At 51.6% G+C, this 142158-nt stretch overlaps 3 protein-coding genes and 1 long non-coding RNA gene across 8 annotated transcripts; 1 reads left to right on the top strand and 3 right to left on the bottom strand.

Annotated features, from left to right (window-relative positions):
* Window positions 1-11353: 11353 nt before the first annotated feature.
* On the top strand, window positions 11354-15589 carry LOC112586882. The gene is made up of 4 exons (XR_006553355.2): window positions 11354-11615; window positions 11838-11969; window positions 13731-13832; window positions 14283-15589. It is a non-coding gene; the product is annotated as an uncharacterized LOC112586882 (long non-coding RNA).
* An 11172-nt stretch (window positions 15590-26761) lies between these two features.
* GATD3 (glutamine amidotransferase class 1 domain containing 3) lies at window positions 26762-35618 on the bottom strand. The gene is made up of 7 exons (XM_006060778.3): window positions 35418-35618; window positions 35137-35189; window positions 33491-33604; window positions 32553-32672; window positions 30468-30560; window positions 27823-27979; window positions 26762-27298 (listed from the first exon to the last, which is right to left on the bottom strand). Exons 1-7 carry the CDS (start codon window positions 35574-35576, stop codon window positions 27170-27172), a joined length of 825 nt encoding a protein of 274 aa, XP_006060840.1. The 5' UTR covers window positions 35577-35618; the 3' UTR covers window positions 26762-27169.
* A 3898-nt stretch (window positions 35619-39516) lies between these two features.
* PWP2 (PWP2 small subunit processome component) lies at window positions 39517-52628 on the bottom strand. The gene is made up of 21 exons (XM_006060777.4): window positions 52489-52628; window positions 51129-51241; window positions 50097-50191; window positions 49737-49836; window positions 49013-49156; window positions 47992-48127; window positions 47606-47835; window positions 47260-47403; window positions 46509-46579; window positions 46064-46200; window positions 45606-45754; window positions 45311-45458; window positions 44886-45036; window positions 44126-44306; window positions 43047-43194; window positions 42440-42548; window positions 41901-41966; window positions 41204-41422; window positions 40907-41057; window positions 40690-40764; window positions 39517-40545 (listed from the first exon to the last, which is right to left on the bottom strand). The coding sequence occupies exons 1-21, from the start codon at window positions 52504-52506 to the stop codon at window positions 40365-40367; spliced, it is 2766 nt and encodes a 921-aa protein (XP_006060839.4). The 5' UTR covers window positions 52507-52628; the 3' UTR covers window positions 39517-40364.
* A 1210-nt stretch (window positions 52629-53838) lies between these two features.
* Window positions 53839-129706, bottom strand: TRAPPC10 (trafficking protein particle complex subunit 10). Of its 5 annotated transcripts, none has more exons than XM_044947546.2 (23): window positions 129457-129706; window positions 110487-110568; window positions 106588-106747; window positions 98041-98237; window positions 95259-95454; window positions 93354-93465; window positions 90657-90904; window positions 84084-84230; window positions 83410-83524; window positions 82503-82579; window positions 81647-81738; window positions 79362-79502; window positions 78954-79066; window positions 75941-76455; window positions 74980-75121; window positions 73327-73485; window positions 72292-72521; window positions 64514-64614; window positions 62942-63068; window positions 61772-61942; window positions 59419-59596; window positions 57370-57564; window positions 53839-57058 (listed from the first exon to the last, which is right to left on the bottom strand). In XM_044947546.2, exons 1-23 carry the CDS (start codon window positions 129521-129523, stop codon window positions 56820-56822), a joined length of 3804 nt encoding a protein of 1267 aa, XP_044803481.2. In that variant the 5' UTR covers window positions 129524-129706; the 3' UTR covers window positions 53839-56819. The 5 variants fall into 5 exon arrangements, with proteins under 5 accessions (XP_044803481.2, XP_025148270.3, XP_044803490.1 ...); XM_025292485.3 differs by having other exon boundaries at window positions 106588-106723; XM_044947555.2 differs by lacking the exons at window positions 74980-75121; window positions 75941-76455.
* Window positions 129707-142158: the final 12452 nt, after the last annotated feature.

Below are 142158 nucleotides of genomic sequence, written 5' to 3'. Positions count from 1 at the left end.
CAGGCTCAGGGGCCTCCTGGGGCCTGAGCTTGGCCGTCAGAATTCTCATGCCGAGCCTGATCCAGAAACAGGCTGTCTGGGTGGTACATGTGCAGCGGGTGGCCCCGGCCCGGGCTCTTCCCTCCTGCTCTCCGACCCCAGAATCCCATGAGGCCTCCCCCCATGCTGTGCAGAAAGAGCCTCCACTGCCTGCACGGAAGAGCCCTGAGGGGTGCCCACTGCTTCTCAATAAAATGGGGGTGGGGGGAGAAGCCTGAGGGGTACAGTAGATGTGGTTCAAAAGGGGGAAAAGCAGAAAGATGCTCATGCAACCAGACTCTGCTGCCAAGATGGAGCAGCACAGAGGCACCAAATCAGGAGCAGCAACAGAGAAGAGGAGAAGCTGGGGGCCTCCCACTTCCCCAAGAGCCCTCATGGAGCCCCAGCTCCCCCAGGACCACACTACCCACAGGCCTCGGTCTGCAGGTCCGTACCTGTGTGCATCCCAGGCTCCTGGGCACCACTTGGGCCTTGCCCTCCTCGAAGGGCAGGTGGGTGGATGTTGGGAGTTGCAGGGCCCACATGGGCCAATTACCAGCTAACTCCTGCTCTGCCTTGCCCAGCGGCTTTGTTACAGCTGGACACACCGCCAGCACTATTCTGCCGCCCAGGGGTCTGTGAGAGACTGCACGGGCTGCAGTGCACGCACCCACAAGCACACACACACTTGCACATACAATACAGACACTCACAGATAGAAGCACGCGCGCACACACACACACACACACAGCACAGCAATTGTGGGCAGAGCCACAGTCTGACCAGGTCAGCATGGAGCTCAGCTGGGGAGGACAGGGGGACCTGTCAGCCCCGAGTCCGTGGTGGGGTCGGATAGTGCCCATGGGGAGGGGGTGACACGGGGCTTGGTTCTAGACGTGCTGCTCATGGGCATGGACAGCGGCCCAGCACCATGGAAGTGTGACCCCAGACCTCCGAGCTCACCTGCTTTTCACAGGCCTCCGTGACTCGGGTGCAGTCACTCCCAAGAAGTTCTGGAAGGATGGGACTCAGGCTGAAAGGATAGCAAGACAACCCCAGTGCTCTGTCTGCACTGGGGGTCTCAACCCCACACCGCCCCTGTGACCATGGACACTTGGCAAAGAGATTGGAGCCTGTGATTTCATCATGAATCCCTGATCAAGGGGTCCTGGGGACACACCCTCTGAGAGCAGAGAGCTGTCCCCACCGGAGTCGACGAGCCGGAGCTGCCTGGGAGAGCGAGGGCCACCAGGAGAGGACCTAGGACATCGTCCAGGCCAGAGAGCAGTCCCCACCCAACAGCCAGCAAGAAAACAGGGCTCTCGGCCTTGCTACTGCAGGGCCCTGCGTTCTGCCCACAGCGCAGTGAGCATGGAAGAAGCCCTGTGCTCCAACTCAGCCCTGCCAGTACGGGCCTTGATGGTGACCTTGAGCAGGACCCAGGCCCACTGGCTGCACTTCCAACCTACAGATTGAGCTGACAAGTGCTGATGGGATCTCCCGTGTACTTATTTCTTTTTATTGTGGTAAAGTACACACCACAAGAAATTTAGTTTTATCTCTACATCCAGCGGCACTAAGTACTTCACAGAACTGCACGACCATTGCTTCTGTCCCAGAACTGCATCTTCCCAGGCATATTGGGTGGACAGACCCCAAGTTCAAGTCTTTGAAGACATGCTTGGAGAAAGTGTGGGCCCCGGTCAGAAGCCAGAAGAGCCACGGGAAGCCCCAGCCTGGCCCCTGGGGCGGCTCATTTCCTCCCAGGCAAGCCCCACTGTTTACTTTCTCTAAGCTGCCTTCCCACTGGGGAAACTCCATGCGCAGCATATGGAGACCAGCTTCCAAGAGAACATTCCACCCCCTGCAAGCTGGGGTGCGGCGAGGAAGTGGGCGAGCACTCTTCCTGGTGCTACCTGGTGGGAAAGAGGAAGGCATCTGTCCACTCTTGACCCTGGGCGCTGGGAGAGTGGGCCCCCTTCCTCCGGATTTCCTAGCATCCCGCTGGCACCTGCAGCCTGGGATTTCTCCCGGAGAGTGGGGGGAGGGGTTGGTTTGTACGTGGCCCCCTAGGCAGCCCCTCTGAACAACCACTGCAGGTTTGTTCAAGGCAAGAAATCTGCGAGAGGCTGCCTCCCCGTCCTCTCCCAGCCCCATTGTCTCAGTTATGTCTGGTCTCCTGGTCCCACAACAGGTTTCAAATGTAGCACCTCTCTGAGTGGATGTGAATACACACACGTGCAAGTGCACAGGCTCCTACGTGTAAATGCACACGGGCCTCAGTCCAGGGGTCAGGAGGCCCCAGGCACCTTCTGGAGGCCACCTTCCTCCCCAGGAGCAGACAGGCATGGGGTGGACAGGGCGTCTCGGTTTCTCTTTTGACCTGAGCATGGCACGTCAAAAGAGGAGCTGAGACTCCTGTCCTCACGTCTTCTTTCCGCCCAGCAAAGTAATTGGAAATTACTTTGGAATAACTCCCCCTCCAGTCCCCCAGCTTCAGCTTTTTTATTTAGAAGTATTCGTTTTTGCAGGAAGCCTGCATGCAGGCAGGACGGGCCTGGCTGAGTGTGGGCGCCTCTTCTGGTGGTTTCCACAGAGGATACTGTGAGCGGACAGATGCCCAGCCACTCCGCCAGGGCTTAGGAAACTGTGTGCCACTCACACACCCGCAGAGAGCCCGTGTTCCCAGCATGGAAGACACGCTGGACATGAGCACATGATGCACGAACCAGGTCCCATGTACAGAGACGCGTCTGTTCCCATGAGATCATGTCACAAACATGGGCGTGTGCAGCTTCAGGACACACCTTCCCACAGCTGTTGGGATGCATGGCATGCTTTCTGATGCACTTTGTGGGGAATTTGGAAAGTACAGAAGAACTCGGAGAAGAACCCGAAAACCACCCAATTTGTGGCCAGCCACCACCAGCCATCAGCGTTCCCGCCCAGGCTCAGAGAGATGTTTAAGTCCGTGGGGGCAGGGGGGTGGGGTGAGGTCATATTAAATGACATGGCCAAGTCTCCCACAGTGCCAGTGAGGACGGAAGCCTGTTTAATACAACAGGACATCCGTGCTCACATCCGGCCCCTGATCTGCCCCAGCACCAGAGCAAGCACACAGCCGGCACGGGTGGGGGTCCCTAACTGAGGAGTGGGGCAGGCAAAGTCCCTGGAGGGTGGGGACAGGTGTACGATTGTGGCTGGTGGCCCTCTCTGTGGCTGATGGTGGGGATGGGCTGGGGGTGGTAGCTGGCAGTTCAGTTGCTTGCTCTAAGGGAAGGTCCCTCCTGAAGTCCTGGACCCCCGTCCTCATCCCAAAGTCCTGCTGCTCCAGGAACAGCTTCCCAGACCCCAGGGTGCATCTTCAGGACTCTTGGGTGGGGTTCCGCCAGGACAGCTGGCCAATCCCCTAGAGGCTTGGCCCCTCCCTGACTGCCCTGGAGCAGGAATGAGAAAGCATTCCCCGAAACCACCCTCTAGCTCAGACTTGGGCGCCAGCCAGCATGGAGTCCCGGTGGAAAGGGCTCCCCGCCAGTCGGAGCCCTCTGCCTCCCCGGCCTGGTCACCTAGCAGCTCTCTCCATCAGACTGTGACCCCAGGACTGCACATGCTCCCGGCCCACCAGCAGCCCCCAGGAGTCCCGCATCCAGGTCATGTGTCCCAGGCTTTCTGGCTCACAACTCCCTTCACTATTTTGCCACTTTTAATAAAGACATGAGTTTAGGGTTTCCTGGTGGCTCAGACGGTAAAGCGTCTGCCTGCAATGCAGGAGACCCGGGTTCGATTCCTGGGTCGGGAAGATCCCCTGAAGAAGGAAATGGCAATCCACTCCAGCAATCTTGCCTGGAAAATCCCATGCACGGAGGAGCCTAAGAGGCTACAGTCCATGGGGTCGCAAAGAGTTGGACACAACTGAGTGAGTTCACTTTTAGGGTTTAAAAAAGGTTAATTTTCTATCTGTAGCTTATTATAGATTTATTTAATAGATTGAAAGTGAAAGCCATAGTCGCTCGTCATGTCCAACTCTTTGTGAGGCATGGACTGTAGCCCACCAGGCTCCTCTGTCCATGGGAGTCTCCAGGCAAGGATACTGGATTGGGTTGTCATTCGTTTCTCCAGGGGATCTTCCTGACCTAGGGACTGAACATGGATCTCCTGCATTGCAGGCAGATTCTTGACTATCTGAGCCACCAGGGAAGCCCCAATAAAGTTTAAACTAAATATAAAAAAGACCAATGTCAACCTCCACTCATCCAGTCATTTATATCACCTTTGTAAGAAGGACACACATTTTTCTGAGTGATAACATGTTTAATGCACTACAAGTGCTTGATCTGGGAGTAACCCTGCACTAGAACATAGATGACATCTAGCTTCCTGTCCTGGCCACCGGCCGGACACACATCCTCGGAGGGGACTGTCACAGGGAAGTCAGCTGCCAGCTTTCATCACATCCAAGCCGTCTCCAGGTGAAGAGCTCGATGCTGCAGGCAGCTTGGGTATGCTTCTTGTCAGAAAGGAGGGCAAGACTTCCGGCCCAGAAAGCAGCCCGTGGACCACACCAGGCATGGACCCCGGCACTGGCTCTGGTTCGCGGGCAGCCAGGTGCCCGGCGGGAACCGCAACCTGCCGAACCACGCAGTTCCCGGGTCCCGTTGACTACAGGTGAAAGCGAGACCCATCCTGAGCCCACGGCCTCTGCGAGGAAGGAGGTAGAAATACGCAATGCTTCTCAGTGAGGTTGGATGTGTGTGATACACACATCCTATAAAGCTGAGTTGGACACAGATCCCAGGACTGAACCACCTGCAGAGATGGGCCCGAGGCCCTGTGGGGTCGGGGTTGGGCAGGGGGACGCAGGCGAGAACTCGACCTCCAGCCACCTTTGGGGCATATGGGGGTCCCCAGATGGCCTGTCTTCTGTCCCAGTTCCTCGGCAGGTTGATCCTTTTACAGAAATCAGGCAGATGCTGCCCTAGGAACGACAGGCCCCTGTCCTGGCCCTGCAGGAATGCGGCCCCCAAGGAGGCTGGCTGTCCCAGTAAGTCATGCCCACTGCCCCCGGGACCCGCCCCTTCCTAGCCCAAGCCTCCAGGATGGTACAGCAGTGCTGCCTGGCTGCCTTCATCCAGGGACAGGATGTCCACTACCCCGGGGCCAGGGCATCCGGCCTGCCTGCCAGTCTACCCCCACCTTTCCAGCTGCAAGATGTGGTGTGGACACTGGGCACCCTGCTGCTGGGCGAGTGGGGAGCAGCGGGCACTCCCCACAGCAGGAAAGTGCCAGGGGCCCTGGGCACAGGAGCCGTGGGGGCCTGTATGGATGGAGCCCCAGGGGACTGAAGATTGCAGTTTCTACTGGAGGAAACGGAGGCCTGGCCAGATGGAGGGGCCATCCTGTTCCCCGATGTCAGGAGAGGGGAGCCCAGGCTGCTAGCTTGGCCTCTGAACATGTCCCCCTTTTAACAACTGCCTTCTAGCTTCACTGACTCCAAGCTCCAGTTCAGGGACTCCCCAGTCCTGCAGCGACATCACATTCAGCACATGGGCTCCCGGCCAGCTGGGAGCTGAGGTGGGCAGGGTGCCAGGGCACATAGCTGGCAGGAATGCCTGCCCCGCCCGCCCAGTGCCATGCCCGCCTGAGGCTCTGGGAGAGGGCTCACTTCCTCCCACTGGCTGTCTCAGGGTCCAGCTCCCACGTGAAGGAACGAAACGTCAGGGCAAGTCCCCCGGCTACTTCCCAGGAAAGTCCCAACCAAGTCCCGCTCCCTCAACACTTTCAGGGCTTATTTTAGCCCAGGAGGAAAGGGGATTTCTCTCTCCTGTGTCTGATAGGCATTCTGGGCCCCTCATATGTCCCAACCCGGCCCTGACAGTCACCAGGTCCTGCTGCAGCCACGGGGCCCGAAGCTTCCAGGAGGCTGATGAGGCTGCACCCACACAGGTCATGAGGAGCCCCCAGGCCAGTGCCCATTGCACCCAAAGGATTAGGGAACAGATTATCCCCCAGGCCAGTGCCCACCACACCCCCAGGACTAAGGACAGACATACCCTCAGGCCAGTGCCTACCACAATCCCCAGGACCAGAGAACAGACCTCTCCCCCAAGCCAGCACCCACAGCACCCCCAGGACTGGGGACAGACTACTCCCCAGTCCAGCACCCACCACAGCCCCAGGACTGGGGTCAGACCATACCCCCAGTCCAGCACCCATCACACCCCTCAGGACTAGGGGACAGCCACACCCCCATGCCAGCACCTGACATACCCCCGGACTGAGGACAGACTATCCCCCAGGCCAGTGCCCACCACATTCCCCCAGGACTGGGGACAGACCACCCCCCTCGGCCAGCACCCATCACACCCCCCAGGACTGGGGACAGACCACCCTGCCAGGCCAGCACCCATCACACCCCCCAGGACTGGGGACAGACCACCCCCAGACCATCACTCACTGCGTCCAGGCCTGGGGGCACTAAAAGCACCATCGCAAGGCGCTTCCCCTCAGCAGCTCACATCATGCCTTTCCAGGCCTTCCTTGGGGCACAGATTCTGCAACCACCTGATTAGGGATCCCCCCCTCAAGCAGGGTCATGGCTCCTTCCCACTGACGGGGCTCTGGCTGCAGTTACGAGCTGGGTGAGAGGAGGGGAACCTCCTCACAGCAGGGTGTCCCGTGGTACAGAAGTGTGGGGCCCTGGGGACCCTGGTGGGGGACAGTGGCCCAGAGGAGGTGGACACAGCTACAGGAGACGTGCTCAGGCCCTCCTCCCTCTCACCCACCAGTGATCTTGACCTCACAGGGCCTCCTGGGCCTCAGTGTGCCCCCTTGAGCTGCCTGGTCCCAGCCCTTATTCCAGCCTTCCAAGAACTGGGACCACCCACACTCGCCGCCGTCCTGACACCCTGCCCCTCTGGTCTTTGTTCTCTCCCCACAAACCCGAGGGGTCTGAACTGTTGATCACTGACTTTTACCCAAGCCCAGACATGTGTCCACTCTCTGCCAGCTCCTCCCTGGGCCTGGGGTGAGTGCAACTTGGAAAGGAGCCCTCCAAGCGAGAGGAATAGCCTGTGCAAAGGCCCCAGGGCAGAGGTGCCTGGAGAGAGCAGAGCAGCTGAGCTCGGAGAGGTCAGGGATCAGGGCAGGCCTGGGTGCAGCCTGGTGAGCCAGCACTCAGGGTGTGAGCTGGGGGAGTGGGGCCCGACTCCCACCCCTCTGACCCGGGCGGGGCTCCCCCAGGATACTGGCCAGCCGGCCGTCTCTCATGCCGCCAGCTGACCTGGTGACTCCACTTTCACCTGGGGTTTCCCCGCGTGTGTCTCTGCGGCAGGGAGCCTGGCCAGGAAAGTCCCAGACCACAGGCGACAAGGGAAAGTAGGCTCCAGGCCAGACTGGGCAAGGCCAGGCCAGTGGTGCCTGGAGGACTCCTGAGGGCCAGAATTCAGGCTCCAGTTCCTCCGAGGGGCCGTGGAGACCCCAAAGGGCCTGCAAGGAGACCCGTCAGGCCTTGGCCTGTGCCCGCGCCGGCCTCTCGGTCTCTTCTCTGCCCTCAGCCCTGAGGCCACAGCCAGATGTGGGCGTGGTCCACGGACCTCAAGGCCTGTGAGCTGGTTGCCCTCTGGGAAGTGACCCCCATGCTGGGGAGTGCAGGTGGCCAAGAGCAGGGGTGCGGTGGGTGTGGGGTCTGGAGGATGAAGACCCCAACCTCAGGTAGAGGGGGCAGGTTCAAATGCACGGGGCTGGGCGGCCACAGCAGGGGGGCTCTGGGCTCAGCGCGGGACGTGGTGGAGGAGATCTGAGAATCCAGAGTGGAAGGAGCCCCGAGAGGATACGACAGGGTGGAGGGGTGGCCGGGGACGTGTGGAAGTGCTCTCATGCCGGGAGGTCCTGCCCCTTCCAGTGCAGCCCCAGAGGTCAGAGGTCAAGCACGTGGACAGCGGCCAGGCTGTGAGAGGGGGTTCCATGGCTGCAATAACGGGGTACAGTAGGGGTCATGCCCCATTAGAGAGGGACAGTGGGGGTGTCCTGGGCCTGAGCTGCCCACCTCTTCCCAGGGTGCAAGAGCATGCGCAGACAGTGAGGGGGGGGGGCCCAGAGGTACTGTGTTCCCACTGGGGTTCCTGGGAAGCAGGTGGCCAGTGGAGGTCACAGTCCTGAAGGTAGGGAGGAGAGGCCCCCACCTGCTGAGGGAGATAGCCCGGGCCTCACCATCACCCCTAAATGCCCTGGTCAGCATGTACTCTGAGTCCCTCTCCTCCTCACTCGTCCTTCTCTGTCCCTGCTCTGGGGACCAGGGTCCCCTGAGAGTGTACAGCCCACAGGGAGCACACGTGGGTTCTCCCAAAGGGACCCCACTAACCAGAGTCCACTCAATGATGGACCTCACTCCACCATGCCAGTCTCAGCACCCTCTCCTCCCGGTCCTGGGACAGCTGGCGTCCTGTCTGATACCCCGCCACGTGCCTCCAGGGTTTGCGCCCCCGCCTACTCAGGCCGGCCCTCCCGCATGGTGGCCAGCTCTCTCCTAATCCTTCTCCAAGAAAAACTCCAAGCCTGGGCTCCCATCTGTGGACGGACGGGCTGTGCGTCTCCCTGGGCCCTGACAACGGCTCCCGTCTGTGGACGAGCGGGCTGTGCATCTCCCTGGGCCCTGATGTTGCCTTGGCTGTGCCTTGTCAAGAACCCAGCCCCTGTCACCCTAGAACCAGTGCCCAAGTCCCGACTTCCACTGATTGGACTTCTTGGCCCCACTGACCATCACTGGCCCACCCGCTGCTCCTTATCTTGACCGTCCAGGCCCTCCTAAGGCAGCCAGGTGACCCTCTAGAAGCCATTTCCGGCATCCCTCTCCTCTGACTCCTGGGGGCGTGCCAAAGGCACCGGCAGCCCGTTCAAGTCTGTTGACAGTCCTGTGCTGCTGCCTGAACACGCGCCCCCGCCCAGGACAGCTCTCACCCCCGTTGTCCCTCCAGCCTGTGTCCTTGGTTCCATCTGCACACTGCTGGGTGCACCCTTGCCACAGGGCTGGCATCCTGTTGTGGGCAGTGATGTGAGATACCGGCCACGTTTGGATGTGAGCAAACCCTGACCCACCCCACGGAGTCCACTCCCCGCTGGCCTGGCACGTCCTCACGTGCCAGGGTCCACAGCTGGATGCATCCATGCCTCTCGCCTGCAGAGCCCACCTGGACCCCCACAACCCCCAAGCACCTCAGGAAGCAGCTCCTTATTCCCCCCATTTCACAGGTGAGGAAGTTGAGGCCCAGAGAGTTGGGCAGCTCACCCCAGGCCACAAAGCACAGAGGACAGAGCTCGTTCAGAGAGAAGGGGCCCTGCTCACGCCCACGGCAGCCACACCTCAGGCCTGCGGCGCCTGGCGGCCTGACCGGCGGGGAAGCCCCTGGAGGGAGCGTGCAGCTGCAAGGACAGGGCTCTAGCACCGGCCTGCCCTTGCTGACATCCTAAAACACTTCAGACTTCAAAACAGTTTCAAGAGTGGAAGAAGTCTGTGTGCAGAGCACTGCTTTGGATATTTGAGGAAATGGGGTTGAATGTCACACTTTCTCCAGATTGGCAGCATCTCCGTCCGGGGAAGTCAGTGCAGGCGGCTCAGAGCCCTGGCCTCAGGAAGCTGCCTGTCAGGGCCTGCGCTGAGCCCCAAGGACCACGAGGAAACCCGCACCTTCCTCAGGGCCGGAGATGGAGGCCGAGATGTGAAACCCGGGTCTCGTGAGATAATGCAACTGACTCATATCATGAAATTCTTAGAAACCGAGAGTTTTAGGGCAAGGAGGAGGTGGCACAGACAAACCACTGCACGGCCGAGCCTCCTGATGTCGCGTAAGCGGCAACGCTGCCGTGCGTGTCCAGCTGTGTGTGTGTGTTTACTCTGCGCTCCATATCCTCGCTAGCTTGATGGAATGACCTAGAGACAGGGACACCTGAGGCCACTGATTGCGCCTGGGCCTCAGTCTCAAATCCCCCTCCCTTCGGAAAGGAACCAGGAAGGAGGTGGGTGTGAACCCACGAAGCGGGGTAGGGGGCGCAGGTGTGGCTAGGAGGCACTCGCCATTGGGACCGTGGGTTGGGGGCAGGCCAGCGGCCACAGTGCGGACACTTTGAGTGTCAAACAGAGTAACGGCTGTGATCCACTGTAACACTGTGAATGAGTGAAAATCCATAAATCCAGAGAGATACTTTTTAAAAACTCTAAGGCTAAATCTAAACGAAAAAAGCGAGAGACTGGAGACAGAGGGAAAGGAGACTCGACAGTGGGGAGGTGACAGCACCCCCACCCCCACCCCCTGGGACAGAGGCAGAGGCGGAGGCCACCAGGTGAAGGGTCCCCGGGGACCAGCTATCTCCTGGGGTGAAGTGGGGTCCCCGGTGACTTAGGAGTTGCCCGGGGTGTGGGCCTGCCCGCGAAGAGGTCACAGGCGCCCCTTGTCAGCTGCCCTAGCAGAGGAGCGAGCTCTTGGCAGCGCTCGCTGCAAGGACCTGGCCAGAGGTGTCTGAGCTGGAGCTCGGCAGCTTCCAGGCCGGGGGTCCTCACCCTGAGGCTGCTGAGCTCCGGGGGGACAGCTCTGTGTGGTGGGGGCTGCCCTGTGTTGAACCGTGCTGCCATCCCTGGGAATGACAGCCCCGAAGGTCTCTGGGTGTTGGCGACTATCTCCTGGGGGCAAAGTTAAGGATGACCACTCTGGACCCTGGTTTCCTCCAGGTTACCAGGCAAGGGATTTGTGGGCAAGCCAGAGACTGCAGGGGACAGTGAGACGGACCCAGAGTGTGGGCTGACTGCAGCCAAGTAGTGTCAACGAGAGAGTGTGGCCCGAGGTGGGCTGTGACCTGGAGCACAGGCTGGTGGGCATCTGGGCGACAGGGGCAGGGAGGGTAATGGGGTGGGCGGTGAGGAGCTACGGATGTCCTGAGGGCAGAGAGGTCATTGTGGTGACCTCTCCTTATCCCACAAGTTGGCTCAGGGATCCAGTGTCAAAACGTCTACAACTCACTTTACGTGGAACATCCAAGAACAACATACATGCTGATGTCAGAAGAGGTGGAGTGAGCTTGCTAAGTGCTTTCCTGGGATAGAGGATGTGGGTGGGGTCCTCAAACTTCCTAGACACTAAGCAGTTTTCATAACACACCCCCATTGAGATGACTGTGATGTAGAAACAAAAAAACAGGAACACAAGTGTTGGTGACGATGAGCGTGTAAAGTGGTGCAACTGCCATGGTTGCAACCACAGGATGGTGGTTCCTCAAAAAGTGAAAAATAGAATTTCCATATGACTCACTTCTAGGTATAGACACCAAGGAATTGAAAGCAGGGCCTCAAACAGGTATTTTGAGATGTATTAGTACATCTGTGTTCATAGCAGCATTACTCACAACTGCTAAGGGGTGGACACCACTCCAGGGCCCGTGGGTGGATGGATGGACGGACAAAATGTGGTCCATCTACACAAGGTCCATCTTCCAGCCTTGAAAAGGAAGGAGGTTCTACACATGGGTGAACTTTGAGGACACGATGCTCAGTGACCCCAGCCAGACACAAGATGAATACCGTGATCCACTTACCTGAGGCTCCTGGAGGGGTCAGATCCATAGGGACAGGAAGTAGATGGTGGGGGCCAGGGGCTGGGGTGCGGGAGGGGGAGTGAGTGTTTCCTGGGGACAGAGGTTCAGTTTGGAAGATGGGAAGTCCTGGAGATGATGGCGGGAACGCTTGCACGACACCACGAGTGTACTTAATGCCACTGAGCTGTGCACTTAATGGTTATGGCGGCAAGTTCTACATTCTATATATTTTCCTACAGTTTTAAAGAAGGAAATACTGGTTTCAAAACACGTTTTCACAACAGAGCACTGGAGAAAACTTCCCTCGGACCCCAGGGTCCTTTCTGGAGAGAAGGCCCGCTCACGTCAGCCCTGCTCGGTGGCTGCAGCCGGTGAGTGGGAGGCGGGGGCTGGGAGAGAGGGGAACGGGGCCCTGGTGGCTCCAGTCGCTGGGCCACCGCGGGGGAGGAGGTGGACTTCCGCTCTATCTTCCTGAGTCTGACAACTGCCCAGTCAGTTGTCCTGAAATTCAGGCCTCCCCACTGCCCACCAACCTCTAGCACTTCCCCAATATTTCCTGAGACAGCAGCCTGACACCCTGCTCTGAGGGAAGCCGGCACTGTGGCTGGAACACACGCAGCTGGCTGCCCCCACCTGGGGGTTCTGGGATTTCTCCCCACTTGCTCCAGGGGCAGCTTCCTCATCTACCCGTGTCCTGTAGCCCACACTGTTCATCCTTCACTTGTCCCAAACCTGGAGGGACCTGTGGGGCTGAGCAGGTGGCAATCGTGGGACCAGGAACTGGCTCCCATCTGCAGCCACCCCTGGGCACCTGGGGAGAATGTGGGGGGTCACTGGGCAAACACTCTAATCGGCATCACAGCCCCCCAGCCTCCCGTTGAGCCCCCCACATGGCTGCTCTCTTGGTCCAGGCTGGCCTCCTCCTGGAAGTGGGGGTACCCTCCTGAGGCTGGGGAAAAGTTTTCATAGAGCAGCTCAGCCGGGGTCACCCGCCCCACCCACTTGCCCCCCAGACCTCATCCCTGTTCCAGAGGGACGTTCCCTCCCTTGTGGAGGCTACCCCTGCAGATGATCAAATGGCACTCCCTGGGGCTGGAGGTGGACAGGGAGGAGTCAGGCTGTGGCTGGGCTGGTGTTGGCTGGAGGCTAGGGGTCAGGGATCAGAGGGCACCCAGTGCCAAGGAGGGTGCCCAGATACACAGGGACCTGGGACAGTTGGGCGTGGGGGAGGAGATTATCAGAACAGGCCAACACAGCGCTGGACCTGGGAACTGGGGTCCTGGCCCCCCTCCCCTGGCTGGTGGAGACCATGCTCCAAGCCCCACGGCCTCAGCCCGGGCCCCCACTACAGGGAGGCCAGGGGTCCTGGGAGGGGGCAGCCCTGAGGCTGGTGCTGCAGGGCAGTCTGGCCACCAGCTTCTCCTTGGTCAGGCTGTCGCACCATAGAGACGGCATTGGTGTGACCCCTGGGGTCCTTTCAAAACCCTTCAGACCGGGGGCGTTTCCCTGCCTCTGGGTCTTCCTCAGGTCACTGTGGGCAGGTGGACAGATGGAGCAGCGGCCACCCCTGTGCTGAGTGGGTGCCTGAGGCCACCGGCTCTGAGCCCAGGGGTGGGGGTGGGGTGGGCGACACGGGCACCCTCCATCGTCAGTGGGGTGGGGTGGGGGACACGCCAGGGTGTGGTGCCACCTCCCTGCACCACTAGGGTCTCCTCAGCGGTGGTGACTCCAGGCTGGAATGCGGACGCTCAGGACCCATACCTGAAGCTCCATGTGATGGCCGCTCCAAGGGTCAGGGTCAGGCCACTGCTCTCACCAGCTGGGCTCCCCCAGCGTCTGGCCCTGGACAGCACTCGGTCAGGCGTCTGTTTCGCAACAGAGGACAGCCTGAGGTCCAAGTTCAACAGCCTGGGCAGGCGGGAGGTGTGGACTGAGGTCAGTGAGAGGAACCGACTGGGAGGGGAGGGGATGGCTCCCTGGGCAGTGGGGTCTGAGGCTGAGGCCCGCCCGGGGCAGACAGGGTCTGTCCCTACTCGGACAGTGATCGCCCTGCAAACCCCAGCTGACACCCTGTCTGGCAGACAGGCCCCCACACGGCACCCCTGCTCTTCCTCGGGCCTCTCCTGACCTAGGACCCCATGGACCCCAGGAGAGGAAGCTGACTTGGGAGCCGCCCACCTTGCTGGCTGCCGCGGGCACCCACCTCCTTCTCCGACCTGAGTCTCGGTTTCCAGGTCAGGTCCTGGCCTTCCTGTGCCCCGGGGCTGTGCTCCACCCAGTGTCATGTCCCTTTCGCTGGTGCTAGAACACATAGGGAGGGCCCCTGCCTGCCCCTGGGAATGCTCATGGCTCCTCCGGGGACACTGCCCTCCGGGTGCTGACGGGCACCCTCCATCGTCAGTGTCAGGACTGGGGGCTGCTGGGCACGGGGTTCCCAGCCGGGCTGTGAAGGGGGGGATCCCAGGGAGCTGTTAACATCTGCTGCCCAGCACACACCCCATCAATCCAACCAGGGCAGTGAGCGCAGATCCCCTGGGGCATGGGGAAGCTCTCAGCGGCGTCAGAGGTGCTGCTGGGGGCAGGGAGGCGGGTGGGGGGTCTCTGGTTTTGTTTCTGAGAAACTCACCCAGAACCAGTGGGAAGCCCAGTCTGGCTGCCCAGATGCTGACTCTGCTTTTCAGCAGGAGGCCGAGGATTCCGTGCCCAGCCGCGGGTTCGGTGGGCTGCTTGCTGAGAACCTGGGGATCACCTTGAGGGAGCGGCCACGTCCACTCTAAGAAAGGCGGCCCCCACCCTCATTCGCCATCGTATCAGCTCCCTGGAGCTGCCGTAAGCACAGACATGGGGCCTTCAGGCAACAGAGATCCAGCCCCTCACGTTCCAAGGCCAGGGTTGGAAACCCAGGTGTCTGCAGGGTTGTTCCCTCCTGGAGACTCAGGGAGGCCCTGCTCCAGCCTGGCCTCCAGCTCCAGGGGCCCCGCGCGTCCTCCGTTTCAGCCACGTCATGCCATCACTACACAGCCTCCTCCTCTCGCCGTGTTTCCTGTAGGGACACCTGTCCCTGGACTTAGGACTGACCCTGGTAACCAGGACCATCTCATCTCAGGATCCTCAATGTAATCACCTTTGCAAAGACCTCGCTTCCAGGAAAGGGGTCCAGGTGGAAGCATCTTTGGGGCGGGCATGATTCAACCCTCTATAGGATCTGGACCAGTATACTCCTTCCCAGAAAAGCAGCCGTGTCCAGACCACATCCACATGTGCTCTGCAGACCAGCACCTTGGGGATGCAGGGTCCTGGACAGCACCCCCAGCAGGATTACAGACAAGGGGTGGGGGTATTGTTTATGATGCCAATGCCTTTAGTCCAGGTCCCAGGAAGGAGTTCCTCAGGGCAGGGCTCCACAGCATGATGGAGCAAGATACAAGCAAAGAAAGTTGGTGGGGTCGGTGGGGTCATCCCCCATCCTCCGTCACCCCTGGGGCTCCAGGAGGCCCTCGGGAGTGAGCTGGAAACCAGGGCCAGCTGCTGGGCTCAGGACAGAAGCCTAGGAAAAGACTCAGGGTTGGAGCACCCGGGAACCCAGGCTGGGCAGCGGTTACTTAAACCCAGAGCCGCAGCCCAGTCTGGAGGGAGCTTCAGAGGGAAGAAGCCATGTGACAACTCTTAACATGAGAAGGAGACTCTCAGGGCCTCAGCTCAGCCTGAGTACCGGGGTGACAGAGGGGGCTGGCTGCTTGGAGATCCCGGGGCTGACAGGACTCCTGCTGGGGGTGAGTAGGTGATCAGATGGCTCAGGGGACAAGAGGGTGAGGTGTCACATATAGAGGGCAGGGCTGGGGGGTCCCAGTGGGGAGGGAGGTACACAGAGGAGCCTTACTGGTGCATCTGCCCCAGGCTCTAGGTCAGCATGAAGAGGAAGGAACAGGTCTGGCCCGGGGCAAAGGCTGTGGCTGGATGGTGGCAGGGGGGGTGGGAACGGGGGTGGGGATACCAGGAGAGGAGAGAGGGTGAGCGGGGAGCGTGGTGGCAGGCCAGGGGGCCGAACCTTCCTTTCCATGTCCTTCCCACGATTTGCCGAAGGTTCCAGTAGAAAGTCTCAGGGGAGGAGGTGACCTTGAGGGCCAGGCTGGGGGCAGCCAGCAGACCCCCAGAGCCCCAAGCTCCACACATGCTCTGACCTGCCTGGAACCTGTGGTGACAGGGGGCCGGGAGCGGGGCCCTGGCCCACGGTCCTGGGCAGCCCCACCTGCCCTTGGATCCTGCCTGGAAGCTCCGCCTTCACCTCCTGACCCACTGCCCGCCCACCTGCACGTGCAGACAACGTCGAATGTGCTCCGAACACGGCTCCTCTCAGACCAACTACACAGACAGCGGGGCCTCCACCTGTCAGCCAGTGACCCCTGAGCCCCGGACCAGGCTGTGGGGTTGCCATTCCCTCCTCCAGGGGATCTTCCCAACAGGAATCGAATCAAGGTCTCCCGCCTTCCCTGAGCCACTGGGGAAGCCTCTGGGGACGCCCAGCACAAGCCAGGGCCACATGCATAGCGGAGGGACCTAACATGGGATTCCTGGGAGAAGGGCGTCTCTGCAGCAGCCCCAGGGGAGGCCTGGGGACCCTCCTGCCCAGCCCGAGGACACCCAGCCCCTCCACCAGGACCCCGGCGGCCCTGGTCCTGGCCCGTCACGTTGGGAACGTCCCTTGAAGAGCAGCTCCCGCCGTGGGAACCTGCCCCACTGCAGCTCAGCTGTGCATGTTCACAACCTCGGTCCTGTAACCCGCTTCTGAGAAAATACTCTGAGGAAAAAGCCTTAGAGGCCAAACTGTTCTTGCCAATGTTATTTTCATCAGGAAAAATCGCAAACAACCCCAACGTGGGTCACAGTAATGGGGAGAGGAGGGAGTTTTATGTAAAGGCCCCAAGGAGAAAACACCACGGCCACTTGGAGGCCCCAGGTCCCGGCGGGGATGTCGGAAAGGCCGTGAGACCCAGGGCTTGTCAAACCGGCTGCAGGGTGCATGTGAGTGTGCGTGCCCAAAACACACCAAACACGACACGCAGCTGCTTTGGGACCCCTCTCCTGCATGACACCACTGCGGAGGCAAGTCAGCAGCCAGAGGAGCCCCCAGACAGCCCTCCCTCAGCTTCCCACACTGGCGGCACGGGCGGGCCCTGCTTTGTCGGTCCAGGGGTAATTAAAGGCTTTTCCACGGGAAGGGCCGCCTCCATGTCCATCAGGGCAAAGGGCGGCATGGCCACCTCTGGACAGGCACCAGCCTCGGCTGTGCTGCCCACTGTCCCTCTCCACCCCGCTCAGCCTCCGGGAGCCTCAGGGGGACAGCAGACCCACATCGTGTGTCAGGCGAGCCCCTTGTCAACACTGCAACCGTGAGCCAGTGGGGGGCTAGCCCCAGGTCAGGGCTGGGGGCTCACAGGGTGCTGGTGTGTGCTCTGGTTTCCTGTTGGCTTTACTGGGATTGCTGGGGAGGAAGGCAGGGTCCACCGAGTCAGACCCTCCCAGAAGCACCCCAAGATGCAGGTAACACATGAACTGGGCATCGGCCTGCTGGGACCAAGGGCCGGGTGGGGAGGCCCTGCTGCCCGCCCTCGCTCAGGAGCCCGCAGGACTGAGCCCCAGCGGGCGCAGCACGGACCTGAGGGGCTGGGCTTTAAGCTCTAAGGTGACTTACTTGGTAAGGACTGACCTTTCAGAGCCATCCAGCGCCTCCATGAAAGCTGGTGCCTGAACAGAACTCCCCCCCACCCCACCCACAAAACCCCCACGGGCTCCAGAAACCAACTTCCTCCTCCAGACGGAGCTGAAGGCTGTGCCACTGGCTGCCACCTGCCCAGCTCCAGACCTGTGCCAGCCCCGCCCTGCAGAAGCAGTCAGGCAGGTGAAGGGACAAGTAGGTCCCGCCCAGGACATCACAGGTCCAGAGCTGATGGGGGACAACGCCCACTCTCACAGATCCTCTCCCAGCTCCTCCGTCCTTCTGTGCCCTCATCCCAGCCTGCCCACAGTAGGCACTCGGGGCAGTGGGCTCCAGGAGCCAGTCCTGAAGCCCCTACCCAGGCAGAGGCACCTGGGAACCTGTGTCCTGGGCCTGATTGACGGGGCAGGGGTAACGGGAGCCCGCCCACCTTGCTGGTTGGAATCTCGAAGCTAGCTCACCCTCTAGGGCCCAGGATCCACCTTGAACCTGCCATGCTTGCCCCACAACCTGTCTGCCCATGTTCACACCCCTCCTCCACAACCCCCTTGACCCCTGCCCCAGGCAGCTTCTAGAGCACTGGTCTGAGGCAGCCCGTGGGAGCCCTGGCTCAGCAGAGGGAGTCCCTGTGGGCACCGTGGGGTCATGTCCCAGTCCTGAGGCGCCAGAAGAGGGTGGGCTCTGGGGAGAAAGTGGCCGTCAGGACTTCCTCGGACCCCCTCAGTGCTGCGGCCCCGCTGCTGTGCTCACGGACCGGCGGAGAGAGGCAGACAGGCTCGGGGCGTGGCCGAGGCTTCAGCAGTGCCGGAAACAGCTGGGGTCTGACACCCAAGTGGCCTCTTAATTTTTCCTCTGAGCGTGTCCAGATCCAAAACCCATGTCCACCTTGAACCGACAAGTCCCCCAGGCAGGTGGGCAGGCCGCTGCCAGGTGGCATCCGGGGCGACGAGAGAGGGTACCTGGAACTGACTCTGCTGGTGGCCTTGTGGCATCAGGATTGTCCTTGTCAACCACAGAACCATCTGCTTTAATACAGCTAAAATGGTAACATAAAAACAACCTGTGGTCACCCCGGAAAGTCCACGGGCCAGGAGTGGGGTGGGTGAGTGGGGGCCAGTGCCCTCATCCTGGGCTGTGTCAGGGCCAGCTGTGGGCAGGGGCCCTGCAAGCCTGTTCACCCTGTACAAGAGGGTCCACCCAGAATGAGCTCTGCTGTCAGATGGGCACTGCCTGACCCCAGGTGGTCAACAGCCTCACCTTCAGCCTCTGTACTGACTTTAAAAAAAGATGGCTTTATGAGTTGACTGGTGTCCTCCAAAATCTGTATGTTGGAGCCCCGGTCCCCAGCACTGGAAATGTGATGATGTGTGGAGGTGAGGCCTCCAGAGACGTGACTGTGTTATAGGGAGGTCACCGGAGTGGGTGCAATTCAACCTGGCCGGTGTCCTTACGACCAGAGAAGATCAGATATAGACAAGGGACAAGCATGGGAGACACGGGGCAGGGACGGCTGTCACATGCTCAGGAGGAGGCATCAGAGGGATCCTGCTGACGCCTTGGTCTCAGACCTCCAGTCTCGACTGAGAAAGAACAAACTTCTGCCGTGAAAGCCGCCCCATCCATGGTGTCGGATACGACAGCCTGAGAGGACTGGGTTCCAAGCTTCCCCGAATGACCTCAGTCCCTGTAAGCTCTGGTGTCATCCCCAAGTCACAGACGGGCCTTTCGGGCCGAGGGCCCCGCATCCCTGCAGGACCCCAGCCAGGGCCACCAAACCCGCAGTGGACGTGGAGACTTCCGGTGGCAAGTCTCAGGGAACTTGCTGTTTGGGGCCAGATCAGAGAACCATGATACATTTGATGAGAAATATTTTAGTACTTCTGCTATTTGACCTCAGCCCAAACCAGGAAGTGCAGGGATGCATGCCACGGAGACAGAAAGTAAAGATAACATTTTCAAAAGGAGCCACAGGTTATGATGTCTGAATTCCATAAATTCTTCCCGAGCCCCCCCAGTGTGTTCCTGGGCCTCAGCCCCTTCTGGAATGCCCTTCTGGAGCCAAGAGGTCAGGCTGCACATGTCGGGGGGCTGGGGGTGGGGCCTGAGGGGCTGCAGCGTTGACCAGAAAGGCCAGGGCGGCCACTGTCTCCACGTGGGAATCGTGGGCAGGGATCAGCAGTGGAGCTCCAAACCGAGCACTGCGAGGCCCCAAGGCCCACAGTCCCCAGGCCAAGGCAGGAGGCTGGGCCCTGTGGGCTGGGTCAGGCCCCACCACCACAGGAGTAAATCACTGACCTCTGCCTTTAAAAGCAGCGCCCCTCCCCCGCCCAACCCTGTGTTGTCAGGACACTCCTGGCTTCCTGTTTCAGCACACCAGCCCGGAGTCACCCCTCCCCTCCAGGCAGAGGTGGGGACCCACACAGCCAGGCCCTCAGGAGCTGTGAAAGCCTTTCTCGGGGGTGGGGCCCTGGGCTGCTGTTGTCATAGCAACAGGGGCAGCTGGGCCCTGAGGTCCGAAGTGACATCCCACCCATTCCCCACACAAGGTTCTGCTGCCCCTGGCAGTGAAGTCCAGGGCTCAAGTGACTGAGTGGTGGTTGTTTTCTTATGGCTGCAGTGGTTTTCTAAGAAGGTAACTCATGCTATATAATAATAACAAAAATAATAATTATTGTTTATGCAAACTGGCATCTCCCTGACTAGACGCTGGCATACATGCACACATTAATGCACACAACACACACACCAACACACATACATGTACCAGCACCACACACAGAACCACATGCCTATTCGTCTGTACACACTCACATGACACACCAACATGCATGTACACGCCTATCTGCACACACTTGTGTGCATATACCCTATACACACATGCACACACTTGTACACATGTATGTACACACTCAACCACACACAGCCCAAGTCCTCAAAAGCCGCCATGAGCAGGCGCTGTCACCTCCATTTCTCTGTGGCCTCAGCAGTCATGAGATTTGCCTGTGGTCACGCAGGAGAAGGGATAAAGGTGCAGACCAAACACTATTCTTTGCCCAGCAGTGCCCTGGGTTGGGGGTGGTGGTGCTGCTGGTGGTCACAGGACTCACGTGCCCACAGCACACAGAGGCCAGCACGGACCTCCCTCTGGCACTGGGCATAGGGCTCACATGCCCACAGGACAGAGAGGCCAGCAAGGACCTCCCTCTGGCAGCTCCAGTGGACTTGGAGCACCTGGACTCCTCCAGCACCCAAGCTCATGCCAAACGTCTACCCTCCTGGAAATCCAAAACACCCAGCCTCTGTTTCCTGAGGACTGGCGTGGGGCCACTGGACCTGACCGCAGAGCATCCAGAGAGCCGGGCCTGCCTCGCTGGGGAGGCCTGTTCTGGAAACACCTGTTGCCCACCGGGGAGCTCCAGTCCACACATAGATGAGCCCCCAGCACACACAACACCTTGGGCATTTATTCCCTGTGAGACTGTTCTGTTTCTCTCTTGGATGAACAATGGCTTTGGATTTTTACATCTGTGACTCCTGAAGCCCCTCACCACTCCTTTCACTGTGGACTCACCAAGCAACCTGGCTGCAGGGCCCTCTGCCCAGTGAGCCCCCTTCTCCAGATCCTCGGAGCTCAGGCCTGCAGGCATGCATATGGCATAACTGGTTGGGGGGACTCTGGTGAGCTGGGCCAGTGCTGGGTCAGTGTGACCCTCAGGACTTGAGCTGCTAACTCGAGACCCTCCCCAGTAGGGCGGTCGAGGGCACAGGAGTCCCTGGTATAAGGAGACACCAGCCACACAGGGCTGATGAGGAAAAGGGACTTGACCACTGGCAACTTCACCTGAGGCCAGCTCACTCCCAGAATCCTCCAGGGCAAGCTCAGGAACCCCTCCCCTGTGTAAGCCCGTGTGTGTGGGTCTCGGTTTTGGAATGACGCATTCTGAATCCTTATGCCCCCACTTTTGAAATTCATCTTCAATTCACATCAAGGCAGAATTTACTTAGCTATTAAAAGGCTGGGGGAGGGGGGTGCTTCCCTGGTGGTCCAGTGGTTTGTTCAGTTCAGTTCAGTTGCTCTGTCACGTCTGACTCTTTACAACCCCATGAACTGCAGCACACCACACTTCCTTGTCCATCACCAACTCCTGGAGTTTGTTCAGACTCATGTCCGTCAAGTTGGTAACGCCATCCAACCATTTAATCCTCTGTCATCCCCTTCTCTTCCTGCTTTTAATTTTTCCCAGCATCAGGGTCTTTTCCAATAAGTCAGTTCTTCACATCAGGTGGCCAAAGTATTGGAGCTTCAGCTTCAGCATCAGTCCTTCCAATGAATATTCAGGACTGATTTCCTTTAGGATTGACTGGTTTGATCTCCTTGCAAACCAAGGGACTCAAGAGTCTTCTCCAACACCACAGTTCAAAAGCATCAATTCTTCAGCACTCAGCTTTCTTTATGGTCCAACTCTCACATCCATACATGACAATTGGAAAAACCATAGCTTTGACTAGATGGACCTTTGTCAGCAAAGTAATGGCTCTGCTTTTGAATATGCTGTCTAGGTTGGTCATAGCTTTTCTTCCAAGAACCAAGCATCTTTTAATTTCATGGCTGCAGTCACCATCTGCAGTGATTTTGGAGCCCAAGAAAATAAAGTCTGTCACTGTTTCCATTGTTTCCCCATCTATTTGCCATGAAGTGATGGGACCAGATGCCATGATCTTCATTTTTTGAATGCTGACTTTTAAGCCAGCTTTTTCATTCTCCTCTTTCACTTTCATCAAGAAGCTCTTTAGTTCCTCTTCACTTTATACCATAAGGATGGTCATCTGCATATCTGAGGTTATCAATGTTTCTCTTGGCAATCTTGATTCCAGCCTGTGCTTCATGCAGCCCAGCATTTCTCATGATGTACTCTGCATATAAATTAAACAAGCAGAGTGACAATATACAGCCTTGATGTACTCTTTTCCCAATATGGAACCAGTCCGTTGTTCCATGTCCAGTTCTAACTGTTGCTTCCTGACCTGCATAAAGGTTTCTCAAGAGGCAGGTCAGGTGGTCTGGTATTCCCATCTCTTGAAAAATTTTCCAGTTTGTTGTGATCCACAGTCAAAGGCTTTAGCATAGTCAATAAAGCAGAAGTAGATGTTTTTCTGGAACTCTCTTGCTTTTTGTATTATCCAACAAATACTGGCAATTTGATCTCTGGTTTCTCTGCCTTTTCTCAATGCAGCTTGAACATCTGGAAGTTATCAGTTCACGTACTGTTGAAGCCTAGCTTGGAGAATTTTGAGCATTACTTTGCTAGTGTGTGAGATGAGTGCAACTGTGCAATAGTTTGAACATTCTTTGGCATTGCCTTTCTTTGGGATTGGATTGAAAACTGACCTTTTCCAGTCAACCTTTTCCAGTAACAACCACTGAGTTTTCCAAATTTGCTGGCATTATGAGTGCAGCACTTGAACAGCATCGTCTTTTAGGATTTGAAATAGCTCAGCTGTACACACAATGTACAGCACAAACATTTCTGCTCTACAAAGACCTGATCAGGAGAATGAGAAAAGCCACTGCTGCTGCTGCTGCTAAGTCGCTTCAGTCGTGTCCGACTCTATGCGACGCCATGGACTGCAGCCCACCAGGCTTCTCCGTCCCTGGGATTCTCCAGGCAAGAACACTGGAGTGGGTTGCCATTTCCTTCTCCAATGCATGAAAGTGGAAAGTGAAAGTGAAGTCGCTCAGTCGTGTCTGACTCTTAGCGACCCCATGGACTGCACCAGGAATCCATGGGATTTTCCGGGCAACAGTCCTGGAGTAGGGTGCCATTGCCTTCTCCCGAGAAAAGCCACAGACTGAGATAATTACAGAAGACATATCTGAAAAAGGGCTGTTATCCAAAACATACCAAGAATTCTTAAAACATAACAAAAAGTAAATGAACAACAGATTTTAAAGTGGACAAGAGATCTGAAAACATACCTCACTGAAGATACACAGGTGGCAAACGAGCCTATGAAAAGATTTGCCACGTCACACATTATCAGGAGGAAAATGGAAACAGCACTGAGCGACCCCTAAGCACCTCTTGTGGGGCCAAAACCCCACACCTGACACACCCAAGGCCAGGGAGGACGCGGTGCCCCCCTCACTGCTGGAGGGTGTGCAGAACGCCACAGCCATTGTGAGGGACACACCGAGGTCTCTTTCAAACTGAAATACTCCCACCATACAATCCAGCAGTTGTGCTCCTGGGGGTTTACCCAAAGGAGCTAAAAACTGTGTCCACACAAAAACCTGCGCACACACACATCTACAGCAGCTTTTTTTTCACAACTGCCAAAACTGGGGAGCAAACAAGATGCCCTTCAGATGGTAAAGGGATGAACAACGGGTCCATTCTGACCATGGAGTATCGTTTCCGCACCAAGAAGAAATGAGCCATCAAGTCAAGGCCTAGAGGAACCTTAACGAATACAGTAAGTGAAAGAAGCTGGTCTGAAAAGGCTACAGACTGCTTCCAACTGCATAGCATTCTGGAAAAGGCCCAACTATGGAGACACTAAGATCAGAGGCTGCCAGGAGAAGGGCTGGGAGGGCTGCCCAGGTGGAGCTGTTTTAGAGCAAACCCATCTGTATGACACCACCATGGTATCACTGTCATTATACACGTCATGGTATCACACGTCATCACACGTGCATCTCGACACAAAGGCTGTCCAACACCAGGAGTGACCCCCGGGTACACTGTGGACTCGGGCAGGCAAGGCATCAGTGCAGGCCTCTCAGCTGTAGCAGCTGCACATCTGGTGGGGTTGCTGACAGCGTGGGAGGTTGTGTGCATGGGAGGTGGGAACCCTGTACCTTCCCATCAACCTTCCTGCAAACTTAAGACTGCGCTGAAAAATAAACCTGTGTAAGACAGAGAACCATGTTATCACAGGAAGTCCTGGAGGAAGAGGAAGCTGCGGAAAAGCAGGTCTGTCAAGCGGAGGGGCCACGGGGCAGGCCTGGGGCAGGCTGAGGGCAGCACCAGGGCCTCCGTGTGAGCCCCACCCCGACCAGCAAGCCGCGCAGCTTCCGGTGCCCACTAGTAAGCTCACAGCCTGGTCCTGGGGAGACCGAGGAGCAGTCCAGTGTCTTCTCTTTCGGAGCTCTGAGTCCTTGTGGACAGGACCAGTGACAAGCCAGTGATGAGAACGTGCACATGCGTGTGCACAGGCATGTACACATGGGCGTGCATGCACACACACACACGGGTCACAAACCAAGAGTGCAAGGCAGCAAACCAGGGGGCACCGCCTCAGCCAGACAGCACGGCAAGTCCTCAGCAGGGTGACACTGGGCAGGGAGCTGAGGGCTGAGGGGCTGGTAGTCCAGAAGCAGGCTTTCCAGGCGGAAGAGACTGGAGGGGTGGTGAGGAGGGGCCCAGACAGGGGGACAGGGAGGGACGGCGGGGGCCAGGAGGGCCTTGGGGAGAAATGACAAGCCCTGCCCTCGGGGTGCGGGAGGAAGCGGCTTGGGGAAGCTGCCCACCGGGCGGGGTCAACCCTGGAGCCGGCACCAGGCCTGAGGATGGCTCTGCAGCGCCCCTGGTGGCTGCCTCCTGTCAAGAAGCCTCCAGGGACCCAGAGCTCTGCCGCACCAGCGCCTCCCACCATCGGTGCCACGCTGTCCTTGACCCCGGGCCTCCTGCTGGGCCCCTGCATGCCACTCCTGCCAGGACCGCTCTTCACACACAGCCACCTGCTCTCTCTGCCGTCAACCCTGCTCAGATGGTGACCGTCCCCTTCCTGGCGGCCCTCTTGCCGCACATGTCCCTGCCCCTTGCACCCCAGCCAGGGGACGCTGCCTGGCATGAGGCAGGCACTCAGTCCTTGTTAACTGGACTCGTGCCTGGACTCCCTCTGGCTCTGGTTTGCTGGTCCCTCCGGGGCTTCTAAATGTCTCAGATGTGTTTCCAGAGCCACGTTCTTCGCTGATCTTGCTGCCTGACCTAGGCCCCTAGTTGAGGACCCCTCCTAGGGCTGGAACCACGGCTAAGCAGGCAGATGCACAGTCCACACAACAGCGTGATGGCTGGCACCTGGACCCGACACCCAGGTGCTTTGTGTGGAAGAGTCCAGCGCGGATGAGGAACCACATGACGACACCCAGTGACCACACCAACGTCCTTGGGGGGCTTTCTCCTGAGCTCTCCCTGCCCTCCCTGGTCACCTGCACTCTGGCCAGTTCACGGCAGGTGGCAGCAGAGGAGAAATCCAGGGGCCCCACCCCTCGGACACCGAAGCTCCACAGCCCACAGCCTCGCCCCCAGTCGTGGGATGAACCCGAGCAAGCGGGGCCCCTGGTGGCCTCGTGGTGATGGTTCTCAGGCCGCCACATCACACTGCTCCGTGGGCATGGCCCCGGGATTTCTGGAAGAGAAGGATGGAATGCAGAGCAGAGAGTTCCAGACCAACCACTGACCTAACACGGAGGCAGAGTAACAGCGGACCCACGGGAGAATGTGACTTCCTTCCTGGGGAGGAAGCTCTTCCACAGGACAGAAAGGCAGGCAGCAAGGGGAGTGCACGCCTGACTCTGCACTCTGCGACGCGCACACACAGGCACTCACGGGCACACACATTTGTAGTGAACTTGTGCGTAAACAAGCCCCCCAGGAGTTGTTGTCACCCTCAGCCCCCTGACCTCCGCAGGCCCTGCGAGCCCTCTGCAGCCGCCTGGGGCAGGACAGTCCTGGCCAGCCAGGCTGGTGGCCCCAAGGGGGCCCAGGGGCTTGTGTCCCAGGGGACCCAGCCTTGTGGGAGGACAACAGGCAACCAGAGAACGAGTTCTCGGGGAGGAAAGAACAGCGGACACGAGACACAGGGGCGCTGAGGGGACTGGGCAGGCATGGACTCAGGCTCCACCGAGCCTTCTGCAGGCCCCTGCCCCACCCACGCTACCCGAGAACCCAGACAGCCACTAGGGGGCGCGTTGTACCTGATGTGGGGTGGGGGCATTGTGGGGGACCTGTCCAGGCCCCTGCCCAGGCCACTCAGACACAGCTCAGTGTGGACTGGGTCCAGCAGCCTTCTCGGGACCAGGCGGGGACGTGGCGGCACTGAGCGGTGGGTCCCTAAGGACAGGCGGGCAGGGCTGTGCTGTCATGAGCGGAGCCCTGGGCTCTGTCCCGGGACAGACACCACCCTTGCTCAGAGGAGGGTGCCAGCCAGCACTGCTCACACTTCACGGCTCCACCCTCACGTCCCGCTCCCCTTGCCCCCCTGCTCAGGGCCCCACCCCCAGTGCCCACCCTTCCTTCCTGACAGGAGCAGACCTGAGCCCAAGGTGAGGCGCTCAGGCCTGGATGGGGCATCCTTGTCTGTTTTGGATATGAGTTTACCCTCCCAGGCGATGGCCTGCTGCTCTAGAAAAGCTGCAGGTCGTTCTAATCAGGACACGTCTACTCCAGGTGAGAGAATCTTTAATTACCGATGAGATGGTATTTCCGTTTCCTAAATATGAGATTTGTGAGCTTCAAAAATGTTTCCCTCCAAACGCTACATAAGGTGCCCTGAAGCGATCCTGATCTCGGCCTGGCGTCGCCTCAACTGCTGCTTGTGCTGAAGAGCAGACAAGCTGAAGCCTGAGCCTGCAGAGCAAGTAGCCAGCGCTCCTCAGAGGGTGGGCCCTGCCGCCCCCTCCCTCCTTGCTGGGGGAATATCTCACGTCAGCCTCCCGGCCGCGAGTGTGTGAGAAGCGGCCTCCTTACAAAGATGATTCCTACATGTTTAAGCAAAGAGTCAGCCCCTGCAGGGTCCCAGGCCAACGGGAGGGTGGCTGTGTGGGGAGCTGGGAGGGCCCATGCCGAGGCCTCAGCGGCCAGCGAGCTCCAGCACCTTCCGCACCATGGCGCCGATGCCGTCGTGGATGTGGTGGAGGGCGGTGTCGCACATGAAGGCCGGGGTTGTGACCACCTTGTTCTTCTGGTCCACGTGAGCCTCGTGCACACAGGTTATGGAAAAACACTCGCAGGCAGGACCAGGACGATCTGGTGTCCAGCGCCACCCCGTGCCCCCAGAAGTGCATCCCCCTCTCGCCCTGCAACAGCACCTGGAAGGGGCTTCTGGCACTGACTGCGCTGCTTCAGCAAAGACCCGAGACCAGCCAGCGAGCTGCTGAGACCCCACGAACAGAGCGCCGCTTCCTGACCCGCATCCCAGTGGCAAGCCTCTGAGGGGCCAGCTGCAGGGCATCTCCACACCACACAGCCACCCCCACCCCCACCCCCGCCATGAGCCCAAGACCGTCTCCTCACCCCACTCACGAAGCCCGAGTGTGAGGTGCGCTGAGGTCAGCGGGCACCACTGTGGGGACATGGGAACAAAGCCACTGCGCAGGAGAGCCATCAGCCTCGCTGCCATACCCATCACTCAGGTGCCCTGGGCACCCGCGCCCTGCAGTGCCCCGGGGCAGCCCCGAGGGGCCGGAGGGGGTCCCCACGCCACCCAGGCTGTTGGAAGGATATGGTCACGCCCATGACACAGTGCTTGGCGCCCAGAGCTTTGATGACCTCCGCGGTCCCGGCGTGTGGCCACTTGCCGCCTTCCTCCTGCTCGTGGCCCACAGTGACCTCGACGCCTCTGAGCACTTTGGCCGCGAGCACAGGAGCAATGCAGCACAAGCTGAAAGGGGACGAGAAGGGGTCAGTTCAGGACCACACGTGGCCGCCCGGCCCGGGGCACAGTGAGGCACCTGGGGAACACGGTGAGCCTCAGAAAGGAGCGTGACCCCGTGCTGTGGGCTCCGCCGGCTCCGAGGGCTGCAGTCTGACCCCAACCCCGGGCTGCCCGCGTGACTGACACCTGCGGAGCGTGGGGCAGTGGAGGGCCCGGCGCCAGGCTGGGGAGCCTTGGGGGGCAGTCAGCTGAGGCCCTGGCTGCCACATGTGCACCAGGCGCCCAGCAGCGTCTCGTGTCCCGGGGAGCAGACTGTACACGGGAGCACTGTCTCTGGCTGAGGCTTTCAGCCGGTTTGTAACACGGCACAGAAAAGCCGAACAGTACTGACCGGCTCCAACCCAACCTTCTCTGGAGAGAGCAAGGCCTGGGGAACGTGGTCCAACCAGCAGCCTTGCCTGGCCTGTTGAGTGGAGGCGAGGACCCTGTCCTAGCAGCAGACTGAGCCCACCCCTGCCCCCCACAGCAGGCTGTCCCCAGAGGCGCCCAGCAGGTTCATGGGGACACCTGCCACGTGGGTGCCTGCTCTGAGGTCCTGCTCTTCATCGGGGGGCTTCCAACCGGCAGCTCCTGAGCCCCTGGATCAGCAAACACTGAGGCCCACGGGAGCCAGGGCTACACCAATGCCCTGCTCCCCAAGACAGCACGCGTGACACCTGCCACAGCAGCTCCGGGCCTGGCCAGCCCCACTCCCCTGGGGCCCAAACGCCCCCAAGGGGCTGTGCCCCACCTCCCCACCTGTTCATCTGGTCCTGAGCTGACTTTAAGACCAAGCGTGCACTCCCTGTCACAAAACGTTGTAAGAATGTCATCTTCACACTCATTAATTGGTAGCCCAGCATCTGGGAACAAGATAAATCCCTGCCGCCTGGACCAGGTGAGCGTCATCGGAACCAGCGCCCTGGGGGCCTGTCGTGTCACCAGGTCACAGGCACCTAACTCAGCAGGCGATGCCCAGAGGTGCAGGCTGCCAGGGGCTCCTGCAGTGCGGGGATGAATGCAGAGGCCTGGCACAAAGCTGGCTGCACCCCTACACCGTCCGTAATCCTGACGAGCAGGCCGAGGAGTGATGGGCAGGTGGCTTGGAAGCAGGATGTGAGAAGCCCTGACCTAGAAAGGGCATTCTGCTCGTGGTCAAATAACACTGCCACTCATAGAAAGAAACAGGCAAGCTGCTGTAGGAGGCACTGAACAGAGCTGCCCAGAGTGACCTGGCAGCCAGCACAGGGCCATGTCCCCACCCTGCGCCCTCCCCCCTGGCTCCCATGCAGCTCGGCTGAGGCGTCCGCTCACTGGAGCAGGAGTGCCCGCTGGGAGGTGGAGGAGCGCCTGCCGGGAGGTGGTCAATCTGCTAGGGACCCGTCCTGTTCGTTGTGCCGTCGAATTCTTAAGAGGAAGAGCGCGAGGCCCTGCCTCAGCGAGGCGCCAGGGCTGATCAGCTGGGCTCTGCAATTGCTCGGCACCGCCTCCCACGGGCAGTCAGAGCATCCAGCGTCTGGGGTAGAGATGTTATACGGGCACATGCCCTCCGGAGCTATGGCCGCTGGCACAGCGGGATGTATGTCCTGGACGTTGAACCCTTGGTAGGCTGTCCTCTCCAGCCTCCGTGCCTCCTCCAGACTGAGCGCTCTGCACCTCCTTCTCCAGCCGGCCGAGATGCAGCGGCAGCAGCTGTGCGATGGAGGACTGGAGTCTTGCTCTCAACGCGCCTGTGCGCCACTGTGCTCCTGGGAGGACCTCCCCACTCAGGGATGATCCCATCCACGCAACCCGTGCGCTCCAGCACCGCTGTCTCAATAAAGCAGAACCGAGGAGCCCCCTGGGGATGCTCATGGACAGGACAGCCTGACGAGCAAGTCTGATGATGACATGGCCATTTCTTGTCCCTGAGAGCCTCCTTATGTGAGTTATAGCCAGTCTGTTGGGACCAGGACCGAAGACCAAGGACCAGGCAGTGAAGAGTGGCTGGCCCTGAGTGTCGGCCCAGTGTGCGGCCGCCACAGGATCTAGTCCCCAAAGCAGCTCAGCTGTGTCACAGGGGCCGGCATGGTGCTCAGGGCGGCTGTGGCTCCAGGAAAGACGGGCCAGCTAGCCTAGGGGCTGCCTGAGCCGGGAGCGAGGAGAGGCCTGGCAAAGGCTAGGGCCAGAGCAGGACCAGGGAACCTTCTAGACATGGACAGACTCACCCTCTCCCCTCTCTGTTATGTCACCCAGAAACATTAATGTAACCACACAACTTCAGAATTCTCAGAGCTGGAAGGCTTTGTGAACTCACACAAAACCCCCTGAGTTACGGTGAGGAAAGGGCCGAGAGTTTCCAAAACCACACAGCTCCAAGCCCAGCTCCTGGCTGGGGGACCCAGCATGGCCACACCGCGGGCTCCACCACGGCCCTCCCCCACCCCGCTATGGCCACCCTCCCAGCCGCACCTACCCAATGGGCTTTCCGGCCTGGTGGAACTCCTTCAGCACGCGCTCTACGTCTCTGTTGACCTTGCAGGTGCCCCCATCCACGGCAAATGTGCTCCTGCCACGAGAAGAGGGCTCCTCAGACCTCGGGGCTCCACCTCCGCCGGCCTGGGGAGCACCCCCTCCTGGATCCCGAGTGCTCCGTCAGCTTCTCAGCAGCTGAAGAAGTGACATGTGTGCAAACACATGTGGGTGCTCAGCTGTCTGCTCGGTCAGCCCCGGAGCGGCAGGAAGTGCCGCTGGCCTGAAACCCACGACGGAGCCTGTGTATCACTAACAGGGATGAGAGTCAAGTCAAACAAGACCCGTCTTCTTCACAGGACAAGAGCACCGAGGGTCTGGATGGTCCCCCTCCAGCAGGTGGGCTCAGACCTGGCGACGACACAGCACTCTCTGCCACAAGCCCCCTCTGCCAGGCTCACGTGGTCAAGGCCTCTGCCCTGGTAGGCTCTCAGGCTGTGTGAGAGCCTCAAAATGGGTCGGACTTTACACTTTAACCAAACGCACATCAGCTAAACCCCCACAAGGGATGAAGAGTCCCGGAGTCTCATCAGCCCCACATCACTACATGATGGGATCTGCATGTGCGGCACCTGTTAACGGACAAGTCGCAGCTTTAACTGAAAAATACAAAGTGCAGAACAAGAGGCTACCATCTTACTGGATTTTTAAGACGTGTGTAAATCTCGTGGAAAACAGAGTTGGCAACGGTGCTGGAGAGGGGTCCTGGGGTCCCTTGCTGGAAGAACTGGGGTTCCACAGGGAATGGGTCACACTGAGCTCGCCTGCTGCCCCATGTGTATTGCACAGACCACTGGCAAGGAGCTGGCCTTTCTTCTGGAAAGGTCAGAGAGAGCCCCCCGGGGTCTGTGAGCTCACAGACAAGGATGCTGACCCGAGGCCCCGCTTCCTCATGACCGCTCAGTCACCCGAGGCAGGTCGTGAGCCACGCCAGGGACACAACCCCAACCCCCTCCCCACCTCACACACCAGGACACACTAGTGCTGCTGCCCTCAGACTGGGCAGGGTCTAGGGGCTGGGGCAGGCTCTGTGAATCCAGTCATTCTTCAGAGACGGAAGCCTGGTCCCGCCAAGGGGACAAGCCCAGCTGACGCAGACGAGACCTACTACCTCCTGCCAAGAGGCTCGGGAGCACAGAGACAGTGAAGAGCACCCCAAGGCTCGCCGTGAGAGAGGCAGTGGACACGAGGTGTGGCAGGAGTGTGAAGGAAGGACTGTGGAAACTGCTGGGAATGCGGAGAGAGGAGGCTCTCCAGGGACATCTGCGAGCAGAGGGGAGCCTGGAGGTGAAGGGCCGAGGGCAGGGATAGACTCGGAATAGAAGCACCTCTGCCCTTGCTTCTGGGGGCACAGCACCCAGGCACAGTGCCAGCTGGGAGGCCATCGTGCTGCAGCAGAACCACCACGAGTGAACGGCTCAACGGAGGAGAATGGTGGTGTTGGGCACAAAGCACCGCGCCGGAGCCCGAGCCGCGGGCACAGCTGTCTGGTGCCTCCTGGCACAGCCCCAGCTGCAGCGAGCCCTCCATCATGGGAGCAGCAGCCCTGTGCAAGGCGGAAGGGATGTGCTGGGCCCACGAGGCCAGCGTAAGAGGACTTCCATGAAACGTGGAGAAGAGAGTTAAAGGAACGGAGAACAGAAAGAGGACCTGAAAGCCAAAACACGTCACGGCTGCGGTCATGACGGCCTCCCGGCTCGAGGCCCAGTTACCCTCTGGTTCCCCACGGGGCATAAAGAACAGGGTGCCCGGCCTCATCAGGACTGTGCTCCAATGGCCCCACTGGGAAGGAAGGGCTGTTGTCCCACTGCAAGGTCCACAGGAGGGCGGGTGTCTGCGGGGAACAGCTCTGGGGAGCAGCCTCCTAACTCCACGCCTGATGGCCTGGTCTGGGAGCCTCCTCCCTCCGGGGTCCCTTGTCCTGGGGCAGCTACATCATCACTGTCCCCCAACAGCTGCTCCTGTCACCATCGTGTCCCCACCCAACGCCCCGGGGGAAAAGGAGGAGAGCCCAAGCAGCAACACATACAGGTTTTTGGCGGCCCCGAAGCCCCCGGGGAAGATGGCCGCATCGTGGTTGACGGCAGTGAGCTTGGCCAGGTCAGTGATCTTGCCTCGTGCGATCCTTGCCGACTCAGTCAGAACGTTCCTGGGGGTGAGCAGAGGCCCCAAGTGTCAGTGCGGACAGTCCATCCCTCAGCATGGATGGGGGCGGGGTGGAGCTGCCATGACACAAGAGGACCCGTCCTCCCGGCTCACAGGCCACACGGTGACAGGGACCACAGTGGGTCTACACTCAGTCTCCGGACCCTATCAAATGGTGCTCAGAACCACCACACCTGGTCACTCAGACGCCAGCGTCAGGCAGGGCCACCAGGTGGCACTCAGTGAAGAGAGCAGACGGGACAGAACTGTGGGCGGAGCGTTAAGAGGTGACTTTGAGGGAACTTCTTCCTGCCCTGGGGGCAGCCCAGGGCCAGGGTCCTCACGGGGGACCTCAATCCCAGGAGAGGGCACCACGCTTCCTTCCCACCACCCCGTCCCTCACTGTCCGCGCCCTGGCCTGAGGGCACCTGGGAAACACAGCCTCCAGGGGCCATCACCCCATAGCCTAGGCAGGACAGAATCCGAGAGCAGGGCTGCCACACCCTCAGAACAGAAACTCTGGTGGGAGTTGCTCACAGATATCTGGGGCCCAGGCAGGTGGATGAGGTTCAAGGCCAAAGGAACACACACGCCTTCGGTCAGAGGCAGGTGTGAGAGCTCACTGCAGAGACCCGCCTTCACTGTTCCTGTAGCGCAGGAAGCGAGAACACCCCGAGGCCCGGGACAAGCCCAGGACCACTGCTGTGAAGTCCACCTGAACACGGACTCGGCTCACAGCTAAGACGAAGCAACTGTGGGTGGGCTCTCGGGGAGTTTCAACCCGCCCCGTCCTCACTGAGGGATGAGGCAGAGGGCTCGTACCTGGTCTCGCCCTCGGAAGGCTGTCCCTTGATGTGGTCAATCACGTGCATCTGAGGGACATCAGGGGCGAAGATCTGGACCTCGGCCCCTCCGCGGCTCAGGTGGACCAGGATCCTGCATGGGGGGGAATCAGACCAGACTGACCTGTGCCCAGCCCAACCTTTCCTGCCCACAGGTGTTTGTAAACACAGGGTTTCAGCTGACTGACAGGCGCACACTCCTCACACAGGTTAAGTCTCCTTGGTCTGAAAATAGTTATAGCTGGCTCGCTAACAACCCAAATGCCCTCCATGTGAGTTGCCATCACTGACCTGGAGGAGACCAGCCAGCGCCCAAGCTCCTTCTACAAACCAGGGTGTGGGGACGGGCGACCAGCTGCGGTCACAGCCTGGATGTCTGGGTTCCCAGGCGGCCTCTGGGCACTTGTCCTCCCACAGGCCAGCTCGAGGGTTTGAGGAGGGCCTCTGGTGGTCCTGGTCCCCTCAACCTTCCCCTCATGGGGGTGGGAGGCAGGAAGACACGCAGGCATCCTGGGAGCTGCCGATGATAGCAGCGTTGCCCAGGGCTGCTTGGTGCCAGCCCGAGCCCAAACACTGGCGTGTGATCCATCCCTGGCAGGGCTGTCACCACCCCCTTCCAGGGAAGGAGGTGGCACGAGAGCATGACCCCAAGAGAGATCACAGCCATCTCCTGGCAGGGCTGGGAATCCCTGGATCTGGTCTCCACTCCTTAGACCTCGTGTACATTGGACCCATGAAATTCACTCCCTGTCCAGCCAACACCAGCACACGCTGGCCACCCCCAATGGGAGGGCTCAGTGCACACACCAGCGTCGGGGTCCTCTGGGGCCAGTGAGGTCCCAGGCTTGGGACGGGGGGGTGCTCCCTAACCACTACCTAACTCTCCCGTCCAACTAACTTTGAATCTCACAGCCTCTTCAGTCCTGCTCATGTAACTTCTCAAATGAAAAGCCAAAATATAAACTACTTGGTAACAACTGACAGGCTACACCAGTAACACCTGTCTACAGTGAGGTCACTGCTGCTGCTAAGTCACTTCAGTCGTGTCCGACTCTGTGCGACCCCAGAGATGGCAGCCCACCAGGCTCCCATCCCTGGGATTCTCCAGGCAAGAATACTGGAGCGGGTTGCCATTTCCTTCTCCAATGCATGAAAGTGAAAAGTGAAAGTGACGTTGCTCAGTCGTGTCCCACTCTTCCCAACCCCATGGATTGCAGCCCACCAGGCTCCGCCGTCCATGGGATTTGCAAGGCACGAGTACTGGAGTGGGTGCCACTGCCTTCCTCAACAGTCATTGGAGAAGGTGGTCATTGCACCACCCTGAACAATCACGCTGTAAACACGGGATGGAGCTTGATCTCCAAAACACAGGATCTTGTGATTCCAACGTGTGCGACACAGGGGTGTGGAAAAAAAGGAGGGGAGAGGGTGTTTACTGCCGGGTGACATCAGAGGTGACGCTAAAAAGCTTATTTTGTGCCTCCCTGTATTTCACATGCATGATTTCAAACGTTTTCCTTCGCGTCCACCGTGGTCTCTGCCTTTCTAACCAGCAGGAAGGTTTCTCCAGACGGTTCAGGAAAAGGGGGACCGGCCCTCCCGAGGGTGAGCCGCCCGGGGGCTTACGATGAGGCCTCGTGGAGCTCGGTTCCATCGTAGACCCCGCATCCCGACAGCACCTGCGGGGATGAAGGGCCGGTCACCAGGGTCAAGGGGTCCGCCGGGCGGCCGACCGCCTCCAACGGGGGAAAAGGACGACTTCGGGGGGCGGGGAAGGGCTGGAGAGCCGAGGGAGGGCGTGGGTGCTGAGGAGCCGACCGCGGGCAGAGACGGTGGGAAGGCGGGCCTTGGCGCTCGGCCCCCACGGCCCCAGGTTCCAATCTCCCCAGGTGCCCGCGTCCGCTCACCACTGCAACCCTGGGCCCGGGGCGCGGCGCGGAGGCGTGGAGGGCCGCGCGCGAGGAGGGCGCCGGTCCGCCGAAGGGCAGCGGCCACAGGCCGGGACGCGGCGCGAACCCGGGAGTCACCGCCAGCCTTGCCGCCGCCAGAGCCCTGAACGCCGCCATGCTGCGCAAGGAGAACAGGGTCACAGGTCACGGTGGGCGGGGCCGCGCCTGCGCAGTAGCCCGGGAGTCGGGCTCCGCCCCTCGAGCGCAGGTGGTCCCAAGTGGTCTGCGCGGTCTCGAGCGCTGTCGCCGCTCCGCGCCGGTTTTCCCGGGGCGGGACGACGCAGGGTCGCAGCCCCCGAGAAGCACCGTGCTGAGATACCGGTTCCGGAAAGTTAACATCAGTGTCGCCATAAGGCCTCAACCTGACTGGCGTCACCGAGTGGCCGGCGCGCGCTTGTCCAACTCTCATCCACGGCCCCCTTTCCGGTTCGCTGAGTTGGGACGGAGTGAGGGTCCCGACTTCAGCGGCCTGGCGACCTTACCCCACCCCGTCCCGCCCCCGCCCCGCCCCCGCCGCCGTTCCCCAACCCCCACCCCCGCCGCTCTTCGAGTTTCCATTGACCCGGTTGTGCAAGGGGCAGGTCAGGTAAAGGCCAGGTCTTTGCGGAGAAAGGGCTTTATCTCACGGGGCCAGGCAAGGACCAGGGGGTGAAGCTCAGATGTGTATACCTGAGGGCTTCGGAAGGGCAAGGGAAGGGTAGGATTGATGGAAAGTAGCCTTATGGAGAGCTCTGCGCTGGGGCAGTGCCGGCACTTCATGCCTCTTCCCAGGTCCATGTGCAGACTGGGAGTAAGACACGGTGGGTCTTCGGCCCTCGATGACTCAAGTTCACTATTCTTCATTCTTGGCTTTCATGTACCTGCATGATTCTTGGTCAGAGGGGCTGTCAGCAAGCTGTTTCCCTGTTCAGTTGGTTGGTTGTGTTTGACTCTTTGCTACCCCATGGACTGCAGCACACCCGGCTTCACTGTGCTTCACCATCCCCGGAGCTTGCTCAAACTCATGTCTATCGAGTCAGTGATGGCATCCAACCATCTCATCCTCTGTCATCCCCTTCTTCTTCTGCCCTCAATCTTTCCCAACATCAGGGTCTTTACCAATAAGTCAGCTCTTTGCATCAGGTGGCCAAAGTACTGGAGCTTCAGCTTCAGCATCAGTCCTTCCAGTGAATATTCAGGACTAACTTCCTTTAGGATTGACTGGTCTGATCTTCTTGCAGTCCAAGGGACACTCCAGAGCCTTCTCCAACACCACAGTTCAAAAGCATCAATTCTTTGACCCTCAGCCTTCTTTATGGGCCAACTCTCACTTCCATACATGACTACTGGAAAAACCATACCTTTGACTAGATGCCCCTTTGTTGGGCATCTAGTAATGCTCTAAAAAGTAATGGCTCTACTTTTTAATATACTGTCTAGGTTGGTCATAGTGTTTCTTCCAAGGAGCAAACATCTTTTAATTTCATGGCTGCAGTCACCATCTGCAGTGGTTTTGGAGTCCAAGAAAATTAAGTTTTTCATTGTTTCCATTGTTTCCCCATCTATTTGCCATGAAGTAATGGGACCAGATGCCATCATCTTCATTTTTTGAATGTTGAATTTTAAGCCAGCTTTTTCACTCTCCCACTTTCATCAAGAGGCTCTTTAGCTCCTCTTCGCTTTCTGCCATAAGGGTGGAGTCATCTGCGTATCTGAGGTTATTGATATTTCTCCCGGCAAGCTTGATTCCAGCTTGTGCGTCATCCAGGCTGGCATTTCTCATGATATACTCTGCATATAAGTTAAATAAACAGGGTGACACTATACAGCCTTGATGTACTACTTTCTCAATATGGAACCAGTCTGTTGTTTCATGTTGCTTCTTGACCTACACACAGGTTTCTCAGGAGGCAGGTAAGGTGGTCTGGTATTCCTATCTCTTTAAGAATTTTCCACAGTTTGTTGTGATCCACACAGTCACCCCTGCAAACAGGCTTGGTTTTCTCTGTATCATTTTCTACCTCATGGGCCTTGTAACTTACAGGGGGTGGTTTTAGTCCATGCCTGTCTTTGGGTCATTCTTCAGTCTTGAGGGATGGAGACAACCACCACTTTTAGCTGCCTCCTATTGCTAAGGGGCGTAGGCCTAGCAAGGGCTTGGGGAATAAAACAGTTTGACCATGGAGCTGTACACACTCTTGGGTATTCAAACTGGATGGTTGGAGGGATTGGTATCTACCAGCTCAGGGTTGACACAGGGGTTGACAAAGAGGCATAATCTGGTTGCCTGTGGCCTTAGGGAGACAAACTTGACATGAAAGTTAAGAATTACAGGCCCAAACAGAGGAAACAATAGTGCTGTGACTAAAGAAGTACCAGCGGATAAAGCCAGTTTCATTCAAACTTACAGGAAGGTCCTTTATAGAACTCCATGCCTCCAGGACAGAATCACCAGGGCTGTGTCCCCAGCTGCCCAGTTGGTGTAGTTCCTTTCTGTCGTGGCCACTCGCTGGGTGGTGTCCATGCGCAGCAGCAGGTGTGGCAGCCAAACAGACACCTTGTTCTGCCAGGAGAGAACTGAGGGCTGCTGTTTTCCATCACCACGCTGTCTACACAACTCCCCATGGTCTGTAGTCTAACCGGAGGCTGGTGTTTCCGCCAGTTCCTCCACTGAGGCAGGAAGATCTCTGATAGCCCCCACTTCCCATGGTGAGCTCGTCCTGTGCTAAGCCGGCGCCCGTGATCATCAACCCTGAGGCCTGCTCCCTTTTTATCTGCTCTCCTGGGTGAAAAATACTTGTCTCAGGGTGACACGTTATGACCCTTGTGAATCGGGCACCACCTTCTGCTCGCTGTCACTCATGCCAGTAGATGGGGACCAAGTTCAGTTCAGAAGCAAAGGGAAACTTTATTCTGTAATGATCAAGAGCGAGCGGTGTGAGCTCGCACCGGAGAGCACAGGCTCGGCCCTGAAAGGCGGTAGATGACGCTGCTTTACAGGCTGCTCCCAGAGGGAGGGTTGGAGTCGTGGGTGGGGCTGGTTGAGCTGTCACCGTGACTTTACACTGGGAACTCTTTAAGTAATTCCTGTCTGGGGACCTGTTACACTTATTTTACTTGAAGCCACGCTTGACACTCGATGGGGTCTTGGTAGCCAGCATGTTCGAAGGTTGCCCAGACAAGTTGGGAGCACCCTGGAAGGCTTGACCATCTTTGGCTTGGGTCAGTTCCTTTGCTGACTCATTTTGGATCCCCCTCTGTGGAACAGATAACAAGCTGTAAGGTTAGTTTTCGCTGGCACCCAATTGCTAGGGTGTCCTGGGTTACGGATAACGGCAGGTCCGAGCTCTGTAGGGAGGCATTTCAGTACATCGTTAAGGGAACTGTCTAGTGGCGTGTGGGCTTTCCTAGTGGCTCAGTGGTACAGAATCTGCCTGACAATGAGGGAGACATGGGTTCAATCACTGGTCTGGGAGGATCCCACTTGTCAGGGAGAAAGTAAGCCCGCGTGGCTGAACTACCGAGCCTGCCTGCCTAGAGTTGGTGCTCTGCAGTAAGACCAGCCACCACAGTGAGAAGCCTGCGCGCAAGGAGGAGTGGCCCCGTTTGCCACTAGAGAAAGCCCGCGTGCAGTGAAGACCCAGCGCCGCCAAAAATAAATACGCAAAAATCTTTTAAAACGACGAGAACTGTATAGCCGCATGTAAGGGGAAGTCAAATTAACAAAGGAATTTTGTTTCAGGAGTGATGTTGGGGTAGCCTCTAGAGGAAGGTCAAGGTTACATTACTCAGTCCTCTTTGATTATTAGTGGGGGAGCCTGACCCCTAGATGGGCGTGGGAAGACAGACCACACACCGCTCTTCACGGCCTGCTGCTGTAGTGGCTTCTGACTGTAGATTCAGAGTGTTTGTGTCCCAATCTTGGTGGGTGACAACCGCCAGCAGGGAGAGGGGAGGAAAAGGTCTGTCTGAATTCTTTTCAGGACCACGGGGATAGCTTACAGATGTGTCTGTGTCTAAACATACATAACCATCCATGTGTTTATTTTATAGCTTAAGACCCAATGATGGAAGAGGATCTGATAGATATATTTTATTTACAAAAGAAATGACTCCTCTGGAGGTAGCACACACGTTTCACAAGCAGATGGAAGAGCACCGCAAGGTGACGCACGGTCCCAACCGACAAGCAAGAACCTGCCTGCTGCTCTTCCCAGTAACAGTCCAGTGACTCCTGGCCACACCTCTGGAGACCTGCAGGCTGGGACCTGTGTCCCGACCCTGGAGGCTGTCACTGCTGAGAGGCCAGGCGCCTGGCTGTGGTCTGGACCACCCTCATGGTGACCCTTCCTGAGGGGCCTCGCAGGATGGAGTCCTCCTTGGAGCTGGCAAGCAGGTCTGACAGGTCTCCCTGGGAAGCCCATCCAGGCCCAGCCCTGGGGCTCCCAGGCCGTCTCCAAAATCAGAGTCCAGCAGATGCTGCCTCCAACCCTGTGCAGGGAGAAGGGGCTGGTGGCCAGGCCACCTGCCGGCTCACCTGTTCGCTGGCATGGAGGTGCCAGCACGGCAGTCACACCCAGGATATGTTACAAACACTTTAAATTCAGAGATCAGCCTTAATACCTGTGTTTTAGAAATCTATGTCTTTTTCATCCCTAAAATTATCAAAACTTTATATTAAAAATATAAAAACCCTCATACAAAGTTTGCATCTACACACGTTGGCCCATTAGCCTCTCTGCAAGGTGTTTTCAAGGGCAGCTGCTCCCGGGCCCTGAGTGCTGAGCCGGGCCCGCCGGGAACCCGACCCCGCGGCGGTGTTTGGTGCCTGCTGTGGAGCGAGTCCCGGTGCTGGGGCTCTGGCTGCCCCCCGCGGTGGTGGCCCCTCCTCACCCAGCGTCCCGACCAGAGCCGTGGGATGCGGCCCTAGGCCAGCGGCGCGTCCGCGTGCCCAGGCCCTCCCCCGAGCAGGTGCAGACTGTCGTCGTTGTCATCCTCGGACGCGCCTGCCGCCTCCTCGCTGCCCGGCGGCTCTGAGGGCCGCTTCAGGCCCCGCTGCTTCGAGACGGCCAGCGCGTACTGCAGGTTGTAGCGGTTCCAGTCGCAGCTGTGAGGAAGCACGGGACTCGTGTCAGTGAGACCGACGCGGGGCCTTTGAGCCCAGGTCTGACAACATGGGGAGCAGCCCTGGCTGGACCAGCTGGCGACAGTGAAAGCCCCCCCGCCCCCGCCCGTGGGAGACGTCACATACAGTTTGGAGACGTCGTCCAAGTGGCGCTGGATGCTCTTCTGAAGGAACTGAACCGCCGGCAGCAGCGTCCCCACTCTGGAAAAAGACGTTCCTCAGCACAGGCTGCTACCTGAGGCCGCCGGGACCCGCTCCACGCTGTCCCCGGGTAAAGGCTGCCACCCCCACCCCGACCAGCGGCCCCATTGATGGGCGTCCACGGTGAGTGGGCCGGGTGTACCTGGACTTCAGCTTCTGTCCATGCACCATGAGCAGTTTCTGAGTCCATATGAGGTAGAATTCTAGATGGCGAGATACTTCAAAGGATGAAGCTAAAAATTCCAGCACCTTCTCCACGTACAAGTCGGGCAGGGAGGAGCTTATGACCTCGACTGTGAGGGAAGGACAGCCGCATTCAGCCCGTAAAGACCCCGTCAGGAGAGACATGCTCACAGCTCGTGGCCTCTACATGTGCAGAACTGGCCAGTACATGTGAATGCAGGCCCCCGGCCCCCCTGCTCCTCCGGCCCAGGCTCACTCTCGTCCCAGGGCACCGCCTCCAGGGTCTCCTGCAGCAGCTTCCTCTCGTTGAGCCGGAAGGCTAGGAGGATGGCCCTGGTGAAGTCCCGCTGGCGCAGTGCCGCCCGGATCCGCACGGGGGTGACGCTGGTGTCTAGCTCGAACGGGTCAAAGAGCATCTGGGCATCCAGGGAGTAAATGAGGAGCCCCTCAGTGGTGGTGGCTGCCCAGCAGCGCCCTGCAACAAAAAGCAGACTTGAGAAAGGCTTCCTGAACATTTATTTCCACTCTGTCCCTTTTTTTGAAGAACAGGTCCTGAACACATCTGGGAACCCGAGTGCAAGTGTGGAGGGAGCCTAGGGATGCTGGCCCCTAAGGAAGGGGTGCCTGGGCCTCTGCTATGGCCCCTGTGAACCCCAGCCACTGAGACCCTGTCCTGTTCGGCCCCCGCTGGACACTCCAGGGGTGGGGCTGGGAGGGGGATGAAACCCAAGGACGACATCACTGTGGGGGGGTGGGGGAGCCGCCTGCCTCTGTGCCCCCACGCCAGGCATGTCTGCAGCCACAGCTGCCCTCCAGCAAGGACACAGATGACATCTGACCCCAGGGGGACTGTGGTGCCCAGAGCTGGCCCCGGGAGCAGGGTGATAGGCCCAGAAGCCCATCAGCACCAAGCCCACCTCTCCCACCCTGATGACCCGAAGCCCGGGGCTCACCGGTGGGGGAGAAGCGGAGCGAAGTCACCCTGATCTCAGGTTTGAAGTGCCGGGAGCTCATGTCACCTGGAAACAGAGATCCCCCTACTCACAGGGCTGCACACACCTCAGCACCCCCCACAAAGGGAGGCCCATGCTGCAGGTCCTCAGGTACTGCTTCACAGGTGCCGGCGGCCTCCACAGGCAAGCCCTCAGTGTAGACACTCCCGTGGGCTAGGGCCCAGCCTAGAGCAGCCCCCCGCTCCTAGGGAAAGCCCCGCCCAGCCCAGGGCTGCCAGGCAGCGGGTTTCAGGGCCCACACTCCTGACACAAGGCTTCCTCTCTGGCCACAATGGAGCAAGTACTAGGAGCAAGACACAGGGCTGGGTACCAGCCAGACGTCCAGCTGCTCACAGAGGGGGCACCCAGGCCAGGTTCCTGGACATCAATCGCTATAGCCTCGACAAGGGAGCAAAGCGGCTATCACCCAGGAAAACGGCCAGGGAGCAGGACGGCTTGCCACGGCCTGGCTGCGGGACACGAGAGAACCCCCTGCTCACCTTTCTTCACGCCTGGCAATGGTATGGCGACCCCGCCCTCCTCCGCAGCATCTTGGTCAATGAGTGCCAGGTTGCCGAACTCCGTCATTTTCCTTCGGTTCAAAAATTCCTGAAGGGCGAAACCCAGACGTCCCACTGTGGGAGGTGGAAAGGGTGCACTCATCTGCCCCACATCCCCCTGTATCACCAACATGGGGCCCAGTCCTGCCTGGAACCCAAACGGGACACAGGGAGCCCAAGACAAGACAGCCCGGGGCCCACAGTCAGGCCTGAAGAAGGTGGGTTCTTGTAACTCAACATCTGAACAGAGGGTGTGCGTGAGCCTGCAAGGGAGATGCACGTGGGGAGCCTCTGCTGCCACTTGCCTCGGCCTGTCCTGGGGACATGATGAGGACACTCCGGCCCTGACACCTCGGAGGGGTGGGCTGCGGCTGCAGAGATTAGCCCCTCACCTGGCACGAGGGCCAGGACAGGTGAACCCAGGCAAGCACACCTGTCTGGAGGGTCCCCAGGTTGCCTGTGGGGCCAGGGTGTGAGGAGGCCTCCAGGTGAGGCCAGACAGCTCCGGGGACCACGGAGCCCTGCAGCACCCCCGGAGCTCACTCACCTCCATGGCGTCCAGTGACAGGTTGCAGGAGATCTCGAACTTCTTCCTGAGAATCTGCTCCCTGACGTGATAGATGCACACGAACTTGGACATCCCTCCCGCCAGGATGCTCTGGCCATCCGCAGAGTAGCAGAGAGTGGTGAAGGCCCTGGGCAGAGGGCATGCAGGCTTAGCCACCACCCAGAGGGCAAATGGCAGGCGCCCCTGCCCCCTCCAGGGCTCCAGCCCAAACCCTGCAGCCCCGTCACCCGGCTCCCTGGGGGGACCATGACCCCTGGAGGAGGTCAAGGACCGCGGCGCTGCGTCAGGGCGCTTCCAACTGAAGTCAGCATGGAGATGGGTCAGTCCACCCACTACCCCCACAGCAGCCGTGGACAGGACCAGAGCTCAGGCCTGCGCTGCCCTGGCTGGCTTCCAGAACTTGAGACTGCAACCTGGGGTTTGGCAAAGGATTCTTAGATATGACACAAAGAGCTCAAGTGACCAAAAAGAAACAAGTGGGCCTTTGTCACAATTAAAAATGTTTGTGCTTCACATTAACATCCTCGAGAGAAGTGGCGATGAGCCACAGGGGGAGGAGGTACCTGCAGATAGTGTATTTGACGAGGCCTCGTATCGTGAGTCTGCAGAGAGCCCTTGCAACTCGGCACCACAGACACGCACCCATTAACACAGCCCACACACGATGGCCTGTCAGCCGACGAGCAGACGCCCAAGAACACCAGTGCACGGGAGACGCCAAGCCCCGGGCATGGCTACACCGCCCCGCCGCCCGGCCCCCCCCAGCGCAGCTGTGACTGTAAACCAGAGTAAAGAGCACTGCTTATGACGTGAGGAGACCAGAAGCCCCCGCCCTGGACGGGTGTAAATGGTACAGGCTCTTTGAAAAACGGCCGGCGGGGCAGTAGACTGCCAGGGATGCACCCCTAGACCTGATAACAGGACCCACAAACACTCATCCTCAGGGTGTGAGAACATGGACACCTGTTAACCCACATGGACCCCAGGACAACCCGCTCCCTCTGGGGTCCCAGCCAGGGAGCCCCCAGGCTCCGGGACACACCCCGCTGGGCACTCACTTCCCCTTGGCTGAGTGCTTGGCGGTGATCTTGTCCAGCTCCTTCCGGCCCGTCTTGAGGTCGTGCCTGCCCTCGATGGAGCCCGTCTGCACCGCGTTCTCGGGGTCCCAGAAGGTGATCTGTGAGTTCAGTGTGGCCACGGCCAGCTCGGCACCATCAGGGCGAAAAGTCACGGCCAGAGCTAAGAAGAGACGTGTAATCAGGGCCGGGGAAAACCCTGGGCTCCAGCCATTGGGCCACTCTGCCCTGCCCTCATCCTGGCACCCTGAGGGTCTGGGGGCCGCAGGACCCACACAAGCATGACTGAGCCGGGCAGCCTGGTGACGGAGTCTGGGCAGGAGGCACCACGTGGAGGCCGTGGGCAGGCTAGAAACAGACTAGCTGGAGGCAGGGTCAGTACAGGCCCCGAGAAGACGCAGGGCCCACAGCTAAAAGCCTGGATCAGGTCCATGTGGGGCAGCAGGAAGCCATGACCACCGCAGAGACTGAGAGCCCCGGGGCTGATGACTGGGTTCTATGAAGGCTGGGTATGGGCAGGCGGCGGGGTAGGGCCTCACTCCCAGGAATGGAAGACAGCTGCAGCAGGGCCCTCGCTCGCTTGCTCTGCTGTGGAGCCTGATGCCAAGCCACACAACTGGGCTGCCAACCCCAACAGCCCACGAAACTCTGGGGCAGCCAGTCCTGACAGCCCATGCACTTGGGACCCTGGGTTTATCCAAGCACGTGACTAAGACCGGGCCTTCCCCTGGGTGCCACTCACCGTCAGAGGTGAGGGCCAGCGTCTCTGTGGTCCTCCAGCTGTCCGCCATGTCCCACAGACGCACCGTCCTGTCCCAGGAGGCGCTGGCCAGGACCGACTTCATGGGGTTAAAACACAGTCCGCTGATGGGCCCCTCGTGGCCAGACAAAACCTGTGGCCATTCAGAAGAGACCTCTGAGGATCTGAGACCCTCGGGGTCCCTCCACCCCGGGGCCGGACTCGCCTGCTGGATGCTGGTGTGCTGAGGCCGTGGCCCCTGGCTGGGGGTGAGGGAACCCCACCTTGGTTGGGCCAGGGAGTGGAGCCTGCCAGGAAATGCATGTAAACGGTGCCAGCTGTGCTAGACGTGACCCGTCTCCCACTCCTCTCGCGTCAGCAAGGCCCCCTCCCCACACCCTGGCCCCTCCCAGACTTGCGGCCCTTACATCAAGGAGCCGGCCCGTCTGCATGGACCAGATGAAGACCTCAAAAGAGTCCTGTGCTCCAGCAGAGACGATCTCCCCGCTAGAGTCCACAGCCACGCAGGAGAACTGGGTGGGGCGCGGGGATGTGAAGGTGCGGAAGTTCCGGTACCTGTGGGAGGACGGCCCGGTTGGAACAGTTCCGGGGCCACATGCCCTCACCCGTGTCTTCCCGACAAGCCCCGACCCCTTGACCTTGGTCTCACAGCTCAGAGCTCAGGGGGGAGCCTGAAGAGCCAAGGTCCCCACAGGAAGTCACCTGTGAAGATCAAAGGCGCGCACAGTCCCGTCCATGGAGGAGGTCACGATGACGTAGCCAGTGGTGGTGAAGGTCACGCCGGTGACCCCACTTGAGTGCTCCGTGAAAGTGACAAAGCAGAAGCCACTGAGGGTGTTCCACACCTTGACCTGTGCAGGGAGGCCACGGTTCAGGACAGCCCATGTGGGTGCCCTGGTGAGTGAGGATTAGGGGCTGCGGGGGGCCTCCCACGTCAGAGCAGCTGCTGGTAGCCACGTACGGAAAATAAGTCAGGAAGGGAAACAGAAGCTACAAGGTTCTTCGTTCCGACCCCAGCGAGCCTGTGAACAGCTTCTCAGGAGCCCAAGTGGGGCCTTGCTATCGGGGCCAGACCACCAGTGCAGCACCCCCCAGCCGGTCAGCAGAACAGAGACAGGAGGGGGATCCCCCCAACCCTGGACGGGATGCAGCCGGCCCACCTTGCCATCGTCCCCGCCGGTCACGATGTACTGCCCGTCAGGGGAGTAGGCCAGGGACACCATGCTGTTGAAGTGGCCCTGCTGCTTGAGCACGTAGGACTCGCTCTGCCACTCCCACACCAGCAGCTGGCCCAGGCCTGCAGGGCACACAGGACCACTCATGACCCCCGTTTCCCGTCCGGGCCTGAACACAGGGACCCAGAGCGGAGATGCCAGCCTCCCACATTGCCTCCAGAGGCCGGGGCCACAGGCTAAGCGTTCCAGGTGGCAACGGGACTCAGGACGCAGAGGAGCCTTTGTTCTCAAGGTTTCATCGGCTACTTCTTCACAGTGAGCCAGCAGCCTGCCAGCCTGGCCCTGGAACCTCAGGAGTGAGGTGGGGCAGGGCAGGCTTCCCAGGGAGGAGAAGCTCCACTCAGGTCACCTCACAAACCCAGGCACCAACCTGAGCACCCAAAGGCGATCCAGTCCCCAGAGCTGTTGATGGCAATGGACGCAACCCTCTGATCCGAGATGCTGAGGAGACACACGGGACCTGGTCAGCACAGCAAGGCCTCCATCCCAACCCCAGGGTGGCTGCACGAGCCAGGACGGAGCCAGGTCTCCTGGCTGACGGCACCCACCTCCTCCCCACCCGGTTACTGTTTACTTCACTCAGAACAATAAAAAACCCAGAGCTTCTGCACCCCGTGTTCAAAAACTCAGAGCTCTGTGGCTTCGTGAAACCAGCACTTCGGTTTCCTCCACATTCCAAAGATACAGGCGGGAAAACGAAAACGGAAGATAAGAACATGACCCACACACACCTCCCCGTGACTGGGGTGGGAGCGGCACATCGGAGATGGAGGGTGACACAGTTCCCCAAGCCCCTCAACCCAGGATGGAGGTGGGGATGGGTGTTCTGGGAAGCCAACCATGCAGCCAGTTAGGCCTCCTGATCCCTCCCATGGCCCTCAGTCCTGGCAGGCATGGTGTGGCTTCCACCCACCCTGCCCGCCTGGTGGATGAAGAGCACAAATGTACACACGACTGCACACATAAGTACATGACTGCACACACAGGCACATGACTACACACGTGTACACAACAGCACACACAGGTACACGACTGCACACACAGGTACATGACCACACACACAGGTACACGACCGCACACACACATGTACACAACTGCCCACACACAGCAGAGGCGCTGACCTCAGTGAGTGGATAAGGTTGAACTCTGGGAGCTCGTGAAGGTGGAAGATTCCAGAAGCAAAACCAGTGACCAAGAGGTGGACCTTCTTGTGATATGCAGCAGCCGTCAGATTGTTAAAATCACCTTCTTTGTTGAAAAAGTACCTAAACAGACAGGGACACAAGAACTGTTGGAGAAGGACCAGAGAGCCCGGCTGGTCCCACTCCCTCACCCCAGCCTCCGCCCCAGTCCCCCGGGGCAGGCGGAGACCCCAGCCCCCGAGGGCAGGCGGGGGACAGCAGGTTGGTGCTGCCCCGCAGTGCCCCTGGTCCTCACCCCCAGCCCTGGTGCAGGACGGGCACCTACTTGGCCACCCGTGAGTACTTCACTTTCCCCTGCTGCTCCTCAGCAGCCGGCGTGGACTTTCCACGGATGGTGGTCTCGGTCTCTGCCCCCTCCTCCTCCTCCTCCTCCTCCTCCTTCTCCCTCTGCAGCAGGTCTGCCTTCCAGCCTGTGGGGGCCTTCAGCCTCAGGCCCTCAGGAAGGGTGTCGCACTGCCACACGCACAGGGCACCGTCCTGGCTGAGCGTGTACAGCTGCAGAGGAAGACGTGTGAGCCCGGGTGGGTTCCCCAACCCCCAGCCCACACCCGCCCAGGCTGCGGGGACGAGAACGTGGCCAGGTGCTGCCGAAGCCTGCAGGGCCCCCAGGGCCCCCGCGTCCCCAGGGGAGGGGCTGCGACGGGGACGTACGTCTAGGCTGCTGGCCTCGAAGAAGCAGGCCACGATGGCATCCTTGTGTCCCCCCAGCGCGTAGTAGATGAGGTTGTCCCAGCGCTCGGCCCCAAACACCCACGTGGACATGTCTCTGCTCCCGACTGCAAAGCACCTGGGGACAGGAAGTCACATCTCAGCCTGGGTTCGCAGGTGACTACCTTCCACAGCGTCCCGGGGCACAGGGGCGATGCCCAAGGTCGGCTCAGGTCTGCATCTGCCCTGGGCGGGGCCGGGGTCCACCTGTGCTTCTCCCAGGGCCAGGAGTCTCACTGCACGTGTGTTGCTGCCCCTCATTGCAAAACAGTCTCTCCCCTTGGCCCAGGGGAGCCCAAGGACCGACCACTGAGCCCAGTGGAGGGCTGCCTGGGGGACCCTGTGCCTCCCATCTCCCTGACCCCAGTTGGAGCCAACTGTGCTCTTGGCAGGAGGAGAGCCAGGTGTGGGCCCAGGCCATGCAGAAGGGCACGACCTCTTGGCTGTGGCAGCCCACAGCCCACCAGCGTCTCCCACAGACACAGTGTGAGCCTGGGGCTGTTCCTGCACTATAGCTCAGAGAACGTGGGAAGAGTTGGCTTGGCCTACAAAGTGGCAGCCACCTCCAGCCACGCCGCCCATTCCCTCCCCCGGCTCCCCGAACGCAGGGCAGCAGACACAGCCACGGGACGCCTTTGGGGACAGCTGAGGGACAGCACTGCCCGGGCAGCCCACTGGGAGATGCTGCCAGCGCTCCCGCTGCCCACGGCCGCTCTGGAAGCTGGGCCACAGGGCGCTGGCTCAGGCGGCCCTCACCCTGGGCCATGCTTCGCTCTGCTCTCCAGTGACCAGGGCCAGGCAGACCTGACTCAGACTCAAAAGCCAGGCCTGCGTCCAACCCACACAAGAGGGTTGTGAGAAGCCATTTGAAAAAGAGCCAGGGACATGACAAGTCACCCCACGTGATGAGACACTTCACAGGTGCCCCTTCAGGCCCCTCCTATGTCCAGCGCCCCTGCCTCACCGGGAGTCATCCGTCCAGTCAATGCATGTGGTCTCGTCGTATGGCCCAAAGTAGGTTTTGTCCAGGACGAATGCGTTGAATTCCCGCTTCCTCCCAGGGGCGTGGTACATCTGAGCAATGTTGCCTTTCGTGACGACGAATTTCCTGCCGTAGAAACGGTTTCGTCAACATCCAACACCAGGGCAGATCCTGAGCCGAGGCCGGCTTCCCACAGGAGGCAAACCTGGGTGGGGCCCTGACCCTCACCTGCCTCTCACGGGTCCCAGTCCCCTCTCCTCTGGGTGGACAGTCAGGGAAGAAGCGGACAGACTCTAGGTCACGCCACACTTCTGCCCCTTCAGGCCCTCGCACTGGCCTGGGAGGTGGTCGCCAAGGTCAGGGCAAACTCGGACAGCCCCGGCCCAGCACACCCTCTACTGCATTTCAGGGTGTGGACACGGAGCTGGGGCTCACAGCTGACCACTGGAGCGCCTCCTCCCCAACACGGCCAGGCTGGCCCAGGTGTGAGCAACCCGAGATCGAGCCCCCTTTCCTGCAGTCCAAGAACAGGCCAGGCCTGGCCCCATTGTCCACATGGTGGACGTCGAGGCCAGGGGCCCGTGCCACCCAATACCATGGCTCCCTCAGGGCTCAGGGGCCGTCTGTGGCTCGGATCGTGGGCCATCCGAGCCCACCACATGAGTAATGCAGCTCCACGGCTCCCACCCCGCCCGCAGACGCATACCTGCCATCAGGGGAGAAGGAGACGCTGTGCACGGCACCCTTGAAGTGGAAGTTGTGCAGCACAGACCTGCAGACCAGGCTGACCAGCAGCGCATTGCCCCCTGTGGGAAGGGAGAGCAGGCTGAGGCCCCGCACATGGCACGCACGCACCAGGCCTTGAAGGCAGGCCCTGGGCCCTGCGGTGTGGGCAGCACACCGCTAGGCAGGATGCCTCACATGCCCACCCGAGGCCCACCCAGGCCCAGACACAGAAGCAGCCGAGGCAGTGGAGGGACTGTGTGGGCCTCGACCCCCAAGGGTCTCAGTGCTGGCCTCTAGTCATCTGGACACTACCACACCTGCCCCCAGTCAAGGCGGTTACCTTCGTCAACAATGATGGCCAGGCGGCCGTCCGGGGACAGCCCCACACACTTGATGTTGTAGCGAGTGGCCAGGGGCAGGGTGTTGGACTTGTTGCTGGGAGACAAAAACCAGAGCTGAGTCACTATGCTCATGTCGTCGGGCGGGGGGTGGGGGCAGGCCAGCCAGCACCAGCAGCCCTCACCCCTGCACAAAACACATAAAAACCTTACAAATGGGTTTTGAACATGTCAGTTCTGCTTCTAGGGCCTCATACCAAGAGGACCTGCAAATATACAGTCAGGAAACCAGAAATGACCGAGCTGCCCAATAAGAGGGTAAGCCCAGGGACAGCACGCCCAATAAGGCCTTCTGCAGGAATGAAAAAATGTGGAGTCATGGAAAACTAAGTAAAGATAAATAACCCCTGGATCACATTCTAATTCTGTCCTTTATCGTATCACTTTCCAGTTCTTCTTCAGCAGCCACAGGGCCTCGACCTTGGAGTGCCCCTGCCACACATCACTTAAACAACTGACACCAGCAATGACCTGCCAGGAACTGGCCCGGGGTGCATCCTGCACTTCAGGAAACAACTCACAAGCAAGGCAGGTACTATGGCCCCATCTTATAGATGAAAAAACTGAGGCCTGCAGAGATCCAAGCAGCCTCTGCAACAGGAGGGTCTCACCCAGGCCACACACGTCTGAGAAGACAGGAACAGAGCCACGTGCATGCTCAGTGGAGACAGAGTGAACCTGAGCAGGCTGGCCAGGCAGCAGTCCAGGGCTGGTCCCATGCCCAGGCATCCTCTACCAGATGTTTCAGCCAAGTGATACAACCTCAATACACAGGGTCTAGCGGAGAGGTTTGAAGGGAGAAACCGGGACCCCTACAGCCAGTCCCGCTGCTGATCCACTGGCACTACGTGAATCTGCAGGCCCCTCTTGAGCTGTCTTAAGTAAAAGGTGTGCTTTAGACAGGTGAGGAAAAAGCTGTTTTTACTTGCAAACCACAAGGATCACTATTGCTAAGATCATTTTAGCATACTTACTTTTTCAAGTCGAACACAGTAACTCTGTTTCCCACAGGGCTGATAACTGAATTCCCATCACAGGTAAAATTTAAGTTTCCACACCGATAGACTGTCCCCAGCAAATTTGAAAACTGAAAAGAAAACAAAACTGTCTTTATAATATAAAGAAAATACAATTCTTGGAAACGACAAAGCGAGGCTTCTGGTCAAGGAGATGGTGCAGACTCTCGCAGGCTCCCTGATTATTCCCAGGGTCCCTCGAGCCACCCCCCTCCTCCCAGGACAGTTTCTGGGCACCTCTCAGTCCGGCCCCGAGCAAGAGAGAATACATAAACCCAGTCCCCAGGGTCTCTGAGCTTCCACTGGGGTGGACAAAGGGCAGGGTCAGCGCAAGGAAGGCTCCAGATAGGAGGCATCTGCTGGAGGGAGGGGAGGATAGGACCCTTGGTGCAGGAAGAGAACTGCTGCGGAACAGCCTCCCGACTGCATGTGGGGTTCAAGGCTTCCTGAACAGGGTAACCTGCTGGCAGCCCATCCGTTCAATCATTCATTCAACCATCAACCACCTGCAGGTCCCATGACCCGCGTGTGGGCCACTGAGACGGGAGGGATCACCAAGGAGCATCTGGAGCTGCAGGCGGGCAGGGCCCTGGGAACCCCAGGAGGCTACGGGAGACTGGAGAGCTGAGGATGGAGGGCACACCGAGAGGAGCTGGATGGGGCAGGTTGGGTTCACAGTGGGGCAGCATTCTGAGCAGGACGACCAGATTGGGTAGGGGCAGCCTGGGTGTGGGGTGGACCTGAGGAAGCTCCCGCTGAGGCTAGGGCCAGGCCATACCTTGGACGTGAGGAGCTAGGACCTGACAGAGAGAGAAAGGCTGTTAACGACGAACCTGCGCGGAGGAACAGCCGTCAGGGCAGTGGCAGCAGCAGGCAGGGCCGCGCAAACGCTCACGGCTCCAGACACACAGGTGGCCCGCTGTGCCAAGCGGACCGAGACGCGGGGAAGATGCAGAAGCGCGTCCAGTGAGCTAGGCACCAGGGTCCCGCCCTCTGCCCCCGCGTCCTCCCCACGTCTCTAGCTGCGGAGCCTGGGAACCAGGACTTCCGTCCGGGCTTGCCTCCGCTGCCCAGCTCGGATCTCGGCGTGACCCTTTCTTAGCGCTCCTGCTCTTTTCGTCCGCGCGAGCCGCTCCGTCCCAGTCGGGGCTCTGCAGCCCCAGGCCGCTCTCTCAGGCTGCCGGGTGAGGAACCGGTCGGTGGTGCCTGACCCAGTCAACCCAGGCTCGGTTCCCGGACCCCGAGGGAGCAGTCTCAAGGAGCGACTCCATCCGGACCCCGAATTAAGAACCCCTCACCACCCCTGGCCCGCGCTCACCCTGTATGCGAACTTCATCCCGGCAGCCACACGTGTGTTGCTTGCAGTCTCTGCGCCCTGCCCCTCGGCCCGCAGCAAACACTTCCGGGGTGGGAGCGCGGCCACGCGCCACAGCGCCCCCTAGAGGCCTGGAGGAGCGGCACGGCCCGAGGTGGGGTCCCAGCCGGCCGACCCCGCCCCAAGAGTGGTTCCCTGGCTGCCGGTCCAGCCCCGGAGGCGAAGCCCCACCCACCGGCCCCTCCCCCAAGCGCGGTTCTTTGCAGCCAGCACGGTCCCAAGGCGCAGCCCCAGCTCCCCCCCTCCCCCACCCCGCTCCGCACCCCACAGGTCAGGCTCAGGTCCTCTTGGGCTTGGGGTGGCTTGCCCGTCTGCTTTGACAAACCATTCCAGCACCATGGATGGCGAGATCCGATCAGATCGTCCGATTCCACGCTTAGTTGTTTAAAAGCTCTAGGTTAAGTGGGGGGCAAAACAGCAAGACTAAGTAAATGGAAAACCTTTTCCGAAGAAAAGAAATTGTATTAGTGAAGATACCAAATGTGACAGAGGCAGCTACCTTGTCAGACTGTTGTTCAGGGGCTAAGTGGTGTCCAACTGTCTGCAACCCAATGGACTGCAGCCTGCTAGGCTCCTCTGTCCTCCACTATCTCCCAGAAATTGCTCAAATTCATGTCCATTGAGTCGGTGATGCTATCTAACCGACTCTTCCTCCGCCACCTTCTCCTGCCCTCAACCTTTCCCAGCATTAGGGTCTTTTCCATGAGTCAGCTCTTCACAAAAGGCGGCCAAAACACTGGCGTTTCAGCTTCAGCATCAGTCCTTCCAATGAATATTCAGGGTTGATTTCCTTTAGGACTGACTGCATTGATCTCTTTGAAGTCTAAGATGTCAAACTGTAGGATGGCAAATATGTCTACAAAAAACCTCAAAAACTCTCTAGACTCAGATGTCTTACTTCTAGTGTGCTATTGAGCAGTAAGGGGCTTCCCTGGTGGCTCAGCAGTAAAGAATCTACCTGCCACTACAGGAGACACAGGTTCCATCCCTAAGTTGGGAAGATCTCCTAGAGGAGGAAATGGCAACCTACTCTAGTATTCCTCCCTGAAAAATCCCATGGACAGAGGGGCCTGTCAGGTTATACAGTCCATGGGGTCGCAAGAGTCAGGAACGACCTAGCCACTAAACAACAACTGGGCAGTAAGTTGTGAAAAACAATCCCTAATGTTACCCCCCAAATAATTAATGTTTAGTAGTCAGGAACAAGGTTTAGGGAAAGAAAACAAGAATATTCTTTTTTACACACTCAATTTTCACATGCCACAGGATAAGAATGAAGTCCAAACCAGCAGGTTTCTTCTTAAAATGTGTATTTTCAGAATTATAATGCTTACATTTTAAACAGTCTTAATACAATGGCTTTAGTCTAACAATATATTACAGAATAATGTGAAAAATGACTTTCATAGTAAACTATGAAAATGGAGTTAATACCTGCAGTATCAAAGTCACCAACTTGTCACCTTTTCCAGCCGCAGAACGCCAGCAAACCATCTTGACCACACTCTCAGGTCTTACAGCCTGGTGCACAGGGTGAATACATTTAGAGAAAGGCGCATCTTCATGAAAAGTCAAATTTTAAAATCACATAGGATTTCTTTTAAAGATTACAGTTGACAATAAAACATTTAGATCAGGTTAGTTTGTTTTATAAAAAGTAGTACAAGTTTTCATTTCATATACACACCTGGAGTGTTTAACTTCATTTTCTAACTCAGTTTTATTTTAAACACTACTAGAATTGACTAGAAGCCTGTGTGTCTTTTCTCCGCCAACTCTGGGATACCCAGCCCCATCACCTAAGACCAGGATGGGAACCTGGCCCAGGAGAGGCCGAGCTGATGATGGAGTTGCAGGTAGAAGTCATTTTCAGATTAAATACCAGAATTCCTACATTAAAACAAGAAGAGTTATAATTTTTCCAGTCATAGGAGACCCTATGAAATTCACCAAAATTATAACTTATTTCCTTTTCCACTGGCTAGTATTTACATCTTCCACAGATATTTGTAAAATGGCTGCATACTGCTTCTTAGGATGCACATTTCTGGCTTTACTATTGTTTAACAGCTGCTTCATTTTTACCTACAAAACCAGCTTGTCTCAAACACATAAGCCTTATTTTAAACACAACAGCCTTTTAGACTAAAAAAAAAAAAGTTTTAGGTGACATTCTTCATTTATGTTAAAAAAAATAACAACAGAGGTACCCATGTAACTTAGATTGCAAAAGATCTTCTTGGGTAATCAACAAGGAAAAAAATAAACCTGTGATAAATTTCATGTCATTCAATTTTCAGACATAAGAAACCACCATGAACATTTTGTACTTCCACTTCATTTTTTCCCTTCTGAATATGTATGTAATTAGAGAATTTCATAGTGGAATCAGAACCCAAGGCGAAAGTCAACTGGGTATCGGGAAGCACAGGCCCACATCCCCCTCTGGAAGGTCACACATGGAGGAGGGTGCCGCCCTGGACTCTTGAGGCTCACCATGCAGATGGGTGAGAGGCTTTTCCGACACAAGATTAGTCTCAAAGATCTCTTCATTCACTGGGCTTGGTGGATCTGCAGGGCATCACCAATTTTTACATAAAGCAAACTTGTGTTAGAAACTGTTAACTACCATTAGATTCTGAACTTCTAATTTGCTTAGTTTATTAGCTTTAAACTGCACACAAGGAAGGTAAATTTCTGAAAAATTTAATTAAATGTACCAGTATTTATCTTCTTTGTACACCTCTCCAATTTCTATAATGAAAACCAGGGGAGCAAGGATCACCACCTTTATTTGTTAAACAAGCCAGAAGACCATATACTGAAGAGACTGTGATGCTCTGCTCTCTGTTCATTTTGCCCTGTGCCTTCTTGCCCTCAGGCCACCAGGAGGTGACAGCCAGAGGCAGTTGGTGGCTGCAGAAGCCTCCTTTTTCTCTAAGGCTCACACATCTGAGGTTATTCATGAGGGCCCACCCTCTGCTGGACCAACTACACTCACTTGCATTAATCTGGTCAGGTTCAATTCCAAGCACACTTTCCTAATGAATTAAGAGTTCTCTATTTCATATGTACAAAAATACATCGCTTTGGAGAGCTGGAAAAGGTTTAATACATACAACACTTATTTACAAGCTGTGACTTTCACACCAATAAAAACAAACACACATTTATTTTGTCCTTGATTTTTGGTGCAACTTATACATAAACATCAGTTAGTATGTACTTTTAAAAATAATAAATCAACCATATGTACAATTAAATGTACAACCTAAAGCAAATTAACCCATTTGTATGGTATGACTGCCATGTAGTAGGCAGGAGAGTAATAGTCCAAGACTCTTGCCCTCATACAACCAGACTGGAAATACGCTGAGAAGACCCCTCTAATCGTCATTTAAATGGAACCTCTTAATTTCTGAGACTTAAGGTGCAAAAGAAAAATACTGATTATACAGAAACAATTACATGTAAAGACTCAAAAGGTGAGAGAAAAACACAACATATTAACCCCCACATATAAAATGATAATTAAAATAAATATATATTTAATTCCAAGTGCCTATGATACCTAATCCACATGGGGGGAGAGGGGAGGAAGGGCTCCAGAAACATTTATGCCTAAATCATCTCAGTGCCGAGTGGTTTCTCATGCCCTGGCCTAGTCTTTAAGTACCTTTAAAACGGCTCCAGCTGTCAGATGCTCCAGGCCCTCCCAGTCTGACGTCCCAAGGCACAGAAGGGGTTTTTATTCCCTCCTCACCCCCAACCCCCCTGCCCAGAGAGGGAGTTATTCTAGAAAAGCGCGACTAGATGACCTGGGGTAAAGGGCTGTGCTTTCCTCCTGAGGAGACACACAAGCCTGCCTGGCCCAGAAACTGGGCAGCCATGTGGCAGAAAGGCATACACGCCACTAACAAGCCCACAGGGCCTGTGTGTGTCCACCTGAAAGACACCTGGGCTTCAGGTGAAGACTGGCAGATGACAGGCTGCTCAGACGAGTGGGCTCCAGAAAGCTCTCCAGGGAGCAGGGAGGAGGAGGGAGGCGGCGGGGCTCTGGGCAAACCTGGAGGACATCAGGGGGCAGGGGGAGGAAGTTAACGGCCTCTGACACCCCGGGTGACATGAACAACCAGCTGAGCACGGGGACTTCTCTGACGCTCCCATGGCCAGGCAGAGTCACACAAGGCAGGCTAGAGCGAGGAGGCTGCCATCGAGTCAGGATCCTTCCGGCGCACACACGCCTGGCCCGGGGACTGTGTGAGCCCTGTGCGTCATGTGACGCTGACTTCGAGGACGTGGTCGTCTTTGCTGGGGATGACCAGGACCTGCGTGCCCGCACTCGAGTTGAAGGCCTGGCCGGGGGGCAGTGCTCGGAGCCGGGGCATCGGCAGGCCTTTGTGCTCGCTGCTGGCAGCTGAGTGCACACTGCCCCTGCTCTTGACGCTGCCGCTGTCCAGCTGGTCATCTACGTGCTTGTCCACCGACAGGCTGTCATTTTCTATCCAGCTATCTGCAAAACGAACAGGAAGTGAGACAGAGGCTACCCTGCGGTGGCCTCTCCCCACCCCGGGGAGCTGCCCGCCTCCCAAGCCGCCCTTCAAGGCACAAGGATGTCAACAGCCGCCACGCCTTTGGAGAGATGCCAGGACACAGGTCCCGGGTGGATCATCCTTGGGAGCAGACGCTCAGGACAAGTGACCCTGACCAAGTGTTTGGTATTAGAGCACCCCGGTTCCGAGTGTGGGGCTGTTGAGCAGCACGGAGCTGCCACACACCCCGCACCGAGGGCATGCCGTGTCCGTTACACAACAGGGTCCCTACCCGCGTCCAGCTGTGAGGACTGTGCCGAGTGGTGGGGGAGGTACTTGAATAGCCTGACATCGGGGAGCGGCAGGTAGCCTGCAAAGAGCGGCATCACCTCCATGTGGACTCGGTGCGTGGCCTGGGCTGTCACGGGCATGGAGATGACTCCGGAGCTCTTCCCGCACACTGCCCAGTTGCTGCTGTTGTCCACAACTGAAACAGAGAGGGAAAGCGCCATGTTTACCCAGAAAGGGCCTCCAGGGTTCACACCAAAGAAGAGGCGGCCAGTCCACGCTCCAGAGTGAAGTCCTGAAGTGGGGGTCTGTCCCATATCCTGGTGCCCTGGAGCTGCATCTCAAAGTAGAACACCTCTGACTGAGAAAGGAAGGTACAGGCTGGCTACACAGGGGAAGATGGCTTCTTTCTCCTCACGTTCGTAAGTGAGCAGAGTCAACGCTGCCTTAAAAGCCCCTTGAAAATGCGGTGTAACCTCCCACCCAGCACCACAGAGGCAGCATCAGGAGTGAGGATGGAGTTGGGTGCGGGTTCCTCCATTACACATGGTACTGACCAGCGCATCTGATCCCAGCTCTGCCGCTCACATTAGCCCCCAATGGTTTGGGGAAAAAAGGTACATGTGAAGCACGGAGCTCCTCTTCGGGAACCACGGGGAGGCCGCACACACGGCAGACGCTGCTAGGGATGCTGTGAGACCGTGACTGTGATGTAACTCAGTGTGAGTCAAACACTGGACTGAGCAGTCACCCACAGGCAAGGAGGGCAGGATCCTCGTTGGCTCAACAAAGGCCGATGAGGAAGCGGGGGCAGCAGAGGGCGAGCTGCCTGCAGCTGAGGCCGTGCAGAGGCCAAAGCAGCACCGGGGAGGGACACACTGGAGCAGCGGCCCGCAGAGCTGGTCCTCAGGGCGCCCCTGAGGACCCCCGTCCCTTCCTCACTGTGCTGGCGCACCCTCTGGCAGGAAGCCCGCGGGCCTGAGTGTTGGCCGGGCCACTGGCGCTCGGAGCAGAGGCACTGTGTTCCCCACCGCTACAGACTGAAGAGGAGAAACTGCTGCTGTCAGTTACGGATGCTCTGCACATAACAGTCAAAATCTAATCAATTCAACCCTTTCGTACACGTCATTTTTTTAACTTTAACTCTGAGATGATTACACACTCACAAGAAGTTGCAAAATAGTAGTGAGAGGTCCATGCACCCACCACCCGGCCTCCTGTGCCAGGGGACACAGGCCCAGGCCCAGCACAGGTCACCAGGCACTGGGCTGGCGGCCCTCGGCAACGAGCTCCTCAGCGTCAGGTATTCAGCAGATACCTTCTTAAAAATCAGTGGCACAAGCCTGGTGCTTGGAAGAGACTGCCCGTGGTACAGTTCAAAACTGACCAAAACTCAGCATTCTGGGAAACGTGCATTTGCCACTGTGAGCTTGGTAGAGCCCAACTCAGAGTGCGGTGATGAGCCCAGAACCAGCGGGAACACACAACTGTTCGGAAAATAGTTCTTTCTCAAGAGCACTATCGTTAATGGCTTTCCTAATATCTTAAAGAAAGTAAATGAAGACTTGCCTCCCTAACCATTTTTAGAGCATAAAGGGCCTGACACCAAAACCTGAGAAACCTACAGAAGCAGCCCAGGCCCCAGAAGAGGAGGGCTGTCGAGGGGCGTCTGGGAGGCGGCAAGGAGGAGGGGCCAGGGTCTGGGTAGAGGGGTGAAAGGGGTGAAAGGAGGCTGGAGGGAGAGGGCGGGAGCGTGAGCACAGGATGCCTGGCCTGCTGAGCGAGGGGGCCCTGACTCACAGGCAGAGGACAGAGCAGCTCCAGGCATCACTGTGCCCCAGCCCCGAGCCCCACAGCTACTCCAACACCTCTCAGAGCAACAGCTCTGCAGTAACCACGTTCAACACCCTGTGAGTCCAGGGCCACATCATACAGTGGGACATTCAAACATTCTTTCAACTCTAGAATGTTCTCTCTTCAGATGAGGAGCACTGCACGTTGTGAACGACAGGGCGGAGCACAACAGTCAGGGGCAAGAAGCCTCCGGACGCACCTTCATACATCAGCTTTGTTGAAAAATACTCGTCAGATTCCGTCAGGGCTTCATCCTTATCCACCTCCAGGAGGTCCGAGAGCCGCGTGATGGACACGTCCAAGGAGCAGAGTGAGCCCGTCCTACAGTGCTCCGTGCCCGGAGGGGGCGATATCTCCGCTCTCACGTTGTACAAGGTCTGGGCCAGAAAGGAGAGGGCAAAGGACACAGTCAGCAATCTGAACAGACGACTCTCTGAGGCCGTCACGGTGCTGCCTGCAGACTCGAAATTTCGAGAATGGACCAGAGGAGCAGCTGTGTGTTCGCGCCCTCTGACCGACTGAGTCCCTGTGGAGACATGTCCTCGGGAAGCCCCACCCCAAGAGCCTTAAACTCTTCTTAACGTGAACATGGTCAAGCCTCTCAGGAGGAGGGAGGCTGGCCGGGTGACTCCGCACAGGCCTGTCACCAGCGTCGCGCTTCACGAGCCTCCTCTCCCCACCAACACACACTGACTTATCTGCCGGGACTACTGTAAAGCAGGTTCCAGACCTGCCATGTCACCCTGGACACTTCAGATGCATCACTAAAAGACAAAATGCATTACCACAACCAGTAAAATGAACAGAGTTCCTTGGAACTACCCCACAGTAAGTCCATCCTGAACCTTTTCCACGATGTTCCGTCTCTGTGACCTCCCTACCTGACAGTCATACCTGCTCACACTTGCTCACCACCCAGGACAAAGGCCCCAAACCCGCACAGGGGATGAGAGCCTGCCCCTCCACATGCTGGCAGCCCCACTGCCACAGGAGAGGTGAATGGCCACACCAGCAGGGCGGAGGGAAGAGGCCCGGCCTGGGAAGCCCACGGCTGGAGCTCAGCTATAACAAAGGATAGAGTCCTGACACGCTCCCCAAGATGAACAAATGCTGGAAACATCACGTCATATCAAAGCCGTCAGTCTCAAGACGGTCACACTGAATGCGACTGTCCTTGCACAGGCAAGGCTCAGGCACCCTGCTCTAGAGCGGGGTAGCTCAGGGCTGCGAACAGGAGGGGGCGTGTGAATGGGCACAGGCTTGGAAGAATGAATACGGTCGTGGTGCTGGTGGCCCAGCTCTTTCAATATACTAACTTCAATGAAGCGAACGCCCCAAACGGTGAACTTAACGGTGAAGGTGAAAGAGCTAGTCGCTCAGTCGTGTTTGACTCTCTGTGATCCATCCACGGTATGGCCCAGGCAAGAACACTAGAGTGGGTTGCCATTTCCTTCTCCAGGGGATCTTCCTGACCCAGGGATCAAACCCAGGTCTCCCACATTGCAGGCAGACTGTTTACCATCTGCACCACCGGGGAACTTCACGGTACAGAAATGAAACTTTAAAAAATAATAATAATTCTGTATTTCTGGTCCTCAGAATACCAGTTTTGAAGAGAGCAATCCACCAGGTATTTTTCTCTAGCTTTTTTACTAACCTTGTACAGGTCTAAAGGAAAATTTTTCCTATGCTCAATTTGAAAAGGAAGCAAAAAAGACAAAGTACCAGTAGAATCTGCTAATGAGTTCATTGTCACTGGCAGTAAGCAAACCACATTAAGTTTCTGCTGACTCTTCACCATGTGAATAATCTAATGTTCAATAGCTATCACCACATCAAAGGGGCATCTGCTTGTCCAACAAAATGATGAACTACGCTAGTGGCTATGTTTAACTTTAAGGCCAATATGGAACACTCAAGAAAACAGGTGGGTTTAAATAGTCTTTTGGTCAGAAGGAGGTATTAAAAAAACCGCTAATATCAAGAGCTATGCACACAAACACCTTCTCAAATGAAGCGTTGCTTGACAGTCTCCGTCGTTTAGAGAAGAAAACACCACAAAGCTGTGTGTCCACATTCTGGTTTGCGTAACGCCAAACCCAATCATCGCACTAGACAAACAGCACACGACGGCCCTGACTCACCCAGCTCCGGGCTGCTGTTAGCTCCACACCTAACGTGCACGTTAAAGAAAATCTGCTTTCTTTTAAAAAACTAGAGATGTAGCCGCTAACGCTCCAGATGAAAAGGAACAGGTGCAGGACACGAGGAAGTCAGTGTAAGGAAGACAACAGGGAGGAGAGGCTGCAGACGGTCATGCTCAGTGGGGGTCGCGCAGGAGGGCCCAAGGGGCAGATGCGCCACTGATGGGACCAGGGCTCTAACCACAGCTGGCCGCTGCCCTCATGGCCCTAGTGCTGGCCTTTTCCATGACAGGTTGCTTCATTATACTGGAAGATTTTGGCTGTTTGATTTTTAGAAGGTAAAGAATATGACATCACCTTCCATGCTTCCACCCCAGAACCCCACCAAAAAAATAAGGCGATACATACAAAAAAATTTTCCACTTGAAATTCATAGGTGTAGGGCTTTAAGGAGATAGACAGCTGTTCTTCGGAAGCTGGGGAGAATCCAGTGGAGAAGCGGCAGTGCAGAGAGGGGGGAGGCTCCTGTGTCCACTTCAGCTCCCAGACAAAGAACACAGCCTGCCTGCTGTGGATGCACTGCAAGAGAGTCGGCTGTCACTGCGCGCATGCACACGCACACGCAGGCACACACACACACCAGACGCTCGGGGCAAGGTGTGCGTGCCCCCACCAGGCGAGCGGGAGGGAGCTGGGAGGCTGTCCCCAGGCCCGCCTCCTGACACACCTGTGTGTGCTGCCGCAGCCCTGCCTCCCAGCACCTCCCGAGGCCCTGCCCGCAAAGACCGTCCGGCACTGGTCAAAGGGCTTGATTTCTCATGATTCCATAAGGAAAGCACAGGGGTAAAGAATATTTCTTAGTACACAGTATCCCATACATTTCCCAAGTGGGAAATGTCATCAAACAATTACAGGGACACCTTTACACCATGACAATCACTATGACCTACCACTAAGTGAAGTGGGGAAAAGAACTGGTGCCACCTCAGGCATCAAGTCCGAATCTGTAAGCGTGGACAGACTCAGGAAGCCCTGAAGTTGGCCAAATGTGGGGGAAAGTCCTTTGAAAATGCTAGACATCAGATAGCCTTAAAAAAACCTTTGATCTTCTAAACACTCAGCACTGACTGTCTAAAAACAAACGCAACAAATGAACAGAAAGGCGGGGCCAGGATTCAGCCAGGCAGCATGAACACGAACGTGACTCCTTTACGAAGCTACCCTGACAACCCAGAGCCCGCCGCTGGGCGAGGCAGCGTGTGGCTGTGGGCAGGGCGCAGCAGCCACTGTTGCCGGGGTGATGGCGTCTACGCATCGCCACGAGACTCGAGGAAGAGCTAAGAGTAAATCTGTGCGTGGAGTCTGACAAACACAAGATTTAATTTTTCTAAAAACACAATCTGTTTCCTACTCTGTGCGCTGTGCCCCCTGGCCCACAGAGGACTCTGAGCGGGCATGCCAGGGTGCTCCTCCCTGGGCGTGCGCGCCCCACTACTGCCTGCGTGGCTGCTCCCTGTACATGGTCAGCTCCATGACGCCAGAATACGCTTCTCACTCTGCATTCCGCTGAGAGGTTACCTGTTCAGATTCCGTGTTCAGCGGTATCAGTCGCAGGTCGGTACTATCATGGGTGTCTACAAGACGACTATCTGACAGCTGAAAGTCAAGTTCTGACAAATTCTGGACACACACTTGAACATATTTCCTAAAGGAGAAAAAAAGATCCTGATGTTTGAGAACCTTATTAAATGCACTTTGGCTGTGTTAAGAAGACACTGGGGCACTTTCCTCGTGGTCCAGTGGTTAGGACTCCACCTTCTAATGCGGGTGGGGTGGGGTGGGGGTGGGGGGGCTACGATCCCACATGCCTTATGCCAAAAAACCAAAACGTAAAACAGAAGCAAAACTGTAACAAACTCAACTAGGTAAGTAGAATTAACTTGAATTTCTGTTATACATGAGAAATTTTGAAAAATCAGTCTCAAATGCAGCAACTCAGATTCTCTGTAAAGTCATTGGTGTTTTTAACCATTAATATCTACAGAATTGCTGAATCATTAATATCTGTAGAACTGTTGGTGTTTCTTTGTTTTTTTTCTAATTAATCTTTGGCCACACTGGGTCTTCAGTGCTTTGTTCAGGCTTTCTCGAGTTGTGGAGAGCAGGCGCTACTCTCTCCAGCTGCGGTGTGCGGGCTTCTCACTGCGTCTCTAGCTGCGGCGTGCGGGCTTCTCACTGCGTCTCTAGCTGCGGCATGCCGGCTTCTCATTGCGGCGGCTTCTCTTGTTGCACAGCGTGGGCTTCAGGGCACAGGCGCCCAGCAGTTGTGGTTCCTGGCTCCAGAGCATGGGCTCAGCGGTGCTGGCGCACAGGCTTAGCTGCTTCGTGGCCTGTGGGATCTTCCCAGACCAGTGATGAAACCTGTGTCCCCTACACTGGCACCACCTGGAAAGTCCACTGCTGCTGTTTTCAAGCACCAGACACTGCATCTCCTGATGCCCAGACAGATGAAGGGTGGGATGACACCCACAGACTTCCTTGTTCAGATACTGAATCTGAACTTGGTCCAGCCTCCAAAGCAGCGGCTCTCAAGTGGGGCCAATGTCTGGAGACATCTGTGGTTCTCACACTGGGGGTAGGGAGGGTGAAGAGTGCCCCTGGCAAAAAGTGGGGGAGAGCCAGTGGTGCTGCCAATCACCCACCACGTGGGGTTACCTAAGGGAGTGTCAGAAGAGCTGAAGTTGAAAACCCCACCTTTGAGGTAAGAGATGGCAGCTGACAGGGAACTAGTTACACAAACCCATGATGACGTGATCAGTGGAATCCAGGATGGCAGCTGACCCAGGTCTGTCAATGGGCCAGTGGCTTGAAAATAGGGAAGGAGGGATAAAAAGGGATCTCAGAAACAGAGGAGACTGTCTGAATCCCACGTCCTACAAACCAGCTGTGCAAACTCACTCCTGAGAGAGCTGGGGAAATCTGAGTAGAGCCCGTGCACTTAGGATCCAGGGAATGACTGTGAATTTGACAGGTGGAACGCAGCATTATGGCTGTGATAAAACACGCTCAGCGTCACCAAAGTCAAGCTCTGAGCAACAGGGCCTGCGTGTGGGGGACAGTGGGAAAGAAGCAGGGCCTGAGGTCCTTTACCGTGTCCCGGACGACAGCAGGGAGTGCGTGGTCCTGAAGGGCATGCTGAATGTGAGCGCGATGACGGTGGAGTAGATGGACCATGGGCAATCGATGGACACCTGAGGAGAAACGGGGAACAGGTCTTCAGACCACTCGTCACAGGGACAGCCACCGCCACCCCTAGCCGGCCAGATCTGTGGTGGCTGCCAATTTCCTAGACTGTTAATGTGTTTACCATTCCTTATTCAGAAAGAAAAGCCCCACTGAACACACCAGAAAGGAAGGAGAGAAAGGGAGCCACCGGCACGCTTCAATGGCCGCCAAGCAGACGCCGCAGCTGCGAGTGCAGCCGCCGCCCCGCTGGACAACACCCTGCGCTCACATACGCGTGGCCACAGCACTGACGCCTTCTGTAACATGCAGGAGGAAATGACAAGCTGCTTTCAGTCACATATGTGCAGATGACGCTAATCAATCATTAACGATTATAGACTTAAATGGATTGTCCAAACTCCTAATCCACATGACACGGACCACAGAAACCAATCAATCTGAGGGCATCGTGGAGACCCTCCACGATGGACGGTATGGCAGATCGATTTTTAATTTTTTGAGGAAATTCCATCATGGAGGGTCTCCACGATGCCCTCAGATTGATTGGTTTTCAGCTTAAGGAAGCTACTACCTTCCTTAAGGGCAGAAACCAGGTCTCAAACGTCTATTTATTTCCCTCATGGAACAAATGCATATACCGAGTAAAGAGCATGCACATATTGATATAAGTCTCGTCTCTGCTTCCTGACTCTGTATCAGGTAAGGAGGGAAGAAATTCCAAGGATTGAAAATTAAAACATTATTCTTCAGGTGCTGCCCTGTCTGATATTTGATGCCATAATCCTTCTGAAATGACTGTGTTTATTAGCCTTTTATCTTACTGCTTTTGTGCATATACTTCTTTTTGCACAAGTAACAAAAAACAAGTAACAAAAAAAATTCACCCCTTTTTCTCAATCCCTTCTCCATACCTCATGCAGCCACCAACCTATTCTCCGTCTATGAGCTTGTCTTTATTTTTATTTTCCAGATTCCACATGTAAGTTAGATTACGTGGTATATGTCTTTCTCTGACTTACTTCACTCAGCAACATGCCCTAGATCCATCCTCCACCCGTGCTGTCACAAATGGTGAGATTTCATTCTTCTTTATGGCTCAATAATATTCTTGTGTGTGTGTGTGTGTTCATCTTAAACTCATTCATTGGTGGGCGCTTTAGTTTGCTTCCATATCTTCGCTACTATTAGCAACACTGCAGTGAACATGGGGTGCAGATATCTTTTTGAGTTAGTGTTTCTGTTATCTTCAGAAAAATACCAAGGAGTAGAATTGCAAGATTGTGTGGCAGATCGATTTTTAATTTTTTGAGGGAATTCCATACTGTTTTCTACAGTGGCTGCACCACTTTACATCCCCCACCAATAATACAGGAGGGCTACCCTTCCACCAACACTTGGTATCTGTTGTCTTTCTGAGAACAGCCATTCTGACAGGTGTAAGACGTGATCTCATTGTGGCTTTGATTAAACTTCCCTGATGATCAGTGATGTTGAGCATTTCTTTCATGAATTTTTTGGCCTTCTGTATGTCTTCTTCGGAAAAATGTCTGTTCAGATCTGCCCATTTCTAAATTGGATTGCTTTTTTTTTGCTATTAAGTTATATGAGTTCTTTATATACAGACACTTATCACACATATGATCTGGGAATACTGTCCTCCACTCAGCAGGCTGCCCTTTCATCTCGTTGAGTTTCTTTGCTGGGTAGAGGCGTCTTAGTTTGATGGAGCCCCATTTGTTTAGTTTTGCTTTTACTGTTTTTGGTGTCAGACTGAAAAAACCATCGCCAAGGCCTGTGTCAAGAACTTACTACCTGTGCTTTCTTCTAGGAGTTTTACTGTTTCAGGCCTTACTTTCAAGTCTTTAATTCATTTTGGGTTCATTTTTGTGTACCATGTAAACTCCAGTTTCATTCCTTTGCATGTGGCTCTCCAGTTTTACCAACATCTTTTACTGAATGTCCTTTCTCCAATATATATTCTTGTATCCTTTATTATAAATTAATTGACCATATATGCAAAGATTTATTTAAAGGCTCTCTATTCTGTTCCACTGATCTAGGTGTCTATTTTCATGCCAGTATCCTAGACACTGTTTGAATTTCTATAGCTTGGTAATGTAATTTGAAATCAGAGAGCATGTTATTTCCAGCTTGTACCTCTTTCTCAAGACTGCTTTCGCTATTTGGGGACTTTTGTGGTTATGCACAAACTTTAGGATTATTTCTTCTATTTCTGTGAAAAATGCCATTGGAATTTTTAAAAAGGCTGCACTGAATCTGTACATTGCCTTGGGTAGTATGGACACTTGAACAGCACTGATTTTTCTAACACATAAGCATGCAATATCTTTCCATTTATTTGTGTCTTCTTCCATTTCTTTCATAAATGTCTTTTCAGTGTCAATATACAAGTCTCTTACCTTCTTCGTTAAATTTATTCCTAGGTGTTTTACTTTTTTGATGCAATTGAAAACAGGATTTTCTTAATGTATCTGACAGTTCATTATTAGTGCAAAGAAATGTAACAGATTTCTACATATTGATTTTGTATCCTGCAACTTCATGAAATTTGTTTACTAGTTCAAATAGTTTTTTGTTGGAATCTTTAGATTTTTCTATATATAAAAAGGGGCTTCCTGGTAGCTCAGCTGGTAAAGAATCCACCCACAATGCAGGAGACCTGGGTTTGATCCCTGGGTTGGGAAGATCCCCTGAAGGAGGGCATGGCAACCCACTTCAGTATTCTTGCCTGGAGAATCCCCGTGGACAGAGAAGCCTGGCGGGCTACAGTCCAAGGGGTCACAAAGAGTTGGACACGACTGAGACTAAGCAAACAATAGTTTTTTGTTGGAATCTTTAGATTTTTCAATATACATAATATCATGTCATCTTCAAATAGTGAGTTTTATTTCTTCCTTTCCAACAGAGATGACTTTTATTTTTCTTGCCTAATTGCTCTAAGATTTCCAATACAACATTAAGTAAAAGTGGTGAGTGTCCTTGTCTTTTTCCTGATCTGAGAAGAAGCGCTTTCAGCTTTTCACCGTTGAGTACGATACAGACTGTGGGCCCATCATATACGGCCTTTATTATGTTGAGGTACATTCCCTCTATTCTGACCTGGTTGATAATTTTTATCATAAATGGATGTTGAATTTTGACACACCTTTTCTGTATCTATCAACAAGATCATATAATCCCGTTTGATCATGGTGCATAATATATGTTGAATTTGGTTTGCTAGTATTTGGCGCAAAGGATTTTTGTACCCGTGTTCATCAGAGACATTGGTCTGTAATTTTCTTTTCTTGTGGTGTCCTTATCTGGTTTTGGTATCTGGGTAATGCTGGCCTCATAAAATGAGTTTGGAAGAGTTCCCTCCTCTTCTATTTCTGGGAAGAGGTTGAGAGGACTGGTACTTGAATGTTTAGTAGAATCACCAGTGAAGCCATCTGGTCTTGGACTTTTGTTGGGGGTTTTCTGATTTCTGATTCAACTTCCTTATTAGTAATCAGTCCATTCAGATTTTCTATTTCATCATGATTGAGTCTTGGTAGGTTGTATGATCCAACAGATGTTGGCAATTTGATCTCTGGTTCCTCTGCCTTTTCTAAATCCAGTTTGAACATGTGAAAGTTCTTAGTTCACGTACTGTCGAAGCCTGGCTTGGAGAATTTTGACCATTACTTTGCTAGTGTTTGAGATGAGTGCAACTCTGCAGTACTTTGAATATTCTTTGGCACTGTCTGCCTTTGGAATTGGAAAGAAAACTGACCTTTTCCAGTCCTGTAGCCACTGCTGAGTCTTCCAAATTTGCTAGCATATTGAGTGCAGCACTTTCACACCATCATCTTTTAGGATTTGAAATAGCTCAACTGGAATTCCATCACCTCCACTAGCTTTGTTCATAGTGATGCTTCCTAAGATCCACTTGACTTTGTGTTCCAGGATGTCTGGCTCTAGGTGAGTGATCACACCATCTGAGTGGTTATCTGGGTCATGAAGATCTTTTTTGTACAGTCCTTCTGTGTATTCTTGCCACCTCTTCTTAATATCTTCTGCTTCTGTTAGATCCCGTTTCTGTCCTTTATTGTGCCCATCTTGGCATGAAATGTTCCCTTAGTATCTCTAATTTTCTTGAAGAGATCTCTAGTCTTTCCCATTATATTGTTTTCCTCTATTTCTTTGCACTGATCATGAAGAAGGCTTTCTTATCTCTCCTTGCTGTTCTTTGGAACTCTGCATTCATAGTAGTCTCTTATGACACTATCTGTGAGGGCAGCTATAACATCTCTTTCCTTTTTGATTTTGAGTTCTCTCTTTTGTTCTTGGTGAGTCTGGCTAAAGGTTGGTCAATTGTATCTTATCAAAGAACCAGCTCTTGGTTTCACTGATCTCTTCTACTGTCTTTTCAGTATCTACTTCATTTGTTTCTCCTATGATCATCTGTAATTTCTTCCTTCCATTAAATCTGGGCTTTGCCCTTCTTTTTCTAGTTCCCTGAGGTCTAAAGTTGTTTGAGACTTTATTTCTTGAGAAAAGCATGTATTGCTATGACTTTCCCTCTCAGAACTGCTTACAATGCACCCCAGAAATTCTAATATGTTACATTTCCACGTGCACTTGTCTCAAGGTAGGTTTTTATTTCTCTTTTGGTTTCTTCTTTGACCCACTGGCTGTTCAACAGCACATTGTTTAATCTCTAGATATGTGTGCATTTTGCAGTTGTCTTCATGAAATTAATTTCCAGTTTTATACCACTGTGGCTAGAAAAGATGCTTGATATGATTTCCATCCAATTAAGTTTACCAAGACTTCTGTTGCAGCCCAATATACTCTATCTTGGAAAATATTTCACGTGTAATTCAGAAGAATGTGTATTTTGTTGTTTCTTGATGGTATATTCTGTAAATGTCTGTTAAATCCATCTAGTCTAATACACTTAAGGCCAATGTGTCCTTATTCATTTTGTCTGAGGGATCTATCCATTTATAGAAGTGGAGTATTAAAGCCCCCTACTATTACTATATTGCTATTTCTTTGTTTAAATATGTTAATATTTGCTTTATATTTTAGGTGCTCCTGTGTTTAGTGCATAAATACTTACAAATGATATCTTCTTAATGGACTGACCCCTTTATAATTACCTAACACCCTGCTTTGACTTTTATTAATAGTCTTAAAGTCTCCTTTGTCTGATGAAAGTGTAGCTACTCCTTTTCATTTGCATGAAATAGCTTTTTCCATCCCTTTACTCTGTGTGTCCTTACATCTAAAGTCTCTTGTAGGCAACTTAAAGATGGGTCTTTTTTTTTTTTTTTTAATATTTATTGTTATTTACTTATTGTTCATTTGGCTGTGTGGGGTCTTCGTTGTGGTTACATGGGATTTTTATTTGCAGCGCAGGAACTCGTAGTTGTGGCACGTGGGATCCAGCTCCCTGACCGGGGATCAAACCCGAGCCATTAGCATAATTAGCATTGGGAGCGCAGAGTCCTAGCCCCTGAACCACCAGGGAAGTCCCAGATCTTGGTTTTTTAATTCATACAGCTACTTTGTCTTCTAAGTGGAGAACTTAGTCCATTTATATTTAAAGTAATTATTGATAGGTACATACTTACTGTCATTTTGTTAATTCTTTTCTGGCTGTTTTTTACAGTTCGTCTTTGTTCCTGTCTTCTTCTCTTGCTCGCTTCCTTTGTGGTTTGATGCCTTTCTTTAGTGGTATGTCTATATTACTTTATCTCTTGTACACTTACTATAGGTTTTTGCTTTGTGATTATCATGATGCTTATATATAACAAATTATATTTATAACAGTCTATTTTAAGCTGATTAACAACTTAAGTTTGATCTCATTCTAAAACTCAAAATTTTAACTCCCTCCTCCAATGTTTGCTTTTGAGATAATCATATTTTACATCTTTTTATCTTGTGTATCCATCCCTCTTAAATAATAATTATAATCATAGCTATTTTCACTGTTTAAAAAACCCTTCATACTAGCTTTGTAAGTGACTAATCCATTACCTTTATCAAATCCATTACCTTTCCATTGTGTTTCTGTTACTATAATTAGCAGTATCTTTCCATCTTAAAGAAATCTCTTTAACATTTCTTAGATGGCCAGTTTAGTGGTGATAAACTCCTTTAATTTTTACTTGTCTGAAAAACTCTATCTTTCCTTCAATTCTGAATAACAACTTTGCCACATATTCTTGGTTGGAAGTCTTTTTCCCCCCAGCATTTTAGTACATTGTGCTCCTCCCTTCCAGCATCTAGTCTGCTGCTGACCCCCTCTAGTGTATTTTTCAGCTCATCTATTGTACCCTTTCAGAGAAGGCAATGGCACCCCACTCCAGGTAGGCTGCAGTCCATGGGGTTGCTAAGAGTCGGACACGGCTGAGCGACTTCACTTTCACTTGTCACTTTCATGCATTGGAGAAGGAAATGGCAACCCACTCCAGTGTTCTTGCCTGGAGAATCCCAGGGACGGGGGAGCCTGGTGGGCTGCCATCTATGGGGTCGCACACAGTCAGACACGATTGAAGCGACTTGGCAGCAGCAGCAGTATTGTACCCTTCAGCTCTGAGACTTTTATTCGGTACTTTCTTATGTCTTCTCTCTCTTTATTTGCTGTTTTCGTCCATTTTTCTCCCAGTTCAATACGCATCTTTATGACCATCACTTTGAATTGTTTATCAGATAAATTACTGATCTCTGTTTCATTAAGGTTTCTGCTGAGGCGTTACCCGCTCTTTCATTCTGGAACACGCTCCTCCGCTCCTCTGTTTTGCCTGACTTTGTGTCAGTGTCTACACAGTGGCTGAAGCAACCACCTCTCCCAGTCCTGACAGAGGCCTCACGCAGGAGACAAACGGTCCGCTTTGCCCCAGCTCTTGGCTGTCTCTGTGTTTGCCCAAGCAGCCTATTATATTTTCAATGGCTCCAGAAGCTGAGGATGCGCCAGGACCTGTCACTGTCCCAAAAGGGAGGATCTCAGCAACTACATTCAGGCTGTTTGGAAGCTAGACTCTCAGGCAGCAGCTTTTAAAAGTATGCCAGAAAGACAGTCCCGTGGGACCACAAGTATACACTTCAACCCTTGGGTTGTTCAAAAGCCCTCAGAACGGATATCTGTGTTACGAGACATGGACAGAATCAGAGGAAGCATGATGCAAGTGCAGGTTCTACGAGCTGATGGACTGTGGACTTAGGACTAACGTTATGAATCTCTCAAATAACAATCAATAAATACCCATATCAAAGGATAAAATGATAGCACGTCTTCCTTGCTAAGTACGATGTGATGTTTCAGGGAACAAAAAGTGAAGCACACCAAGACACAGAACTCCATCTAGCCTAATCACCAGGACAAACGGACCACAGAGGCAAAACTACTGCCTTCTAAACAAAACCTGTACCTCTTACAGTGAACTGTCCTTCCTCAAGGTGGGACAGAAAAGTTAACAGCCTGTTTGTCTCTGTCTTTGAAAGATGTACCCCTTATCTAAGGAAGGCTGATTCACAGATATAAATGCTAAACCCAACCAGAACCTGTGGTGTTAGCAACTGGGAAATCTGCCCCCTCAACAGAAGTCATTTCGAATGTGCTATCTTCAAATCAAGGAGGACAGGCAGAAGCTGCCCCCACAGGCTGCACAGCTCCAGTCCCTCCTTACTTTGTGGTCCGTGGTAGCCATGCAGTGGCCAGTCTTCTGCGTGTCCTTATGCTTCCCGTGGGGCTCTGTCACCCCCAGCAGGGTGCTCTCCCCTCCTGCTGCTGGAGCCGAAGGTAAAGAGAGAACTTCCAGTTCAAATTCGATCAGGTGATATGTGGGCGCAGCCGGCAGACTGATGCTCGTGACCTTGTCGGATGACTGAACCCGGAGCAGCGCGTCAGAAACCTTTTCTAGGAAAGAGAAAAAGTCACCTTTAACACAGTGCCTCCGTTTCCTTGTTCCTTTCTCCTCTTGTAGATGACAGCCCTGTAGTGAAGTTCCAGCCCAGCTCCTGCTGCATGTACACACGTGCAAGGGTGTAACCAGGAAGGATTACAGAGGAAGAGAGACAGGAAAATCAGGAACAGAATCCCGTGAGACAAAGCAGCACTGCATGAGAGCTGTCTGGTAGAGCTGGGCTCAGAGAACTGTCACTCTGCTCCATCTGAAGAAAGAAAAGAGACACTCCCTCACAGCCCACCTGAGATGGCCTGTGTCCCGGCGTGATGTGACCCACCCCATCCCACCACCAGACCAACCCCCACTCAGGAAGAGTGCTGAATCCTTCCATCTCTAACCTCAAAGCTGGGGACTGCAGGAGATGGGATTTTTTTAGGGCTTCCAACCAGTGCCTTCAAAGGTTGATTTGCTTTTGTTTTTTGCAAAGGCAAGTTGAGGGGGGTGGAAGGAGGCTGGAGGCCACCAAGGCATCGCCAGGGAGCACGAGCCAGGAGGTAATGCTGCATCACAGACTTGTAGCAAGGTGCACACCGCCTGGCCGCAGGGTGCCGCACAGTTCTATGTCTATCCCCTCAGATGCCACGCCACGTCTGGGGCAGGGTTACTGTCCACCTACAGGCGGAACGCTGCCAGCAGAGAGCTGCAAGGAGACAGGTGCTTGGATGCCACCTGAGGATGCGGCGGATGACAGAGCCTTAGAGCCTGATGGTGTGCACCAAGGCCAAAGGCCTGCCCTCACCCATGAGTGCCCCTTACCTCTTGTGTTAGAGTAGATCACAGCTCTGTTCTCCTCAGGACATAGGATAAGCATAGCGTCTACATTGCTGAGCTGTAGGCTGTCTCCATTTTTTACTGTATAATGGCCAGTAGTGACAGTGAACTTGACTTTCTGAGGAATACCAGCCAAAAGGCTATCTAAAGGGAAAAAGACTGCAATTAGCATTGCTATCAACCAAGAGGACCAATGGAAGGCCTACTGTAAGGTAGAAGAGTGTGTTTTCTCTTCTAGAAAAGATCTGTTCACTCTAAATACTCCATCCATTCATTCAGTGTCCACCCGTCCACCCTCACTTCTCATCTCAATTACACAGACTGCAGAGCTGAGGGGCCCTTGCCTAGAATAATCTGTGAGCCTGGGGGAACCTCATCACCACCTCGGTTCAGAAAGCTAGGGGTCATGGTGGCAACCATGTCTATGAGGTTCTCACAATGTACCTGCTTGTCAGTTACTAAGAGAGAATCAGATAATAACGACACTAAAGAAAAAAACTAGTGAAATTGCATGTGCTGCTGCTATTCAGATTTTCCTCTGGCTTTTTCAGGTCAGGCCTCCTCCAGATCTTTGGTTCAGAAACAGCTTGGCAGAAGATACAGCTACATTTTCTCCTGGATGGAAATAGAGGGGAGGGAATGGGCTGAGGTTTCTGAGAATCGGCTCCAGGGAAGGCCGAAGGAAGAAGCAACAGACAAGACACAAGGAGGAGGAACAGCTGACAAGAAGCAGGGAGGGGGAGGTGAGAGGCGGTGAGGAGTGGGCCCAGAGGAGGGCAGAGGCGCAAGCCGGCACCTCCCAGCCACACGGCCCAGCCTTCCTCACAAAAGGCTCTCTGACGAAGAATCATTTGTGAGACTCTGTGCTCCACATCTGAGGGCCTTTCCAGGAAGTCAAGGGAGTAGTTTAACAGTGTAAAAATGGGGAGTTTGAAGAGATTAAACATCAAAAAAGCTTTCCTTGATTTTTTTTCCACAAATGGAAGAAATGAGCAAATAAATACACTGCTCCCAGCCATTAACTGAGACACTTGATCGATAGTGTTTTACTGAAGAGCCATGTTGTCTTCAATAATTCGTTTATGCCAAGCCCTCCTAATTTGAGAACTTAACAAAAAGGACAGCAGCACTGAATTCTCAAATGCCATGCCAGGGGTCAAGGTTAATCAACACTCTGAATGGAAAAGACTTTTGATCACAGTATAGATCGTAACTAAATCTAGTATTTAGCCTTTGGAATTCTAAGCAGGAAACTGTAATATTTACTGATTAAATTCCATGCAGCAGACATCAGCTGATTTAGCCAACTTTTCTCTTATTTTTCATATTTTTAGATACAGAATGTTTAGTAAACATGAAAGCAGCAATTATAGAGAAGCAAGTACTCAGATCAACAAAAGAGCCACAGTTCCCAGGCAAAACCTCCACGATGCTCCCAACATTGTCACCTAGAGAGGACACGGTCGCAGAGGCCTGGAATGTGATGCAGGAGAAAGCCTCCTCCTATGTGACTCCCTCCAGTAAAGGAGCAAAGCACAGCCCTGACATCTGCACAGCGCCTTGCCCACCCCGGCCCGGCCCGCCCCGGGCCCTCAGACATCCATCCGCACGGCGCCCCACCCACCCAGGCCCCCTCACCGGCCAGTGGTTCCACAAGCAGCTGCGGCTCCTGTGAGTACACGTCGTACTGCACCAGCGGGTAGATGTGAGGAAGCACAAACCACACTGGGCCCAGCGAGGCGCACAACTGCCGCAGCGTGTACGTTCCCGGCTCCCTGGCCTACGGGTAAGACAAGCGTTGGCACAGTCGTCCCCACTTGTGACAACGAGCTTCTCAAGCGAAGGCTGAGCCATAGTGGTCCCTTCTTCTCACCCTCTTTATCCTGCTGCTCTGTGCTAACACGTCTACATTCGGGCTCTTCAAAAGATCCCTCAGAATCTCTTAGTCGAGGTCCGGGTGAGTCACTGATGGTTAAGTTTGACTTGATGCTTCTAACAGTGCTTTCTCAATTTAACAAGCTTTATCTGTGGCATTCTCTTCTGGAAAAGGTAGTCAATGGAGACACGGAGCATGAAATTTAAGACTTGCTCCAGGACTAGACTGAAAACACGTGTGGCAAACAGCAGTACTTTCCACCGACCCAGCCTCTGTGCAGGCTCAGAGGAACCAACAGAACACGCTGCGCTGGCTGGGGGGGCAGGGGGGAGATTCATATCGAGCGGACAGAAGAGACTGTTCTGACATCCATCTGAGCCGCCACAGAAGGAAAAGAACGTTTAACGTGAAAGTGCTGCCTCTTTGAAACATCCTCATTTTAACAAATGAGGATGCACTTTAATACAAAGGGGAAAAGTCTAAATCCAGTGAGAACACAAATAATTATCTACGTTGAGAACTTTATTCACAACTTATCGACTGCCTTACAACTATGCAAGTATAGAAGATTTTTTTCAAAACACCAATCTATTTTTCTATAAGGATAAACCAGAGCCAGGCTAATGGAGCAGAGGCCATCACTGGACTCTCAGCTTCTCCAGACGGTGCTTGCAAGCACCACCATTCTAACCGCCCCAAAGCCAGCTCCTGCTCGGCACATACCTGCGTCCTGAACACGATGGTGTTGGGCCCCGGCTGCAGGGTCACGCCGGCACACCTCAGCACGTGGGCCCCGTCCTCCAGAGCCAGGCCCGAGGACGCTTCCAGAGACGTGCCGCTCTCCTGCCTCCGCAGGAGCATGTGGACGTTCTTGCATATGATCCCTGTGGTGTTCAAGGAGTTGTCGGAAGGACTCCTCTCAAACATCTCGTACAGCTCCAGCGCGGGGAGGCTGCTCTGGGATGTGGGAAAGGGTGAGGCCTCCACCGGGAAGTTAACAACTCCGTTGGCTGTCTTGTGCTTGGTGAGCCACTCGGCGGTCTTCCGGTAATTGTTCTTCTCGATGCTGAAGTGGACGTGGATGGCGATCTGCTCCACGTGGATGGGCACAGGCATCTGACTGCACACAGTTATCTCCACAGACAGGATGCCACCCACGTGGACCACGGCGTTGGCAGGGGTGAAGCGAAGATCGCGCAGCTGTGCGAAGGAGTGCATGGGGAGGGCGACCCTGTGACCTGTGGACGCACAGCACACGTTTCACTCCCCAGGCACACTGTCAGAGGCTCAGAGTCAGGCCGGCCGGAAGCAGTGACAGGTGACAGAGACAGTTTGGACCCTCCCGACCCCACACCATCTTCACACACCAAAAGGAGTTACTCTGTCAAATGCAGTTACTTTGTAAAAAGCAGAACAGGAGCACATGCCCAGATACCTCCTGGAAATCATAAAACCTGAAGAAATTTAAGGTCTCTAACTCCCGTTTTGGCAAACCCAAGGTAAATACAGATCAACTAACTCCTCAATTTCAAAATGAGATTTGTAAGTCCAATTCCTAGAGCTGTTTCAGGAAGTCCACCACCCTCCCACTCACACAAGAAGTTCTCTAGTGAAAACGCCTGAGTTCCCCCCTACATCTGGCAATAAATAAGCCCAGGTGTGTGCCACCCTGGGGGCTCAGCTAAGGATGCAGGGAGTCAGGAGGGCAGCAAGTCCCAGCCCTCGGGCACCAAAGGGGCAAATCCACTGCACCCTCCACCAGCACTATGCGTCTAGAGGACCCATCAGGCCGCTGGACTGACCGGGAGGTATTTACAAACGCCCAGTAACTGGAGGCTGTGCTGAGATCGACGGTATAAAACCACAAGAAAACAGGGACAAGCACAGTAGAGTTTCTTCACGGAGAGGCCACGGAACGGTGGAAAAGTGGAAGTCCATGGTCTCACACACAGCAGACATGGCACACAGCCCTGTGATGCCAGTCTGGGCACCCTGAAGAAACTAATGCACAAACCAATGCCACACTGGCCCTGAGAGCCCCTCCAGATGGCTGTGTGTGAGGGACGCGCACCCAGCAGCCAGCAATGGCTGTGGACAGCATGTGATCCCCGCAGGGTGACGGTGACTGGAAGTGGCTCCCTGGGGGAAGTTATTAGGGTTGGGTGAGGTCAGGGATGGTCATGCCCTGACAGAAGGATGCACCAGAGAGCCCTGTCTGTCTCTGAATCTACCCCTCTCTCTCCTGTGTCGTCTCTCCTCCTGCGCCCCTGGTTATGAAAGGACAAGTCAGGAAGAGAGGAGGCCTCATCAGGAGCCGGCCGCGAGGGCATGTGGCCCTGGGCGGTCAGCCTCCAGAAGCCACTCACTCAGTCTACAACACTTTGTCATGGCCGCCAAGACACATTGATGGAGACAGTGACTGTTTAAAATAAACCCTCATCTTGATGAACTGAATGTGAGAAGCTAAGTATTACCATAAACCTAATCTTACCACACAGCGACGAGTATAAAGTATATTTGCTAGAACACTCAGAAGCAAAGTCTTTCAGATCTACTCTCCTGTTGGACACGCCCACAAGGAAACAACAAACCTCCGAAGGTGAGCTGGTCTATGAGACGCCTGGCTCTATGACTTTCAGAAGTCAGTGTCTTACAACCCGCAGCTGCTGAGGGGATGAGTGTGGTCCACCCATCCAATGGAATACTATTCAGCCACGAAAGGGAATGAAACGCTGGCACATGCTACAACACAGGCGAATCCTGAGAATGTGCTGTGTGAAATAAGCTGGTCACAAGAAACCACACACTGCATGATTCCATTTACGTGAAATACCCATAACACGTATCCTCAGACAGAAGGCAGGCTGGTGACTCCCAGGGACTTGGCGGGGTGGGGGTGTGAGAGAAGGGGGTGGGAGAAGGTTGGGAGGAAATGAGTATGGGGCGGGCTGCTTTTGAGGGAAAAGTGTTCTAAACTTCACGGTGGTGATGGCTGCACATACCTGTGACTAGACTAAAACCCCTAGGCTACACACTGCAAACGGGGCGTGACATGATATGTGAATTCTATCTCAATAAAACCTGTATTTTAAAAGGTCAGTGTCTGGAAAAAAAAGATGGGAAGATGGTAAAGGAGAACTGAGATGTAACAATCAGATGCAGTCTGTGATCCCTGATTGGACTAGTACAGGCCAGTGATTTTTAATATAAAATAATCATAAAAACACTGTTTGAGACAATGAGGGAGACCTGAAGAGGGCTAAGTTGGAAGCCCGAGCCAGAACATTGTCCTTCTGTGGACAAGGAGTTTAGGAGACCACTCTTGTTTTCAGAAGATGTGACACTGTCCCAAGGTGGAGTGGCCCTTGTGGTCTGGAGCAGCTCTTAAGTTCAGCACAAAGAAAAAAGTAGGAAGATAGACACATGGGTGCTACGCAGCAAAATGTTAGCAACTGCGGAATCCAGGCGGTCAGCATACATCACCTATTATATACAGTGTTATTCTTTTTACTTATCTAGGGTATTTGACATTTTTCACAATAAAGTTTTTTTAAGCCTTTATTGAATTTGTTACAACATTGCTTGTTTTAAGGTTTGGGTTTTCTGGCCGAGTGCCATGTGAGATCCTACTTCCCATATCAAGGCTGAACCCAAAGCCCCTGCACGGGAAGGTGAAGTCTTAGCCACTGGACCACCAGGGATGTCCCTGTAACAAAGTTTCAGAAATGCGTCTCACCTGGGCTGTCCGTCTGCTGGCTGGCGAAGCTGAGGATCTCTCTGCAGAAGTACTCCCGCTCGTCCGCGGTCAGGTGCTGGTCGCTGGCCAGGAGGCTGCTGGTCTGAAGGTAGCTGAGTGCAGAGTCAAGGGGCCAGAGAGGACCACGTGGTGGGGCGCTGCACACACAGCCCCCAGTCCCAGGGGGTGCAGCCGGCAGGTGCGCCCCTTCCTCCAGGGTCCTAGGGACTCGCGCACAAGTCAGACAGGCAGACACCTGACCAGCTTCTACCCAACAGGGGCACATGTCAAGGCAGGCTTCCCTCTCCTAATATCCAGGCACCTACGGACATGCGACTGTGGGCCCTGCTGCTATACGGACAGACAGCAATTATCCTATTCCATGAATGTACTCGACTTAAAGGATACTTCTCAATCTGTCCAAGGCGTTTCTGACATTCGGCGAGCTGCTTCCTTGTGTGTGTGATTGGCAGCGCCCAGCCCTCAGCCAGGTAATTTTTCAAGGCTCCTTGAAGATACATCTCTGCCTTCTGAGGAGACTTCTTCCTCCTTGCAAATCAACAAACAGAAGCTTTCATAAGGGGTCACGATAATCAACAAACTCAGACCTTTCATGGCTTGCTCCCCACCCTTGGTGATCTCAGCGACACCACGACACTGGTGCCATCCAGAGTCCTCCTGACCACTGCCCCCAACCCAGCCCCCAAGGTGAGAAAGAACACAAAATCAGGAACACATAACCAGACCCGAGAACCGTGCCAGGCTGGTAACCCCATGCACGCTGTTTGTCCAGCATTCTACACTAGCTGAAGGGCCTTCAGAGTTCAGTCTCTGGATAAGAGTGTGAGGGCATCGCTTATGACTTCAAGCTGCTGTGAGGCTGCCAAGCATGAAGGAAGGGGAAGGATGTACCCACCAGCACAGAAGCAGGTATGGAGGAAGCTAGAAACCTGGGCTTGAAGCCACCCTAGCTCCTGAAGACAGACCAAAACAGAGTGGTTTCCATGGACCAACCAATGGGAGCTTGGGCCAACTCCAAAACACAGGCCAATGCCCTGAGCAGAGGGTAAAGTATCTGCCTGCAATGTGGGAGACCTGGGTTCGATCCCTGGGTCGGGAAGATCCCCTGGAGAAGAAAATGGCAACCCACTCCAGTACTCTTGCCTGGAAAATCCCATGGACAGAGAAGCCTGGCAGGCTACAGCCCATGAGGGTCGCAAAGAGTCGGACACGACTGAGCGACTTCACTTCACTTCACTTCGTGAAGGATTTAAATAGCAACACATATCACATAAAAGAACATCTTCCCAGGCCCAATTTAAACCTCAAGATATTCAGAACAAACCAAAGTTTAAAATATGATTAATGAAGCTTGCCCAAGCTTCAGTGACAACACGGATGCCCTGGCCTTTCCCAGAGGGCTTGGGACTGCTGATCTTGCAGGATAAAGGCCAACAGTGAACAAGCATCTGCTCTCCTGGCATCTTGGGAAAACATCCTCGTCCTCAGGACCTTACTCTGCAACAGTAAGAGTTTCCAATTCTCAAATTTCAAATGCCAGTTTTTCTAGACTTTTCTGGTCCTCTCTCATCCTGTCATTTGAAGGGGCCAGAACCTTCCATACTTCTTCAGTTAGTATCTCCAGCCAATGATTTGTACACTGTAGTGCAGGATGCGAGACCACTGCCACCCAGCCCCTAGAGATGCAGGCCGAGGGTCACCCAGCTGGCTAGTCCATGGTGACACCAGAACCAGGACCCAAGTCTCCTGTTAGCAGGCCAGTGTCACCCCACCGCAGTGCCAGCCTCAGGGGGCTGAGCTCATAGCATCTGAGGACATGGCTTCTTTGTTCCAGTAACCAATAATCTCATTCCTCAGTACACCAGATGGAGACTCAAGAGGCCCCACCTCAGCTCTGACTGCTGGCTGCTCCAACCACACCTAAAACATCAGGACGTTCCCTTAGATGATCTACTAATCCCTTCCCTGCCTACTCAACCAGTTACAATAAATTATTCTTTCCCGTTTCATCTAATAAAATGACAAACTGTATATATCCAGATACCACTTCAAACACATATTTCTTTTGAGAAAACCACCATCTTTTCCCTCATAACTTGTATCTTTTCCAGTGCTTTGAATTAGCAGCTGCATTGCCAGCCAGGGTTCTTTTCTTTGATAGGCTATTTACCAAATACATATGAAATATACCAGGTTTTGAGTCTTTTCTCTGGAATCCAACTCAGAAGCTGGAGCCAGATGAGAAACATTCACCATCTCTGTACACTCCGGCTCTCGGGCACTCACAACTCAGTGTCTCTCGTGGAGTGGAGGCGACACATGCACGTACTCCACGCCACTGACCTCGCAGGGACACTCACGAGCAACCAGGGAAAATGGTGTAGAACACACACCATATACTGCATACAAGAGGGCACACATTATCTACATACGTGTAACATTTATGTAAAAGTTCACCAAATTAATTAAAGAAACACAAAGATTAGTAACAATTACTATCGTTAATAAACTCTGGTATTCAGAAGGAATTGTCTAAAAAAATGATGTTTGGTTAACAGTTTATATTTTCATTCTACAAAGTTAGGTACACTTCATATTAGCTCCTACATAACAAACCTCTTACTACACTTGGGAGATGTCTGAAATGCAGAGAAAAGTTCAAAATTAATTACATGTAAAACTCTGCCAGATCCTTTCCAACCAGCTTAGCAGATCGAATCCTTCCGATACTCGTGAACATTTCGATGGTGGCATGGGACAAGTCCTGCGGAAAAGCAAAGACCAAGTAACTCTGTACTTCAAATTTAATGCTATACAGACCCGACATTCATTTACCCAAAGCTGAAGCAAAAGACTTCCTTATTAATATAACATTTTTTTACTCTGGACCTTTTTGTGTTATTTGAGTTTTTACAAAACAGTGGTTTATACAAAGTCATCAACTTGTATATAAAGTATGAAGCATAATAATGAAAGAAACATAAACTCAGCAGGCATAGAATAATTTTTTTTGGTGTATTTTCCACATGCAGGTAACGTTTTTAGCGTTTTTTCACTCTCTTGAGTAACAGAGGCAACTGTCAGATGCTCTCCAATTAACCGTGACTTGGGAACGCAGGTGGTCCACTGGACTGCTACTGCAGTGCTTTCTAAGACGCCCACATTTAAGTCCTTTAAAATCAAGTACAACAAGCCCTGTTCAGGTTCAAACTGTTCCTCTGTATACAGAAAATCCTTCACTAGCCTTTCTTACAATTTCTGCTCTACTGAATGAGCAATCCCATGGGGAACAGAACGGTAAATATCCAAGGATGCTTTTATGCCTAATTATGGCACTGTGGATACTGACCCACCAAGTACTCCAGGTGCATTGACAATTCCCTAGGGCACTGAGGAAACTTAACCAGCCAGCAAGAAGGAGGTCCCCGACACCAGCTCACTCCCAGTCCAAAATGCTACAAACGTAGCAAAGTCTCACAGAGAGAGGTCCTCTGCCACCAGTGGACAGGGAACCCTTGAAATACTTACTAAGTAGTGCTTTTCAAAAGCTTCTACTGATGACAACGCTTCTTTGAGTTTCTTATAAGGACTCTGAGCTGTGTTGGCTTAAACAGAAAGAAATAAGCATCCTTATTCACCTTCATTGCATCCAGCCATGACTTTATGTTCAGCCTCAAATGTCACAGGTACAGGACTTCGTCTGATGCTGCGGAAACTACCAGCACACCCATGTCAGCTGAAACCACACTACTGCTCACGTTCTTGTCCCGTTAATATACTCATGAAATAGTCTAAACACTTCGTGCAATGCTTTTATCTTTAACTGAGGCTAGAAGTTGTTAAGTGTGTATTACAAATCCTACAATGAACTGAATTACTTTCTGAATGCTGTGAAGTGGTCTCAGGTTGAAACAGAGCAACACACACATCACACACTTTCCCTGAGGAACTGATCCGAGCCGGCGGGAGTCCCCTCAGGTCACTAGGTGTGCTTCAGTCAGCAACAGTCCTGCTAACTCACACTTATCATTATGCTAAAAGAATCAGTAATGCGCCTTTCAAAGTGCTCTATCACCTAGGAGCAATTTACTCAATAAAAGGACTTTTGGCTGGCCGTATTATCAGAAAAATAAATCACCTGTAACTGGAGGAGACTGGTGCATTTAAACTTCATGAGGGCTGTACAAAGTCCCGACCAGCTCAATATAAGCCTACCAGAAACTCAGACACAGTTTTAAGAACGCTTATACTTTCTTAAACTATTTCTGACATCTCTTTATGTGATTAAAGGGTAAAATATCCTGTGTCTTAATCTGGTCAGCTAATAATGAGTCTAATTTCCCAAATGGTGAGTAGTCCTACTGCCAGAATCTGAGTTATACATGACAAGCACAGCCCACGTTCTCGGTGCTTTTGGGTACATTTCAAAAAGTACCTGTCTCGGGCCGCTCGGCTCCCAAACCCGCCAAAAGATCCACGGTCCTATTGAGGTCCTCTGAGTTAGGTCCCTTTTCTGACACAAGTCCACACAGATAGCCCAGGGACTTCAGCTGTTGAGACAGACCCCAAATATCAATTAATCTGCTATAAGAACCAGTACAGAATTTACAAATTTAAAGTTAACATCCTTCTAAATGCAAGAAATTTAGCTTTCCTACCCAAAAGATTTTTATCTGGATATAAAAATACATCTTGCTATGATCCTTTCAAACTCATACCTTCTACACGATCATCCTGTGAGTGCCTCTGACTCTGGTCATTCCCAAGCTGCAAGGTCCCCCACTCTGTCTGCATTGCCACCAAGCTTTCCTGCTGCCCACACAGGACCACTGTCCTCATCTGATTTCTGCACAGGTTTCACGCTCACCCTGCTTTGTCTTCACCACCCTCATTCCTGGTGCAGAGTCCACCTTTTGCACGAGCGCAGCAAGTGTCTGACATCTACTGGAGTCAGACACTGGCAGGGACCCACCGCGTCCATGTTGCTACTGGACGCCCCTGAAGCAGCCAGACCCACAAGGAGGGACCATGTGTGCAGCACTTCCCCAACAGCGAACTCCAGCCCCACCCCAGGGGCACAGACAGGCTCCCTCTGCACTCTGCAGCTACCTTCTCTGTGGCGTAGCTCCACAAGCCCACGGTGTGGGCAATGTTCGAGTCTATCTGCGCCCGGTCACAGCACCCTTCTATCCTCTGCAGCACCTCCAGGCAGCTCAGGAACACCCAGCAGTCCAGGGCACCGGGCGGCACGGAGACCTGGGGGCACAGGCGCGGGCAGTGAGGAGGGCGCTCGGAGAAGCCCCTCCCGGCAGCCACCCAGATTCTGCAAAACCACAGGGAAGAGAAAGGGGTATAACAACAGGGGCAGTGGCTCAGCTACAGGCGGAAGGGCTGTCTGTGCCCAAAAGGACTCAGTGGCTCACACTCCCGATGATACGGAGGGCCTCGGCAGGGGCGTGATCTCAGCAAGGTACCCAAAAGCTTATTAAAGATGCCTGCAAGGCGAGCTGTCAGCACGTACTCTAGGCTTGGAAACAGGTCACCTCTCAGTTTAAAGAACACACATTGTGAAGGTGGGAAGCTAAGACCTCAGATGACCATTGGAACACAGTTCAGATCATGTATCAACATAGAAATCTAGTATTAAGTAGACATTTGATGGTATTTGGGAACTGCTATTAATTTTTTAGGTGTAATTATGTTTGTAAAAATGGACGCCTGTTGCTTGGGGACGTAATAAACACTATAGTGTCAGACATTCAGAAGTATCTACTGTATGTGATCGGTCCTCAGGTGGGCTTTCCTCTGCACTTCAGGGTCTTTGAAACAGGAGTGTCTCACAATTGACAGCACCTTTACGCCACACCTGGCAGTGCAGACTGCCTTTTCGGGGGCACTGACATCATGAGGTGTCTCACAGCTGGGGCCCCAGCTCTGGTGAGACCCGCCAGTTGGTCCTAGTCACAGTGGGGACTAAGAAGTGATACCACATCAGCTGACAGGGGAGGAGCTGCACAAGCTGACGAAACCAACTTTTGTAAGAAACACTTCTTCAGCGCACCCTGAGCACACACAGAAGGACCTGGCACCAGCTGGAAAGGCCCAGAGAACGCCATTCAATGCTCCCACACATGCTCAGTGCCCAGTCTTTGAAAAATGAGACAAACTACTTAGACCATTCAAATGAAAAATCAGTACGGAAAATAACGACATGATCAGAAGCAACTTTCATAAGGTGATAAAGTGGTATGACTCTCTTGTCCAGACAAGGGACCAACCTCAAAGGGATGCAGAGAGCTGGCCGGTGGGATGCAGCTCAGGGACTCTGTCCAGAGCACATACCCTCCCCCGAGTTGAACTGCGGTGCTCCACAGGGGGCGAGGCTGAGAAGTACCAATGGCCCACAGGGGTCTCACCCAAAGCCACATACCTTTAGACAGTGGCAGGCTGAGTTCCTCTGACGGCCACCCACCCCAGTGCCCCACGCCTGACAAAGAGCAAGCCCTGCCTCCCACAACGGACAAGCCCTAGGCAAGCTCAAGGCTCCGCCAGTCCACCTGGAGCCCAGCGGCATTCTCGGCAACTGGACACTTCATGCGCCCTAACGAGAAAGACACTGAGTGCCTTTCCATAGACTTCGGGGCCCTCTGGATAAACTCCTTTGTGAGCAACAGACTTTTTAAAAATAATTTCTTCATAAACATTCTTTATCTTTCTTCAAACCCTCTCCTTTTCTGATATCAGTATTATTGGTCATGGCAATAGCTGTCTGACCATTTTCCAAGCATAAAATTAAAGACATTCTTTTGTCTTTTCTAAACCTATGTTTTAAAACATAACGCAAACCCCAGTGTCCTATATGGACCACAATGGGGCCATGCCCGCCACACAGCTCCCAACACACCACTGGTGCCTCCTCATGAACTCATATGCACGACATCAACATGCAGGCACGTCTTGTGTCTGACTCCTCCAGCGAGACTCTGCGTTCACAACCTTGCCGCCACACCCGTCTGCTGTCCACACAGACAGCAGTGACTGCTTCCCTCGTACAGGGTGGACATTTGGGTTATTTCCAGGGCCTGGCGGTTACGGTAAGGCCACCACGAGCGTCCCTGCACTGCCTCCTGGACAGAGGGGGACAAATCGCAGGCTCACGGGCAGCACAGGTTGGGCTCCAGCAGATGCTGCCAAACAGCTCTCCTAAGACGGGTGCCCATTCCTACTCTTCTCGTCAAGGAAAGGACTCCAGGTGCTCCCTGCTCCCACCAACACTTATCAAGCCCTTCCACGGTAGCCACCCGGGGGGCAGATGCCACTGTTATTGTAGTTTGCATTTCTCTATAATGAATGAGACTGAGCACCTTTTCATCTGCTTATTAGCCAACTGGATATCTTCATTTGCCTAATTGCTCTTGATTTTTCAGTCTTTTAAGCTGACTTGTAGGGGTTCTTCCCATATCCTGGGTAAGAGTCCTTCTTAACTACACAGCCTATGGCCCTCTGTCCCCTGCTAGCCGCCCTGTCACCCCTCCTCCGTGGTGCTGATTGATGACGAGAGGCTCTGATTTCCAGGCTGCCCATTTTCCACACTCTTCCCTCTTGGCCAAAGCCTTTCTGTCCTATTTAAGAAACATTTGCTAATCTCAAGGTCATAAAGATACTTTCCCACATTATCTTTCAGAAGCTTTCTTGCTTTATCTTTCATAAAATAATAATTATTTGTGGGTGGTATGAGATTCAGTTACTCAGAACCATTTATTCATTGAATCCATTTATATTCCATTTGTTCGAAGTCTACCCCAGTGCCTTTGCTCCGACCTCACATTTCTCCCCAGGTCTCAGCTGAGTCTCCAACTCTTCTCCGCATCTCCTCCTAATCGGGAGCCTCTCTCTGCCCTCACCTCTCACAGCACCCCAGCTTTCAACCCAAGGGTGGCTCCCCACTAGCTGTAGAATAAAAGCCAACTTTCAAGGTGATGTATGCTTTCAAACCTGGCTTCCAAGACCTTTGGAGCCTCACCTCCATGTCCTGCCTCAGCCCTAAGTTCTACCAAGACTAAGCTCCTCGAGAGTTCTTTCTCAGCGGTAAGTTCTCTTCCTGAAACTCACTCTCTCTGCCTGCCACCCAGGCCACGTCCACCTGGTGGGTCCTGACTCAGCTCACAGGGTGAGGAGGGGTGGTGTTGGTCTGTCGTGCTCGCTGCTAAAAGCACAGCTCCTCGAGTGAGTGCTTGGCTAGCACAAAACAGGTGCTCAACAAGTAACTGCTGAATGAACGAAACTTTAAAACCCAGCTCACACAAGACCACCTCTTGACTCCCACCCCAGACATGTCAGGCAGTGTCCATGTGCCCACGCAAGCTGCCCCTCTCTCCTCAATTCCACCCCCACCCACCCACCCCACCCTGGAACAGCTTGCTCTGATGGCCCGGCAGCTCTGGGCTCTGAGAGCCCCCTCACACAGCTGGCTCTGTGCACAAACTGTGGGTTTCTTGAGGTCAAGCAGGACTTGTTTCTTCCTCATGAGTGGGCCCTCTCTCCCCTCACCACTGTGTGTGGTCAGCTGCTTTCTCAATGGTGCTGGGCAGTTCCTTCTCTAACCCTCTTTCCCTCTTCCTGAGGCTCATCGGCTCTTATCGACATCAACGCCTTCCCCGGTTGCCTCCTGCTCCGTCCACTCCCACTCCTCTCACAGTTCAGGTCCTCCCTCAGGGCTCAAGGTCACATGATGAGCAAGTACTCGAGGACCCTGAGGTTCGCTCCTCTGCAAAGCCTCTGCTCTGTCCTCCGTGGGGCCTGAACCCAGGAATGCCAACGCCAGCTGGCAGGCCTGGATGGCAGGCCTTGTCCATCCTGCTCAGCCTGCAGCTTCTCCCACACACAGTCTGGGCGCGGGCCTCTCACGCACGGCGCTGGCCAGGCTCTAGATCCTGAAGAGTCCTGATCTCTTGGCCAGCCCTGTCTGTAAACATAATCAGAACCTATGCTGATAAAAGACAAGCTGGTACCGAGAAAAACACATTAACACAGAAATCCTTTGGGGAGTCACTGTAACAAACATAGAACGACATTCTAGAAAATATCTTCCTTATATTGTTCTCACTTACCAATCTGGTAAAGATGAAAATATATACACGTATTACTTTTTTTCTTACCAAAGATGCAGGAAAAGAGTATTACTAGTGTAACTAAAAATGGGGCGATCTTTCTAGAAAGCAATTTGATGATGTACACTAAAAGCGTTAAAGACAAGTGCAGTCTTCAACTGGCCATCCTACGTGTGAATGCACTGAATAAGGTGACGGACAAGGATACGCACTCCTGCAACGGCAGACCTGCTTAACAGTCCCAAAGTCCAAACAGTCCTTCCACACACAGGAAGGCCACAGACCAAAAAGAGAGCCTCTTACTTTAGAATAAGCAATGACATTTTCTTCTGCAGATCTGTCTGTATTTTCCAAATTTATGCAGGGAATATACTAGACTTTTGGTAAACGGGTGGGGGAGGGTTTAAATGTTGTAGACAACAAAGAGATACTCTGTGACGAGTCATCTGAGCCCCCACAGACCTGGCGCAACCTTAGGTCTACTGCTCCTGACGCCAGCAGCACTGTGGGCAGGCACCCTTTCCACACTCACACACTGCCAAGCCGGGAGCTGGCCCCCGGCCTCAGCAGGCACCGCGCAGGTGACGACCCCAGGCCACACCACGGAGGGGGCATCTGGCCACCTCAGCGTCTCCTACTCTCAGAGAAGACACTATAAATCAACTGATGCACCAACAAGGAAGTCACCACAACTTGCTTTACAAACCACAAAGAGCAAACACAGGCATTTTCTGCAAAAGAAACATCACAGTAAGAAATGCACAAAATGGTTGCAATACATATGCTTTTGGCTTAATAAGGATAAATGACCAAACCTAACCCTAGAAGCACCACATGCTGGCCCAACCTGCAAGCTGCCTGAGGACTGACTCTGCAAGCGGCAGTTCTGCCCAGCTCTGTGTGGGGGAACCCAAGGCTCTATGCTGGCCTCTGGCCATGGACATGACTGTCAATAACAATCACCAGAAAGAAAGCTAGCAGACACAGGAAATGAGTTCTAGTTTTGAGAGCGGAATCAAATATGCAGAAAAAATAAATAATTTTGAGTCTTGAATTTTCATTGTCTCCATAAAAATTTAAAGAAATTCTAAGACTAAAACTTATCCGCTTTATTGCCAACCGCAAAACTTCTTTAAGATATAAGGACCACCCCCAGCTCCCAAAACAACCTAGAGAGAGATCTCAGATGAGAAAGTAGAGAGAGGAGTTCTGTGCCTGATGCCCCACATGCCCTCTCCAGGGAGAACACCATCACTAAGTCCTAAAGAGCCCTCCTGGGTGACCCCAATTTGAAGGTGCCAAGGCTGGACTGCTTGGGCTCTTAATACACTCCCATGTTTTCCCCTGATCCACTAACAAGAGAAAATCTCTCAGTCAGTAAATCTCTAGGCAGCCCTGTCCCATTAATGAAGCAACCCCCTCAGCCCTGGAGTCTGTACAACTAGACTGGAATAGCCAAAGAAGATTATCTCAACCTACTCGGTGACAGGTGGCCATAAGAACATCACCTCAAGGTGGAAAGTGTTCTTTTTTTCTCATATGTTTGATTAGATGTCCAAGGAAGAAAAATAATTTGATAAAAAGTCCTAAATTCTCAAGTTTGTGGCTCAGCTAGGCTAGGCATCTCTTCTTTAGAAATTAGCACAACAGTTTATCTTATTGAGTCTATTATTTAGCTTTTTAGGGAACATAAAACAGAAAAGTCTATGATATGAAAACTACCCCTACCACCAGTGCCCTGGGTCTTCACTAACTGTGCCCCCAGAGCCCTGATGTGGAGCCCAACAGAAAGGACCGAAGCCTGCCGGGAGGATCTGAGTCTGTGACGAGTTAATTATGTTACCTGTAAGTCACCTAACCACTTCCACACCTACTTTCCTCCTTTATAAAATGGAATTAGACCACCCTCTCAGTACTTAACCAGGCAGTGGGAGCAGGTGCCTAAGAATCCTCTGAAAGAGTATGTAACAACTGGAGTGTGTATATGTGCAGTTTTCCATGTAAAGAGGTCACTAAAACAAAAAAGGTGAGAACGCCCGGAACGGACAGTCATTAGTGCTCCCCTATCTCACTAAAATGTTTCCAATGCTACCGGCAGGAAAAGAGCCCAGAGCCCTGGGGGTATTAATCTAGAAAACCAAGTGTTCCGCTACAATGAACACCTTCGGCTAACTGTGTTCTTTCCCACACGCATGCACACGTGTGCTTGTAACGTACCTCCATTAAACTGGGTGCTACTGATTAACGTGCACAGCTTGCTGTGTGTCACTCACATGTCACCGGCAAATGCATGTATCTGAAAGGACAGCTCTGAAAGAAAACAAACACTGCCTGCGAAACCTGATTCTGTGTGTCCCCCAGACGAGTGATCTTGATCAGTGAGGCCCAGCTCCCACAGAATAAGCCAGGGTTACCTTAAAAATTATATTGAGAAACTGATCTAGGAGGCTCACTGTGGGCCAGTGTGAACTGCACTGTGTTGAGAGCAGAAGTTGTATTTTCTAGCAATTACTTAATCGGTTTCTATGCCAACAGTCAGGAAGCGGGTAAATGGGGAAAAGAGACGACTCACTTCCAAGAGCTTCAGCTCCTGCACACAGCTGTGCAGCAGTTCTAGGGCGCGCTGAGCCACCTCCCACGGCCTCTGCAGGAAGAGGAGCAGGGTGCACTGGCGAGAGAACAGGTAACTGCGCAGATCTAACAGGGTGGCTTCTTGCCTCTGTATCAATTCGCGCTTCTCCATATCTATGGGCTTTCGGAGGATCAATCCATTCCAGCTCTTCACCGGCTGGCAGAAAAAAGTCAGCCAGTTGGCACCATCTAAACAAACACACATCGTGAAAGGCGCTGACTGCAGATTCCTTCACCTCACTGCATGGGACCGTGAGCCCTAGGGGACCGATGGGCGGCTCAACTGCTGTTCGGCCCGAAGTGCCAGCCCCCCCTCGAGGCTGTGGGGAACCCAGCAAGGGACATAGGACAGGGTGCTCACTACAAGGACACCCATTCGGCACCTGGCATTGAGGGACAGGACAGAGGCCACAAGGCACAACGCCGTTCCAGGCCCCGAAGGTCGTGAACAAGCCAGGATGTGATCAGGCCGCCGGGCTGAGGGTCGGGGACACCTCAGGCTCCACAATCAGTCACCGGGGAGGAGGCAGGAGGCCCAGGTGGGAGTGTGCTATGGGGTTCCTCCCTACCGTGTGTGGGGGAGCAGCCTGGCCACGGGACAGTCTTTTTCTTCTTTCATCCCCACACTCTTCCTGACGTGTTTAAGCCTCCTGCCTGTCTGCCACTCAACCCTGTCAACACCTGAGTCCAGCTCCCAGAGGAAGGGCCCACAGGCACGAGGAAGCAGTAGTAGTGGGACGCAGAGGGAACCTCCTCTAACTGTCGGAGATTTCCAACAAGGCTCCCCAATTCTAAGAGCCCAAAGACTCAAATATGGTTTTAAACTAAACACAAGCGTCTACAATAACAGGGTCATTCAATCTTAAGGAAAAAACTTTTTAATCTACCTTCCTCTCTCACAGCCACCTCCCTGGACGTCCATATCTACCCTGGCATGGTGGCATTGCTTCACGGCTGCAGGGCCAGCAACAGCACCAGCGTCCCTCACTGACCTGAGCTGAGACTCAGCGGCTCACTGTCCATAAAGTGAGGTGTCCCCCCAGCCGTCAGGCCCTTCTTCAGCAGATCCCTCTGCTAGGGCCCCATCGGAGCCCACTGGGGTTTCCTGGCTCCCCGCACGTTTGGTCAGGCCTCTCTTGGAGGGCCTCCTAGGCCCCCATCTGACACTAAGCAGCCTTACCGCCACCCTCCCCCACACCTGCATCTGCTGCCCAGCCTGCACTTGCTACCCTCACTACCTGACTCTAAGTGACATACCTGTTTTTCCATATGTCTCCCTTTCATGTAAACTCCATCAAAGAAGGAATTTTGTTGTGTTCCCTACTGTATTCAGAACAGGGAAGGCTCTCAAGAAGTATATATATGAATGAACAAAAATGAACCACCTTATCATTTCACTGTAAAAGCTGGTCCAGGCTTACTTTTGGATTTTAAATTGCCCCAGGTTTATTTTAAAACTGAGAGAACAAAGAAACTATGTGAAATATAAGAAACATGTAAGCTATGTGAGACACTCTATATATATATATATATACACACACACACACACATATATATATATATAACATGGGTATGTAAGATATAAGAAATGTAATTTAACTCCCTTTAAGTTTTCAAAATCTAATTAGTAAATTGCTTTAGTTATATGCTTTTGTCTGTGTCTCAGCAAAGTAAGAGATCCAAAGCTGAACTGCATGAAAACTGCCTGGAAGTGGGCCTCAGTGGGTGACATCGCATCACTCTGAGAACCAGGGCGGGGCCCACAGGCCAGGGGGGCGGCCCCTGCACCTCACTCCCTACAGGTCTCCTAGCAGACAAGACAATGGCTCCTGGGAATCACGCCTCTCTTCAGACACTGTGACAAAGGTTCTTAAAAGAACCCCCGATAAAGATGGCTATCATAGCACTGCTTGTGGTAGCAGAGTGGAGACGACCCAAATGCCCAGCACCAGGGCGGCTGAATCAAGCCTAAGGAGCCCACACTGTGAAGCACTCGGCAGCTACTGTAGAAACAGCTTAGCACCTGACCTGTCCCCTTGAAGAGACGCCTGTGATGGACTGCTAGTAAGAACAAGCTTCAGACAAATGTCATGATAATGGGATGCCATTTCTACCAAAATAAATACCAAGCAAAGAACAGTGAGCACAATTACAAACTTTTTTCTTTGTACATGGGTCACTGTGCTAGTTTCGTATTTTTAGAAAACTTTAAGACATCGTTAAAAAGATGAACACCCTTTACAATGGTGTCATGTAAGACTCACTGTAGTGAACACTCAAATATCACACAGACAACCTCTTAACCAAAGAAAAAGATCCCCCACACTATGTTAGCAAGGAGGCACAGAATCGGGAGCATCCCTAGACAGACAGCTCAAGCTGTAGAAATGACACTTTATATCTGAAAACAACTCCTTCAACACTTTCATTCCTCAAGATTCTTCCACAAGTGTGACTAACACCCAACTCTCATTTCACTCCCTATAGCAAGATGGGAATATATCCTGCATAATCTGTTTTTTTTAAAAACCACGGAAGATGATTTAATCATTAGGTAAATAACAGCAGCTTCCATACTAGTTAGAAGTGGGAAAGCTATGGTGAGAAAAGAACTTGTTTCTAAAACTTCACTACTCACCCCCAGCACCAAAGTTGACAACATACTGAGAAAACAAGGCGTCCAGTTCATCGTACTGCACCAGAGCGTCTTCAAACTGCTGCAGCATCTCAAAGACAAAGGCAAGCTCCTCCTAGTCACCCAAAGAAAGTTTAAAAAGGAAAACACAAAATTATAAATCAGTGTTTTGAAACAAGAAGCCAGGAAAGATCGCAACAGAGAAAAGCAAGCAGCATTCTGAACAATGTTTATGCTAAGAAACAGAAAATCAAGTTAATGACCAAGCACAGACAGAAGCAGGAAAAGGCCAGCATGACTCCTGGAGTCCCTCTGTGACGTGCCAGGCCTGAGTGCTCGGCCTCTCATCCTTGGTACTTCCCTTGCTCCCCAGACACACACTCTTTAATTAGAATTCTGCTCTATGGAACAGCGGAATCTTCTCCTTCATTTACTTATTAAACCGACTACTTATTTATATCTATGGAGACATAAGGATGCTGATTCTACCCCACGGGGTGCATCTCTGGTCTGTCGTTACTCATTTGCTGCACACACTGCTCCTGCTTTGGGTGTCAGGAGGCCCCTGGAGGTGGTGTGTGTGCTCCTTTGACAGACCTCCACCTTTTTCTTGAGCACCTGCTTACTTTGTGCTTCTACAAAATATTGTATTTTCCCTACATTAGCCCTGGAACCAATCATGTCCAGGAGCCCTGCCAACTTTTATTGGAGAATGCAGTTTAGAAACCAAGATCTTAGCACTAAGTCTGCTCACTGCTACTGAGGTGTCATTTTTTCCAGACCCCATCAGCGTAAAGAGCAAAGCAATATTTACATGCACACGCATTAACCCCCACCCACACATACATCAATATTTCTGAATCTATCTACCCAGCCATCCAGTTATCCAACCACGAGTTCACACTGATTCTAAACCAATACCACTGTGTTCATTTGGACTCTTCTCTTTCCTTGTCACTACTCTTAGGAAATAAGTTTAATACGATTGAAGGGTAAAGAGACAGGGTGATCTGAAAGTTCTGTCACAGTCAGCCATACAGGGAATTATGAACACGTTCAAACTCCCTTATGTTGCCCAAAATCACCCAAATATCACCACGACAGAAGCATCAGAATAAGAGACAAACTTCAAAATTTCTAATTAGGGTCTTTTATTTATTCAAGGTGCATTATTTCTTCAGTAATTAATATACAGGTGATATTTAAATATGAAATTACGAAATATGAAAATCATGCTTTTCCAGGCAAAACATGGTGAACAAAGAACAAGGACCCTAACAGCAACACTCTTATCCCTCTGCAGTGCAAGGAGGGTCTCCTCCCCCAAGCTCCTCTGTTTCACATCACTTTGTTCACTTAACACACTGTTCCTCTTAAAAAACAAGAGAACTGACTATAGACCACAATTTTTGGAAACCTAAACACTTTTGTAAGCTAGAGTAAAGAAACCAGCTTAAGACAATCTTTCATTGGAACCCAAAGTTACAAAACTATGGAGGAAACATACTTGGGACTCAAGTAATTCAACCACAGCGCCAGGCAGGCAGGAGACATCTTATCCTCAGAGTCATCACCAGCGCTGGGCCCCACAGCCTAAGCCAGGTCCATGGTAGACACCAGGAGGCCCAAGACACCGACAAAAGCAGAACTGCTCTGAGGACAAGGTCATTTCATAAAAGGCTAGATGCCAAGCTCTGAAGCAGCGAGGCAGCTGACACAGTAACTACTCAGGAGACCATCTCCGATCTTCCTTAATAAGCCAAGAGAATGAAGCTGGCCACTACACTGTCATTTGGTCTTATAAGCTACGTCCATATGAATGACCGCAAGACAGCCGCCTTATTCACAAGAATGAAGAGGGAGGCAAAGAGAAGGAAGCAGTCTCACTCTGTGTAGTCACTCAGGTACCTGCACCATGAAGTATTCACAGAAGCTCCAGCCTGGCTCGGTCCTCTTCTCTCTCAAGGTTCTCATGTCATCCTCAAACTTGCCTAGGTTTTTTGTAAAAGACATAAGAAGTAATGTCCTGAGTTTGGTCAGGAAGGCATTCCAGGATTCCTGAGTTCGGGAGGAGTCCTTCAAGGGATCGGAGAGTACGACACACCTGGGAAGACATGAACAGATTATGCAGAAAACACTCCAGGCACAGAACCACCGCCCAACAGTGACCACGATCTTGGGATGCAAACGGGCTTCCTCCCTCCTCTTCCTTTCTTCCCTCTAGAACTGGTGAAACACATCAGGCAGGTGATGAGACATCAGATGAGGAAATGGTTTCATCATGAGCTGGTCTAAGGCTATGTATATGTAAGCAGTCAGTGAGTGCTGTTATGAGAGAGGTGCTGCGAGATGGATGGGGGGGTTATGATGAGTCACAAGACTCAGACCCTGTCTACAGTGTGCACAGGAAAATAAGGTGACTACGCCTCAGTTCCCAAACCCCAGGTGCCCTGCCCACTTCAAAAACCTCTTTGGGTTCCCGGTGACTGACAGACTAAAATGCAGGTGTTTAACATGGCACCTGAGGACCATGACAACATGGACCAGCCCGGGTGTCCAGCTCTGATTCCTACTCTCTCCAGTTCAAGCCCACTCAGCTTCTCAGGTTCTCCTGTCTTTTTACCCAACACCTTCCTGCTCGGCTGACACATCCTCACTGACCCTCCCCCCGCCCCGCCCAGCTGCCCTGAGCTCAGCCCCCCCGGCACCAGGACCAGCACCGTCAGCTCACCCTAGAAACACTTCTCACGGTGAGTCTGTCTCTCCCACCAGCTGAGCTCAAGAGTAGCGTCAATCAACAATAAATAAAGGCTCAGAAGGACGGGGCTTAACTTATGGGACTTCCCTGGTGGCTCATAAAGAATCCACCTGCAATGCTAGAGACTCAGGTTCGATCCCTGGGACAGGAGGATCCCCTGGAGAAGGAAATGGCAGCCCACTCCAGTATTCTTGCCTGGAGAATCCCAGGGACAGAGGAGACTGGTGGGCTACAGACACAGGGTTGCAAAGAGTCAGAGAGAACTGAGTGACTGAACAAAAACAACAAAGGTATGATACAATTTCACTACAAAAAACTTTGTATCCATGGTGTACAAATCTCAAAGGCTTGTATAAAGTTACAAGTGTTTCCAGTGGATCTGGAAAAAATAACCTGTTCATCCAACAGGTGAAAAAGGTAAAACTTTCTTTATCCTTGAAAACAATATAATCTAGAGAGATGAGTAAATTTGAACTCAGAAATAACTTCTAAATATTGATGCTATGAATTTCAACATTTCTCTATAAATATTTCACCTGAATTACCAGCAAGTGGCAAAATGAACAGATTTTAAGTTTCATTTCCTTTGGGTTCCATCATCCCTCCTGCAGGAAGGACTGATTTACCAGAGGACAAAGGGTGAAACAGCCACAGTCTAGACGGCCCACCAGATGAGTAATCAGTACCAAGAAGGAAATTTTAAAACTTGTAGCTGGCCTTAATTTCAGTCACCCCACTCCCCTCACTCCACCCCATTAGACACTGTTTCTTCCCCTGAAAGATAGAGGGGTCCAGGCAGCTCACTCCTAAGCCCCATCCCCCCCATGGAAGTTACGTCATTTGTTCACCGTATGAGCGCTAGGGTCTGCTGGCTCAGCAGCTTCTCCTTAAGGCCTTAAGGATTGCAATCATCCACGTTTATTTCTGACCAGATGCAGAGTTCTCTACTACAGGGGTGGATGAAAAAAGAAACCTACATGAACAGCAACCACCGAAACAATATTTTCCTTCAGTGACCTGGTGCTTATCAACCAGACAATACAGCCTTTACACTCTCCGTCCCTCATTAAGACCTTCAACGTTTACTGTTTCCAGATCTTCTCCTTATTAATTAAAGCAACAAACAAACTAAGCTTCAGAAATTCCCATCAAGCATTGTTAACCCAGAAAAGGAGAACCCAAAGCAGCTGATGAAGTCAGGGATGGTGGGGGCCGATCTGAGCAGAGCAGCGTGCACACAGCAGGCACCAGCGTGGCAAGGAGCCCCGTGCAGGGCCTCCCTGTGACTGGGACGCCCCTGTGGCAGGGAGCCCCGTGCAGGCCTCCCTGTGACTGGGACGCCGCTGTGGCAGGGAGCCCCGCGCAGGCCTCCCTGTGACTGGGACGCCCCTGTGGCAGGGAGCCCCGCGCAGGCCTCCCTGTGACTGGGGCGCCCCTGTGGCAGGGAGCCCCGCGCAGGCCTCCCTGTGACTGGGGCGCCGCTGTGGCAGGGAGCCCCGCGCAGGCCTCCCTGTGACTGGGGCGCCCCTGTGGCAGGGAGCCCCGCGCAGGCCTCCCTGTGACTGGGGCGCCCCTGTGGCAGGGAGCCCCGCGCAGGCCTCCCTGTGACTGGGACGCCCCTGTGGCAGGGAGCCCCGCGCAGGCCTCCCTGTGACTGGGACGCCGCTGCAAAGACAGCACGCGACCCTGTGTCAGCAGTGCTCGCCAAGAGCCTGGGAATGCACAGCAGCTTCTGCCCAATTTTCCTTTTAGGAATCGATTAAGGAGACAATTAAGGAGGGGCCTGGTCTCCTCTGCTGCATCCACCACATGCTCAAGCATCAGGCACAGGGCAGGCACTCACAGAGCAAACACTTATGATCACCTGGAAGCCAGTAAACGATCTCACCTAGATTGTCAGCCCAATGAGGTTAACAGCAAACACACACGTACCTGTCACTCTGTTTATTACAGAAATCATTTCTTATTTTGTCCACAATGGAAGTTCGGGGAAGTATGTTGGTTTTGTTTTTTTTCTTGGCATCATTTTCAACCACCACAATTAACCAGTCCACGGAGCTATAAGCTTTCAGAACATTCTGCCACTTGGTGAGGTCATCCTTTACCGTAGCTTTATACACTTCAGTATCCTGAAAATAAATGAGTCACCGTGAACACAGATTTATCAACACCCTGTAGTTCACAGGGCAAAAGAGCCTGAAAACAGACGGCAGCACGCTTTTCTGCTCTGGGGCACGGACACTCCATGGAAAGTTTGTGGCCGGTCCCAGCTGCGGGCGCTCAGGGCAGGCTCCCACCACGTCCCAGGTGCACATCGTCCTTGAGCCCAGGGGCACTGAGGGGAGGTCCTCCAACGTTATGAGGAAGAGCTGGAAAGGAAGAGGGCCGAGCACGCTGCCCACCGAGACACACTCTGCTAAGAAGGCTGGGATTTTAAAACCCAGGTCTGCAGGGCTAGGGCCCTGGGCCCAAACACAGCAGGGTCCCCTCCGGTCACGGCCCCACCATGACAGGAAAGGGAAGCGGCCGGTCCTGCTGCAGGCCCACTGCCATCTGGGGGTGGGGGCTTCACCGTGGCCTCCTCCACAGCCCCATGGCACTCCAGGAGCCCCCAGAACCACTCCAACCTCAACGCCACTCGCAGGCCATGTCAGAGACAAGGCAGCTTTAGAGGTGACCCAGACAAAGAGGACAATCCAGGACTTTTGGAAATTTTTCTCATTCACATAGCCTCAACAGCGGAGCCAACATGGGCCTGGAAATCAAAGCTACTCCTGACTTGGGGCCTAAACGGCAGCCTGCTGGAGACGGTAGTCCTTCTGCCCCGGACATCAACAAGCCCGGTCTCAGCTCTCCTCCACAGAGAAGCAGGGAGACACAAATTCTCCTTGTTTTGTAACTCTGTTTACAAGTGATCTTATGCTCCATGAATCCACTCAGCAGATTAAGAGCAAAAATCGAAACCAAGATGCTTAACTCATTTCAGTATCAGATATTTTAAAACCTTTGGAAACTATAATTAATAGCTACTGTCTAAATATATTCTTTCCCTCTTTGAAGAAAAGGATTCCTTATTATTCTGCCCATATTTTCTCTGGATTTCTTTAGTCTCTTTTGAATAACACTCATGTGACTGATCCATGAATGAGTTAAATCTCAAATTCTGTATCAAGTCCCTGTCTTTCATTTAATCAGTAAGTGAAAAGTTCCAAAAGGCAGTATTTAAAAACGTTAAAAACTGCTAGGTCCTCAGCGTAACTCTGAAACAACTACAATCTGAAAAAGAACTTTTGGTTAAAAGGAAAACCATCCCGCAAAATTCTGATTTCTATGAATTAATATCCAACAGTAACACACTCACAAACTGCTTATTTTCCACACAATGGCAGTGCTTAGGACCAGAAGTTTTACAGGGCTGGTGTTCTGTCAGAACGCAGATACCTGACCCCTGGAAAGTAAAACCAGAAGGCCAGGGGGTGGCAGCCCAGGACCCAGCAGTTTCAAAATCAAAGCACAGATGCAGATCCCAAGGCCCACCGGACAGGGAGAGGTGAGGCAACATGACAAGCTCCAAGGAGGCCTTCCCAGGCGCCCTTTGCCAGAACCCACCACAAGGGGGGCAGTCACACCCCAAGGGGACACCAGCCCCTCTCCTGGGGACGCTGTGGGTGGCAGCCTGCAGGGACTCTCAGAAGAGGCCTCAATGAGCAGCAGGAAGGACAGAGTCCCCCGAAGTCCTAGAGGAATCAGGACTGAGCCTAGCCCATGGCTCACGATGGTGAGCAAACAACAAACATTCCAAGAGAGGCTCAGTGACTCTGCAGAAGAGGAATCCAAGCTGAACCCGTGGGGCTAAGGGTCTCTCAGGAAACCACAGTGAAGAGAGGAAAACCCCATCATGGAGAACAGTGAGTGCCTGGCTTCTCTGAGCTGGAGAAAGTCACACATACAGAAAGGGAAGGAATGAGAACTGACCCTGTGTGCTGCACTGGAACTGGGTTATGTGTGTGCACACGTTCACATGCATGGGCACAAAGAGTTACATATGGAGGTGTAAACACACGTGTGAGGGACACATACACATATCCACATGTATATCCTCCAACCTAGTGCTGTTCTTAGTCGCTCAGTCTTGTCCAACCCTTTGCAACCTCATGGACTGCAGCCCACCAGGCTCCAATCTAGACAGCATATTAAAAATCAGAGACATCACTTTGTCAACAAAGGTCCATATAGTCAAAGCTATGGTTTTTCCAGTAATTATGTATAGATGTGGGAGCTGGATCATAAAGAAAGCTGAGCACCGAAGAAGATGCTTTCAAATTATGGTGCTGGAGAAGACTCTCGAGAGTCCTTTGGACAACAAGGAAATTAAATCAGTCAATCCTAATGGAAATCAACCCTGAATATTCATTGGAAGGACTGATGCTGAAGCTAAAGCCCCAATACTCTGGCCACCTGATGCGAAGAACCAACTCATTGGAAAAGACCCTGATGATGGGAAAGATTGAGGGCAGGAGGAGAAAAGGGTGACAGAGGATGAGACAGTTGGCTGGCATCACTGACTCAATGGACATGAGTTTGAGCAAACTCCAGGAGATAGTGAAGGACAGGGAAGCCTGGTGTGGCTGCAGCTCATGGGGTCGCAAGGAGTTGGATACAACTTGGTGACTGAACAACAACAACAAAAAGGATCAAATTTAAACGTAACTTAAATAAAGCACAAGAAAATTTCTGGGATTACATAAAATAACAGCACCAAACAAGATAAAATTCACAATGTCTAGCATCCAATAAAAAACTGCCAGGCAGGTAAAGAAATAAGACTATAAGATCTATAAAAAGCAGAAAAATCACTCAAAAGAAACAGACTCAGTAAATACAAATAACAGAGTTAGTAGACAAGGCCATTAAAATAGCTATTGCTGCCATACTTCATATGTTCATGAAGGCAGAGAAAGACGGATGCTAAGCAGAGACAGGAAAGATATTTTAAAAGGAGAAGACCCCTGAGGAATTCAAAGAGATGAAAACCACAATGTCTAAACTGAAGAATACACTGGGTAGGACTAAGAACAGATTAGACACTGAAGAAGAAACAACCTGTTAACGTGAAGGCATAGGAACAGAAATTATCCACACGAAACACAGAGACAAAGACTGACGACATGCCCACAGTGCAGTGACTTGGGAGGCGTCAAGTGACCTCACACAGAGGGAGCTGGAGTCCCCAAAGGAGAGAAGAGGAACAGAAAAAATACTTGAAGAAATAATGACCAAAAATGTGCCAAATTTGGTCAAAATTATAAATCCCTAAAGTAAAAAAGCAAAAACAAAAACCCCAAATCCAAGCACAAGAAATGAAGGTCCACCATGGCATATCATAATCAAACTGCTTAAAATCACTGGTAAAGAAAAAGAATCCTAAAACAACACAGGAGGACTTCTCTGGTGGTCCAGTGGTTAAGAATCCACCTGCCAATGCAGGGAACACTAGTTCCACCCCCGATAAGAGAAGACCCCACGTGCCATGGGACAGCTGGGCCTACGTACCATGACGACTGAGCCTGCGCTCTAGAGCCCACGAGCCACAGCTACTGGGCCCGCGCACCTCAGAGCCTGTGCTCCACAAGAGAGGCCACCACCACAAGAAACCCATGCGCCACAACTAAGGAAGCCCACAGGCAGCAACCAAGACCCAGTGCAGGCAGAAATTAATCAATCAATTTGAAAAACAAACCAAAGGAAAGACATTTTATGTACAAAATAACAGTCACAAATCAAAGATGTTTCATGGGTAACAATGGAAAGCAAAAGACAGTGAAGCAACATCTAGGTGCTGAAAGCGGGGGCAGGGAGAACCTTCACACAAGACCTCTCTATCAGGGAAATATTTTCCAAAAATAAAGACAAAATAAATAGCTCCTCAAATATTTAACGGCTGAGAAGAACTCATCACCAATGGACCTGCACTATACAGAAGCTGAAAGAAGTCCTTCAGGCAGAAAGAAATTAACACCAGCTGAAAATCTGGATGCACACAGGAAGGGGATGGAATGGTAAACATGCAGGCAGATACGAAAGACACACTTTCCCAGGTTTATTCTCTTTATAACACGCTTGATGGTTTACAGCAAAAACAACAACCATGCACTGTGGGGTCTACCACACACGTAAGACTGAATGCACGCACAGGCATACGAGGCAGGCGCGAGAAAGGCAGCGCTGTGGCACCGCATGCGGCCTCAGCAGCACAGCAGACGCGGAGGAAGGAGGCGCAGCTTACAGTGTGGACTACAAACCCGAAGCAACCACTAAAATGACACAAGGGAACTTTACTTCTAAATCTAAAATCCTAAACGTTGTCAACTTGCTCCAGGAATTCTTCTTAATAAAAGGAAAAGTGAAAGTGAAGTCTCTCAGTCATGTCTGACTCTTTAGGACCCTACAGACTGTAGACCCCCAGGCTCCTCTGTCCATGGGATTTTCCAGGCAAGAATACTGGAGTGGGTTGCCATTTCCTTCTCCAGGGGATCTTTCCAACCCAGGGATCAAACTCAAATCTCCCACATTGTGGGCAGACTCTTTACCATCTGAGCCACCAGGGAATCCCATGGTGGGATTCTCCACCCATGGAAATTTTCTTACTAGATGATAACCAAAACTAAAACAGAAAAAAAAACCTCCACAGGATTCCTACTAGGAAATGTAAGTTCAAGGAGGAAAAAAATCATCTATAATGTCCACCTGATGCAAAAAGCCAAATCATTGGAAAAGACCCTGATGCTGGGGAAGACTGAAAGCAGGAAGAAAAGGGGACAAGAGAGGATGAGACGGTTGGATGGCGTCACTGACTCAATGGACACGCGTTTGAGCAAACTCTGGGTAGTGAAGGACAGGAAAGCCTGGCGTGCTGTAGTCCATGGGGTCGCGATGAGTCAGACATGACTGAGTGACTGAACAACATAATGTCCACAAACACGAAATACATCTTGCAGTAAGAATTCAAGACTTCCATGAAAAACATTACAACACATGACAAAAGAACATTAAAAAGCCATAAAGAATGGTTCCCAGAGGAGAAGATCCATCATCATTAAAATTCTTCTCAGATGAATGTATTAACGATTTCAAGGCAGTCCCAATCAAAACATCTCCAGTCTTCTGGTTTTTCCCTTTTCAATCAGTTATCTATGATTTTGTAACAAACCACTACAGAACAGTCTGGCCCAGAAGACTGACTGTTCCCAAGTCCACAGCTCGTCTGCTCCACCTGGTGTCAGCTGTGGCCCTGGGATATATTTAAATTCACATCTTTAAAGACCTATATCACTAATAAGTTAAGAATGAAGATAAATGTATTTCCAACTCAAAACAACTAGGAAAAGAAAAAGTAAGCTATAAGAAAACAAAAGGAAGGAGACAGTAAAAAATGAAAGCAGAAATTAATGAGATAGAAAACGTACCAACTGTATATCAGACTAACAAATTAAAATCCTGGTTCTGGAGGAAAGGGGAGAATCAAACTAGCTAATTTCATCAAGAAAGAAAGAAAAAAACCCCAAAACACCAATACACAAAGTAAGAAATAACAATGGAGAAATAACTATTGACACAGAGCACACTTCAAAAGTTGAAAAAAGACTACTTCATATGTCTCAATGGAAAGAGATTTTAAAATTTAACTGAAATGTAGAATTTGTAAGAAAAACACAGTTTATCAAAGTAGACAAATGGTTAAAACTGACCAACTTTCATGGAAGGGATACAGAACATAATCAAGAAACTATCCCATGAGAGTGCCAGGCCCAGATGATTCCTCAGGAGAACTCTGTCAAGTTATGAATCAAGCATAATATTGATAGTGAAGTTGCTCAGTCATGTCCGACTCTTTGCAAGCCCATGGACTGTAGCCCACCAGGCTCCTCAGTCCATGTGATTTTCCAGGCAAGAATACTGGAGTGGGTTGCCATTTCCTTCTCCAGGGGATCTTCCCGACCCAGGGATCGAACCCGGGTCTCCCGCATCGTAGGCAGACGCTTTACCGTCTGGCCACTAGGGAAGTAGCTAAACCTTATAAACACAATACACAAAAAAGTTAAAGACCAATCACTTGTGAATGCAGATGCAAAAAATCCTAAATAAAATGAACAGACACCAATGTCACATTAAAAAAATAATACTCTGACCAAGTGGAATATACCAGGAATACGAGTATGGTTCAAAAATATCCATTACCAGTAACGTAATTCAACGTATTAGTAGATCTAAGTGAGAAAAATCATATGATTATCTCCACCAGGTATGACAACAGTATATTCCTAATTTTAAAAACTCTCGAGAAAATAGGAACGGATGGAAGTTCCTTCACACACTGACTCAAATCCACCTGATTCCCACAGCCAGCACCCTACTTACTGGAGGGTACCAATCACAGGCATTCCCACTGAATCAGGAACAAGGAAAAGATACCCACTGTCTCCACCACTAACAGACAATGTCCTAGACCAGGAAAGGAATCTGAGACATAAGAACTGAAAAGGAAGCAGTAAGACTCTGCAGGTGGCATGATAGGATGACTGGAAAACCCTAGACTTTGGGGCCTGCAGACACTGGTTTTGAGAACCAATGACAAAACAAACTCAAACAATAAAAAAATTCAGCAAGGTTAACGTGAAAAAAAAAAAAAAAAAAAAAAAAAAAAAAACCAACAGTCTCTATATACACAAAAAATCACCAACCGGAAGAAAATGTGAGAAAAAAATCCCACTGACAATAGCAACAAAAAAGGTAGAATACTTAGAAAAGGAATTGAATACTAAGGTTCATATGAAAAATAAACACGCCAGGGCAACTAGGCAAACACTGAGAAGAACGACCCCTGAGAGTGACTAGCCCGCCAGGTCTGAACGTGGACTGTCAGGCCTGGGGAAGCACGCACTGCACACAGGCTCTGAACTCTTCTCAGCCAGCCTGTTTCAGGCTGTCGTGTTTATAGCAACTCTGAAACCATTCTATGCATACTGCAGCCCTGAGCAGGTTAAGTGAACGTGCCCATGTTGTCAGGGCCAGGGTGGATATAAACACAGAACAGGTTAAGGCAAGAAAGCACCCTGGGGTTAGGCTAAAATCAGAGGCATCGGTATCAAGTCATGATTTCTAAGACATGTGCTTTCAGAGCCCTGTGGAGTCAACTGGCACAGCAGCAGGGCCACTCCCGCCATGCCAGGGGGATCAAGGCCTTGAGAAAAAATGACTGATTCCAACACAGGGGTAGCAAAGGGACAAGAACCCAGAATATTCTGTCATGTCTAAAGTTAGAAAGTGCTCTCAGAAGGCCACAGGAGCCAGTTTGAAGTGACTCTCACTGGCCAAACCTGAGACAACTTGAACATCAAAATAAAGATAATGAACTGTAAAGCACTAAAAGAGAAACCCACATAGGTTTCTGATAACTTGGCAAGAGGTGTGTGCAGGCTGTGGTGATGTCTGGGTCAGGAAGAACCAGCCTTGTGCTAAATCCAATCTGGATGTTGGAGGATTCCCATCACTGTGCCATAGGAAGTGCCTCCCTGCACACACACTGCACCCATCACATGGCTTGTGCTGACCTCTGCATTCCCCAGGAGTTCAGAGCACTGCTACGTGCCAGGCAGAGGTTGCCTATGTGCCTGGTCCAATAAAACCCCAAGGGTCGCATCTCTAACGAGCCCCCCTGGTGGACAACACCTCATATAAACTAGCCTAAGAGTTTGCGGGGAAGAAGCCTGTCCCATGTGACTTCACAGGGAAAGGCTACAAAGCAGAACTACAATAACTACTCTGCATCCTCAGATCCAGGTTAAAACGTCACAATGTGTAATGATTCATGTACTCTGTACACTGCTACCTGCTTATTTTATTAGAGTTGAAACAGATAGAACAAATGACCCACAGAATTTTCCATTCCTTCATGCAAGAATTCAGGTTCATGAGTACAGAACTGCCAAGTAAAGGCCAGGGTGCCCACAGCAGCAGTGTCCGCTCTCTCAACGGGCATCACAAAGCACCTCCTGCACCAGACTCGGGGGTGAGTCAGGAGACAGCTCCCTGCCCACAGAGAGCCTGCCAACCAGCACCAGAGACAGACAAGGATTCTCAAGGAGAATAACAGCCATGTGGTGACTACAGGGTGTGAGGAAAACAAAGCTGAAAGGAACTGTTAGAAATAGCTAGTGCCCACCAGGACACAGGGAGATGGTTCACAAGAACTGGAAACATAGGAAATAATTCGGTGACTGTATTTGGTGATTACGATGATACATGCACTGGGCCAGAGCAGAACTAAGCCATGGCAAAGTCATACACTTGGCTGAAGAATGGAGAAAAGAGAATACCAAAAAATTAAAATAGTAAATTTCAAAAAGTATAGCTGTCTCAGCAAAACCCAGACCTGTGAGTTCTCAACCCATTGTAACGTTCCCCACAATGAATACTCACACAGCACTCCGTCCAGTAAATGTGCAGGAAGGGGAAGGTCAGCAGGGCTTTGTTCCCTTCTTTGGGCAGCAGCTCCTCTTTGAACTGAACAAAGTTAGACTCCAGGTGAATCATCTTTGGAGCCCGGCCATAGGACCTATCAACAATTGTGAACGAGTCACTGAGAAACATGAGAATGTTCAGCAGAAGGAAAACAAGAAAAGACAACAATCTCATCCTATCTATGCGTTCAGAAGTGCATAGGTGATATTAACCCTGAATTTTAACTATTATATGTTCCATTTGAAAAGATGCTATAAATTACTTTAAACACAGTTCATGTGTCAAAGCTCTTTATAACTCCATTTGCAACAATACAGACTTCTGAGAAAAATGTCAGTATACAGTCACCATAAAAGAAGCAGAGTGTTTCCCAAATGTCAAAAGTGCAGTTTGAAACTACCAAAGCTTTAAACTGCTCTAATATTTTTGCAACAAACTGCATTATCCAAAAAAGAGAACTGTCTGGTGAAAAAGAACAGGTTTCTGTTTGCACAGCATAAATAGTGGTAACCACCCATCCTTCAATTTTTTTTAAAGGACAGCTCAAGGAAATTTTTTTAAATAATTTTTAAATTTATTTTCGGCTGCGCTGGGTCTTTGCTGCTCTTCATGGGCTTTCTCTAGTTGCAGCAAGTGGGGGCTACTCTTCGTTGCAGTGCTTGGGCTTTTCTTGTTGCAGGGCATGGGCTCCAGGCAGCAGGCTCCAGCAGTTGCAGTGCGTGGGCTCAGCAGTTGCTGGGCTCTAGAGCACAGGCTCAGTAGCTACGGCTCACAGGCTCAGTTGCTCCGTGGCATGTAGGATCTTCCTGGAACAGGCATCAAACCTACATTGGAAGGCAGATTCTTACCCACTGCATCACCAGGGAAGTCCCGTCCTCCAATTTTCCTCAATCCAAGAACAAAGATCCCACAAGCTACACACATCTAATTGATGGCTATCATAGAGTATGGATACTGCTTAATTATACTTCTAAAAATAAATTAGACCACATACATCTCTTTTTCACACCTCTATTTTCCACCTCTAGTGAGCTGTGTCTCTTTTACATATCTACAGATGGATTTTATTCTTTTTGTCTAACCTAAGGAGTCTCCATGATGAATAAACTGAAAACAACCATACTGAATGTTATTATGCTTTAACTTGTGGATTTTCTATTTCACGCTAGTTTTTTTCTGTCCTTGGGGAGATTAATCAAGTCTTCCTTTTCCATCCTTTTTCTCTGTTAGCTTGAAAGTTTAATCTTCTATTTCTTTTCTGTTGTTATTTACATTTTAATTTTTAATATGCATAAACTTTAATTTTCCTTTCAAAAAGTACAGTAAGTGTCTATATCTCTCCTTGAACAGGACAAAGATACGACACTGTTTTCTTTCTGCTTTCTTCCACATTCTGAAATTTTAGATTTTTAATTTTTAAAAGCATTGACACCATAAAATAGTGAAATATTTGTTATGACTTGCTTTCAGGCAGCTGCTCCCTTCACCCTGTGAATTCAGGGTTCATGCCCCTGACACATGTGTTTTCCTTGAGACACATTCCTTAATTACCTCAGAGACAGAAGTACAGCTTCCAATCACACACACCTGAAGGTGCTCCTGTTGACAGCATGTTTCCAGCTATTTCCATGCTGTGGTGGCAGCGAACGTAAGATGGGAGCAGGGCTCTGGAGAGCACGGTGTGGTGGTGTGCGGACACCCTGGGCCCAGCCGGAACCCTGTCTCTCCAAGGTCAGGGGGAGGCTGAGACAGTCTTCCAGCTGTGTGAGTGTGAATAATACACAACTCTAGAGTCAAGGTGGGGCTTCTCAGAACTCAACTCTCAGTCTCCTCAGAACTCAAGTCAAGGTGGGGTTTCCCTTGTGGCTCAGCTGGTAAAGAATCTGCCTGCAATGTGGGAGACCGGAGTTTAATCCCCTGGTTGGGAAGATCCCCTGGAGAAGGGAAAGGCTACTCGCTCTAGTGTTCTGGCCTGGAGAATTCCATGGACTGTATGGGGTCACAAAGAGTCAGACACGACTAAGAGTCAAGGTGCAGCCTTCAAGTCAAAGTACTCCTCTTAAATGCTCTATCTGAGGCTGCATTTTAAATGCTGTTAGAGACTGCAGACTCGGTTTTTCTTTTCTCCCTATTTCCTGATGTGGCTTTTTGTTTGCTTGGTTTTGTTTTCATTCTGCTTGACATCCAGCAGCCCCTGAAATCTCTGAACTTGCTTCTGGGAAAACCTGGACACCAGTTCTTCAAGCAGGGCTCATCTCTCCACCCGTGCACAGTCACTTCTGAAATACTGACTACAGGGATATGGAAACCTATGGACTTGGCCTTCACGGCTCAGCTTTCCTCTCGGACCTCCATCTCTGGCTCTCAGCTCTCAGCTCCGGAGTTCCCAAGTGCAATCTCCCAATTCATCACTCTGTTCTTCAGCTACACAGAAGTTCAGTGCGTGAAGTCAAGTTTCTGCTTCAATTTTGTTTCCCAAGATCTAATCAATTACATTTTTGCCAAAGTGAAATATACACACTTTAACATGTCAAACAATACTAAAGAGCCACACATACACACACACCCCTCTGCACTTGGTCTTGCCCTTGCCTCCCCAGGTCCTGGGCCCTTTCACCTGTCAGGGACCCGCCTGCTTCTCAGGGTGTCCCCTCTGCAGACACACAGAGGGCTTTCCCTCCCATTCCTCTGTCCATCCTTCCGCTCCCAGAAAGATATCCATGTCTCCGCTGCTGCCGCCTCCGCCTTCTCTGTCCTTAAATGTTTAGGCCTTTCTAGTACTCTTCTCTCATTTAGTTTTCAAGACGGTGAAGCAAAGAATATGCACATTAAATCTATGCAGGGTCTCTATTCCATTTTTTTCTCATAAGCCCATTTCTCATTTCTTTTATATTTCTGAATGTTTGAATAATGTATACTTGTTTGAAATCCTTTCCAGATCACTCCATTTCTTCAGATATTATTAAATTCTTCCATTTGCTGAATTGTTTTCTCTCATTCACAGCACTGGGCCTCTTCAATAGTTGAATAATTTTTCTGTAAGAGAATTCTCCCAGTTCTGTACATTCTTTATATTACATTTTGGTAAATAAATACACTCCTTGTAACACTAAGCAGGCACAAAGATTAGACTAGATTCAACAGAGAGCCTGGTAAAGTCATCCAGAATGTTAATTCTTCACGTTAGGAGGGTAAAAACTGGTGGTCAGAAAGGAATAATGTAGCAAGAATCAGAATTACATGAGCATGAATAACAACAGGAAATTTTTTATTCACCTTGGTTAAAATCAGACTGCCAGCATTAACAGGTATTAACAATATTAATATTATTAATAAACAGTATTAACAATCCATTTTCTACAAATAATATCTAATCTTACCAGAAGTTAGTTTTTCAGTAAAATAATTCAAAGTCAGTTATTTCCTCAGAACAAGTCGTTAGAGGAACAATTACAAACAACAGGGCCAATGGGAGGACTGATCTGATGGCACTCCTAATTTTAAAGATCATCCTTCTGTCCACTTTCTCATCCTTAAGAGAAGAGCCCAGGCACTCAGGGTGACGAAGTCCTGGTTAAGATGCAGAGGCACCAGCTCCTCTGAGGAATATGGGTGCCCATCTCCTTAACCAAATGCCACCAGGAGTCAGAAGTCACCTCTATACGAGGGGCCTGTGACTCCAAAGACATGTTCCATTTCTATCATCGCAGGTCTTGTTCAGAAAACAACACATTCCTTACAAAAAGGCTCACAGATTACGGGCCCTTCTTCTCAGTCTCCTTAGAACTCAGGCTCTCACTTTCACTGCTTCACTCACTCACACAGACGCCTACAAAACAAGGAGGGAGATGCCATACCTTCTCCATTCCATCGGTTCTCTTGGAAGCTGCTGGGAAAGTGTCGGGTAAATGGAGGTAAATAAATTCTGATCTCCAGCACCTACAACAGGAATAAACATGGCACTGTTAGGTAAATATAGGGAAAATGGGCTCTAAAATGTATTAATTGGTATTTTTACACAATTGAATAATTTAGCAAAATGACATCACAAAACAGGTTGTTTTGTATCTTTAAAGAAGTGGTCTCTAGAAAAGCCAGCACTTGATCTAACTTCGCCCCCACCTGGCCTCCCTGAGGAGATAAATTCTCCCCAAGAATAAGAGGAGGAGGAAGAGGTCTGACAGCTAAGTAGGGCGGAGCTGGACCAACCCTGCCCAGCCGCACACCTGCGTCAGCTCCTACAGCCACTTCTTCTACTTGGATAAAACAGCCATGAAACTCCAGGCAGAAAAGGAAGCCAGGACAAGTGGACGTGAGTTTCTTCACCAAATTCCAGCAGGAGCCAAGACACACAGGCTACTCTCTGGTACCCAGGACACCAAACACACCTGCTCTCACTTGTCCTCATGGGAAGCCCTGGAACGCAGATCCGACCGCACACCGAGGACAGAGGAGCTGCAAGGGCCCCGCGCTCAGAGTACACAGCTTGCTGGTGGCAGAGACCAGTGAGGAACTCAGGAGTCTCTAACTTCACAGCTCAGCTGTTAACTCAGCTCTTTCATCCCGGCCTTAACAGAACTGAAAAATCCACTTAGCTCTCCTAAAATGACAGTATAGCCACATCCTACTTCAGCCTAGAAAGAACCTTTCAAAATCAATGGCTCAGTCTTACACTCAGGATCCGCTACCATTAAGCGAAACCTTTTTCCAACTGTATTTATATTGATCTTAAAGAAATCATTGGGAAGTGATGTGGGCCACTGACATACTTACTTATTTTGCTACCACGAGCCTAAAAAAGAAAAGAAAACAAACAAAACGGAACCTTTCCCAAACCACATAACAATGTCAAGTCACTACAGAGAGGAGTGATGTTTCTGGGCAACTGAGCTGATCCTCAGAGAGGCAGTGGGGCATGGGGACTGGACACAGATGCTGCAAGGTTGACCACCTGGGTCCCTTCTGAGCTCCACCACCTACTAGCTGAATACGCTTGGGAAGACCATCCTTTCTGTGCCTCAGGGGCCATCTGTGAAATGGGAAAATACAAATAGCTTCCAACAGGGTCACTGTGAGACTGAGTCAACACAATAACCTTGAACAAGGCCCAACGCAGGGTAAATCGTTCATAAGGGTTACTATTAATAATTTATTGTTGCCATAAAAACAGCTTTTAGGTTTTAACTCATCAGTTTTCACTGCATTCATGTATTTGGTAATTGTCTTAGAAATCATTAAAGTAAGAAAACCTTTAGTTAGCTTCTAATTTCTTATCTTTGAGTGCCAACTCCTGCTGCCTCTTGAAAAGGTTCTAGAATTAACATATTAAAAAAATGACTACTCTCTGCTAAAAAGAAATTAGGGCAACCACAGGGAAGCTTTCTTCTCTTTCACTTAATTTTTTATATATATATGCTCCTTGCAATAAAGTCTCACATAAAGGTACAAGTAACCTCTGCAACAGGGAAAACAAATGAAGTGCCTCCTACACACCCCTTTCTCAAGTGTCTCCCACAGGAAATCCTGTTATACAATACAAAACTTGTCCAACTGGAGGCTGTAAAGTAACAATTTTTCTTACCTTCAATCATGAAATAAATCTTTAATCTGTGTCCTAAATTTAATTTTAAAAGATTACAGGTCAATTAACACATCTGTCAAGGGCAGAGACATCGTCTGATAATAACTGGGCGCTGAACATGTGACCATTTGATCTCAGCCCCTGTTAAGGAGCTGAACTGTGTCCCAGCAAAATTCACACATTGAAACCCTAACCCCTCAGCACCTCTGTTATGTGACTGTATCTGAAAGAGGTGATTAGGTGAGAACAAGGGCTTTTGAATGGGCCCTGATTAAATCCCTTCAGAAAGTGAAGTCGCTCAGTCATGTCTGACTCTTTGCAACCCCATGGACTATAGCCTACCAGGCTCCTCCGTCCATGGTATTTTCCAAGCAAGAGTACTGGAGTGGGTTGCCATTTCCTTCTCCAGGGGATCTTCCCAACCCAGGGATCGAACCCGGGTCTCCCACATTGCAGCCAGACACTTTACCATCTGAGCCACCAGGGAAGTGGATTAAATCCCTTAGACATCCTTACAAGAGGAAATGTGGACACGCAGTCACTGGGGCAGGAAAGACCACGTGAGGACGCAGCAAGAAGACATGGCCACCGACAAGCCACTGAGGGAGGTCTCACAGCCAGCCCTGCTGACACCTTGACCTTGGCCCTCCAGCCTCCAGACAACGAGGAAACAAAGTTCTGCTGTTTTAGCTCCCTCCACCCCCAGCCTGGAGTATTTTGTTACCCCGAGCACCCCGAGCAAACTGACACAGCACCCTACTTTTCACTCCCATCCATTGAAACCCTATGTTGACTGAACGTGAAGAAAGCCACCATGATTTTCTCAGAATGCATGGCTATTATTAATGATAATACTCTCAAGTTTTTATACTGAGTATTATGGAAAACAGAGGGAGGTATCTTTGAAAATGGGCTACAAAGAGCCATAAAAGACAGACAGGAAAGAGCTTATATGTAAAACCTCAGAAGAATAAAATCTCCGTTCACTTGATAGGTAATTAACAATGTGTATTAATACTTTGTAGTGCCCCAAAACAGCCCAACCAGTTAGTAGAAAAGCCACTGGCGTGCTGAGGTCTGAACTGTAAGAGCAGCTTCGTTTTGATCCCGTGGGCTGCACAGGGGCATGAGAACAACAGGGGCTCTGCTGTTAGAAGATGATGCGTTAAGAGAACTTTGCTCAGAAAACTGCTGTGTTTATTTTTCTTTCTCAAGAGGGCTACTAAGATTCACTCGGACTTCCCTGGTGGTCCAGTAGTTAAGAATCTGCTTCCAATGCAGGGGACGCAGGTGTGATCCCTGGTTAGGGAACTATGATCCCACACACATGCTGTGAGGCTACTAAGCCCCATGTTCCACAACAAGAGACGTCTGAGAAAAATGCCAGCGGAGCCCTGGGCTCCTGACTATCTATGCCTCTCTTCCCATGTCTGCCATTTGTGATCAGACTCTGGTCCACGCACTCAGATATCTGAGGCAGACCTTCACTATTTTCTGAATTAGGACTGCATTCGCTGAGATTTTTAGAAGCATATATTTATGTATTAATCACATAATTTTAAACTTTTTATGTTAAAAGCAAGTAAGAACTAATTAAACATGGCCAGTTGGGGGGTGGGAGTTAAAAAAGATGATTTCAGTGACTTAAGTATATATGGGTCACATTTCAATAAACTCAGCTGAACATTTTCTTAAAATTTTAAAAACAGAAGGACTTGGGAACTCAATTATAAAACAGTTAACTTTTACCAATATTGAGAAGACACTAACACATGTCCAACAGAATATAAATAAATATAGATAAAGATGTGTCATTTAGATTTTCACATGCTAGCAAGGTAATGCTCAAAATCCTTCAAGCTAGGCTTCAACAGTACCAGATGTACAAGCTGGATTTAGAAAAGGCAGAGGAACCAGAGATCAAATTGTCAACATCCACTGGATCACAGAAAAAGCAAGAGAAAAAGAAAGAAGAAAAAGCAAGGGAATTCCAAAAAAATATCTACTTCTGCTTCACTGACTAAGCTAAAGCCTTTCTGACTGTGTGTATCACAACAAACTGTGCACAATTCTTAAAGAGATAGGAATACCAAATAGGAGCCTTACCTGTCTCCTGAGAAACATGTATACAGGACAAGAAGCAACAAGTAGAACCAGACATGGAAAAATGAACTGGTTCAAAACTGGGAAAGGAGTACATCAAGGCTGTATACTGTCATCCTGTGTATTTAACTTATATGCAGACTACATCATGCGAAATGCCAGTCTGGATGAAGCATAAGCTGGAATCAAAACTGGGAAAGAAGTACATCAGGGAGAAATATCAACAACCTCAGATATGTGGATGATACCACTCTAATGGAAGAAAGTGAAGAACTGAAGAGCCTCTTGATGAAGGTGAAAGAGGACAGTGAAAATACTGGCTTAAAGCTCAGCATTCAAACAACTAAGATCATGGCATCCGGTCCCATCACTCATGGCAAACAGATGGGGAACAGTGAAAACAGTGGCAGCTTTTCTCTTCTGGGCTCCAGAATCAGTGTGGACGTGACTGCAGCCATGAAATCAAAAGACACTTGCTCCCTGGAAGAAAAGTGAAAGTCGCTCAGTGGTGTCTGACTCTTTGTGACCCCATGGACTATACAGTCCAAGGAACTCTTCAGGCAAGAATACTGGAGTGGGTAGCCTTTCCCTTCTCCAGGGGATCTTCCCAACCCAGGGATCGAACCCAGGTTTCCCACATTGCAGGCAGATTCTTTACCAGCTGAGCCACAACGGAAGCCCAAGAATACTTGAGTGAATACTGGAAGAAAAGCTATGACAAACCTAAACAGTGTATTAAAAAGCAGAGATACCACTTTGCCAACAAAGGTCTGTATAGTCAAAGATATGGTCTTTCCAGTAGTCATGTAGAGATGTGGGAGTTGAACCATAAAGAAGGCTGAATGCTGAAGAATTGATGCTTTCGAATTGCGATGCCAGAGAAGACTCCTGAGAGTCCCCTGGACTCTCCTGAACAGTAAGAAGATCAAACCAGTCAATCCTAAAGGAAATCAATCCTGAATATTCATTGGAAGGACTGATGCTGAAGCTGAAGCTCAAGCTCCAATACTTTGGCCACCTGATGCAAAGAGCCGACTCACTGGAAAAGACCCTGATGCTGGGAAAGATTGAGGGCAGGAGGAGAGGAGGGCAGAGGATGAGATGGTTGGATGGCATCACTGACTCAATGGACATGAGTCTGAGCAAGCTCTGGGAGATGGTGAAGGACAGGCAAGCCTGGTGTCCCTGGGGTCGCAAAGAGTCGTAAACAACCCAGCGAATGAACAACAAAAAGAGACAGTAAGAAATTGGCTATTTTTGAAACAACTCTAATTTTCAAAGAAATCAATTATAACTAAAAATAGAAACCTGTAGGCCAGTCTTTTAGAGCCAACACACCATCACTAAGATCAGAGTCTAAGCAGAGCCGAGTAACATGTCCAGACCAAGCCCAGGAGGGCGCAGCAGCCCCGCCCAGCCGCACTCAGGGCCACTCACAGCTGAGGTCAGTCGCACAGCATCGGCTTCACCCTTCACCAATGCAAACAGCAATGGAAACTTTCACTTTCAATCATTTTTCTGCACAAAACTTTTATTTTAGGATCCACTAGAACTGCAATGTCACAGGGTTATTTAGTGTCAAAGCAATTTTAAATCCTGATCTTCAGTTAACGGTCAACTGCGACCAGAACAGAATCAGTCTTATGCTGATACTTAAAGAGCAGAGGCTGAGTCCAGGGTCCTGTTCTGTGTGAAAGAGCCTCCAGCAGAGGAAAGGCACATGAAGCTCAACCCTGCTGGAATCAACATCCAACCAAACCGTGTGAGCTGGCTCCATCTGGGGTGGAGGTTAGAGAGAGATCCCCGTCTGCATCTCAGCAACACTGGGTGTCTAGACTAGGCTAACATAAAGGCACCTATTCTCTTAATTGAGAAGAAAATATTTGTATCTCTGTTCAAAAAGCTATACATTTGTTGTTGCTAATGTAGCTGCAATATTTATGGTTATTTATATGCAGTAGTTATGTATATGTAATAGTTACGTAATTTTTTTTTAATTTTAAGACTTGATGATGACATAAGACTGCATTTAGCACTAAACCATCTACAGAAAGGGTGGCATAAATTAACAAATGTGGTGCGAGTGCTCCAAAGTTACCAATCATGCCTCAGGGGGAGCCAAAGGTTAAACAGAAAAGTCACCTATTTGTTGGGAAGGACACAGGGCTTTCATACTTATAGAATCAGACATGTGTCAAGGGCATTCAGAAACTGACAGAATCGTCCTGCTCCCCGGGGCCTGTGAACATGTTACATTACACAGCAAGGAAGAATCAAGGTTGCAGATGGATTTAAGCTGCTAGTCAGCTGACCTTAAAATAAAGAGATGATCCTGGCTTATCCGGACAGGCCCACTGTGCTCCCAAGGGTCCTTACATGGGGAAGAGCCACAAGCAGAGAGATGGCGTCACGAGAAAGACCGAACTGGGGCCCAGAGAGCCAAGGGAGCGGGCACCTCCAGCTGCCGGAAAGGGGATTCTCCCCTGGAGCCCTCAGAAGGAGCAGCCCTATCCACAGGAACCATGTCCAGAGAGAACCATGTCAGACTTCTGACCTGGAGAAAATACCTCTGTGTTACTTTTAGGCACAAAGTCTACGTAATTGTTACAGCAGTCACAAGAAACTGACACAACCATAGAAAGTGAAGTCATGGGACTGATTTAAAACAAAGAGAAGCATTTGATTTGCCCTCCCCACCCCCAATCTATGGACTATCCCAATCTGATGATCTGGGAGGACTTGCTATTAGCGCTAGAGGGTTTGGCCCCAGGTGAGAACTAGCTGACAGAAGTCAGAGGGGGGACCATTCATTTACTGCGCAGGTGCTCAGTCACCCGGAGTCCTCCCAGCAGCCCGAGGGCCACCCCACACAGGGAAGCCCAGGCACCCACGGCTCCCCGCCCAGGTGAGTCAAGCAGCTCGTCAGAGTACAGCTGCCCACTCTGACTCAACAGTATGCACTGCTGCTGCAGATGGTTCTTTCTCTCATTTTACTGTTTCTTGGGCTTCCTGGGTGGTTCACTGGTAAAGAATCTGCCTGCAACGCAGGAGATGTGGGTTTGATCCCTGGGTTGGGAGGATCCCCTGGAGAAGGAAACGGCAACCCACTGCAGTGTTCTTAAATCACAACTTGGCCCATCCTGCCATCTCAGCACTAGCTTTTCCTGACAGGTCTGGTCACCAGCTCCCCAGCCTGCCGGTGACAGACACCTGCTCGCTCTCCCCGTGCTGCTTCCCCCGCTCCCCGCACCCAGTTATGCAACCAGCACCACCCTGCCTACGAAGTGCACTCTGTGAGGGTTAACCAAGTTCCGGACTGTTCGAGTTTGCAGAAAAGAAACTACAGCCAATGCACAGAGGCTGCTCGAGACAGAAAGTCCCAAAGTCTCCTTTTTTTAAGAAGAAAGACAGGGTAGTAATGACCTTCTCTAGCACTCAGAGACCACATTAGACCCCAAAACTCAGGAATTTAACAGAAGAAAGACTGGATAAGTGCATCTATATATAAGAAGACCAAAAAATCAGCCTTTGAAAGTTTACATATTTTTAAAACACAGGGAATATAGTCAAGCTGCAGCCGTTTGAATCACAGCATTTGCGATTCAGGAGGATATCTTGCTTGTTTCAGGCACACTTGGACCGGAGGCTTCTCCCAAACCGCTCTTTCCCTAGATTTCCCTCTCACCTCCTTAAAAGTCCGTTCGAAAAGATCACTCACTTTCTCAATGGGGTCTCACTATCATTTTCAAAAGGAGCACCGTTATGAAGGGGGATTTGAACTAGCAAAACTGTGCTTACCACAGGCCCAGCAATCCTCACAGTGACAGACCCCAACAGATACATGGGGAAAATATATTTGATTGCAAGACTGTGTCACACAGCAAAAGATGAAACCATTCAAATTCCACTGATGGATGGCCAGAGTAAACCATGGCATATCGACATAACAGGGCTCTGCTGCTGCTGCTAAGTCACTTCAGTCGTGTCCGACTCTGTGCGACCCCATAGACGGCAGCCCACCAGGCTCCCCCATCCCTGGGATTCTCCAGGCAAGAACACTGGAGTGGGTTGCCATTTCCTTCTCCAATGCAGGAAAGTGAAAAGTGAAAGTGAAGTCACTCAGTCGTATCCGACTCTCAGCGACCCCATGGACTGCAGCCTACCAGGCTCCTCTGTCCACAGGATTTTCCAGGCAAGAGTACTGGAGTGGGGTGCCATTGCCTTCTCTGTAACAGGGCTCTAAGGACTGTAAACAAGAGAGGGCACCATCTCTGCACTCTGTTCTCCCAGAAATCTTGGGGGGAAAGCGAAGTCGGGAATGTGTATGCAGTCTGCGATCTCTTATCTAAGAAAGGGAAATATTAATACAACACGTATGACTATTTCCTACAGAAGGAGATGCTTCAGGTCAGGGAGGCACAGGGCAGAGAGGGCAGGGCTACACACTCGACTGCTGCGCTGCTGGTGGCAGTCACAGGGCATCGGAGGCTGTGTGAGGTGCCTGAGGCGGGCCCTGGACCCACAGCACCAGGATCGCCTGGGCATCTGTGAGAGGTCCTCACTCCCAGGCCCCGCCCCATCCTGCTCCATCAGAAACTCTGGCCCCCCATGAGCACTCCACGGGACTCGGATCCAATCTGAGGACCTTGTTCTATCATCCCCAAGCATGCCTGAGCACTGGAAGAAAAAATACACGAGAGAGAGAGAGCAGGCAGAAAGCAAATACAGAGGACAGAGCAGTTAAATAAAGCCCTAAATTTCTGAATCTGAACTGAAAAGATCAGAATGAATTTAGAGCCCAGCTCTTCCCCCTATAAAGGCCCAGCAACAACTAGAAGCCGAAGCACACAGACTGGGGTCTCCAAATACGATCTCCCACCAGAAGGAATCGGGGCTCCCTGAAGAAGGGCTGATTCCAGGGCCAGAGCAGGAAATGCACAAAGTGAGTCTGGAACATCATGTCACACCAGAGAGCAAAGGAACTAAAGATCCCTACAACAAGGATTCCGACACCTCGGAAGCCAGCTGGCAAACGGACACCAGGCGCGCCCCCGACTCTTCAACAAGCGGTAAGGAAGCAGAGGGGGAAGGGAACCCAGAGTTCAAGACAGAACGGAAACACCAATCTAAAAACCTACTGACACTAAGTAATTTAAAGAAATTTTAAAAAAAAGACACATCAGACACTGGAAATGTAAACACTCAATATTTGATACTAAGGAATTGTATTTTTAGATGTGATAAAGATTTTGCAGTCTTATTTTTTAAAGTCCTTATCTTTCAGTGCTACAGGCTGTCTTAGCTCAGGCTGCCATGACAGAACACCCCAGATGGAGTGGCTTAAACAATACATACAACTGTTTTCCTCCTTGTTCTGGAGGCTGAAGTCCAAGGTGCCTCCTTGCGGCTTCCCAGTGAGGGCTCCCCGCTTGCTGACTTGCTCTCCCAGCCTCTCCTCCTCTTCTTACGAGGCCGATGACTCCCACCATGAGGTCCCCACCCTCGTAATCCAAGCCAATCCTAATTATCTCCCAGAAGGTCCCATCTGCAAATACAACCACATTAGTGGTCTGGGCTTCAATGTAGGAATTTGGGTGGGGCATACAAATATTCAGTCCACAACACATACACTTACTGATAAATGTTCAATGCCTGAGATTTGCTTCAAAATAACAACAGGATTGGAAGGAATGGGCGGGGGTATAAAGAAGCAAGACTGACCACTTAGTTGTTGAAACTGAGTGACAGGCTTGGAGGGGTTCTTCATACTATTTTTTTTTAATACAAGTTTGCAAGTTTCTATAATAAAACGTTTGAGATGTTAACAATTCTCCCATTTCTCTTACCCTTATCTCTTTCTCCTTTCTTCCTAGCATGCATCACCTATTACATGATATAATTTACCCTGTACGCACACAATCTACGCTCTTGCTGGAACGTAAGCTCTAAGAAGCCAGGAGCAGATGCTGAGGACCTGCTCTGATGGTGAATCCAGGGCCTCGTTCTACACTACACAGCACAGGGCCCCCAAAGGCCAGGACATCCTACAGCAGATGGAGCGATGGCACTGGCTGTCAAGTTCTCAGAAGACGGATTTAATTTTAGAATCAGTAAGACTACACTAAAAACCGCCAGTACGGCTACCCTACTCAGTTCTTCAGCGGCTGAACTAAAGAAAGTGATGTTTCGATTCTGCTTAGCTCTATGGCAAAGGCTTTCCCTCAGGGATAACTTGAGGGGACAACCCCTTTCTGTGTGGGCAGACGGGGTCTGACTCCCCGAGCCCTTGGCGAGGTTACGGTGGACCAGGAGTCGGCCACCTCGGGCCCGGTCCTCGCTGCGGCACTCAATACTGAGGGGTCTTGGTCAGGCAGACACTGGCCCTCAGGTCTTCAGCCTCAAAATGACCTGCCTGCTGGCCCTTCCCGCTGTTCACCTCAGTGCTTGAGGAACTTTCAAGCTGACCTAGCCAGACTGAGTGCCTACAAATGGTGAGCTGTGAGCGTAGTAAAAATTGTTACCACAGGTGTTACTGTGAGTTCTAAGACTCGACCTAAAATTGCAGCTCTGAAATGTATGCAACTACTTCTAAACACTAAATAGATCTGTAGGAAAAAGGAAAAATTTCCAAACACATGACATGACACTCGCTGGTGAAAGCAAGGTATAAGCCTGTTGTCAGTTTCTTCATAATTTTTCTGTTCACTGTTTTTAAAAAATAATTTTATTCACTGATGCATTCATTCATTTATCTTATTTCTGGCTGTGCTGGGTCTTCGCTGTTGCACAGGTTTTTCTCCCATTGCGGAGAGTGGGCTTCTCATCGTGGGGGCTCCTCTTGTGGTGGAGCACCGGCCCCAGGGTGCGCAGGCTTCAGCAGCGGAGGCACGTGGCTCAGCAGGCGCAGCTCGCGGGCTCTAGAGCACAGGCTCAGAAGTTGTGGCACACGGGCGCCGTTGCTTCATGGCCTATGGGATCTTCCTGGATTAGGGATCGAACCCATGTCTCCTGCATTGGCAGGCAGATTCTTAACCACTGAGCCAACAGGGAAGCCCTCCCTGCTCACTTCTTCAAAAAATTTGGCAAACGAGGGCCTAAAACAACACTGAGGAATGAAACATCATGTAACACGTGTGCAGGAAGCCAAATAAAAACATTTATTTTCTTGGGGGGAAAAAAAGGAAAGAGAGGTTGTATAATAGGTTCATCTTTTCTTAAGAGATCATCCCACCCTGAGTCAACATCTCAAGCCCAAAATTCCAGATACCATGGACTTGCTCAGGGAGGGGTCAGGAGCACAGTAAGGACATGCCTCTAGATGGAGAAAGTGCTATAAAACCAGACACATGTTGGACGCTGCCGACGTGCACCTGGATGCCAGTGCAGACGCCGTAATCAAGGAGCTGACCAGCACCCCTAGAAGATTTGTCCACATCCTGACCGCCGCCCCCCCAACCCAGGACCTGGGAATGAACCTTATTTGGAAAAGGGGTCTTTATAGATATGATTAAGTTCAAACTCTCAAATAAGATCATTCCGTATCATATACAGATGGGCCCTACATCCAATGACAAGAAGTTACTTGTCAGGTCAGATAAGAGGCAGAAGGGAAAACACAGAGAGAGAGAAGGCCATGTGAAGACAAGGCAGAGACTGGAGTGATGTACCTACAAGTCAAGGAACAGCAAGGATTTCTGGGCACTGGAAAGAGGTGAGAAAGGACCACCTCCACCCTCAAGGCCTCAGGAAGAAGCACAGCCTTGCTGATACTTTGATTTTCAACTTATAGTCTCCAGAACTGTGAGAAAATAAATTTCAGTTGTTTTAAGCCACTCCGTTTCTGATAATTTGTTACAGCTATCCTAGAAAACTAAAACATGTGGCGTAAAATACAAAAATCAAACGCACATCTTCCCTAGTGCTCTTCCAACCCATCTTTTAGATATGTTTTTGGCCATACCGCGTATATGTTGAAATAAACACAGATGAAAAGGCAATTCTCAAGAGGTACAAGCACGAAGAACCACATAAAAAGAACCTCACTAATCATCAGGTGTATAACACCAAAACAACTATGATGGAAGATGGCCTTGGGCTGGTCAGAGTTCTTAGATACGATACTGAAAGTATAAGAGAAAAAAATGGGTAACTGGACTTAACATTTAAAATGTTTGCACTTCTGAAGACAGATTAACTAAAAGACAAAGAATAGAAGAAAATATCTGCAAATCACGTATCTGATAAAGGAGTCCACACACTGGAACACGAGACAGCAAGAAAAGGAGGGGCCAACTGCAGCTGGTGTAACACGAACGAACCTCAGAAACACCGCAGGGTGAGAGAAGCCAGATAGGAGACTGCATGCTACACGACTCTTCTGCGCAACGTCAAGAAAACGCCAATCTATGGAGACAGAAAGCAGATCAGAGGTGCCTACGCCTAGGGGCAGAGATTAACTGCTACCAGTTCTTGGGGTGATGGAAATGTTCTAGAACTGAACTATGGTGGCGGCTGCACAACTGTGACCATTTACTAAGTCTGAAAAGTGTACACGTACAACGGATATTAATTTTATAATATGTAGACTAAAGCTCAATAAAGCTGCTCAGAAAAAGAAAAAACAAAAAACTATAACCTGTCCACTAGACTGGCAAAAATTAAAAAGGTATCTCCGACCCAGTGGGGCAGAGTATAACTAGGAGGACAGCTTTTTCACAGGGCAATTTGGGGTCTCCCCTTCTGACCCAACAATTAAACTTCTCGATTTCATTCTTCATAATGAAAATGTATTCCTGCTTTATTTATATACTTTTAAGGTTAAAGTTTCATTACTAAAAGTTACAGCTGTATCTTTTTCAAAGGCTTCACCCAAATGCCAGGTTGACAGTCCCTCAATCCTAAATGCTCCTGAGCAGAAGCTGAATCACAGACCTGAGAATGCCTCGGTTTGTTCATACATTTCTCCTGACTTGAAGTAAAGAAACCATACTTGAACACAACTCAGAAGGACTATTTCAAACATTATGGGCCATGGAACTTTTCTTCTACTAGATTAATATGTATTTCCTCGATTCAAAAACTCCAAAGAGAAAATGCTCCAGCACCAAAAAACAAAGAACCACGCAAGTGCATAGTAGTCTACCTGAAACCAAGTCTCAGCGGCCAGGACTCAAACTCTCCAAACATTTTCCTACAAAGCTATCTGATCCTGACAAAGACATGTATTTAAAGAAAATAACTACACCATTAAAAGCTCCTACCTTACATGTAACACAGTTTCCCCTTTAGAGTAATGTTTGCTCACTTATTAATTTCTTCTACAAATATTTACTGAGCACCAACTATGTGCCCAGCACCATCCAGGTGCCACAAATACAGCCGTGAACATAGCAGATAAAGTTCTGAACCTCACATTCTATTCCAGGGCAGCCCAGGTTGTGGTGGAGAGTAACAACCATGAGAGAAAAAAAAAAAGTTTGTCAGGGGTGCTGAGCCAGAAGACTGAGCAAAGTCCAAGAGATGCCAAACCCTCGCAGGCCTGGGCGGTGGCACTTGAGCAGCCCCAGTGCGCGAGGGAAACACCGAGGGGGTCAGGAGAGCGACAGGGCAGGGGCTGCTGGGCCGTGTGCCGTGCGAGGCCAGGCCAGGAGGCCAGGTGGGGGTGGAGTTGGGGGACTCGGACAGAGGGCCTCAGAGCCCACAGGAAGCCCTGAGAATACTATGCCAAGAAGGTGGGTGGCCCCTGGAGAGGCAGAAGCCAAGAAGTATGTGCCAACTTCTCTCTTGGAGGGACTGCCCCCAACCCCAGAGAGAATCAGCTTCAAGGGTAAGGCCAGAAGGCCAGCTGGAAGGCTGTGGGGGTCCCAGGGAGAGGTGAAGGGGGCCAGGGTTTGGGGGAGCAGCAGTGAAAAGGGGCTGAATCGTAGATCAATTTCAAAGATCAAATGGTATTTGCTGGTAGACAATGTTGGTTGTGAGAGAAAAAGAGAAGTCAGAATGACTCCAAGGTCATCAATTTTAAATTTAAAAACTAAATATTCTCAAAGAGCAAAATACTGCGAATACACATAAAAATCACATTAAGCGCAGTCCCACGGGGACAATCTGATTGAAAGTGGGGACCAAAGGGAGCAAAGACAGAAGGGAAGGTGAGGTGAAGGAAGGGGTGACAGGGAGGATCTGTGGGGGCCCGTGTCCGTCATCCAGACCCCCAGGCCAGAGCAGAGGGAGGGGGGATCACCAGGGAGCCCTGGGAGACAAGGCACCAGCACTCCGTCAACTGGCAAAAATCTGTTTTTAGACAAGAAATTCTCAGGTAAGTCACTTGCTTTTTCAATAAAAGGTGACCAAGGCCCTTCCTACCTCTTGTGTGGACCAGCCAGCTGGCTGTCCGCTCCCTTCCAGGTCAAGATTGGTTCCTGCATGGTGTGTGCCATGCTTATTTCAAAGAGCTTAAAAAAACTCAGACCCTTGAGTCTTACTGCATAAACCAAACTTCACTAGAAACTCTTCAGTAACACAAATCAAGCCCATGAGCTGAAGTTCAAATGGAAAAGGAAGTTTTTCACATCTCAATGATTGGTGCAGATCCACCCTAGAGTTGGGCTAACATACTAGTAACATCGGTTCCCAAACTTACCAGGTGCTCCAGGGTACTGCAGCAAACCCACAGAGGCCCAAAGGATGTCCCAAATCTCCAGGGAGAACAGCAATACCAAGCCATTCCAGGCCCCAGGAGAGTCAGTTTCAGTACTACGTCGGCTGTATTTCTTTCAGTGACATCATTATCATCACAAAACAGGGTAACTGTTGTGATGAAAGGCAAGTACCACCCCACCCTCACCCCAAGTAAAGCGAGCCACTGCGTCCAATCTGATCCCCTGCTTAGAGAGGTTGTGCTGTGCCCAACAGGTGCAACCATCCCAAGAGTATGCTACTGTGGTTATCTAAGAAAGAAGCAAAAACTTTTCTTTCAATTTATGTGTATTTTTTTTCAGTAACTTCTGTTAAGACATAATACTTAATAAAATTACCTGAATCTACTTAATAAATGGAATTACTAAATACTCTTTTGAGTCTAGAAATGCCATGGAAAAATTACTGAAGACACTTAAGCCACCATGGAGAGAGAAAACTGAGGAATCTCTGCTGAGAAGCTAACATTTTTGGCACATTCATCGTTCTTCTGAGCACTTCACACGCACTCATTCAAGCCCCTATCAGCTCTCTGTGACTGGCACCGTCCCTGACCCTGGGCCACAGGTGAGGAAGTCATCACACAGTAAACCACGCCCGCTTTTACCTGCGCACAGGTGGCAGCGCCTTCTAAAGCCAGGGAACACAGGCAGTAACTTCTCCAACCAGGGTCCCTACCTCCAACCATGGCCCAAGGAACTGAGGTCTCCTAAGGAGACACGTTCCCCCCTCTTCTCAACTGTTACTTCTCTGCTGACTTAAGAATGCACTGTGGACCAAGACCTGCATTTAAGTGTATCAGTTTAAACAGAGGACATTTTAAGTTACTTTTCCAACAATGAAACTGAGAGTGGTTAAATCACAAATGCCACACTTTCATGCTTGGTAGAAAATCACAACGTGGGAATTTAAAAACTTTAACCCACAGGGAGAGAAAAACAAACTCCAGCCAGGTACAAAGTGTTACAGATCTATTCATTTCTTCTATCTTTTCCCCCACTATGAAAATTCATAATGTCAGATACAGAACTCTAAATATAGAGACTGAGAAAAATTAAAGCGGCAACATCCAGTGCAACTGGGAGAGAACAGATCAGCATCTGGATGGAACACTGCTATTTTTCAGATACTACGCAATCTCATGTTGATGCTTTCGAATTGTAGGGCTGGAGAAGACTCTTGAGAGTCCCTTGGATCACAAGGAGAACCAACCAATCAATCATAACAGAAATCAACCCTGAATATTCATTGGAAGGACTGATGCTGAAGCTGAAGCTCCAGTATTTTGGCCACTTTTTTCAAAGAGGGGACTCACTGGAAAAGAAGGGGGGTGGCAGAGGATAAGATGGTTAGATAGCATCACTGACTCAATGGACATGAATCTGAGCAAACTCCAGGAGATAGTGGAGGACAGGGGAGCCTGGTGTATCACAGTCCATGGAGTCACAGAGTCAGACACAATTGTTCAGTTAGCAACTGAACAATTCTGGGTAGGATAGCAACAAATCAGTGGAATTACCATAGCTTTGCCTGCTAATCAAGACAGCTGGAAAGGAAACACCTCTTTCCTAACGTATCCTTAGATCAGAAACCCCAGTCTTTACTCCAAAGCAGAGAACTGATCCAGTGGCTGAAAGAAAAAAATCGAAGCTCCAACTTAAATTTAGACTAACTGGATCTGCTGAATTGGTTTCAGTTTCACGGTGCATCTTTCATGATTAGTAAATTATGCTATAGATGTTCAAATTGCTACAGCCAGGTGATTCATCTCCCAATGTCATCACATCAGCAGCACCACTGAGAGCTCGGACGACAACCCCGGGCATTTCAGACACATCTCCCAACACTGAGAAGTTTTTCCAACCCTGGAAGTCTAAGCAGATCCTCGACTAAGGTGGTCACTCTGCACCAGAGGCAGATGGGCAGTGGCTTTGGAAAATTTTAATTATGAACTGAAAGTCATTAAAACTTCTAGACAGCTTCAGAATTTTATTAAAATAATTTAACAAGGTTTTCAAGTAATGATGTATCCTGTTTACCCCTAATCTCTGGGGACTTTCCCCTCTTCTCACAGTTGCAAATAAACAGTTCTTAAATTTATCTGAACCAGTAACATTCTACATTCTTCTCAGAAAGGCTGATGCACAATTCATTCAGAGTAAAATGTTCTAAATTATATGAAAAAAAATCTGAAAATGAGTTATCAACTCTGCTGTCATTTTTACAATGAACAAACACAGACTTCCTGAGGGTGCAATGGCTGCAAGAAGTAGTATACAGACCTTTGAAAATTAAAATGCTGCTAAGGGGGCTATGTACACAACAGCCAAGCCTCCAGATGGACTTTGAAAGCAGTTTTTCTACTACCTTTATCTACAGTGCTTAGACCAGGAGCTCCCATCAAACGTGTGCTGCAGAAGGAATGGAACAAAACGAAGAAAGTATGACGCAAAACCAGGACAGCAAGTGCTTACTGGAGCTCCAGTCCAGACACACCAAAATGGAATTTCAAGAGTGAACTATGAAGTCAGCTCTTCTAAAAGTTAAAAAAATCTTTAAATTTAAAAAGATCTTTTTTATTTTTCAAGCTAACTCTCTCTGAAAGTTTACTGAAGGCGCTTTCTTCTCTGAGGCACCAATGAATGAATGGTTGTGCCTTTGAAAACAGAGATACCATCAGTACAGACAACAGCTTTAAACACCGGAAAAACCTCCACCAGTGTAGCTTTTACAAAAGGAAACTCTTCCAGAGTTGTCTGTTATGTACGTGAAATGAAACTAAACACGTCCGCGCATCTCTAACACCAAGAGGATAACAATCTCCCCACTAAGTCAAGGCTGAACCAACAGAGCTTTAGGAACCTTCTCTTCAGGTATGTATTTACACAATGCCTACAGAAACACTGCCAGGAAAATGGAAGCTAAAGGCTATGAGGTATAACGGGACATCTGGATGTCTCCACAAGTAATACTGATCCAGCACTCAGAGCATGGAGGGCACTTGGGGAGAAGTCTCCAGGATCTGGGAGACACTGAACCCGAACACGAGCACCACCCAAGTTTGGCTCCTCTTCCCTCAGGATACAGAAAGCACCTGGGGATTAACTGCAGGGCCTCCAGATGACCACTGCATCTACCCGCTCTCTCAGACTGAAGGTGCAGTCCTGAGTAAGACTTTCAGTTGGTAAGTGTCCTGGTGAAAAGAGAAAACTTGGCTGAATTATGCAAGCATCTAAATTCAGATGTGACAACAGTCCATTTTCCTAAGAAAGTTTATCAGCTAAACATAAAGCAACAAAATTCAACTTTAAATATAGTTTCTCAGCAATATGACAAGAGGAAACACACAAGGAGAGTATCGATTAATCAGTAAAAAAAAAAAGTGAAAAATAATGAAAGAAACTTTAACTTTTAAAAGGATCTTCTACCTACAGAACTGTCTACTATGGCCTAAGTGCCTGCCCCCAGATGTTGCTATAGGAAGAGTGCTTCCTTTCAAAGTATAGAAGACCATCTGAAAAAAATTAACTGACGACAAAAGCACTGTCAAAAGTCAAAACTCCTAATAGTCTGAAATCTCTCTCTGCAAGTCAGCAAAACGTCAGCCAACATTTCAACACTTTCCATAAACTCAGTGCTTTTGAAAGTACTGAATTCTGAGATCACGACTGTAAATATTAGAGGGAATTTTGTAGAAACAAACAGTTCCTTTGTGGGTGCATAAATGTGGCACCAAAAAAAAAACAAACCAAAAACAACTGACAGCCAAAAACGTCGAGACACCCGTCTCCGTCCACAGCGCGGAGAGCTCGCCGAACCTTTACACGCCATCTGTGAAATGGGTCTCTGCTCTGTGCCGGCGTCGCGGGCGGGGAAGAGTCCTGGCCCGCGATCCCAGCCAGGCCGGCTGTGCACGGCTCTGCCGGGCGTCCTACGTCTCAGACCCACCACTTAATACATTCCTGAAGTGCACACCCCGTCTCCTAACACCACAGCCGCACGCAAACTTCGTCCACGCTTGTGACCGAGCGCCGGGAGACCCGCTGCGGGGTCGGAAGGAACAGTGTGCCCGGAGGAGACAGTCTCCACCGCGAAGGACGGGCCGCGAGTGGCAAGCTGCCGACCCTGTGGCCGGACGGGGCTCACGGCGGGGGCCCCTCGGGGCGCACTTCGGTCAGTGCCGCCCCGCGTCCCCGGCGCTATCAACTGCAGCCGAACAACCTGGAGGGCGTCCCCAGGGAGGTCAGAGGTCGCCTCCAGGAGAGCTAGGAAATCGGCCCCGGGGAGGTCGGAGGTCGCCCGCGGAGTCAGAGCCCAGCCGCAGCCGCCGCCCCGGCCACACCTCTATTCCAGGAAGTGGCCGGGCCGGAGCGCGGGGACCCAGGAGCCGGCGACCTGGGCCGCGCTACTCGCGGCCGCCGCCCCCTCCCGCGCCGCCGGGCACTCACAGGTGACGATGGGCTTGTTCTCCATGGTGTATATCACCGGCGGCAGCGGATCCTCAGGGGCGTCCATGGGCGTCCGGCGTCACCGGCCCGGCCCCTCGCGCCCCATGGGCAGCCCGAGGCCGCGCCGGGCCAGCCCAAGCCTGAGCGGCGCCGCAGCCGCCACAGCGACGCCCGCCCGGCAGCGTTAAGCAGCTCCAGAGCCGGCCGCCCGCCGCCGCCGCCCGCCGGCCGCATCCACTTCCGGTGCCGGCGCGCGGCGGGTACCGCTTCCGGGGCGCGCGCTTTAAAGGGGAGGCCTTTCCGCCGTGCGGGCGCAACCCTCCGACAGAATGGTAGCTGGGGCTGAGGGAGGATTGGTGGAGCGCTCCTATGCGCCTGGGGGCCGAAGCACCCGTGAGCCGGTCGTGGGCAGTTGTGCGTCCCTCCTGGGCCCCTACTGTAGAGGCTGGACGGCCGAGAGCCGCCACCCCAAGCCGGCGCCCTCGGGCAGACGGGGCTGGCTTGGAGAGGGCAGCCCAAACTCCCGCCGTGGGGCGCCCAGGAGCATCGCCGCCGCCCTGCCCCCACGCCGTGTACCCGACGCCGAGGACGGACTCAGGGGTCGCTGACAGCCGCGTGCGGACACGGAAGCCACCTGGGGGTCACTAACACTGACACATGGGCCCGGGAGTCACCAAGAACAGCAAGTGGACATGGGCATATCAGTTTCTAACAGGTGTGCGACTGTCGCCCATAACCTAGCATTGTTATCTTTACCAAAGACCTGATGCCTGGGGGGATCAGTTAAGACACCGGGTTAATTCCCACCACTGAGCCAATGGCAGTTACCCCTTGCAAAACTCTTGGTCTTGTGTTTCTTGTTAGTCTGGTTTTATGAAGTAATATTGCTGCGTGAAGTAGAACAAGATTATATACCTTCTCGGTACAATCTGAACCCTCCAGCACTACCTCCTCAGGGTTCACCTGGGAGATCGACCCCCACAAATCCTCTCCCTCTGGTTGGAAGCAACCATCTCTGAATTTCCACAACTCTGGTTTCCTGCCTCCATGGCACTGAAAACTTCTTGGAGTAGGGGTTGCCTTTTACTTTTGTCTCCAGCCCGCTCCCCTCTCCATACCCACCAGGGCCTTCTGTGGCTTGTGCACCGTTGGGGAATGCACAAAATAAAACCTTACTTTAACTGCATGTGCATTTCTTATGAAAGCAAAGTAGGTTTGGGGTAACTTTTACAAAAGCAACAAATGTATGTGAAACAGTTTGAGTGTGAACACAGTTGCTAAACGTGTGTGCGTAGTGTGTGCTCTGTGGCTGGGTGAGCAGGCAGAGGGCAGAGCACCGATCTCAGGATGGGGAATGAGAAGTCTGTTGGGGGGGTACCTTGTACGTGCCCCATGCCAGCTGGCCTCAGCACTTTCTGGATGAGATTCCAAGAGACCCACTGAGAAGAGAGTGAGAAGAGGGCAGAAGTCCACAAACTTGATGATAAATGCTGACTTACAGATTCAGAAACTCAGGACAACTTCAGTAGGATACCTGCAAATAGACTTGATAGGGACAGAATGAAGGGACAAAATAGGTGATTAAATAGTTAATTCCACTAGTAGATTTTAAGTAAAAAGAATATGGTTGACCCCTGTAAGTTAATGATTACTCAAGAAAGCAGGTTTGCTTAACAACAAAATCTTGCAACAGAAACACAAGACACGCCCCCAAACAACAAAACAATGGTGACAGGAGACCCACATCCTACCCAGTGAGCTGAGTGAGTTAGGAGCCCCCGACATGTTCTTTGGCCCCTAAGACAAGTTTTTTACACAGTGCCCACAAAACAAAAAAACAACAGTAGAAAATGGGGCCTGCACCCTGCCGAGTGGTGTCAACAAGTCAGTGTCCCCAAACCAAGCTCTGTGCACACAGAAAACAATCACTTATGGGAAGGTGACTTCAAAATGAAAGACCTTCATTGTACTGAGACCTTAAAGTGTTTTTCCAAAGTGGTATGACACTCCTGGCCTGACCATCTAGGGAGGGACAGGTAAACTCTGCCCCACCCGGGGAGGAACTGATGACGGAAACATGGCGTCTACTTGAGAAAGACAGAGAAGTTCTCCTCTCCTCCCCACTTTTCCTTTGATTAGAAAACGGTGTCCCCTAAATTATCAGGGCATGGCCTTTCTCGTCCGCCTGCTTGTAAGCCTCACAGTGTCCTGTTCTAATAAATCACTTCTCATCTACCACTTTGCTCTCACTGTATTCTTCTCTGCAGAGATATAAAGAGCTGTGGTACCGGAGCTCTTCAGAGCCCCCCTGAAATGACACCAAGTGGTCTCAAAATCATACCTAGGCACACTGCAGTCAAACTGATGAAAACCATAAAGGAAAAAGTCTTGAAAGCATCCAGCCAAGAAAGACAAGTTACTTTCAGGGGGAAAATGATAAGAATTTCCACTGACTTTTCACCACACAAAAAACCCACTAGATAAACCTTTAAAGTGCTGAATTTTAAAAACTCAGCCAAAAACTATATGTTCAGCAAAAAAAAAAAAAAAAAACCATAAAAAAGAGAACAGATAAAGCTATTTCCTGATAAAGTTGAAAGAATCTGTGGCCAACAGGTAGAGACTATAAGAAATGCTTTAGGATATTATTTTTTTTGGTTGGGGGGGTGGAATTCCCACTTTAGGATGCTCTTGAGGGTGAAAGAAAATAATATATCAATAATACACTGGAAACTTAGATGTATGGGAAGGAAAGGATAGCCCTGGAAATAATCAACAAATGGGCAAACGTAAATTATGTTTTTTTTCTTCTTCCCATAGCTTCCTTAACAGACAACTGATTGTTTAAAGCATGCTTAATAACTTTGTGTGATGGTTTTAAAGTGTATATAGAAGTAAATGAGGGACTTCCCTCATGGTCCAGTGGCTAAGACTCTGTGCTCCAGTGCAAGGGGCATGGGTTCGATCCCTGGTCAGGAAGCTAGATCTCACGCGCCACCACTAAGATCCGGCACAGCCAAATAAATAAATACTTAAAAAAAAAAAAAAGTAAATGATATGACAGTGACAATACAAAGGATGTGTGGATAAAGGACATCACACGTTTGTGAATGGGTTACATTGTCAAGTGAGAAATTTCATGTGTGAGGTGATAAGTGGGAGATGAGAAATGTGTATATGAAGAGGTTGTGTGTGTTTGTGTGTGTGTGTGTGCACGCACTCTGTCATGTCCAACTCTTTACACCCTCCTGGACTGTAGCCCACCAGGCTTCTCTGTCCATGGGATTTCCCAGGCAAGAATACTGGAGTGGGTTGCCATTTCCTTCTCCAGAGGAAGTAAAATGGAATAATATAAAATATTTGTCCAATCCAAAAAGAGGCAGGAAAGGAACAGCAGAAGGAAGAAAAATCAGAGGAGACCAACTCAGGGAGCTCCCAGGACTCTGTGCTTCCACTGCTGGGCCCACGTTCAGTGCCTGGTCAGGGAACAGATTCTGCAAATCTTGCAGCAGGACCAAAACTTTAAAAAAATGAAAGCGAGAGATTCAACACAAACAGCCAATTATCACATGAAAAGATGCTCAACATCCATTAGGTATCAGGGAAATGCAAATTAAAGTGACAACAACATATCACTTCACATCTACTCAAATAAGAAACATAAAAATAAAATGAAACGAATGATACCAAATGTAGACTCCAAGGCCAGGTTTCCACGTCTTAATCTGTTCTAACAGAGAAGTAAGTGCTGAGACTCTGAAAAGACAGACACTAAAAATTCTTCCTTCGTGGCAAGTCTGTGTCCTGGCCTCACCTGCCAACCCTTGTTTGGAAGAATTTTCTTTCTGGACAGAGGGAAGGGGAGGTCAGAATTCTCCCAAACTCTACCAGGCAACGCTCCAGCTCACGGGTGGTAAGTGAGCTATTTTTCCCCGAAGCAGGCCTATCGGAGGTTTTCTTTTTCACGTGGGAATTTAGAAAACGCTTGAATTTAGCACACATTCTGGTTTAGTGATCCCTTTTAATACTGGTGAAAATGATGCTATTCCTATTAACTGATGTCCACTGAATGTTTTTGTTTTTCCCCTGGATCCTGAGATAGCATTTGCTTTTTCAAAGGTTGCTGGAACTGGAGCCCAAACAGTCTTTCCTGGTAGCCCATTACGCTGTCTCCAGGCTGCAGAGAGCCTGATCAATTATGTATTGGGATATTGCAGATGCTTCGTCTACAGGGAGGCCTCACAGAGTTTGCTCTGCCCCACCACTCAGGCCCTCACCTCAGAGGGCTGCACCAAAACCGAAGGCCAGGCAGCAGCTGCTCACAGCGGGTTTATTCCTAGTAGCTGAAAACTGGAAACCACCCAGGTGTCCTTTGATGGGTGACTAGTCTGACAATGTGTGGTCCATTGGCACCGTGGATGCAGCAAAAAGACTAAGATGTTGATATACACAACCACCTGGATGGATCTTGACAGAATTATGCTGAATAAAAGAACTCCAGTCCCCAAAGGCTATATATCATAGAATTCCATTTCTGGAACACTCTTGAAAATGACAAAATTATAGACATGGAGGACAGTTTAGTGACTGCTGGGGGTTATGGAGGGGGTGGGGTAAGGAGGGAGTGGATGTGGCTACAGAAGGGCAGGAGGAGGGGCCCTGTGGGCACACAATGTCCTGCATCTGAGCAGCACTGGTGTCAGCTCCCTGCTGTGATGTTGTGCTAGAGTTTTACAAGACGCTGCCACTGGCGGAAACTCGGGAAATTTTACCCAGTGCAGGCTTGCACTGCATACCGCTCGACAAGCCAATAAATCGAGAGACCAGCAGGAAGCCAGCAGACTGAGGGCAGGGTGGACCAGTGTCCCAAAGAACCATCTTGCCCAGCTTCATCTTTTTTTTTTTTTTTAATATTTACTTATTTATTTGACTGTGCAGGTCTCAGTTGGGGCACTCAGGATCTTTGATTGTAGTTTCAGCATGTAGGATCTAGTTTCCTGAGCAGGGATTGAACCCGTTCCGTCCCTCCCCAGCCCCGCCGCCCCTCGCGCTGGGAGCATGGAGTCCTAGCCACTGGACCACCAGGAAAGTCCCATTGCCCAGGTTTAGATGCTAGTTTCTTTCACAGAGCAAAATGGAGAGGCGGGGAAGAAAAGATTGAAAAAAAAAAAAAAGGGGGGGTCCTAAGTTGTTGCAACTATTTCCTCCTTCCAGCCAGACTCCCAGAGGGGATGTGTTCATTTCTTCTTTCCTGGAGCCTTTTACAGGTGGTCCTGGTCAGGGTGTTTCCTGTGAGCTGAAAAAAAAAAGGTATTTCAATTTAACCTCAGGCATGCGAGGCAGGGCTCCTGGAGTTGGGGGACTATGTGTACTTCAAACTATAGGCAGCATCCCTTTAGTGACTAACTTGTAGCAAAAGCAATAGAACACACAGGTTAAAGTAAAAGAAAGAGACCCGGCACAGAGTCAGATTGGGTTTTCTCTGTTTTCCCTATTATGTAAAGGGTGTGTGGGACCTCTCTACAACAGCATATGACTCTACATGATCTCAAAGTGGAATTTTAATAAACTCACCTGACTCTGAATCCATAACACACAGAGAACCCGGCCAGTAAACAGTGCCATTTCGTGGCACTCTGGCGCTCCTCACTGCACTTCCTTCCCTCATCTGGTGTGCAGCAATACTGTCGCATGTAGCACTCTGAGGAGTTAGGCAGGGTGGTCCTGACCTCAGGGCAAGTGTTTCCTTATACTTAATCCAGCCTTCCATAAAAAGTAGCCTCAGGGGAGCACATGGTCCACAGAGGGAAATAGAAGTAGAAAAGCTATGACAAACCTAGACAGCATAATAAAATGCAGAGACATCACTCTGTCAACAAAGGTCCATAGAGTCAAAGCTATGGTTTTCCCAGTAGTCATGTACAGATGTGAGAGTTGGATCATAAAGAAGGCCGAGTGTCAAAGAATTGATGCTTTTGAATTATGGTGCTGGAGAAGACTCTTGAGAGTCGCTTGGGCTGCAAGGAGATCAAACCAGTCAATCCTAAAGGAAATCAACTCTAGATATTCATTGGAAGGACAAAAATATCAATGTACTCTTGTCTGGATAATCCCATGGATGGAGGAGCCTGGTAGGCTGCAGTCCATGGGGTCGCTAAGAGTCGGGCACGACTGAGTGACTTCACTTTCACTTTTCACTTTCATGCATTGGAGAAGGAAATGGCAACCTGCCGGGGTCCAGCCCCGGCTGATCCAGGGTATTCTAAGGAGAGACGGCATAGGCGAGGGTCAGGAAACAACTGCTTAATTAAACGTTAATTAAGGATATAAAGAGTAATAGAATAAGGATAGCTCAGTAGGAAAATTCAGTGGAGAAAAGAGGCTGAGTAGCTTGGTTTACGCGGGGGACCAATAAAACTTCAAGACAAGAAGTTTGCATCACTTACGTAGGCCACAGGCGTCCTTCCGTTCTCCCGAAGGAGAGGAGACACTGAGGCCTCCCCGGTCGGATCTTAGAAGCCCAGGCATAATTAGTAAGCATGGTGGGTTCCGTGCTCCAGATGGAGACTCAGCCGGAGTGAGAGAGAGACATGGGGAGACCAGTCTTTCGAGGAACTGATCCCAATTCTTTATTTTCCATGGTCTACTTTTATACACTGAGATGTTATGCAAAAGTCACGCGGGGTCAGCAGTCCTGACTTTTATCAAAGTCAGGTGCTTCACACAAATGTATACAGAGGTCTTAGGGGTGTTACATCATCTTCTGGCCAGGGGGCCTGCTGACAATTTAAGACCCTCTCCTTGTGACAGCGGTCAGTCAACCAGGACACTTATTTCTCCAGGGGTGATTATTCTTAAAACAGATGCCACCCAAATAAAGTTACATTCCTATAGGGAGAGGGTGTAGTGGGTTTTAGTTAAGGAAAGAATTTACTTAGCCTAAGGTCTAACGTGATTTATATCAAAGGTTAATACTTATTTCTTCTATATATTCATTAATGTGTGTAAGGGCAGGGGATGTGGAGACTTAGCAACAAACATTGGCTCGACAAATGAAAAACCCTTCACCAATACAATTTCTAATCAGCCCATTATACTTATACTAATGGTTTTCTAACTTCTCTAAAGAACCTGTTTTTAGAAGGTTTAAAGCATCTCGTGCCTCTCACGGTTGGGAGGCTGTGAGCAATCACATGTGGCCGGACAAGCCTGTCAGGCAGACTAGAGAACCTTCAGAGGAGTTTGTAGGTTGAAACACTCCTATCACGCCCAGGAATTATTATTAACTGGAGCTCTAAGTTAACTCCTTCTCCGAAAGAGGTGGTGGGGGACAGCCCCCCGTAAAGTCAGAGGTGTAGGGGAGAAAGCAAAGTAGTAAAGTAGGCAGGCTCTGGTTATGGGGGTAGATGCTTGAGGATTTCCAGGGGGACTCCTGAGGCTCGATCCCGCCTTTGCGTATGTCCAGCCTCCTTCCTCATGACCTTTGCCATGGGCGGAGTGCCTCACGCTGGCCCCCAACAGCAACCCACTCCAGTGTTCTTGCCTGGAGAATCCCAGGGACAGAGGAGCCTAGTGGGCTGCTGTCTATGGGGTCTCACAGAGTCGGACATGACTGAAGCGAGTTAGCAGCAGCAGCAGCTGGAGAAGACTCTTGAGAGTTGCTTGGGCTGTAAGGAGATCAAACCAGTCAATCCTAAAGGAAATCAACTCTGAATATTCATTGGAAGGACTGACGCTGAAGCTGAAGCTCCAATACTTTGACCACCTGATGGGAAGAGCCGACTCATTGGGAAAAAACCCCTGATGCTGGGAAAGATTGAAGGCAGGAGAAGGAGGGGATGACGGAGGATGAGATGGTTGGATGGCATCATCAATTCAATGGACATGAGTTTGAGCAAGTTCAGGGAGATGGTGAAGGACAGGGGAGCCTCGTGTGCTTCAGTCCATGGGTCACAAAGAGTCAGACACAACTTAGCGACTGAACTGAATAGTTATGTGGAGAAATATCTCCCTCGTGAATTAGAGAGGAAATGCCATATAAACTTTTTTCCGACTAAATTAATAATTTAAAAAAAGAAAACTTGGGCAGTGGGAAATGAGAGAGGTGAGGGTGTGGGGAAGCGAGCAGCTCAGCACCCCTGCATGGAGGTTTCTCTGCTTCAGTGGATTCTCTGAGATGCCAGCTTTTTAAAAAGCAGTTACACCCTTTCATCCTCTGATGCAACAATTCCACTTCTAGATCTCTTTAAGGAAACAGCCTCTCCCAGAACTTTATAGATGAAATTCATGTTGCAGCATCGATGGCCAAAAATTGAAAACAGCAAAAACATCAATAGCTGTTATGTAATTATGTAACAATTACGCTATGTTTATTGATGAACTATTATGTCACCATCAAAATAGTGTTTAGAAAGGGTTTGTGATAGTCTGGAAAGTCTTAAAATGTTCATTGTTAAAGTAGATTCCCAGATCATAAAACTTTCCCACTTGCCATGACGGGGATTGCTACCTGCACTGTTTTTCTCCTCCTTTTTGGAGTGGTACCTTTGATGAAGTATGCTGAAGTCAGAGGAATTTGTCATCCCCTAACTAGAAGAATCGTGGAGGTACAGAACCGAGCTAGTTGAGATGAGGCTTGAGCAACAGGAAACCAACAGTCAGACCTGCCTGTCATCTAATCTGAAACCTGGCTATCTTTAGGCCTTTGAATCTTCTCAAAGTCTCTTGAGCATTTTATTTATTCTTATTGTTTTGGGCCACACCACATGGTATGCAGGATATTACTTCCCTGGCCGGGGATTGAATCCAGGCCCCATGATGTGGAAGCACAGAGCCATAACCACTGGACCACCAGGGAAGTCTCCCCTGAGCGTTTAAAAATGAGTCAATGTGAAGGAGTGATATGATCACAACTACATAAAAGTTAAAAAAAAAAAAAAAAAAAAAAAACTATTTTAAAAGAGAGTGACTCTGGAGAAGGAAATGGCAACCCACTCCAGTATTGTTGCCCATGGACAGAGCAGCCTGGCGGGCTACAGTCTAGGGGGTCACAAAGAGTTGGACACGACTTAGTGACTAAACAACAGGACGTTCAGAGCCTGAAGGAATCTTCATCTTTTATTTCTCAGAACCAGAATCACAGGATATAGAGACCATTTTTTTTGATTAAGGTACAGGGAAGGTACCGCTGCTTGGGTTGAAGAGTGCGGAAGAGAAGGTGATGGGGCTTCTCACTTCTCTTGAGGTGAGTCCTCGTGCTGGGCCTGGGCCGTCTCCGCCCTCACAACCTCCCCAGCTCCACCGCTGATGTCAGGGACCCCCCAGTACTGCACTCTGCAACTGCCAGTTAGTACCACGCCTAAAAGATCCGCCATCCTGCATGCCACAGCGAAGACCAGGTGCAGCCAAGTAAAAGAAATAAAGAAGTATTTTAAAAATTGTCAGTTATGGCAATGAAAACACTTCACTCCCAAACAACCATTCATCAATAATAATAGTAATTAATACTATAATACAATGGAGGAATAACCTGTTTGAACCAATATTTATCATGTATGTTATTTGGCTTTTATGAGACAATAAACCATTGGAAGAAAAAAAAAGAGATTGGCAGGAAATGCATCAGAATGCCAGGGGTGACTGTGTTGGACGAGCGGTGACTGCCGCCCCCTGGTCTCAGCAAGGTTCACTGTCACCGCCTCAGTGCAGTGCTTCCTGCCTTCGTTTGTACAGAAACAGTATCCTCTCCCCGGGCTTTATTCTGCGCTCTGTGACTTAAATAATTAGCAATAATGAATCAAACCTGGCGCTGTGGTTGGCATTTCCAGACATTCTGTTCAGCGCTCCTATTTTCAGCTCTGCTGCCTTTTCCCTTGGCTTTCTGACAGCCTGGATTCTTGCTCTTCCCTTTCAAGCTGAAGTTATCCCCCAGGAGGCCTTTCCATGCCCAAACCGCCTGTCCCTCACCTGGGGTCCTGCCAGATGGGTTGGGGGTGGGGCAGGAGCAGAAGCAACCACCCTGCACTGCAGGTGGCCGTCATATGTCCTCCATCCACCGCTCGGGCTGTTTTTCTAGCCCAGGAGACTGCCTTCCCTGGGGGCAGAAGCTAGGGCAGGCCTAGTGCCTCTTGTGTCAGCACCCAACACATCTAATATGTGGTTCAAGGGCAGAAGAGAGTGATGGGAGGGAAGGGCGTGTTATGGGCTGAGCCACCCAGAATGCTGACCTCCAAAGGCCCCAGAGTGCCATGGGCACAAACGGGAAGGCGGGGTGGTCAGTTAACCCCGACCTTGTGTGTCTCTTCCCCCCAACTGTCTGGTCACAGTGGCCTGTGTAGTGACCCAGACTCCAGCAGACACGCAGAGTACCCCAGACCCCGTGCCGGCAGTTCGCTCTGATCAGCTGCTGCTGGGCGGCCAGGCACTGGCAGGGTCCCACCTCCAGGACCTGCTGGGGGCTCCGGAGCAGGCAAGTAGGATGTGGTGGGGTGTGGACACCACTGGGCCTTCCCTCAGTGAGTGGTGGGATCACACCCCAGAGTGTGGGATGCACAGAGGGCCCACGGAGACAACCAGTTCAGTGACGGTCACTGTCACATTCCTCGTCCTCCCCCACCTCACCCTCCGTCACATCCTTCCTCCTCTTTTTGGGACGGACAGAAAATCCCATCTGCACCCAAGTCTTGCACATGCCTGTCCTAAGACGCAGCCTGATCGGTATCACACAGGAGGTATGCTGCCCTCAAGCCTAAAATAGACACACCCACGGCCTGGCCTCGGAAAGTCAGTGACTCGCTGATTACATAAATGCTATATGTTTAGTATGCTGACCAGGAACTTGGCTAGCACACGTAATAAATGCTTTCTTTTTGAACTTTACTTTCTAGGGGGAGGGGGAAGTTCACACCAAGTGACAAGTCGAATCTTAGTTCCCCTACCAGGCCCCCTGCAGTGGAAGCGAGGATTCCTAACCACTGGACAGCCAGGGAAGTCCCGTAATGCTTTGTTTTGAACATCAAGAGTATTTCAGTCAGTCAGTTCAGTTGCTCAGTCATGTCCCATTCTTTGTGACCCCATGAACCGCAGCATGCGAGGCCTCCCTGTCCATCACCAACTGCCGGAGTCTACCCAAACCCATGTCCATTGAGTCCATCTCATCCTCTTCGTTCCCTTCTCCTTCTGCCCTCAATCTTTCCCAGCATCAGGGTCTTTTCAAATGAGTCAACTCTTCGCATCAGGTGGCCAAAGTATTGGAGTTTCAGCTTCAACATCAGTCCCTCCAATGAACATCCAGGACTGATCTCCTTTAGGATGGACTGGTTGGATCTCCTTGCAGTCCAAGGGACTCTCAAGAGTCTTCTCCAACACCACAGTTCAAAAGCATAAATTCTTCAGCGCTCAGCTTTCTTTATAGCCCAACTCTCACATCCATACATGACCACTGGAAAAGCCATAGCCTTGACAAGACGGACCTTTGTTGGCAAAGTAATGTCTCTGCTTTTTAATATGCTGTCTAGGTTGGTCATAACTTTCCTTCCAAGGAGCAAGAGTCTTTTAATTTCATGGCTGCAATCACCATCTGCAGAGCCCAAAAAATAAAGTCAGCCACTGTTTCCACTGTTTCCTCATCTATTTGCCATGAAGTGATGGGACCAGATGCCATGATCTTCGTTTTCTGAATGTTGAGCTTTAAGCCAACTTTTTCACTCTCCTCTTTCACTTTCTACTTACTAAGTAGGGAACTGATTTTCTCCCTGAATCTTTTAATGAATGTTTGAAGACCATGACCCTGAAGGAGGCCTGGCTGCCCTGAGGCCCCGGCCAGCTGTCACTGACTGGCCAGGCCAGGAGCCCCAGACCAAAACTGACAGAAGGCAACAGAGCTGGGCCCACCTGCGGGCGGCGAGCTTGCCAGTGTCGCTCTGCCCTGCTCTGGCTGCAGCTGGCACAGAGGCCCCAGGCGAGTGAGGGGCTCACCACTGTCTCTGGTCTGGCCCCCGGGGCTGCTTCTCCAGGCCCAGCGGCCCCTTCTGGCCCCAGGCCCCTCCTCGCCCCTACCCTCCCTTTGCAGAGTTCTACAGACTCAGGCAGCCTGACAAGATGGCAAGGGTTGGGGAAAGATATGCAGTCCTCCCAGAAAGCTCAGACAGAGCATGTTTTCTTCGAGGCCACTGTGTGAAGGAAAGGAATGGATGTTGTTTAAGACATATCCTCATGCCAGGAGACACAGAGAGAAAGCTGGCCCTTTGGTAAGACGGGCCTTTACTGTCCTCTGCATCCACAGCAGAACCAGCACTAAAGAAACTGTACTCATAGCCCAGGAAGATGACCAGAAAGTAGAACTTAGGGAGACGTTGCCAGTGCCATCTCAGGGACGGCACCACCTCTCTGTGTGGCCCTGGAATATTCTTAGACATTGACAACACGTTGAACCACAGAGAGTTTCAATAATTTCCACACTATAGGAAAACGCAAGATTTTCTGATCATAATGCAATAATACCAGAAATTGATGGGCTTCCCAGGTGGCACTAGTGGTAAAGAACCTGCCTGCGGATGCAGGAGACGTTAAGAGACATGAGTCTGATCCCTGGGTTGGGAAGATCCCCTGGAGGAGAAAATGGCTACCCACTCCAGTACTCTAGCCTGGGAAATCCCACGGACAGAGGAGCCTGGCAGGCTATGGTCCACGGGGTCACAAAGA

Source organism: Bubalus bubalis, chromosome 1 (assembly GCF_019923935.1).
Source record: "Bubalus bubalis isolate 160015118507 breed Murrah chromosome 1, NDDB_SH_1, whole genome shotgun sequence".
Classification (NCBI taxonomy): Eukaryota; Metazoa; Chordata; class Mammalia; order Artiodactyla; family Bovidae; genus Bubalus; species Bubalus bubalis.
This window is presented reverse-complemented; position numbering and strand designations above follow the sequence as displayed.

Coding starts and splice junctions, on each gene's coding strand:
- TRAPPC10 (XM_044947546.2), bottom strand. CDS start 129,523: ATGGACGCCCCTGAGGATCCGCTGCCGCCGGTGATATACACCATGGAG. Junction 84,231..90,656: donor AGGAGCTGAAGCTCTTGGAA/GTGAGTCGTCTC, acceptor CTGTGCCCCCAG/GTCTCCGTGCCGCCCGGTGC. Junction 79,503..81,646: donor GATCTGGCAGAGTTTTACAT/GTAATTAATTTT, acceptor TTGATTTGCAAG/GAGGAAGAAGTCTCCTCAGA.
- PWP2 (XM_006060777.4), bottom strand. Junction 50,192..51,128: donor ACTGTGTTCGACTTGAAAAA/GTAAGTATGCTA, acceptor TTTGTCTCCCAG/CAACAAGTCCAACACCCTGC. Junction 41,967..42,439: donor ATTGCCAGGCGTGAAGAAAG/GTGAGCAGGGGG, acceptor CTCTGTTTCCAG/GTGACATGAGCTCCCGGCAC.
- GATD3 (XM_006060778.3), bottom strand. CDS start 35,576: ATGGCGGCGTTCAGGGCTCTGGCGGCGGCAAGGCTGGCGGTGACTCCC. Junction 35,190..35,417: donor CCGGGCCCAGGGTTGCAGTG/GTGAGCGGACGC, acceptor TCATCCCCGCAG/GTGCTGTCGGGATGCGGGGT. Junction 30,561..32,552: donor TTCGGGGCCGCCAAAAACCT/GTATGTGTTGCT, acceptor TTCTCGTGGCAG/GAGCACATTTGCCGTGGATG.